This window comes from Mchenga conophoros, linkage group LG11 (genome assembly GCF_057382185.1).
Source record: "Mchenga conophoros isolate Kocher_MC1m ecotype Shallow Benthic linkage group LG11, M_conophoros_male_GT1.1, whole genome shotgun sequence".
NCBI classification, from domain to species: domain Eukaryota; kingdom Metazoa; phylum Chordata; class Actinopteri; order Cichliformes; family Cichlidae; genus Mchenga; species Mchenga conophoros.
Genome location: NC_140536.1, coordinates 32,142,564 through 32,286,742, shown reverse-complemented (window position 1 = coordinate 32,286,742; position 144,179 = coordinate 32,142,564). Strand labels below are relative to the sequence as shown.

The following is a 144,179-nucleotide window of genomic DNA, read 5'->3' as shown; positions in this document are numbered from 1 at the left end:
GACAGAATGAGAGGCAATAAGATTTTCATGGCGAGTCATCGAAATTCGCCATGGCGCCACGGCCTCATAGTATTGTGAAAACTCAAAAGCTCCGCAATTTAACATGGCACAAGGGTGTAGTTGACACTGTCCAAATTTGAAGCTTATACGACCAAATCCCAAGGAGGAGTTCGAAAAAGTTCGAGGCATGGAAATGGCAAAATTAGAGCCAAAATGTCACCTTCTCTTCCAAATGGCGGACTTCCTGTTGGGTTTGCGTCAATGGGCCCACTGACTTTTTTGTTCGTCTTGGCATGATACACATGTGTGCCAAATTTCATACATGTAGCTCAAACGATGTGGTCGTAGGGCTGCATTTAACAAGGCATAGGTGGCGCTCTAGAGCCATTTCCCAGTGCTCATATGTAAAACCATTAAAATACAAAATTATTCACCAGACCTGGCATGTGTGCAAAATTTCATGAGTTTTTGAGCATGTTTAGGCCCTCAAAAAGGCCCTTGTTTGGGGTGAATAATAATAATAATAATAATAATAATAATAATTAAAGCTGCAAGCAGCGTTATGAGGGCCCTCGCACCCCATCGCGTCGAGCCACGCCCAACACCTACAACCAGCACCTCCGATCTGATGTCACATTGATGGAATTCATGCATTTAACCACCAGCTAACATTTCATCTCATTCAATCATCATTATAGTCGTCCCACTAGGTGGCACTCTAACCATTACTGACAAATGGCATAACAAACACTTCCAAGCTCGAGTCTCATCACACCTGAGACGTTTGGGAGAGATTGGACATTGTGTTTTTGAGTGACAGCAGATTACAGCGTTTTGGCGAGTGATTGAAACTCTACGTGCCGCCATAACCACCCCGTTTCCCTGGACGTAAAAAGCTTCGCAATTTAACATCACAAAGGTCTTTAGATTCCACACACTGGAGAATGGTTCGATATGATGAAATCCCTTGGAGGAGTTCGTCAAAGTATGAAGCCTGAAAAGAGGAGAAAATGTCGCCAAAATTGCACATTAATTTTAAAATGGCTGACTTCCTGTTGGATTTGGGATATTGCTCCAAGAGACTTTTTTGTACATCTTGATATCTCCTATAAGCCTACCAGGTTTCAGATTCATACATAAAACACAGAGCTGGGGCTGTGGTTTTGAAATTTTGTAGGGGGCGCTGTGGAGCCATTTTGGGATATTCAATGAAAATGATCACATAACAACAAAGACTTCGTCACATTGGAGGTGTGTGCCAAATTTCAAGCCTCTATAAACTTTCCAAGCCCCTCAAAAGCCACTTCATCTTTCATCGTGAACAGCGTTGCCACCAGGGTGCGCCGTTCAGTTTAAAGTCACAATTTTTGCACTGAAGCATCACGAGGGACTGATGGTGATATTCACCGCTTTTGAGGTGGCCACGATGAACCTGTGAAAATCAGTACAACAAAATTAAAGCCATGACATTTCCTGTTGCCACTAGGTGGCGCTGTCCGTATTTCCGACAATGGGCACATCAATCTGTTCAGGGCGGGTCTGACATCATGCCTGTAAAGTCTGGTACTGATCAGACTGGATTTCATTGAGTTATACTAATTTGTTTCTTCATGGCGTGACATCAAAGTTCGCCATGCCGCTGGGGTCACACCCTTTTGCGAAAACTCACAGTTTTCACAGTAACCCAAGACCAACTCCTTAAGGCTTTCCTGGAGAAATTTGAGGCTGCAGATGTCACCCATCACTATACTGTACCCCAAAGTGTAAAACATGACATTTCCTGTTCCCACTAGGTGGCGCTGTCCTTGATGTCAAATATGGCAGTTGAAATATGTTCAGGGGTGGAGCCTTATCATATGTGTTCACTTTGGTCAAGGTCAGAAAATGTATGACAAAATGAGAGGCAATAAGATTTTCATGGCGAGTCATCGAAATTCGCCATGGCGCCACGGCCTCATAGTATTGTGAAAACTCAAAAGCTCCGCAATTTAACATGGCACAAGGGTGTAATTGACACTGTCCAAATTTGAAGGTTATGAAATGAAACCCCAAGGAGGAGTTCGCAAAAGTTCGAGGCATGGAAATGGCAAAATTAGAGCCAAAATGTCACCTTCTCTTCCAAATGGCGGACTTCCTGTTGGGTTTGCGTCAATGGGCCTGTTCTGCCTTTTATAACTTAAATCGGATATTATAGTTGTAAGCTGCCCTAGAGCTCCCTCTAGTGGCTGCTTTGGGTTCGGTTACTTTGGGAAAGGAAAAAAATGAGAACGTGAAGAAGAAATAAAAGATGGCGGAAAGTGATACCGTAATGTTATCGTTCTAAGCTGATACGGACCTTAAAATGTTGTTGCCTTGGACAAGATATGTCTGTAAGTATGAGTGTCGATAAAATAATTATTCTTTTGTTTTGTGTAAAAATGGTACGATAATTTGTACATTTGAAAGTTTTATCTTGTTAGCTTGCAGTAAGAGGGTAACAAGCTAGTTTACAATGTTAGTTAGCTAATACAGTATTTTGTACTTTCAGTTTTACGATGGTCAAAGAGAAGGCAATGGTCAGAGGCCATTCTTCAATAAATCAGCGCAAAAAGGAAAATAAGTCTGGTTATTGGAGCATCGTTATCTCGCTGTCTAGCTGGTGAAACTAAGAGACTCAGGGCGAGGACAGCATAGTAAAAAGACATTAGCGCAGCGGGCACAACCACGAGGAGCTATTTTCAGCACATCAGTTATGAGTCTACGGTCAGGAAAGCAATATCAACTGGATCTTCCAGAAGAGGAAGAAACACCAGACCAAAGAGAAACAAAACAAGTGCACAACGCAGAGGATATGGAGAACAAGGATAATGCAAGCAACGCAGACACACAGGCGGAGTCTAGACGCTCGCGTACGTCCAAGCGTTCATCCACAAGTTCTGCAGCACTTAAAGCACGAGCAAAAGCAGAGGCTGCACGTGCACAGCTGGCGTATTCAGAAAGAGAAGCAGCTATAATGAAACAAAAAACTGAACTTGAGGCTAATTTACACATTTTGAGCTGTCAAAAGGCTGTTGCAGTTGCAGAAGCAGAGGTTGCAGTTTATGAAGAAGAGGAGGAGGGACTCTCAAAAAGTGAACTGCGCTATCCATTGGTGGGACCACCCGCCAGTCCAAAACAACGCACAGCAGAGTATGTACAAAAACACTCAGATATTTGCCTTGAAGGATTCAAATTAAAAGTAGATCCACTTGCCTGTCACAAAGCTGCACGTGAACAATGCGAAATGGCTATGAATGCAGATATAGACAATGACGGCTCACACAGTGCTCAAAAGGCTAATGTTAAAGTGGAACTCCAAACACAACAGAGAGAGAGACTGGATTCCCCCAAACCTTATCCGTACAACACTCTTCAAACATCAACAGAGACACAGGGTGTCCAGGATATTACAAGGTACCTGACACGGAGGGAAATGTTAAGTACTGGACTTTTGCAGTTTGATGACCACCCAGAAAACTACTGGGCGTGGAAGGCATCATTTCAAAGTGCTATTAAAGACTTGCACGTTACAGCTCAAGAGGAGCTAGATTTAATGGTCAAATGGCTTGGAGTGGAGTCTGGTCACCAGGCCAAAAGAATCCGATCGGTCCATGTCTTTAATCCAGCTGCAGCTCTCAACCTTGTGTGGCAAAGACTCGAGGAATGTTATGGATCTCCAGAAGTGGTAGAAAATGCACTGTTAAAAAAGATTGAACAGTTTCCCAAACTAAACAACAGAGACAACACAAAGTTAAGAGAGCTGGGTGACGTTCTGCAGGAAATAGAATGTGCAAAAGATGGAGGATATCTACCAGGCCTCTCATATTTGGACACAGCTCGCGGAGTCAACCCCATTGTGGAAAAGTTACCATATGGACTGCAGGAAAAATGGATTGCAACAGGAGCAAAGTACAAAGAAGAACATAAAGTTGTTTTCCCCCCTTTCAGTGTCTTTTCAAAGTTTGTAAGACAACAAGCCAAAATAAGAAACGACCCAAGCTTTGTCATCACACCTCCTGCCGACACAAGCTTCAAGAAGGAGAAAAGCTTCAGAGGCAGTAACAGGCAAGTGATTAGTGTACACAAAACGGACATTCCTACAGACACTAGTTCACCTCAAAATAGTTACAGCAAGCCTATAGAAAGCCCTGACAAGGTATGCCCAATACATAAGAAGCCTCACCCTCTTAAAAGGTGCAAGAGTTTTAGAGCAAAGCCCATAGATGAGCGCAAGTCATTTTTAAAAGAGAACAGAATCTGTTTTAAATGCTGTGGCTCTACTCAACATTTAGCAAGGGACTGCAGGGCTCAAATAAAATGCATGGACTGTGGTAGCGACAGGCATTTAGCAGTGCTACATCCAGGTCCACCCCCTGCTCCAGCTGAGAGCTCTGGAGCTGATAAAGATGATGGCGGGGAGACACAGGATAGTGCAAATGCCTCAGTTGTTTCCAAATGCACAGAAGTCTGTGGTGATGAAGATAGCCCACATTCATGCTCAAAAATAAGTCCTGTGTTAGTCTATCCAGAAGGCGAAAAAGAACAGGCTAGAAAGATGTACGCAGTGCTTGATGAACAAAGTAACAAGTCACTAGCTAAGTCGCAGTTTTTTGAGCTCTTTAATATTAAGACACGCTCAGAGACTTACAAGCTCAGAACATGCTCAGGACTGTCAGATAATGTCGGCAGAACAGCAGTAAACTTCATGATTGAGTCAATGGATGGTAAAGTAAAGCTCCCACTCCCAAACCTGATTGAATGTGACATGATTCCAGACGACAGGAGAGAGATTCCCTCTCCACAAGTGGCCATGAAGTTCTCACACTTACAGAAGATAGCTGAAAAAGTACCTCCTGTAGAAGAACAAGTACCTATTCTGTTGCTTTTGGGAAGAGACATTATACAGGTACACAAAGTCAGAGAGAGAATCAATGGGCCACACAATACACCTTATGCACAGCGTTTGGATTTAGGCTGGGTTATAGTTGGAGAAGCCTGCATGGGGAAGACGCATAAGCCCCCTAGTGTGAGTGTTCTCAAAACACATATTCTTCAGAATGGCCGTGCTTCTTACCTCTGCCCATGTCCTAACACGTTTCAAATCAAACACCAGTTAAACACCACACCTAACCCCAAAAAGGACAGGGGAAACACAAACACCAATCAACTGGGAGAAACTGTTTTTGACAGGACAAAAGATGATGACAAACCAGCACTGTCAGTAGAGGACAAAGACTTCATTGACATCATGGAGAAGGAGGTGTATCAAAATGAATGTAACAGCTGGGTGGCGCCTTTGCCATTCCGCTCTCCAAGACCAGAGCTTCCGAGTAACAGAGAGCAAGCATTCAAGCGCCTCCAATCTCTCAGAAAGACACTGGACCGAAACCCTGAAATGAAAAGACAATATATCGAATTCATTCAAAACATGCTGGACAATGACCATGCAGAAGTCGCTCCACCTTTGGACTCAAACAAAGAACACTGGTACTTGCCATCCTTTGGTGTGTACCACCCACAAAAACCTAATCAGCTGAGAGTAGTCTTTGACTCAAGTGCAGAATTTGAAGGACAGTCCCTTAACAAAGTCTTATTAAGTGGACCCGACCTAAATAACACACTGCTGGGTGTCCTTATGCGTTTTAGGAAAGAGCCTGTAGCATTTTCAGCTGATGTGCAACAAATGTTTTATTGTTTTGAAGTGAGAGAGGATCATAGGGATTATCTGAGATTCCTTTGGTATGAAGACAATGATCCCGACCAAGGTATTTGTGACTATAGAATGAGGGTTCATGTTTTTGGGAATAGCCCTTCCCCAGCTGTGGCTATTTATTGTATGAGGCGTGCTGCAGTCGAGGGAGAAGAAGAGCACGGACATGATGCAAAGCAGTTTGTAATGAGACATTTTTACGTTGATGATGGTCTCGCATCCACAGCAACAGTGGAAGAAGCTGTTGAGACACTCACAAGCGCTCAAAAGATGCTGGCACAGTCAAACTTAAGGCTACATAAAATAGCCTCTAATGACCACAAAGTAGTGGAAGCGTTTCCTGCTGCTGAGAGAGCCAAGGATCTAAAAGACTTGGATTTAGAGTTGGACGACATACCCCTGCAAAGGAGCTTGGGGGTACTGTGGAATCTTAAAAAGGACTGTTTTACCTTTCACGTCACCACTGAACAAAAGCCGTTCACCAGGAGAGGTGTCTTGGCCACTGTTAACAGTCTGTATGACCCGCTGGGTTTCGTGTCACCCATCACAATGCAGGGAAAAGCTCTTCTCCGTGAATTGACCTCAGAGCAAAAGAACTGGGACGAATCACTTCCTGCAGAAAGAGAAGATGAATGGAGCAGATGGAGAAGCTCATTGAAGGATCTTGAGCGGCTACAGATACCGAGGTGCTACTTCTCGTTCTCCCAGGCCATTGCTGTGAAAAAAGAACTGTGCATATTTTCAGATGCCTCCACCATGGCCATAGGAGCAGTGGCATATCTGAGAGCTATTGATGGTGAAGGTCAGTGGCACACAGGTTTCATCATGGGCAAGTCCAAAGTAGCCCCAAGACCCGCCCACACTGTTCCTAGATTGGAGTTATGTGCAGCAGTGTTAGCTGTAGAGATGTACGAACTTATTAGAGATGAGATTGACATTGAAGCAGACACTGTCAGATTTTTCACAGACAGTAAAATTGTTCTTGGTTACATACACAACAACACAAAGAGGTTCTACACTTACGTGGCTAACCGAGTGATTAGAATCAGAAAGACTACACATCCAGCACAGTGGTTTTACATAGCCACTAGTGACAATCCAGCAGACACAGCCACTAGACCAATTGCAGCTTCTGCATTGGCTTCTACAAACTGGTTTAGTGGTCCTTCCTTTTTGACACAACACGACATAGAGAAGTCTCACTGTGATAGTTTCACACTGATCGATCCTGACACAGATGCAGAGATCAGACCTGATATAACAAGTTTTGTTACCAAAGCCTCAGTAACACAGCTAGAGCCATGCCGTTTTGAAAGATTCTCTCATTGGATGAGATTGTGTCGCACTATTGCATCACTAAAGCGTGTGGCAGTATCATTCAAGAAAACAAACACAGAAGGTAAAGGCTGGAAGTGTTTCAGTGAAACTAACACCACAGATGAAGTGTCTAAAGCAGCAAAGTTCATCATTCACACAGTACAAAGTGAAATGTTCAAAGAAGAGTACAGATGCATAAAAGAAAATCTGCCACTTCCAAAACAAAGCTGTCTTCAAAGGTTAAATCCAGTTATTGATGAAGATGGGCTCCTCAGACTAGGAGGTCGATTGGCACCTGCTAACCTAACAAAAGATGAGAAACACCCACTCATTATCCCAAATGCTCATCATATAGCCATCCTTCTTATTAGATACTATCATGAGAAGGTAGCGCATCAGGGGCGTCACCTAACAGAAGGAACGCTCAGAGGTGCTGGATTTTGGATTATTGGCAGTAAACGGCTCGTCTCTTCTGTTATTTACAAGTGTGTTCTCTGTCGAAAGCTTCGAGGACGACTTCAGACCCAAAAGATGGCAGATTTACCTGTGGACAGGCTGACACCAACGCCACCGTTCACTAGTGTAGGACTGGATGTCTTTGGACCCTGGACGGTCACCACACGTCGCACCAGAGGAGGGAGTGCAGACAGTAAACGCTGGGCTGTGCTTTTCACCTGCATGTCCACGAGAGCTGTGCACATTGAGCTCATTGAAACAATGTCAACATCCAGCTTCATCAATGCGCTGAGGAGATTTTTCTGCATCCGTGGACCTGCTCAAATACTCAGATCTGATAGAGGTACAAATTTTGTTGGAGCATGCAATGAGTTGCAAATTGATCACAAGGACACAGAACTAAACTCATACCTGCAAGAGAAAGGATGCACATGGCTGTTTAATCCCCCACACTCGTCACACATGGGTGGCTCGTGGGAGAGACTTATTGGAGTAGCAAGGCGCATCCTAGATGGTATTCTGTTGAAAGCCGTACATGTCCAACTAACGCATGAAGTGTTAAGTACATTCATGGCAGAAGTAATGGCAATAATGAATGCAAGACCACTTGTACCAGTCTCAACAGATCCAGACAAACCAAACCTTCTCACTCCAGCAATGCTCCTTACACAAAAGGTCAATGCATTATCTGCACCAACAGGAAGCTTTGGACCGCCAGACCTCTACTCAAAGCAATGGAAGCAAGTACAGTGTTTGGCAGACTCTTTTTGGAAACAGTGGAAAAGTGAATATCTTTCAACACTACAGCAAAGGAGAAAATGGACTGATGATAAAACAAACATAAAAGTTGGTGATGTTGTGTTATTGAAAGATGCTCTCGCACACAGAAATGACTGGTCCATGGGAAAAGTTGTAAGAACATTTGAGAGCAAGGACAATAAGGTTCGAAAAGCAGAAGTAAAGACTGTGAAAGATGGAAATGAAAAAGTGTTTTTGAGACCCATCGCTGATATGGTTTTGCTTTTATCAAGTGATAAATAAGTGTTTGAAATAGCCCTAAACTGTTCAATATGTTTATTAGAAAAGTTTGTTCTAGTGGCACAATTATATTGTACCAGGCGGGGAGTGTTCTGCCTTTTATAACTTAAATCGGATATTATAGTTGTAAGCTGCCCTAGAGCTCCCTCTAGTGGCTGCTTTGGGTTCGGTTACTTTGGGAAAGGAAAAAAATGAGAACGTGAAGAAGAAATAAAAGATGGCGGAAAGTGATACCGTAATGTTATCGTTCTAAGCTGATACGGACCTTAAAATGTTGTTGCCTTGGACAAGATATGTCTGTAAGTATGAGTGTCGATAAAATAATTATTCTTTTGTTTTGTGTAAAAATGGTACGATAATTTGTACATTTGAAAGTTTTATCTTGTTAGCTTGCAGTAAGAGGGTAACAAGCTAGTTTACAATGTTAGTTAGCTAATACAGTATTTTGTACTTTCAGTTTTACGATGGTCAAAGAGAAGGCAATGGTCAGAGGCCATTCTTCAATAAATCAGCGCAAAAAGGAAAATAAGTCTGGTTATTGGAGCATCGTTATCTCGCTGTCTAGCTGGTGAAACTAAGAGACTCAGGGCGAGGACAGCATAGGGCCCATAGACTTTTTTGTTCGTCTTGGCATGATACACATGTGTGCCAAATTTCATACATGTAGCTCAAACGATGTGGTCGTAGGGCTGCATTTAACAAGGCATAGGTGGCGCTGTAGAGCCATTTCCCAGTGCTCATATGTAAAACCATTAAAATACAAAATTTTTCACCAGACCTGGCATGTGTGCAAAATTTCATGAGTTTTTGAGCATGTTTAGGCCCTCAAAAAGGCCCTTGTTTCGCCTGAATAATAATAATAATAATAATTAAAGCTGCAAGCAGCGTTATGAGGGCCCTCGCACCCCCGGCATGTCGAGCCATGCCCAACACCTGAAACCAGCACGTCCGATCTGATGTCACATTGATGGAATTCATGCATTTAACCACCAGCTAACATTTCAACTCATTCATTCATGATTAGTTAGTCGTTCCACTAGGTGGCGCTCTAACCATTATGTACAAATGGCATAACAAACATTTCCGAGCTCGAGTCTCATCACGCCTATGAGCTTTGGGAGAGATTGGACATTGTGTTTTTGAGTGACAGCAGATTAGTGCTTTTTGGCGAGTGATTGAAACTCTACGTGCCGCCATGACCACCCCGTTTCCCTGAACGGAAAAAGCTTCGCAATTTAACATCACAAAGGTCTTTAGATTCTACACACTGAAGAATGCTTCAATATGATGAAATCCCTTGGAGGAGTTCGTCAAAGTATGAAGCCTGAAAAGAGGGGAAAATGTCGCCAAAATTACACATTAATTTTAAAATGGCTGACTTCCTGTTGGATTTGGGATATTGCTCCAAGAGACTTTTTTGTACATCTTGATATTTTCCATAAGCTTACCAGGTTTCAGACTCATAGATGAAACACAGAGCAGGGGCTGTTGTTTTGAAATTTTGTAGGGGGCGCTGTGGAGCAATTTCGCGCTATTCAATGAAAATGATCACATGACAACAAAGCCTTCATCCATTTGGAGGTGTGGGCCAAATTTCAAGCCTCTATAAACTTGCAAGCCCCTCAAAAGCCACTTCATCTTTCATGTTGAACAGCGTTGCCACCAGGGTGCACCGTTCAGTTTAAAGTCACAATTTTTGCACTGAAGCATCACGAGGGACTGATGGTGATATTCACCGCTTTTGAGGTGGCCACGATGAACCTGTGAAAATCAGTACAACAAAATTAAAGCCATGACATTTCCTGTTGCCACTAGGTGGCGCTGTACGTATTCCCGACAATGGGCACATCAATCTGTTCAGGGCGGGTCTGACATCATGCCTGTAAAGTCTGGTACTGAACAGACTGGATTTCATTGAGTTATACTAATTTGTTTCTTCATGGCGTGACATCAAAGTTCGCCATGCTGCTGGGGTCACACCCTTTTGCGAAAAGTCACAGTTTTCACTGTAACCCAAGACCAACTCCTTAAGGCTTTCCTGGAGAAATTTGAGGCTGCAGGTGTCACCCATCACTATACTGTACCCCAAAGTGTAAAACATGACATTTCCTGTTCCCACTAGGTGGCGCTGTCCCTGGTGTCAAATATGGCAGTTGAAATATGTTCAGGGGTGGAGCCTTATCATATGTGTTCACTTTGGTCAAGGTCAGAAAATGTATGACAAAATGAGAGGCAATAAGATTTTCATGGCGAGTCATCGAAATTCGCCATGGCGCCACGGCCTCATAGTATTGTGAAAACTCAAAAGCTCCGCAATTTAACATGGCCCAGGTGTGTAGTTGACACTGACCAAATATGAAGCTTATACAACCAAATCCCAAGGAGGAGTTCGCAAAAGTTCGAGGCATGGAAATGGCAAAATTAGAGCCAAAATGTCACCTTCTCTTCCAAATGGCGGACTTCCTGTTGGGTTTGCATCAATGGGCCCACAGACTTTTTTGTTCGACTCGGCATGATACACATGTGTGCCAAATTTCATACATGTAGCTGAAACGATGTGGTCGTAGGGCTGCATTTAACAAGGCATAGGTGGCGCTGTAGAGCCATTTCCCAGTGCTCATATGTAAAACCATTAAAATACAAAATTTTTCACCAGACCTGGCATGTGTGCAAAATTTCATGAGTTTTTGAGCATGTTTAGGCCCTCAAAAAGGCCCTTGTTTGGGGTGAATAATAATAATAATAATAATAATAATAATAATAATAATAATAATAATAATAATAAGAAACGGAGCAGATACAATAGGGCCTTCGCACTCTCGGTGCTCGGGCCCTAATAATAATAATAATAATAATAAGAAACGGAGCAGATACAATAGGGCCTTCGCACTCTCGGTGCTCGGGCCCTAATAAGAAACGGAGCAGATACAATAGGGCCTTCGCACTCTCGGTGCTCGGGCCCTAATAATTAAAGCTGCAAGCAGCGTTATGAGGGCCCTCGCACCCCCTGCGCGTCGAGCCACGCCCAACACCTACAACCAGCACGTCCGATCGATGTCACATTGATGGAATTCATGCATTTAACCACCAGCTAACATTTCAACTCATTCATTCATGATTAGCTAGTCGTTCCACTAGGTGGCACTCTAACCATTATGTACAAATGGCATAACAAACATTTCCGAACTCGAGTCTCATTATGCCTGCGACCTTTGGGTGAGATTGGACATTGTGTTTTTGAGTAACAGCAGATTACTGCGTTTTGGCGAGTGATTGAGAGTCTACGTGCCGCCATAACCACCCCGTTTCCCTGAACGTAAAAAGCTTCGCAATTTAACAACACAATGGTCTTTGGATTCCACACACTGAAGAATAGTGCAATATGATGAAATCCCTTGGAGGAGTTCGTCAAAGAACGATGCCTGAAAAGAGGGGAAAATGTTGCCAAAATTGCACATTAATTTTAAAATGGCTGACTTCCTGTTGGATTTGGGATATTGCTCCAAGAGACTTTTTTGTACATCTTGATATCTCCTATAAGCTTACCAGGTTTCAGACTCATACATAAAACACAGAGCAGGGGCTGTGATTTTGAAATTTTGTAGGGGGCGCTGTGGAGCCATTTTGGGATATTCAATGAAAATGATCACATAACAACAAAGCCTTAACCACATTGGAGGTGTGCGCCAAATTTCAAGCCTCTATAAACTTTCCAAGCCCCTCAAAAGCCACTTCATCTTTCATGGTGAACTGCGTTGCCACCAGGGTGCGCCGTTCAGTTTAAACTCACAATTTTTGCACTGAAGCATCACAAGGGACTGATGGTGATATTCACCGCTTTTGAGGTGGCCACGATGAACCTGTGAAAATCAGTACAACAAAATTAAAGCCATGACATTTCCTGTTGCCACTAGGTGGCGCTGTCCGTATTCCCGACAATGGGCACATCAATCTGTTCAGGGCGGGTCTGACTTCATGCCTGTAAAGTCTGGTACTGATCAGACTGGATTTCATGGAGTTATACTAATTTGTTTCTTCATGGCGTGACATCAAAGTTCGCCATGCTGCTGGGGTCACACCCTTTTGCGAAAAGTCACAGTTTTCACTGTAACCCAAGACCAACTCCTTAAGGGTTTTCTGGAGAAATTTGAGGCTGCAGATGTCACCCATCACTATACTGTACCCCAAAGTGTAAAACATGACATTTCCTGTTCCCACTAGGTGGCGCTCTCCTTCATGTCAAATATGGCAGTTGAAATATGTTTAGGGGTGGAGCCTTATCATATGTGTTCACTTTGGTCAAGGTCAGAAAATGTATGACAAAATGAGAGGCAATAAGATTTTCATGGCGAGTCATCGAAATTCGCCATGGCGCCACGGCCTCATAGTATTGTGAAAACTCAAAAGCTCCGCAATTTAACATGGCACAAGGGTGTAGTTGACACTGTCCAAATTTGAAGGTTATGAAATGAAACCCCAAGGAGGAGTTCGCAAAAGTTCGAGGCATGGAAATGGCAAAATTAGAGCCAAAATGTCACCTTCTCTTCCAAATGGCGGACTTCCTGTTGGGTTTGCGTCAATGGGCCCACAGACTTTTTTGTTCGTCTTGACATGATACACATGTGTGCCAAATTTCATACATGTAGCTCAAACCATGTGGTCGTAGGGCTGCATTTAACAAGGCATAGGTGGCGCTCTAGAGCCATTTCCCAGTGCTCATATGTAAAACCATTAAAATACAAAATTTTTCACCAGACCTGGCATGTGTGCAAAATTTCATGAGTTTTTGAGCATGTTTAGGCCCTCAAAAAGGCCCTTGTTTGGGGTGAATAATAATAATAATTAAAGCTGCAAGCAGCGTTATGAGGGCCCTCGCACCCCCGGCGCGTCGAGCCACGCCCAACACCTAAAACCAGCACGTCCGATCTGATGTCACATTGATGGAATTCATGCATTTAACCACCAGCTAACATTTCAACTCATTCATTCATGATTAGTAAGTCGTTCCACTAGGTGGCGCTCTAACCATTATGTACAAATGGCATAACAAACACTTCCAAGCTCGAGTCTCATCACACCTGAGACGTTTGGGAGAGATTGGACATTGTGTTTTTGAGTGACAGCAGATTACTGCTTTTTGGCGAGTGATTCAAACTCTAAGTGCCGCCATAACCACCCCGTTTCACTGAACGTAAAAAGCTTCGCAATTTAACATCACAAAGGTCTTTAGATTCCACACACTGGAGGTTGGTTCAATATGATGAAATCCCTTGGAGGAGTTCGTCAAAGAACGGTGCCTGGAAAGAGGGGAAAATGTTGCCAAAATTACACATTAATTTTAAAATGGCTGACTTCCTGTTGGATTTGGGATATTGCACCAAGAGACTTTTTTGTACATCTTGATATCTCCTATAAGCTTACCAGGTTTCAGAATCACACATAGAACACAGAGCAGGGGCTGTGGTTTTGAAATTTTGTAGGGGGCGCTGTGGAGCAATTTCGCGCTATTCAATGAAAATGATCACATGCCCACAAAGCCTTCATCCATTTGGAGGTGTGTGCCAAATTTCAAGCCTCTATAAACTTGCCAAGACCCTCAAAAGCCACTTCATCTTTCATGTTGAACAGCGTTGCCACCAGGGTGCGCCGTTCAGTTTAAAGTCACAATTTTTGCACTGAAGCATCACGAGGGACTGATGGTGATATTCACCGCTTTTGAGGTGGCCAAGATGAACCTGTGAAAATCAGTACAACAAAATTAAAGCCATGACATTTCCTGTTGCCACTAGGTGGCGCTGTCCGTATTTCCGACAATGGGCACATCATCTGTTCAGGGCGGGTCTGACATCATGCCTGTAAAGTCTGGTACTGATCAGACTGGATTTCATTGAGTTATACTAATTTGTTTCTTCATGGCGTGACATCAAAGTTCGCCACGCCGCTGGGGTCACACCCTTTTGCGAAAAGTCACAGTTTTCACTGTAACCCAAGACCAACTCCTTAAGGCTTTCCTGGAGAAATTTGAGGCTGCAGATGTCACCCATCACTATACTGTACCCCAAAGTGTAAAACATGACATTTCCTGTTCCCACTAGGTGGCGCTGTCCTTGATGTCAAATATGGCAGTTGAAATATGTTCAGGGGTGGAGCCTTATCATATGTGTGCTCTTTGGTCCAGATCGGAACATGTATGACAGAATGAGAGGCAATAAGATTTTGATGGCGAGTCATCATAATTCGCCATGGCGCCACGGCCTCATACTATTGTGAAAACTCAAAAGCTCCGCAATTTAACATGGCACAAGGGTGTAGTTGACACTGTCCAAATTTGAAGTTTATAGGACCAAATCCCAAGGAGGAGTTCGTTAAAGTACAAGGCATGGAAACGGTAAAATCAGACCCAAAATGTCACCTTCAATCCAAAATGGCGGACTTCCTGTTGGGTTTAGGACATTGCCATAATAGACTTTTTTGTTCGACTCTGAACGTTATATAGGTGTACCGACTTTCAAACTTGTATGCAATACCCATACCGGGGGCTCGCGTTTTTCATTTTTCTAGGTGGCGCTACTGAGCTAATTTTCCCTGGCCATGTCTGGGAACATTAAAATACGTAAATTTTCACCAGACCTGACGCGTGTGCAAAATTTCATGAGTTTTCGAGCATGTTTAGGCCCTCAAAAGGCCGATTCATTTGCCGGAATAATAATAATAATAATAATAATAATAATTAAAGCTGCAAGCAGCGTTATGAGGGCCCTCGCACCCCCGGCACGTCGAGCCACGCCCAACACCTAAAACCAGCACCTCCGATCTGATGTCACATTGATGGAATTCATGCATTTAACCACCAGCTAACATTTCAACTTATTCATTCATGATTAGTTAGTCGTTCCACTAGGTGGCGCTCTAACCATTATGTACAAATGGCATAACAAACATTTCCGAGCTCGAGTCTCATCACACCTGCGACGTTTGGGAGAGATTGGATATTGTGTTTTTGAGTGACAGCAGATTACTGCTTTTTGGCGAGTGATTCAAACTCTAAGTGCCGCCATAACCACCCCGTTTCCCTGGATGTAAAAACCTTCGCAATTTAACATCACAAAGGTCTTTAGATTCCACACACTGGAGAATGGTTCAATATGATGAAATCCCTTGGAGGAGTTCGTCAAAGTATGAAGCCTGAAAAGAGGAGAAAATGTCGCCAAAATTGCACATTAATTTTAAAATGGCTGACTTCCTGTTGGATTTGGGATATTGCTCCAAGAGACTTTTTTGTACATCTTGATATCTCCTATAAGCTTACCAGGTTTCAGACTCATACATAAAACACAGAGCAGGGGCTGTGATTTTGAAATTTTGTAGGGGGCGCTGTGGAGCCATTTTGGGATATTCAATGAAAATGATCACATAACAACAAAGCCTTAACCACATTGGAGGTGTGCGCCAAATTTCAAGACTTTTTAAACTTTCCAAGCCCCTCAAAAGCCACTTCATCTTTCATGGTGAACAGCGTTGCCACCAGGGTGCTGCGTTCAGTTTAAAGTCACAATTTTTGCACTGAAGCATCACAAGGGACTGATGGTGATATTCACCGCTTTTGAGGTGGCCACGATGAACCTGTGAAAATCAGTACAACAAAATTAAAGCCATGACATTTCCTGTTGCCACTAGGTGGCGCTGTCCGTATTTCCGACAATGGGCACGTCAATCTGTTCAGGGCGGGTCTGACATCATGCCTGTAAAGTCTGGTACTGATCAGACTGGATTTCATTGAGTTATACTAATTTGTTTCTTCATGGCGTGACATCAAAGTTCGCCATGCTGCTGGGGTCACACCCTTTGGCGAAAACTCACAGTTTTCACTGTAACCCAAGACCAACTCCTTAAGGCTTTCCTGGAGAAATTTGAGGCTGCAGATGTCACCCATCACTATACTGTACCCCAAAGTGTAAAACATGACATTTCCTGTTCCCACTAGGTGGCGCTGTCCTTGATGTCAAATATGGCAGTTGAAATATGTTCAGGGGTGGAGCCTTATCATATGTGTGCTGTTTGGTCCAGATCGGAACATGTATGACAGAATGAGAGGCAATAAGATTTTCATGGCGAGTCATCGAAATTCGCCATGGCGCCACAGCCTCATAGTATTGTGAAAACTCAAAAGCTCCGCAATTTAACATGGCACAAGGGTGTAGTTGACACTGTCCAAATTTGAAGGTTATGAAATGAAACCCCAAGGAGGAGTTCGCAAAAGTTCGAGGCATGGAAATGGCAAAATTAGAGCCAAAATGTCACCTTCTCTTCCAAATGGCGGACTTCCTGTTGGGTTTGCGTCAATGGGCCCACAGACTTTTTTGTTCGTCTTGGCATGATACACATGTGTGCCAAATTTCATACATGTAGCTCAAACCATGTGGTCGTAGGGCTGCATTTAACAAGGCATAGGTGGCGCTCTAGAGCCATTTCCCAGTGCTCATATGTAAAACCATTAAAATACAAAATTTTTCACCAAACCTGGCATGTGTGCAAAATTTCATGAGTTTTTGAGCATGTTTAGGCCCTCAAAAAGGCCCTTGTTTGGGGTGAATAATAATAATAATAATAATTAAAGCTGCAAGCAGCGTTATGAGGGCCCTCGCACCCCCGGCGCGTCGAGCCACGCCCAACACCTAAAACCAGCACCTCCGATCTCATGTCACATTGATGGAATTCATGCATTTAACCACCAGCTAACATTTCAACTCATTCATTCATGATTTGTTAGTCGTTCCACTAGGTGGCGCTCTAACCCTTATGCACAAATGGCATAACAAACATTTCCGAGCTCGAGTCTCATCACGCCTATGAGCTTTGGGAGAGATTGGACATTGTGTTTTTGAGTGACAGCAGATTACTGCTTTTTGGCGAGTGATTCAAACTCTAAGTGCCACCATAACCACCCCGTTTCACTGAACGTAAAAAGCTTCGCAATTTAACATCACAAAGGTCTTTAGATTCCACACACTGGAGATTGGTTCAATATGATGAAATCCCTTGGAGGAGTTCGTCAAAGAACGGTGCCTGGAAAGAGGGCAAAATGTTGCCAAAATTGCACATTAATTTTAAAATGGCTGACTTCCTGTTGGATTTGGGATATTGCTCCAAGAGACTTTTTTGTACATCTTGATATTTTCCATAAGCTTACCAGGTTTCAGACTCATAGATGAAACACAGAGCAGGGGCTGTTGTTTTGAAATTTTGTAGGGGGCGCTGTGGAGCAATTTCGCGCTATTCAATGAAAATGATCACATGACAACAAAGCCTACATCCATTTGGAGGTGTGTGCCAAATTTCAAGCCTCTATAAACTTTCCAAGCCCCTCAAAAGCCACTTCATCTTTCATGATGAACCGCGTTGCCACCAGGGTGCGCCGTTCAGTTTAAAGTCACAATTTTTGCACTGAAGCATCACGAGGGACTGATGGTGATATTCACCGCTTTTGAGGTGGCCACGATCAACCTGTGAAAATCAGTACAACAAAGTTAAAGCCATGACATTTCCTGTTCCCACTAGGTGGCGCTGTCCGTATTTCCGACAATGGGCATATCAATCTGTTCAGGGCGGGTCTGACATCATGCCTGTAAAGTCTGGTACTGATCAGACTGGATTTCATTGAGTTATACTAATTTGTTTCTTCATGGCGTGACATCAAAGTTCGCCATGCTGCTGGGGTCACACCCTTTCGTGAAAAGTCACAGTTTTCACTGTAACCCAAGACCAACTCCTTAAGGCTTTCCTGGAGAAATTTGAGGCTGCAGATGTCACCCATCACAATACTGTACCCCAAAGTGTAAAACATGACATTTCCTGTTCCCACTAGGTGGCGCTGTCCCTTACGTCAAATATGGCACTTGAAATATGTTCAGGGGTGGAGCCTTATCATATGTGTTCACTTTGGTCAAGGTCAGAAAATGTATGACAAAATGAGAGGCAATAAGATTTTCATGGCGAGTCATCGAAATTCGCCATGGCGCCACGGCCTCATAGTATTGTGAAAACTCAAAAGCTCCGCAATTTAACATGGCACAAGGGTGTAGTTGACACTGACCAAATATGAAGGTTATGAAATCAAACCCCAAGGAGGAGTTCGCAAAAGTTCGAGGCATGGAAATGGCAAAATTAGAGCCAAAATGTCACCTTCTCTTCCAAATGGCGGACTTCCTGTTGGGTTTGCGTCAATGGGCCCACTGACTTTTTTGTTCGTCTTGGCATGATACACATGTGTGCCAAATTTCATACATGTAGCTCAAACGATGTGGTCGTAGGGCTGCATTTAACAAGGCATAGGTGGCGCTCTAGAGCCATTTCCCAGTGCTCATATGTAAAACCATTAAAATACAAAATTTTTCACCAGACCTGGCATGTGTGCAAAATTTCATGAGTTTTTGAGCATGTTTAGGCCCTCAAAAAGGCCCTTGTTTCGCCTGAATAATAATAATAATAATAATAATAATAATAATAATAAGAAACGGAGCAGATACAATAGGGCCTTCGCACTCTCGGTGCTCGGGCCCTAATAAGAAACGGAGCAGATACAATAGGGCCTTCGCACTCTCAGTGCTCGGGCCCTAATAATAAACGGAGCAATTACAATAGGGCCTTCGCACTGTCAGTGCTCGGGCCCTAATAAGAAACGGAGCAGATACAATAGGGCCTTCGCACAGTCAGTGCTCGGGCCCTAATAATAATAATAATAATTAAAGCTGCAAGCAGCGTTATGAGGGCCCTCGCACCCCATCGCGTCGAGCTACGCCCAACACCTACAACCAGCACGTCCGATCTGATGTCACATTGATGAAATTCATGCATTCAACCACCAGCTAACATTTCATCTCATTCAATCATGATTATAGTCGTCCCACTAGGTGGCGCTCTAACCATTACTGACAAATGGCATAACAAACATTTCCCAGCTCGAGTCTCATCACGCCTGCGACCTTTGGGACATATTGGACATTTTGATTTTGAGTGACAGCAGATTACTGCTTTTTGGCGAGTGACTGAAACTCCACGTGCCGCCATGACCACCCGTTTCCCTGAACGTAAAAACGTTCGCAATTTAACATCACAAAGGTCTTTAGATTCCACACACTGGAGATTGGTTCAATATAATGAAATCCCTTGGAGGAGTTCGTCAAAGAACGGTGCCTGGAAAGGGGGGAAAATGTTGCCAAAATTGCACATTCATTTTAAAATGGCTGACTTCCTGTTGGATTTGGGATATTGCACCAAGAGACTTTTTTGTACATCTTGATATCTCCTATAAGCTTACCAGGTTTCAGAATCATACATAAAACACAGAGCAGGGGCTGATATTTTGAAATATTGTAGGGGGCGCTGTGGAGCCATTTCGCGCTATTCAATGAAAATGATCACATAACAAGAAAGTCTTCATCACATTGGAGGTGTGTGCCAAATTTCAAGCCTCTATAAACTTTCCAAGCCCCTCAAAAGCCACTTCATCTTTCATGGTGGACCGCGTTGCCACCAGGGTGCGCCGTTCAGTTTAAAGTCACAATTTTTGCACTGAAGCATCATGAGGGACTGATGGTGATATTCTCCGCTTTTGAGGTGGCCACGATGAACCTGTGAAAATCAGTACAACAAAATTAAAGCCATGACATTTCCTGTTGCCACTAGGTGGCGCTGTCCGTATTCCCGACAATGGGCACATCAATCTGTTCAGGGCGGGTCTGACATCATGCCTGTAAAGTCTGGTACTGATCAGACTGGATTTCATTGAGTTATACTAATTTGTTTCTTCATGGCGTGACATCAAAGTTCGCCATGCTGCTGGGGTCACACCCTTTTGCGAAAAGTCACAGTTTTCACTGTAACCCAAGACCAACTCCTTAAGGCTTTCCTGGAGAAATTTGAGGCTGCAGATGTCACCCATCACAATACTGTACCCCAAAGTGTAAAACATGACATTTCCTGTTCCCACTAGGTGGCGCTGTCCCTGATGTAAAATATGGCAGTTGAAATATGTTCAGGGATGGAGCCTTATCATATGTGTTCACTTTGGTCAAGGTCAGAAAATCTATGACAGAATGAGAGGCAATAAGATTTTCATGGCGAGTCATCGAAATTCGCCATGGCGCCACGGCCTCATGGTATTGTGAAAACTCAAAAGCTCCGCAATTTAACATGGCATAAGGGTGTAGTTGGCACTGACCAAATATGAAGGTTATGAAATCAAACCCCAAGGAGGAGTTCGTCAAAGTTCGAGGCATGGAAATGGTAAAATCAGAGCCAAAATGTCACCTTCAATCCAAAATGGCGGACTTCCTGTTGGGTTTAGGACATTGCCATAATAGACTTTTTTGTTCGACTCTGAACATTATATAGGTGTACCGACTTTCAAACATGTAGGTCATACCCATACCGGGGGCTCGCGTTTTTCATTTTTCTAGGTGGCGCTACTGAGCTAATTTTCCCTGGCCATGTCTGAGAACATTAAAATACGTAAATTTTCACCAGACCTGACGCGTGTGCAAAATTTCATGAGTTTTCGAGCATGTTTAGGCCCTCAAACAGCCAATTCATTTGCCGAAATAATAATAATAATAATAATAATAATAATAATAATAATAAACAGAGCAATTACAATAGGGCCTTCGCACTGTCAGTGCTCGGGCCCTAATAATAATAATAAACAGAGCAATTACAATAGGGCCTTCGCACTGTCAGTGCTCGGGCCCTAATAATAATAATAATAATAATAATAATAATAAGAAACGGAGCAGATACAATAGGGCCTTCGCACTCTCGGTGCTCGGGCCCTAATAATAATAATAATAATAATAATAATTAAAGCTGCAAGCAGCGTTATGAGGGCCCTCGCACCCCCGGCGCGTCGAGCCACGCCCAACACCTAAAACCAGCACGTCCGATCTGATGTCACATTGATGGAATTCATGCATTTAACCACCAGCTAACATTTCAACTCATTCATTCATGATTAGTTAGTCGTTCCACTAGGTGGCGCTCTAACCATTATGCACAAATGGCATAACAAACATTTCCGAGCTCGAGTCTCATCACACCTGAGACGTTTGGGAGAGATTGGACATTGTGTTTTTGAGTGACAGCAGATTACTGCTTTTTGGCGAGTGATTCAAACTCTAAGTGCCGCCATAACCACCCCGTTTCCCTAGACGTAAAAAGCTTCGCAATTTAACATCACAAAGGTCTTTAGATTCCACACACTGGAGATTGGTTCAATATGATGAAATCCCTTGGAGGAGTTCGTCAAAGAACGGTGCCTGGAAAGAGGGGAAAATGTTGCCAAAATTGCACATTAATTTTAAAATGGCTGACTTCCTGTTGGATTTGGGATATTGCTCCAAGAGACTTTTTTGTACATCTTGATATCTCCTATAAGCTTACCAGGTTTCAGAATCATACATAAAACACAGAGCAGGGGCTGTGGTTTTGAAATATTGTAGGGGGCGCTGTGGAGCCATTTCGCGCTATTCAATGAAAATGATCACATAACAACAAAGCCTTCATCACATTGGAGGTGTGTGCCAAATTTCAAGCCTCTATAAACTTTCCAAGCCCCTCAAAAGCCACTTCATCTTTCATGGTGGACCGCGTTGCCACCAGGGTGCGCCGTTCAGTTTAAAGTCACAATTTTTGCACTGAAGCATCATGAGGGACTGATGGTGATATTCTCCGCTTTTGAGGTGGCCACGATGAACCTGTGAAAATCAGTACAACAAAATTAAAGCCATGACATTTCCTGTTGCCACTAGGTGGCGCTGTCCGTATTCCCGACAATGGGCACATCAATCTGTTCAGGGCGGGTCTGACATCATGCCTGTAAAGTCTGGTACTGATCAGACTGGATTTCATTGAGTTATACTAATTTGTTTCTTCATGGCGTGACATCAAAGTTCGCCATGCCGCTGGTGTCACACCCTTTTGCGAAAAGTCACAGTTTTCACTGTAACCCAAGACCAACTCCTTAAGGCTTTCCTGGAGAAATTTGAGGCTGCAGATGTCACCCATCACAATACTGTACCCCAAAGTGTAAAACATGACATTTCCTGTTCCCACTAGGTGGCGCTGTCCCTGATGTAAAATATGGCAGTTGAAATATGTTCAGGGGTGGAGCCTTATCATATGTGTTCACTTTGGTCAAGGTCAGAAAATCTATGACAGAATGAGAGGCAATAAGATTTTCATGGCGAGTCATCGAAATTCGCCATGGCGCCACGGCCTCATGGTATTGTGAAAACTCAAAAGCTCCGCAATTTAACATGGCATAAGGGTGTAGTTGACACTGTCCAAATATGAAGTTTATAGGACCAAATCCCAAGGAGGAGTTCGTTAAAGTTCGAGGCATGGAAACGGTAAAATCAGAGCCAAAATGTCACCTTCAATCCAAAATGGCGGACTTCCTGTTGGGTTTAGGACATTGCCATAATAGACTTTTTTGTTCGACTCTGAACGTTATATAGGTGTACCGACTTTCAAACTTGTAGGCAATACCCATACCGGGGGCTCGCGTTTTTCATTTTTCTAGGTGGCGCTACTGAGCTAATTTTCCCTGGCCATGTCTGAGAACATTAAAATACGTAAATTTTCACCAGACCTGACGCGTGTGCAAAGTTTCATGAGTTTTCGAGCATGTTTAGGCCCTCAAACGGCCAATTCATTTGCCGGAATAATAATAATAATAATAATAATAATAATAATAATAATAATTAAAGCTGCAAGCAGCGTTATGAGGGCCCTCGCACCCCCGGCGCGTCGAGCCACGCCCAACACCTAAAACCAGCACGTCCGATGTGATGTCACATTGATGGAATTCATGCATTTAACCACCAGCTAACATTTCAACTCATTCATTCATGATTAGTTAGTCATTCCACTAGGTGGCGCTCTAACCCTTATGCACAAATGGCATAACAAACATTTCCGAGCTCGAGTCTCATCACGCATATGAGCTTTGGGAGAGATTGGACATTGTGTTTTTGAGTGACAGCAGATTAGTGCTTTTTGGCGAGTGACTGAAACTCTACGTGCCGCCATGACCACCCCGTTTCCCTGAACGTAAAAAGCTTCGCAATTTAACATCACAAAGGTCTTTAGATTCCACACACAGGAGATCGCATCAATCTGATGAAATCCCTTGGAGGAGTTCGTCAAAGAACGGTGCCTGGAAAGAGGGGAAAATGTTGCCAAAATTACACATTAATTTTAAAATGGCTGACTTCCTGTTGGATTTGGGATATTGCTCCAAGAGACTTTTTTGTACATCTTGATATCTCCTATAAGCTTACCAGGTTTCAGACTCATACATAAAACACAGAGCTGGGGCTGTGGTTTTGAAATTTCGTAGGGGGCGCTGTGGAGCCATTTCGCGCTAGTCAATGAAAATGATCACATGACAACAAAGCCTTCATCCATTTGGAGGGGTGTGCTAAATTTAAAGCCTCTATATACTTTCCAAGCCCCTCAAAAGCCACTTCATCTTTCATGGTGGACCACGTTGCCACCAGGGTGCGCCGTTCAGTTTAAAGTCACAATTTTTGCACTGAAACATCACGAGGGACTGATGTTGATATTCACCGCTTTTGAGGTGGCCACGATGAACCTGTGAAAATCAGTACAACAAAGTGTAAGACATGACATTTCCTGTTCCCACTAGGTGGCGCTCTTCATATTCCTGACAATGGGCACATCAATCTGTTCAGGGCGGGTCTGACATCACGCCTGTAAAGTCTGGTACTGATCAGACTGGATTTCATTGAGTTATACTAATTTGTTTCTTCATGGCGAGACATCAAAGTTCGCCATGCTGCTGGGGTCACACCCTTTCGCGAAAACTCACAGTTTTCACTGTACCCCAAGACCAACTCCTTAAGGCTTTCCTGGAGAAATATGAGGCTGCAGATGTCACCCATCACAATACTGTACCCCAAAGTGTAAAACATGACATTTCCTGTTCCCACTAGGTGGCGCTGGCCCTTATGTCAAATATGGCACTTGAAATATGTTCAGGGGTGGAGCCTTATCATATGTGTGCTCTTTGGTCAAGGTCAGAAAATGTATGACAAAATGAGAGGCAATAAGATTTTCTTGGCGAGTCATCGAAATTCGCCATGGCGCCACGGCCTCATGGTATTGTGAAAACTCAAAAGCTCCGCAATTTAACATGGCACAAGGGTGTAGTTGACACTGTCCAAATTTGAAGTTTATAGGACCAAATCCCAAGGAGGAGTTCGTTAAAGTTCGAGGCATGGAAATGGCAAAATTAGAGCCAAAATGTCACCTTCTCTTCCAAATGGCGGACTTCCTGTTGGGTTTGCGTCAATGGGCCCACAGACTTTTTTGTTCGTCTTGGCATGATACACATGTGTGCCAAATTTCATACATGTAGCTGAAACGATGTGGTCGTAGGGCTGCATTTAACAAGGCATAGGTGGCGCTGTAGAGCCATTTCCCAGTGCTCATATGTAAAACCATTAAAATACAAAATTTTTCACCAGACCTGGCATGTGTGCAAAATTTCATGAGTTTTTGAGCATGTTTAGGCCCTCAAAAAGGCCCTTGTTTGGGGTGAATAATAATAATAATAATAATAATAATAATAATAATAATAATTAAAGCTGCAAGCAGCGTTATGAGGGCCCTCGCACCCCCGGCACGTCGAGCCACTGCCAACACCTCAAACCGGCACGTCCGATGTGATGTCACATTGATGGATTTCATGCTTTTAATCACCAGCTAACATTTCATCTTATTCAACCAGGATTATAGTCATGCCACTAGGTGGCGCTCTAACCATTATTGACAAATAGCATAACAAACATTTCCAAGCTCGAGTCTCATCACACCTGCGACCTTTGGGAGAGATTGGACATTGTGTTTTTTAGTGACAGCAGATTACTGCTTTTTGCGAGTGATTGAAACTCTACGTGCCGCCATGACCACCCCGTTTCCCTGAACGGAAAAAGCTTCGCAATTTAACATCACAAAGGTCTTTAGATTCTACACACTGAAGAATGCTTCAATATGATGAAATCCCTTGGAGGAGTTCGTCAAAGTATGAAGCCTGAAAAGAGGGGAAAATGTCATCAAAATTACACATTAATTTTAAAATGGCTGACTTCCTGTTGGATTTGGGATATTGCTCCAAGAGACTTTTTTGTACATCTTGATATCTTACACAAGCTTACCAAGTGTCAGACTCATAGATGAAACACAGAGCAGGGGCTGATGTTTTGAAATATTGTAGGGGGCGCTGTGGAGCCATTTTGCGCTATTCAAGGAAAATGGTTACATAACAACAATGCTTTCATCCATTTGGAGGTGTGTGCCAAATTTCAAGCCTCTATAAACTTTCCAAGCCCCTCAAAAGCCACTTCATCTTTCATGATGAACTGCGTTGCCACCAGGGTGCGCCGTTCAGTTTAAAGTCACAATTTTTGCACTGAAGCATCACGAGGGACTGATGGTGATATTCACCGCTTTTGAGGTGGCCACGATGAACCTGTGAAAATCAGTACAACAAAATTAAAGCCATGACATTTCCTGTTGCCACTAGGTGGCGCTGTACGTATTCCTGACAATGGGCACATCAATCTGGTCAGGGCGGGTCTGACATCATCCCTGTAAAGTCTGGTACTGATCAGACTGGATTTCATTGAGTTATACTAATTTCTTTCTTCATGGCGTGACATCAAAGTTCGCCATGCTGCTGGGGTCACACCCTTTCGCGAAAACTCACAGTTTTCACTGTAACCCAAGACCAACTCCTTAAGGCTTTCCTGGAGAAATTTGAGGCTGCAGATGTCACCCATCACAATACTGTACCCCAAAGTGTGAAACATGACATTTCCTGTTCCCACTAGGTGGCGCTGTCCCTGGTGTCAAATATGGCAGTTGAAATATGTTCAGGGGTGGAGCCTTATCATATGTGTTCACTTTGGTCAAGGTCAGAAAATGTATGACAAAATGAGAGGCAATAAGATTTTCATGGCGAGTCATCGAAATTCGCCATGGCGCCACGGCCTCACCTTATTGTGAAAACTCAAAAGCTCCGCAATTTAACATGGCACAAGGGTGTAGTTGACACTGACCAAATATGAAGGTTATGAAATCAAACCCCAAGGAGGAGTTCGCAAAAGTTCGAGGCATGGAAATGGCAAAATTAGAGCCAAAATGTCACCTTCTCTTCCAAATGGCGGACTTCCTGTTGGGTTTGCGTCAATGGGCCCACAGACTTTTTTGTTCGTCTTGGCATGATACACATGTGTGCCAAATTTCATACATGTAGCTCAAACGATGTGGTCGTAGGGCTGCATTTAACAAGGCATAGGTGGCGCTCTAGAGCCATTTCCCAGTGCTCATATGTAAAACCATTAAAATACAAAATTTTTCACCAGACCTGGCATGTGTGCAAAATTTCATGAGTTTTTGAGCATGTTTAGGCCCTCAAAAAGGCCCTTGTTTCGCCTGAATAATAATAATAATAATAATTAAAGCTGCAAGCAGCGTTATGAGGGCCCTCGCACACCCGGCGTGTCGAGCCATGCCCAACACCTGAAACCAGCACGTCCGATCTGATGTCACATTGATGGAATTCATGCATTTAACCACCAGTTAACATTTCATTTGCTTCAACCATGAGTATAGTCGTCCCACTAGGTGGCGCTCTAACCATTATGTACAAATGGCATAACAAACATTTCCGAGCTCGAGTCTCATCACGCCTATGAGCTTTGGGAGAGATTGGACATTGTGTTTTTGAGTGACAGCAGATTACTGCTTTTTGGCGAGTGATTCAAACTCTAAGTGCCACCATAACCACCCCGTTTCACTGAACGTAAAAAGCTTCGCAATTTAACATCACAAAGGTCTTTAGATTCCACACACTGGAGATTGGTTCAATATGATGAAATCCCTTGGAGGAGTTCGTCAAAGAACGGTGCCTGGAAAGAGGGGAAAATGTTGCCAAAATTACACATTCATTTTAAAATGGCTGACTTCCTGTTGGATTTGGGATATTGCACCAAGAGACTTTTTTGTACATCTTGATATCTCCTATAAGCTTACCAGGTTTCAGAATCATACATAGAACACAGAGCAGGGGCTGTGGTTTTGAAATTTTGTAGGGGGCGCTGTGGAGCAATTTCGCGTTGTTTAATGAAAATGATCACATGCCAACAAAGCCTTCATCCATTTGGAGGTGTGTGCCAAATTTCAAGCCTCTATAAACTTGCCAAGACCCTCAAAAGCCACTTCATCTTTCATGGTGAACAGCGTTGCCACCAGGGTGCGCCGTTCAGTTTAAAGTCACAATTTTTGCACTGAAGCATCACGAGGGACTGATGGTGATATTCACCACTTTTGAGGTGGCCAAGATGAACCTGTGAAAATCAGTACAACAAAATTAAAGCCATGACATTTCCTGTTGCCACTAGGTGGCGCTGTCCGTATTTCCGACAATGGGCACATCAATCTGTTCAGGGCGGGTCTGACATCATGCCTGTAAAGTCTGGTACTGATCAGACTGGATTTCATTGAGTTATACTAATTTGTTTCTTCATGGCGTGACATCAAAGTTCGCCATGCTGCTGGGGTCACACCCTTTCGCGAAAACTCACAGTTTTCACTGTAACCCAAGACCAACTCCTTAAGGCTTTCCTGGAGAAATTTGAGGCTGCAGATGTCACCCATCACTATACTGTACCCCAAAGTGTAAAACATGACATTTCCTGTTCCCACTAGGTGGCGCTGTCCTTGATGTCAAATATGGCAGTTGAAATATGTTCAGGGGTGGAGCCTTATCATATGTGTGCTCTTTGGTCCAGATCGGAACATGTATGACAGAATGAGAGGCAATAATATTTTCATGGCGAGTCATCAAAATTCGCCATGGCGCCACGGCCTCATACTATTGTGAAAACTCAAAAGCTCCGCAATTTAACATGGCACAAGGGTGTAGTTGACACTGTCCAAATTTGAAGCTTATAGGACCAAATCCCAAGGAGGAGTTCGTTAAAGTTCGAGGCATGGAAATGGCAAAATTAGAGCCAAAATGTCACCTTCTCTTCCAAATGGCGGACTTCCTGTTGGGTTTAGGACATTGCCATAATAGACTTTTTTGTTCGACTCTGAACGTTATATAGGTCTACCGACTTTCAAACATGTAGGTCATACCCATACTGGGGGCTCGCGTTTTTCATTTTTCTAGGTGGCGCTACTGAGCTAATTTTCCCTGGCCATGTCTGAGAACATTAAAATACGTAAATTTTCACCAGACCTGACGCGTGTGCAAAATTTCATGAGTTTTCGAGCATGTTTAGGCCCTCAAACGGCCAATTCATTTGCCGGAATAATAATAATAATAATTAAAGCTGCAAGCAGCGTTATGAGGGCCCTCGCACCCCATCGCGTCGAGCCACGCCCAACACCTACAACCAGCACCTCCGATCTGCTGTCACATTGATGGAATTCATGCATTTAACCACCAGCTAACATTTCATCTCATTCAATCATCATTATAGTCCTCCCACTAGGTGGCGCTCTAACCATTACTGACAAATGGCATAACAAACACTTCCAAGCTCGAGTCTCATCACACCTGAGACGTTTGGGAGAGATTGGACATTGTGTTTTTGAGTGACAGCAGATTACTGCTTTTTGGCGAGTGATTCAAACTCTAAGTGCCGCCATAACCACCCCGTTTCCCTGGACGTAAAAAGCTTCGCAATTTAACATCACAAAGGTCTTTAGATTCCACACACTGGAGAATGGTTCAATATGATGAAATCCCTTGGAGGAGTTCGTCAAAGTATGAAGCCTGAAAAGAGGAGAAAATGTCGCCAAAATTGCACATTAATTTTAAAATGGCTGACTTCCTGTTGGATTTGGGATATTGCTCCAAGAGACTTTTTTGTACATCTTGATATCTCCTATAAGCCTACCAGGTTTCAGATTCATACATAAAACACAGAGCTGGGGCTGTGGTTTTGAAATTTTGTAGGGGGCGCTGTGGAGCCATTTTGGGATATTCAATGAAAATGATCACATAACAACAAAGCCTTCGTCACATTGGAGGTGTGTGCCAAATTTCAAGCCTCTATAAACTTGCCAAGACCCTCAAAAGCCACTTCATCTTTCATCGTGAACAGCGTTGCCACCAGGGTGCGCCGTTCAGTTTAAAGTCACAATTTTTGCACTGAAGCATCACGAGGGACTGATGGTGATATTCACCGCTTTTGAGGTGGCCAGGATGAACCTGTGAAAATCAGTACAACAAAATTAAAGCCATGACATTTCCTGTTGCCACTAGGTGGCGCTGTCCGTATTTCCGACAATGGGCACGTCAATCTGTTCAGGGCGGGTCTGACATCATGCCTGTAAAGTCTGGTACTGATCAGACTGGATTTCATTGAGTTATACTAATTTGTTTCTTCATGGCGTGACATCAAAGTTCGCCATGCTGCTGGGGTCACACCCTTTCGCGAAAACTCACAGTTTTCACTGTAACCCAAGACCAACTCCTTAAGGCTTTCCTGGAGAAATTTGAGGCTGCAGATGTCACCCATTACTATACTGTACCCCAAAGTGTAAAACATGACATTTCCTGTTCCCACTAGGTGGCGCTGTCCTTGAGGTCAAATATGGCAGTTGAAATATGTTCAGGGGTGGAGCCTTATCATATGTGTTCACTTTGGTCAAGGTCAGAAAATGTATGACAAAATGAGAGGCAATAAGATTTTGATGGCGAGTCATCGAAATTCGCCATGGCGCCACGGCCTCATAGTATTGTGAAAACTCAAAAGCTCCGCAATTTAACATGGCACAAGGGTGTAGTTGACACTGTCCAAATTTGAAGGTTAAGAAATGAAACCCCAAGGAGGAGTTCGCAAAAGTTCGAGGCATGGAAATGGCAAATTTAGAGCCAAAATGTCACCTTCTCTTCCAAATGGCGGACTTCCTGTTGGGTTTGCGTCAATGGGCCCACAGACTTTTTTGTTCGTCTTGGAATGATACACATGTGTGCCAAATTTCATACATGTAGCTCAAACCATGTGGTCGTAGGGCTGCATTTAACAAGGCATAGGTGGCGCTCTAGAGCCATTTCCCAGTGCTCATAAGTAAAACCATTAAAATACAAAATTTTTCACCAGACCTGGCATGTGTGCAAAATTTCATGAGTTTTTGAGCATGTTTAGGCCCTCAAAAAGGCCCTTGTTTCGCCTGAATAATAATAATAATAATAATAATAATAATAATAATAAGAAACGGAGCAGATACAATAGGGCCTTCGCACTCTCGGTGCTCGGGCCCTAATTAAAGCTGCAAGCAGCGTTATGAGGGCCCTCGCACCCCCGGCACGTCGAGCCACTGCCAACACCTCAAACCGGCACGTCCGATGTGATGTCACATTGATGGATTTCATGCTTTTAATCACCAGCTAACATTTCATCTTATTCAACCAGGATTATAGTCATGCCACTAGGTGGCGCTCTAACCATTATTGACAAATAGCATAACAAACATTTCCAAGCTCGAGTCTCATCACACCTGCGACCTTTGGGAGAGATTGGACATTGTGTTTTTTAGTGACAGCAGATTACTGCTTTTTGCGAGTGATTGAAACTCTACGTGCCGCCATGACCACCCCGTTTCCCTGAACGGAAAAAGCTTCGCAATTTAACATCACAAAGGTCTTTAGATTCTACACACTGAAGAATGCTTCAATATGATGAAATCCCTTGGAGGAGTTCGTCAAAGTATGAGGCCTGAAAAGGGGGGAAAATGTCATCAAAATTACACATTAATTTTAAAATGGCTGACTTCCTGTTGGATTTGGGATATTGCTCCAAGAGACTTTTTTGTACATCTTGATATCTTACACAAGCTTACCAAGTGTCAGACTCATAGATGAAACACAGAGCAGGGGCTGATGTTTTGAAATATTGTAGGGGGCGCTGTGGAGCCATTTCGCGCTATTCAATGAAAATGATCACATGCCAACAAAGCGTTCATCCATTTGGAGGTGTGTGCCAAATTTCAAGCCTCTATAAACTTTCCAAGCCCCTCAAAAGCCACTTCATCTTTCATGGTGAACCGCGTTACCACCAGGGTGCGCCGTTCAGTTTAAAGTCACAATTTTTGCACTGAAGCATCACGAGGGACTGATGTTGATATTCACCGCTTTTGAGGTGGCCACGATGAACCTGTGAAAATCAGTACAACAAAATTAAAGCCATGACATTTCCTGTTGCCACTAGGTGGCGCTGTCCGTATTTCCGACAATGGGCACATCAATCTGTTCAGGGCGGGTGTGACATCATGCCTGTAAAGTCTGGTACTGATCAGACTGGATTTCATTGAGTTATACTAATTTGTTTCTTCATGGCGTGACATCAAAGTTCGCCATGCTGCTGGGGTCACACCCTTTCGTGAAAAGTCACAGTTTTCACTGTAACCCAAGACCAACTCCTTAAGGCTTTCCTGGAGAAATTTGAGGCTGCAGATGTCACCCATCACAATACTGTACCCCAAAGTGTAAAACATGACATTTCCTGTTCCCACTAGGTGGCGCTGTACCTGGTGTCAAATATGGCAGTTGAAATATGTTCAGGGGTGGAGCCTTATCATATGTGTTCACTTTGGTCAAGGTCAGAAAATGTATGACAAAATGAGAGGCAATAAGATTTTCATGGCGAGTCATCGAAATTCGCCATGGCGCCACGGCCTCATAGTATTGTGAAAACTCAAAAGCTCCGCAATTTAACATGGCACAAGGGTGTAGTTGACACTGACCAAATATGAAGGTTATGAAATCAAACCCCAAGGAGGAGTTCGCAAAAGTTCGAGGCATGGAAATGGCAAAATTAGAGCCAAAATGTCACCTTCTCTTCCAAATGGCGGACTTCCTGTTGGGTTTGCGTCAATGGGCCCACAGACTTTTTTGTTCGTCTTGGCATGATACATATGTGTGCCAAATTTCATACATGTAGCTCAAACGATGTGGTCGTAGGGCTGCATTTAACAAGGCATAGGTGGCGCTCTAGAGCCATTTCCCAGTGCTCATATGTAAAACCATTAAAATACAAAATTTTTCACCAGACCTGGCATGTGTGCAAAATTTCATGAGTTTTTGAGCATGTTTAGGCCCTCAAAAAGGCCCTTGTTTCGCCTGAATAATAATAATAATAATAATAATTAAAGCTGCAAGCAGCGTTATGAGGGCCCTCGCACCCCCGGCACGTCGAGCCACTGCCAACACCTCAAACCGGCACGTCCGATGTGATGTCACATTGATGGATTTCATGCTTTTAATCACCAGCTAACATTTCATCTTATTCAACCAGGATTATAGTCATGCCACTAGGTGGCGCTCTAACCATTATTGACAAATAGCATAACAAACATTTCCAAGCTCGAGTCTCATCACACCTGCGACCTTTGGGAGAGATTGGACATTGTGTTTTTTAGTGACAGCAGATTACTGCTTTTTGCGAGTGATTGAAACTCTACGTGCCGCCATGACCACCCCGTTTCCCTGAACGGAAAAAGCTTCGCAATTTAACATCACAAAGGTCTTTAGATTCTACACACTGAAGAATGCTTCAATATGATGAAATCCCTTGGAGGAGTTCGTCAAAGTATGAGGCCTGAAAAGGGGGGAAAATGTCATCAAAATTACACATTAATTTTAAAATGGCTGACTTCCTGTTGGATTTGGGATATTGCTCCAAGAGACTTTTTTGTACATCTTGATATCTTACACAAGCTTACCAAGTGTCAGACTCATAGATGAAACACAGAGCAGGGGCTGATGTTTTGAAATATTGTAGGGGGCGCTGTGGAGCCATTTCGCGCTATTCAATGAAAATGATCACATGCCAACAAAGCGTTCATCCATTTGGGGGTGTGTGCCAAATTTCAAGCCTCTATAAACTTTCCAAGCCCCTCAAAAGCCACTTCATCTTTCATGGTGAACCGCGTTACCACCAGGGTGCGCCGTTCAGTTTAAAGTCACAATTTTTGCACTGAAGCATCACGAGGGACTGATGTTGATATTCACCGCTTTTGAGGTGGCCACGATGAACCTGTGAAAATCAGTACAACAAAATTAAAGCCATGACATTTCCTGTTGCCACTAGGTGGCGCTGTCCGTATTTCCGACAATGGGCACATCAATCTGTTCAGGGCGGGTCTGACATCATGCCTGTAAAGTCTGGTACTGATCAGACTGGATTTCATTGAGTTATACTAATTTGTTTCTTCATGGCGTGACATCAAAGTTCGCCATGCTGCTGGGGTCACACCCTTTCGTGAAAAGTCACAGTTTTCACTGTAACCCAAGACCAACTCCTTAAGGCTTTCCTGGAGAAATTTGAGGCTGCAGATGTCACCCATCACAATACTTTACCCCAAAGTGTAAAACATGACATTTCCTGTTCCCACTAGGTGGCGCTGTACCTGGTGTCAAATATGGCAGTTGAAATATGTTCAGGGCTGGAGCCTTATCATATGTGTTCACTTTGGTCAAGGTCAGAAAATGTATGACAAAATGAGAGGCAATAAGATTTTCATGGCGAGTCATCGAAATTCGCCATGGCGCCACGGCCTCATAGTATTGTGAAAACTCAAAAGCTCCGCAATTTAACATGGCACAAGGGTGTAGTTGACACTGACCAAATATGAAGGTTATGAAATCAAACCCCAAGGAGGAGTTCGCAAAAGTTCGAGGCATGGAAATGGCAAAATTAGAGCCAAAATGTCACCTTCTCTTCCAAATGGCGGACTTCCTGTTGGGTTTGCGTCAATGGGCCCACAGACTTTTTTGTTCGACTTGGCATGATACATATGTGTGCCAAATTTCATACATGTAGCTCAAACGATGTGGTCGTAGGGCTGCATTTAACAAGGCATAGGTGGCGCTGTAGAGCCATTTCCCAGTGCTCATATGTAAAACCATTAAAATACAAAATTTTTCACCAGACCTGGCATGTGTGCAAAATTTCATGAGTTTTTGAGCATGTTTAGGCCCTCAAAAAGGCCCTTGTTTCGCCTGAATAATAATAATAATAATAATAATTAAAGCTGCAAGCAGCGTTATGAGGGCCCTCGCACCCCCGGCACGTCGAGCCACTGCCAACACCTCAAACCGGCACGTCCGATGTGATGTCACATTGATGGATTTCATGCTTTTAATCACCAGCTAACATTTCATCTTATTCAACCAGGATTATACTCATGCCACTAGGTGGCGCTCTAACCATTATTGACAAATAGCATAACAAACATTTCCAAGCTCGAGTCTCATCACACCTGCGACCTTTGGGAGAGATTGGATATTGTGTTTTTGAGTGACAGCAGATTACTGCTTTTTGGCGAGTGATTGAAACTCTACGTGCCGCCATGACCACCCCGTTTCCCTGGACGTAAAAAGCTTCGCAATTTAACATCACAAAGGTCTTTAGATTCCACACACTGGAGAATGGTTCAATATGATGAAATCCCTTGGAGGAGTTCGTCAAAGTATGAAGCCTGAAAAGAGGGGAAAATGTCGCCAAAATTGCACATTAATTTTAAAATGGCTGACTTCCTGTTAGATTTTGGATATTGCTCCAAGAGACTTTTTTGTACATCTTGATATCTCCTATAAGCTTACCAGGTTTCAGACTCATACATAAAACACAGAGCTGGGGCTGTGGTTTTGAAATTTCGTAGGGGGCGCTGTGGAGCCATTTCGCGCTATTCAATGAAAATGATCACATAACAACAAAGCCTTCATCCATTTGGAGATGTGTGCCAAATTTCAAGCCTCTATAAACTTGCCAAGACCCTCAAAAGCCACTTCATCTTTCATGTTGAACAGCGTTGCCACCAGGGTGCGCCGTTCAGTTTAAAGTCACAATTTTTGCACTGAAGCATCACGAGGGACTGATGGTGATATTCACCGCTTTTGAGGTGGCCACGATCAACCTGTGAAAATCAGTACAACAAAATTAAAGCCATGACATTTCCTGTTGCCACTAGGTGGCGCTGTCCGTATTTCCGACAATGGGCACATCAATCTGTTCAGGGCGGGTCTGACATCATGCCTGTAAAGTCTGGTACTGATCAGACTGGATTTCATTGAGTTATACTAATTTCTTTCTTCATGGCGTGACATCAAAGTTCGCCATGCTGCTGGGGTCACACCCTTTCGCGAAAACTCACAGTTTTCACTGTAACCCAAGACCAACTCCTTAAGGCTTTCCTGGAGAAATTTGAGGCTGCAGATGTCACCCATCACTATACTGTACCCCAAAGTGTAAAACATGACATTTCCTTTTCCCACTAGGTGGCGCTGTCCTTGATGTCAAATATGGCAGTTGAAATATGTTCAGGGGTGGAGCCTTATCATATGTGTTCACTTTGGTCAAGGTCAGAAAATGTATGACAAAATGAGAGGCAATAAGATTTTCATGGCGAGTCATCGAAATTCGCCGTGGCGCCACGGCCTCATAGTATTGTGAAAACTCAAAAGCTCCGCAATTTAACATGGCATAAGGGTGTAGTTGGCACTGACCAAATATGAAGGTTATGAAATCAAACCCCAAGGAGGAGTTCGTTAAAGTTCGAGGCATGGAAATGGTAAAATCAGAGCCAAAATGTCACCTTCAATCCAAAATGGCGGACTTCCTGTTGGGTTTAGGACATTGCCATAATAGACTTTTTTGTTCGACTCTGAACGTTATATAGGTGTACCGACTTTCAAACATGTAGGTCATACCCATACCGGGGGCTCGCGTTTTTCATTTTTCTAGGTGGCGCTACTGAGCTAATTTTCCCAGGCCATGTCTGAGAACATTAAAATACGTAAATTTTCACCAGACCTGACGCGTGTGCAAAATTTCATGAGTTTTCGAGCATGTTTAGGCCCTCAAACGGCCAATTCATTTGCCGGAATAATAATAATAATAATAATAATAATAATAATAATAATTAAAGCTGCAAGCAGCGTTATGAGGGCCCTCGCACCCCCAGCACGTCGAGCCACGCCCAACACCTAAAACCAGCACGTCCGATCTGATGTCACATTGATGGAATTCATGCATTTAACCACCAGCTAACATTTCATCTCATTGAAACATGATTATAGTCGTCCCACTAGGTGGCGCTCTAACCATTATGTACAAATGGCATAACAAACATTTCCGAGCTCGAGTCTCATCACACCTGCGACCTTTGGGAGAGATTGAACATTTTGATTTTGAGTGACAGCAGATTACTGCTTTTTGGCGAGTGATTGAAACTCCACGTGCCGCCATGACCACCCCATTTCCCTGAATGTAAAAAGCTTCGCAATTTAACATCACAAAGGTCTTTAGATTCCACACACAGGAGATTGCATCAATCTGATGAAATCCCTTGGAGGAGTACGTCAAAGAACGGTGCCTGAAAAGAGGGGAAAATGTTGCCAAAATTGCACATTAATTTTAAAATGGCTGACTTCCTGTTGGATTTGGGATATTGCTCCAAGAGACTTTTTTGTACATCTTGATATCTCCTATAAGCCTACAAGGTTTCAAATTCATACATAAAACACAGAGCTGGGGCTGTGGTTTTGAAATTTTGTAGGGGGCGCTGTGGAGCCAATTTGGGATATTCAATGAAAATGATCACATGACAACAAAGCCTTCGTCACATTGGAGGTGTGTGCCAAATTTCAAGCCTCTATAAACTTGCCAAGACCCTCAAAAGCCACTTCATCTTTCATGGTGAACAGCGTTGCCACCAGGGTGCGCCGTTCAGTTTAAAGTCACATTTTTTGCACTGAAGCATCACGAGGGACTGATGGTGGTATTCACCGCTTTTGAGGTGGCCACGATGAACCTGTGAAAATCAGTACAACAAAATTAAAGCCATGACATTTCCTGTTGCCACTAGGTGGCGCTGTGCGTATTCCCGACAATGGGCACGTCAATCTGTTCAGGGCGGGTCTGACATCATGCCTGTAAAGTCTGGTACTGATCAGACTGGATTTCATTGAGTTATACTAATTTGTTTCTTCATGGCGTGACATCAAAGTTCGCCATGCCGCTGGGGTCACACCCTTTCGCGAAAAGTCACAGTTTTCACTGTAACCCAAGACCAACTCCTTAAGGCTTTTCTGGAGAAATTTGAGGCTGCAGATGTCACCCATCACTATACTGTACCCCAAAGTGTAAAACATGACATTTCCTGTTCCCACTAGGTGGCGCTGTCCTTGATGTCAAATATGGCAGTTGAAATATGTTCAGGGGTGGAGCCTTATCATATGTGTTCACTTTGGTCAAGGTCAGAAAATGTATGACAAAATGAGAGGCAATAAGATTTTCATGGCGAGTCATCGAAATTCGCCATGGCGCCACGGCCTCATAGTATTGTGAAAACTCAAAAGCTCCGCAATTTAACATGGCACAAGGGTGTAGTTGGCACTGACCAAAGATGAAGGTTATGAAATCAAACCCCAAGGAGGAGTTCGCAAAAGTTCGAGGCATGGAAATGGCAAAATCAGAGCCAAAATGTCACCTTCAATCCAAAATGGCGGACTTCCTGTTGGGTTTAGGACATTGCCATAATAGACTTTTTTGTTCGACTCTGAACATTTTATAGGTGTACCGACTTTCAAACATGTAGGTCATACCCATACCGGGGGCTCGCGTTTTTCATTTTTCTGGGTGGCGCTACTGAGCTAATTTTCCCTGGCCATGTCTGAGAACATTAAAATACGTAAATTTTCACCAGACCTGACGCGTGTGCCAAATTTCATGAGTTTTCGAGCATGTTTAGGCCCTCAAAAGGCCGATTCATTTGCCGGAATAATAATAATAATAATAATAATAATAATAATTAAAGCTGCAAGCAGCGTTATGAGGGCCCTCGCACCCCCGGCACGTCGAGCCACTGCCAACACCTCAAACCGGCACGTCCGATGTGATGTCACATTGATGGATTTCATGCTTTTAATCACCAGCTAACATTTCATCTTATTCAACCAGGATTATAGTCATGCCACTAGGTGGCGCTCTAACCATTATTGACAAATAGCATAACAAACATTTCCAAGCTCGAGTCTCATCACACCTGCGACCTTTGGGAGAGATTGGACATTGTGTTTTTTAGTGACAGCAGATTACTGCTTTTTGCGAGTGATTGAAACTCTACGTGCCGCCATGACCACCCCGTTTCCCTGAACGGAAAAAGCTTCGCAATTTAACATCACAAAGGTCTTTAGATTCTACACACTGAAGAATGCTTCAATATGATGAAATCCCTTGGAGGAGTTCGTCAAAGTATGAGGCCTGAAAAGGGGGGAAAATGTCATCAAAATTACACATTAATTTTAAAATGGCTGACTTCCTGTTGGATTTGGGATATTGCTCCAAGAGACTTTTTTGTACATCTTGATATCTTACACAAGCTTACCAAGTGTCAGACTCATAGATGAAACACAGAGCAGGGGCTGATGTTTTGAAATTTTGTAGGGGGCGCTGTGGAGCCATTTTGCGCTATTCAAGGAAAATGGTTACATAACAACAATGCCTTCATCCATTTGGAGGTGTGTGCCAAATTTAAAGCCTCTATAAACTTTCCAAGCCCCTCAAAAGCCACTTCATCTTTCATGATGAACCGCGTTGCCACCAGGGTGCGCCGTTCAGTTTAAAGTCACAATTTTTGCACTGAAGCATCACGAGGGACTGATGGTGATATTCACCGCTTTTGAGGTGGCCACGATCAACCTGTGAAAATCAGTACAACAAAGTTAAAGCCATGACATTTCCTGTTGCCACTAGGTGGCGCTGTCCGTATTTCCGACAATGGGCACATCAATCTGTTCAGGGCGGGTGTGACATCATGCCTGTAAAGTCTGGTACTGATCAGACTGGATTTCATTGAGTTATACTAATTTGTTTCTTCATGGCGTGACATCAAAGTTCGCCATGCTGCTGGGGTCACACCCTTTCGCGAAAACTCACAGTTTTCACTGTAACCCAAGACCAACTCCTTAAGGCTGTCCTGGAGTAATCTGCTGATTACTGCTTTTTGGCGAGTGATTGAAACTCCACGTGCCGCCATGACAACCCCGTTTCCCTGAACGTAAAAAGCTTCGCAATTTAACATCACAACGGTCTTTAGATTCCACACACTGGAGATTGGTTCAATATGATGAAATCCCTTGGAGGAGTTCGTCAAAGAACGATGCCTGAAAAGAGGGGAAAATGTTGCCAAAATTGCACATTAATTTTAAAATGGCTGACTTCCTGTTATATTTGGGATATTGCTCCAAGAGACTTTTTTGTACATCTTGATATCTCCTATAAGCTTACCAGGTTTCAGACTCATACATAAAACACAGAGCTGGGGCTGTGGTTTTGAAATTTTGTAGGGGGCGCTGTGGAGCCATTTTGGGATATTCAATGAAAATGATCACATAACAACAAAGCCTTAACCACATTGGAGGTGTGGGCCAAATTTCAAGACTTTTTAAACTTTCCAAGCCCCTCAAAAACCACTTCATTTTTCATGGTGAACAGCGTTGCCACCAGGGTGCACCGTTCAGTATAAAGTCACAATTTTCACACTGCAGCATCATGAAGGACTGACGGTGATATTCACCGCTTTTGAGGTATCCACAATGAACCTGTGAAAATCAGTACAACAAAGTGTAAGACATGACATTTCCTGTTCCCACTAGGTGGCGCTCTTCATATTCCTGACAATGGGCACATCAATTTGTTCAGGGCGGGTCTGATATCATGCATGTAAAGTCTGGTACTAATCAGACTGGATTTCATGGAGTTATACTAATTTGTTTCTTCATGGCGAGATATCAAAGTTCGCCATGCTGCTGAGGTCACACCCTTTCGTGAAAAGTCACAGTTTTCACTGTACCCCAAGACCAACTCCTTACGCCTTTCCTGGAGAAATTTGAGGCTGCAGATGTCACCCATCACAATACTGTACCCCAAAGTGTAAAACATGACATTTCCTGTTCCCACTAGGTGGCGCTGTCGCTGACGTCAAATATGGCAGTTGAAATATGTTCAGGGCTGGAGCCTTATCATATGTGTGCTCTTTGGTCCAGATCGGACAATGTATGACAGAATGAGAGGCAATAAGATTTAAATGGCGAGTCATCGAAATTCGCCGTGGCGCCACGGCCTCATGGTATTGTGAAAACTCAAAAGCTCCGCAATTTAACATGGCACAAGGGTGTAGTTGGCACTGACCAAATATGAAGCTTATACGACCAATTTCCAAGGAGGAGTTCGTTAAAGTTCGAGGCATGGAAACGACAAAATTAGAGCCAAAATGTCACCTTCACTTCTAAATTGCGGACTTCCTGTTGGGTTTGCATCAATGGGCCCACTGACTTTTTTGTTCGGCTCGTCATGATACACATGTGTGCCAAATTTCATACATGTAGCTCAAACTATGTGGTCGTAGGGCTGCATTTAACAAGGCATAGGTGGCGCTCTAGAGCCATTTCCCAGTGCTCATATGTAAAACCATTAAAATACAAAATTTTTCACCAGACCTGGCATGTGTGCAAAATTTCATGAGTTTTTGAGCATGTTTAGGCCCTCAAAAAGGCCCTTGTTTGGGGTGAATAATAATAATAATAATAATAATAATAATAATAATAATAATAATAATAATAATAATAAGAAACGGAGCAGATACAATAGGGCCTTCGCACTCTCAGTGCTCGGGCCCTAATAATAATAATAATAAACAGAGCAATTACAATAGGGCCTTCGCACTGTCAGTGCTCGGGCCCTAATAATAATAAACAGAGCAATTACAATAGGGCCTTCGCACAGTCAGTGCTCGGGCCCTAATAATAATAATAATAATAATAATAAGAAACGGAGCAGATACAATAGGGCCTTCGCACTCTCGGTGCTCGGGCCCTAATAATAATAAGAAACGGAGCAGATACAATAGGGCCTTCGCACTCTCGGTGCTCGGGCCCTAATAATAAGAAACGGAGCAGATACAATAGGGCCTTCGCACTCTCAGTGCTCGGGCCCTAATAAGAAACGGAGCAGATACAATAGGGCCTTCGCACTCTCAGTGCTCGGGCCCTAATAATAATAATAATAATAAGAAACGGAGCAGATACAATAGGGCCTTCGCACTCTCAGTGCTCGGGCCCTAATAAGAAACGGAGCAGATACAATAGGGCCTTCGCACTCTCGGTGCTCGGGCCCTAAATATGTAACAATGTGAAACTTAAACTAGCCTAGATAAAGACTGCTTAAAGCAGTGGTTCCCAAACTTTTTTTGCTGGGCCCCCCTTTGTTTTACAAGAAAAATATTTAGTTTGTGAACTAAAAATCAAGAATGTGGGATACTGTTTGTCCGTGATCTGGAGAGCCCAGCGCTGCTCCCGACAAAGGGAAAACCAATTAAGCAGGGGAGACCTACCTCGGCACTTGTGCAGGTGAAACCAAAGGGAAGATATGCTTCACCGTATTTTCTAGTCTTTGGCTTAGAATGAAGTTGGTTTGGAAACATATACAGAGATGCTTCATCTCCTGCTTTGCGTTTGTGTGGGCGCCCTGTGCTAGCAGTGTCCAAGCATTGTTTTGTTTTTTTTCCCCCTTTTCATGAATGCAGATCCCAGCCCAGAACTGCAGTCAAATTAGGCCATCACGCCTAAATGTGACTCACGCCAAAATGTGACTCATTTAAACTAACATAATCATCCTGCTTTTCCAGGTTTCTGTAAACAAGGTTTGCTGGGTTGAGCAGCAGAGTTGAGTATGTGAGTGGCACCAATTAAAAACTTTGGTTGATTGATGACTGAAGGCTAAAGAAACAAGACAAACTTCATATATTTTTACATTTATTCATTTAACAATGAGCCCTTCAGTAGAACTGGAATAACAATACACAGCCACGATCAAAGCAATAACAAAGAGAGTGTACAAGGTTAAAAACCTACTTAACATGTTGGTGTCTTTTAAATTGGTGTCTGTGAACTACTGAATTTGCTATGTTTTCTCTTCAAGCAATGAAACCATTAAACAACTCTGGAAGGATGGTTTGCTTTATTCTTTCGCTTTTAGTCTAGGTTTCTAATTCCAAAAAAGTTCAGGCAGCTTGGGTGTGTGTTTGTTGCAACTATGTAAATAACTTTTCCTGAGAATGTAAATTATATGAAAAAACTGTTCTGTCCCATCCTGGCTACCTGCGCCTCATTTTATTCCACAGCAGTGATCCCGAGCAGCAGCCCAAAACATGCTTTGTGTTTTAAGGATGTACTGATCTGCACCTTGTTTTGTTGCTGCAAAGTAAAGTAAAATTAGCTTCACTGCATTTCCACAATATTAACAGTTAAAACATTTGCTATGTAGCAGTGGTCCTCGGGTTTCAGCCAAGAGTATGTCCTGTAGTATTCCCCAGAATCAACGCAAGACAATTTTTATGTATTGACGAGCTATTTGACTACAGCTTATTGTTAAAAATAAAATTATTTTTAAATTGATTTTAAAATCTATCAACAGAGATTAGGGCACAGACTACAAAAGAATAATTACCCACATAGCAGACAGGTCTGGGCTGGATCTGGTGTCAAGCCGGCACCGCTGGCTGACTTCTGGCATGGTAAATGGTATGTCATCCATATATGGGCCAGGCCTGGCGTAGATGACACTGTTTAACAGTGATTAACAGACTCACTTTCAGGTGACTCTGTAATTTGGCACTATACATATAAACCTGATAAGGGGTCCTCTCATGGACAGTGTGCAATGACACACAAATAATGACATTTCACCATAACCCTTAATGGCGAAAGGCAGTTTGGAAATTTAAATGAGATTACAATTGTTGTACATTACTCTAAAATCAGTGCTATGTACGTGACTTTACGATCACAACCTGATTTGAAACAGGATCTAACATAAACATTCTCCCCCTGGAAATAGCTCTTAGATATTAAGAGAATATGTCACATGAGATCACAGGATGGCAAAAAATGTACGTTAAAATGAGCTCATTTGGGCTCTTTTCATTGGAACACTAAAGTACCACAACAAAGAATAAGTGCACCTATATCTCTGACACTCTTAAAACCTTTCATTGTAAAACACTTGTGAATGCACACACGGACAGAAAAAAGATAATGAGAGAGAGCTGTTGTATAACTTTCATCATCATAATGCACTTTTTCTAACACACAGTTTCTGACAAAAAACCCAGCACCAAAACAAAAAAATCAAAACACCAAATGTAAGCCACAGAATATACTGCTGAATAAGACGAAAGTTAAAAAGCTTTAATTCCAAGTCATGCAAGGTAGTTGGCAAATGTCTGTAGCGTGACTTTGCTGTGACCTGTCAATATTTGGGATGTTTATAGTTATTAGAAAATGCTTTTTTAACCTTCTAGGACCTGATGTCCACGTATGCCGACGTCACATTTTGTGTTGTTTAGACCACAATACTAAATTTTATTCTATAAGGGCCTGATATCCACTTATGAGGACATTATACTGCCACCTGGTGATGGCAGAAGAGTATTTCTCATTACACGTTAGATTCAAGATGGCCAACAACACACCCAGAAGTTCAGATGGCAACTCCTGAGCCACACTTCAACCAGGTAAAAAAATCCAATCACATTTCTTGGCTGATTCTTGTTCAGATATGTACAAAAGTGTTTAATGTGTGTTATGGAAGTCAAATTTTACAAACGTTACTAAAGTTGCTAAACATGTGGTACGCGTATGTGGACAGAGGGACTTAGTCTTGTTAGCTTTGTTGTGTGGACAGAGGGAGTTATGTTGCTAACAACATGTGATAATGAAATTGTATTTTTGGTTGATTTAGGTAGAAAACAACAGGTTACTACAGTTCAAGCAGATATAGCATGCTTTATAAATAAAATCTCCATAGTTTTTTTTCCCAGAGTGTTATTCTCTCACAAGAGCAATGGAGTTACTGTGGTGGACAACTTGTTAGACATTGACGATCCTGTGGGGGATGCTGAATATCAACCCCCACGACAGGGGCTAAGCAGCAGTGAGGAGGACAGAAGTGGGTGTGAAGACCCCATTCCACGGCCCACTCAGCTTATCAGGGGACGTAAACATCTCTGTGATGAATATGAAGGATATCGTTCAGATTGTGACATTGGCAGATCACGCACTCCCAGATGTCACTCTTGGAAGAAGAGACAACACCAGGACCAAGCCATCAAGAGCAGTCTAAGAAAGGGCGTGGGATGCGATGGAAAGCTTCTCCGCTAACACCAAATCAAGACCACTTTGAGTAAGAAACTGTGCAGGACAGAGAGGGCTGGACCCCACTGGACTACATAGAGCAGTATATTGATAAAGCTCTGACAAAAATGATTCCAGATTGTTCTAATGCTACGTCACTGGCTAGAAGTGGGAATCCACTCAACACATCAACTGATGAAATTGATCATTTTTTTCGGTGCCTGTATTTTGATGTCTTGCGTACCATATCCTACAATCAGGATGGACTGGTCCAAATCCTTGAGATTCCTTGCCATCACTGAAAACTCTTGACAGATTCTTCAGACTGAGGCAATCGCTCAAAGTGCTCTCCCAGAGGACCTGAGAGAGTGTAATAAATTCTGGAAGGTGAGGCCTTTTCTGAAACGCATTCTGAAAGGCTTCAAATCTCAGGCTCGCCCAGAATGCGTTTCAGTTGATGAGCAGATGATTCCTTTGACAGGGGCTTGTCCATGTCAACAATATCTGTCAATGAAGCCAAACTCAGTGGGCATAAAAAACTGTGTTTACGCAACAGCAGATGGTATTGTGCTGGACTTTAACATTTATCAAGGGGCAGCTGCACCCCTTGAGCAGGTTAAAGAACCAGGGGATCTGTTTTTGGGAGGCTTGATCATAGATTGTCTGTCTCAAATACTGCATCCTAATACAAATGTTTACTGTGATCGGTTCTTTATGTCCACCCAAGGTGTGGAACACATGATGAAGAAGCAGATTCTAAAGTTATGAAGAATCAGGTCGCTGCAGCAGTACAGAAGTGACCAACTGACAAAACAATGAAAAAGAAACGAAGCTGGACCTCAGCACAAGTTACCACTGCGGATGGAAAGATTTGCATGGTTAAGTGGTATGATGTCTACTGTTCATGCTGGAGAGCCAGACGACACCTGCTGGAGATGGGTCAAACAACTAAAACAATATGTGACAATCTGACGACCAAGTATTATCCCTGAATACAACTCCAAGATGGGTGGAGTTGACCTTGTTGATAGAATGATGAGTTACTATCGCATGTGTGTCCATACAAAGAAATGGACACACATGCGAATGCTAATGCACTTTATGGATCTGCCTTTAGCCAACAGCTGGCTACTGTACCGCAAAGACCTTACTGTATGTGGCACACCAAAGAAGAACAGCATGGAGTTCCTTGAATTTCGCATGGAAGTGGCCATGACTTTCTTGGCTGAGCATGCCAATGACAGCTTTGACTTTTCAGTGCAGGAAGAAGACCCAGATGTGTAAGTCCAAGGGAAAAGCATCCAGTGAAGGCAGTGCCCCATGTCTCATTCCGCAGGAGGGCTAATGCACATCTGTCAGGGGCGCCGAAAGTGAAGAATGCAGCGTGTTGCAGAGCAAAAGACCGCTCAGGGAAAACTCAAGAGAAGTGTGTTACATGCAAGGTGTTCCTCTGCTTACAGGCAGATCACAACTGTTACACAGCCTTTCACACATAGGTGTTCCCATATTTTGTTTTGTTTTTTGTTTGTTGGGTTGTTTTTTTTTAGCCATCAGAATTGTTGTCTGAAGGCCAAGAAAGATGCCCAACGGATTTACTTTACCAGGTGGATCATCACGGCCTTGCCATATTAGTCCATTTGATCGAACTTTGTTATTATTTATTTTATTTTATTTTAGTTATTACAGACGGGACAGGCATGACTGGGGTATAGGAAAAGGAGAAAGAAAGAAAGAGAGAGAGGGGACGAAAAACAGAGGGGAAGAGGGACAGTGAGAGAGGGCACTTAAAAAAATCACCTGGCTCACCTGTTGAGAGGAAAAAAGAGAAAACAAGCAAAAAAAGAGAGCAACACAATACAGAGCATCACTGCAATAACCTAAATAAATTTAAGTAACAGTAAATACTAAATATTGTATGTATTTATGCAGCACGCAAAACTGACAGTGCACAATGTGCTTTGATGTAGCAGCCAAGAAAGGTGTAGTTTGTGTCTGTGAGCACCTATGTGTACACCTGTGCGCATACCTGTGTGAACGGGCGTGCCTGTATTCAAAAGGTTTCTCCATGTAACATTCTGCTGGTGTGGGGAGCCAAAGCCCCATCCCCCAGGGCATAAAGCAGGAATGGAGGAGATCCAGGCCACCAGAGTGCGGGAGCCCAAGGAGGACCAACGGAGGGGCAACCGTGCCACCCTCCTGGAAAGAACTGAGGAGAGCTGTTGTGGCCATTTTTGTTGAATGTTCATAAAATGCAATTTGTATTCATTTTTGTTTTTTCTTTAAAGGTGTAAGAATATACTGACCTGGTTTTGTTATTTAAATTTGTAATTAATTTTATTGGAGAAGCTTTTGCAAAGTGATTGGTTTATTAGCTTATGGACCCTCCCATTAATCAAGAGATTAAGAGCACCCTGGATGGGTGTGGTAAAGAGGTTTTTCGTTTTTTGTTTGCCAAATGTCAGATGGGAAGATGGGAGGGTTAGAAAATGATTTTTTGACCACTTTTGAAGTTGTTAAAGCAAATTAAATTAACTTTCGTTTAATTTTAAGTTTTAAGAAGTTATTTGGTTGATTTTTGTTTATAATTTTGCACGAAATAAACCACATATGATTTTTAAACAATGGAGTCAGAAGTGCGTTCTAAAACAAACCTCCCGTTGCCACCCACGGCCTTTTCTTGGACTTTTTTGGTGTTTGGAAAGTAAAAGGCCGCGACAAGAGCCTCAGACGTGGTGTCACCCAGCAGCCACAGTACGGAAGACACAGGGGCTCCAGTGACGCGCCCACAGGCTCTGCTCGCAGCCAGCCTTGCCAGAGTGGACCAAGCCTCAGGCCCAGAGGTCTGAGGGCCCGACTGAACCACGGCCACCTGGCCCCGCCTCTCATGACTGTGTGAAGGCAGGCAGGAAAGGTGGACCCAAGAGCAGGACTCATGGAGGCACAGGTGTACTCTAAGTCTAATTTCATACTGCAGGTCTTAATGCTCATTTGCGATTTTCTGATCAAATCAGATTTTTCTTGTCTGGTTGTTCACACTAAAAATAAAATGTGACAGCAAACGCGCTCTAGTGTGAACAGTTCACGGCCCTCAAAGCGGCCCGCATGCGCAAAAGAAGACGTCACACACAACGCGCTCTGTTTAGACCCAGACGAAACAGTATTGTTTGACTGATGTCCCTTAATATAAAGACTTGTTTCGGACTTTACGTTTCCCAATTTTGCTTTAAGTTAAAGTTATTTTTTTATTTACATATGGCCTAATAATTATCCTTATTGCTGTTTTAGAGACAGAAAGTTGCAGATTTCTGTCAGAATCTGCAGATTATACAGTACAAATAAAATGTTCACGTTTCTCTAACGTTGTCTTCCCAACAGTTTAACTACATCTACACTGGATGGCCAGGAGGCGTTCACAGACCATGACAGAACTAGAAACAGAGAGAAAATGGGAACCAAAACCTAGCGACTAGAAATCTTAGAATAGAATACACAACAAGAATAAACAAAAACAAAAGATAATATTAAATAACACAAAACACTGAGTCAACAGACTCAGGACCATGACACCGCCAAGAAGCCATCGGGAGTGAGCGGGTACCCAGACCTGAACACCGAGAACCACCAACGCACCGACACTTGAGGGTATCAGCCACCAGCAGGGAGTGTGCTGCCCACCCATTCCTGGGAGGGCCTGAGTAAACATGTTCCCACGGGGGGAAAAAAGTTTGAAGTAGCAGTTTTGGAGTGAAATGTTTTGTTTTCCATGTGATGTTCAGAAATCTTTTACTTTTTTTACTTTGTTACAGACATACGTGTTCCTGTAACTGTTAGAAGCACTTCAAATGAGCCATATTGTTCAAAGGGGCCCAATTGTTGTTTCTCATTTTGTTTTTGTACTTAGGAAAAATGCTAACACCAAATAAAGTTTTGCACATCATTACTCAATTGTGACTTTTTAGTGTTCTATCGAAATTTAAAACGAATATCCTCATGGGGATATCATTTTTCTTGGGAACTACATCAGGTAAAATGATACTTCTTTGTTTTGACACTCATCGGGTCCCAAATAACAAAGAGAAATTAAAAATGCATGCCATGAAGGACTTCGGATCTTAGAAAATTAAACAACAAAGAACAATGTTTACATTGCTCTATGCTCCATATTAATCTATTCCCCTGATTCTTGTCTTTTCATCCACTTCTTCAAGGCTCCTTCGTAAAGATGGTTCCATCAGATTTTTTTCTCCAGTTTAGATGAAAAACAGCAGTCGTGTTATTAGTCTTTAGCTTCTGGCTCATCTATTAAAAAACCCCACTCATATTTACATTTACTATAGCAAAGCCATGAAGGTCATCATGCAATGGATGATATACTAATAATGAACTGCTCTTCATTAACAAAGATCGGAAGATCTGTTTGACTTACTTGCTCCAGGATGTCTGCTTGCACTGAAGGATTACTTAGATCCAGCATTGAGTCCTGTGGGCTGATCCTCAGTTTAATGAAACTCAGCTTGTTCCCTAATATAAACACATGTAAACAGAGTTAGTCTGGATCCTTCATTTTATACATTTCTGTCATGGAGAAAGACAGATATTTTTTTTTCTATTTGAAATATAAATGTTATATAAATTTTCTAGTAAAGAGTTTTACTCACTGCAATCACAGACGAAAGGATGTGTTTCTGTGCATGCCCTGTCTCCCCATTTACCAGAGTTCACCTTCAACATAGCAACACAGGTTTGAGTGCCATCAGTCCAGACAGGCTCGTCTGGGTTCCAGTATCTAAATGAGGAGTCAGTCTGGTCTGACCACTCCCAGGGGTCTCTGAAGAGGCCAACATACACTTCACTGCCATTGGCTACTTGCTGGACTATCTGGTACTCAGCATCATTCCTTAGACTGGTCAGGTCTGTGTAGTGTGCTCTGCAGAAATCACGGGCAGCAGTCCAAACCATGCGTCGTGTGTTAAGGATGTACCGATCTGCACCTTGTTGTCTCGCTGCAAAGTAAAGTAAAATTAGCTTCATTGACTTTTGATTTCCACAAAACAGTTAAAACATTTGCTATGTAGCAATGGTCCTCGGGTTTCAGCCAAGAGAGTGTGCAGTGTGTCCTGTAGTATTCCCGAGAATCAAAGCAAGACAGTTTTTATGTACTGACAAGGTACTGAACTACAGCTTATATTGATAAAAATAATTATTTTTAGATTAAATTTTAAGCCTATCTACAGGGAGCTGACTAAAAAGGATAATTAAGCTTTGACAATAAAAAAAAAGTTGTCTGGAGGTTTCTTCTTGTTTAAAGGGAGTTTTTCCTTCCAACTTTTGCCAAATGCTTTCGCATAGTGGTTCATCTGTATGTTGGTCTTTTCTCTGTGTTATTGTTGGGTCATACAATATGAATGTCTTAAGTTGACTGTAGGTGTTATGTAGTGCTATATAGGCCAAGCAAAGTTTATTTTTAGATAAGATAACTCTTTATAGTCGTCGCACAATCATACATATTATAATAGTACAATGAAACTGAAAAATGGGAAATTGGATAAAGTGCTTTAAAAACAGTAAGTGCTCACCTAAATGCTTAATATTAGGACAGGAAAAAAATATGAAAATTAAATCAAATAAAACACAAAAATAAAAAAATAAATAATAATATAATTATTATTATTATTATTATTATTATTATTATTATTATTATTATTATTATTATTATTATTATTAATAACATATCTGATATATATATATATATATATATATATATATATATATATATATATATATATATATATATATATCTGATATATATATATATCTGATATATCCAGCACTACTCGCTGGAGAGCTTTGCAGTTGTAGGCGGTGCTGTTGCCATACCAGGTGGTGATGCATCCAGTGAGGATGCTCTCAATGGCACAGTGATAGAAGGTCCTGAGGATGCGGGGGCTCATGCCGAATCTTTTCAGTCTCCTGAGAAAGAAGAGGCGCTGCTGCGCCTTCTTCACTGTTTTGTTTGTGTGTACTGACCACGTAAGATCCTCAGCCAGATGTACACCAAGGAACCGGAAGCTGCTCACTCTCTCCACAGCAGCGCCGTTGATGGTGAGATGGTTGTCTTGACACCAGTGGGTCAGGGCGCTGACCTCCTCCCTGTAAGCCGTCTCATCACCGTTGGTGATAAGACCCACCACTGTAGTGTCGTCCGCAAACTTCACAATGATGTTGGAGCTGTTAGTGGCTGTGCAGTCGTAGGTGTAGAGTGAGTACAGGAGAGGGCTCAGTACACACCCCTGTGGAGCACCAGTGTTCAGTGTGATGGGGGATGAGGTGATGCTGCCCAGTCTGACCACCTGGCGTCTGTCAGACAGGAAGCTAAGGATCCAGCTGCAGAGGGAGCTGCTCAGTCCTAGATCCTGCAGTTTCCTGTCCAGCTTCGAGGGAACGATGGTATTGAATGCTGAGCTGTAATCTACAAACAGCATCCTCACATACGTGTCTCTCTTCTCCAGGTGTGACAGGGCAGTGTGTAGTACGTCCTGAGATTTGATTTTCACCCAGGTGTCATCCACGTACCTGAACCAATGACTTGGCTGTGTTCCAAGGTAGGATAGCAAAGCCCTCTTTTCCACTTCTTCCATGTACAAATTGGCCACGATGGGTGAAACTGGGGAGCACATGGCACACCCATGTTTCTGCCTGTAGAACTGACCCTTGTATGTGAAGTAGGTGGAATGAAGACACAGTTCCAAAAGCAAACACACTTGGTCGATGCTAAGAGTGGTCCTGTTGCTGAGGTTGGGGTCATCCTGTAATATCTTACGAACTACCTCCAACGCTTCCATGACTGGGATGCAAGTGAAGAGAGATCTAACATCGTACGAGATCATAGTTTCATCTGCCTCCATAATGACATCTCTCACCTTCTCAACAAAATCCAACGTGTTCTGGATGTGGTGTTCAGAGCTGCCCACCAGCAGGTTGAGGATTGAAGCCAGAAACTTTGAGATGTTATAGGTGACAGAGTTGATCATGCAGACAATCGGTCTTAAAGGTGCACCCTGTTTATGTATCTTCGGTAAACTATACAGACTTGGTGTAGACTCCCCGGGTACAGCCTGTGGTATGAGGTCCGGTCAATAGCCTTGTCTTGTTCTAACTGCTTCAGACAGTCTATCACCCTCTTCCTGTAACCACTTCCTGGATTTTGTTTCAGGGGCTCAAAGTATTTTGGTCACTGTGCAGTGACAAAAATTTCTCATGATAGTCTTTCTGGTTTAGCAATAATGTGCACCTACCCTTATCTGCCGGAAGGATAATAATGTTGTTGTCATTACTAAGTGATGTGAGAAGGGTTTTTCACACTGAAAACGGTATGTCCAGATGAACAGAATCAACTTTTGGAGATCAGATTACAGACATTTTCCAACAACCTTGTGTGGTTTGGAATGTTTGCCTCTAGCCAGGGTCTCAAACTTAAATGAGCTGTGGGCCACTGCTGGCACTGGCATCTCATTGGAGGGCCACTTTAGTGGTCAAGTAGTACAAAACAAGCAAACAAGAAAGCACCTGCAAATATTTCCAAAAATGTAGTGTTTTCTTTGTTTGTTTTTAAATTTCAAATATTGTATAACAAGACAAAACTCCAAACTGTATTTTTCTCACTCTTAACTAACTGAAGCCTTTCGTTGAACTACCAAATAAACAAACTGGTCCTCTCTCTCTGGCCAGACACATGGCAGCACTTCTGCAATAATTATGTTCGTACGTAACAAAATAAAAATGCAGGCATAAGTGTATAAATTAGTTTTTGAGGGCCACTGAAAATTGTTTTCTTTACAAATAACTCTCTCACTGAAATAAGACAGCCAATCCCTCAACATGTTTGCACTCTGTGCTCACAGTGCTCACAGTGGCTTCATATTAAATCATTTTTTGGTTTTTTAGAGAACTTATTTTAACATTGCACTCAACAACAAACAAATCTTCCGTAACAAAAAAAGTCACCTCATGGGCCAAATTGCATTATATTTCTTCACGTCAATACACAGGCCACAAGTAGGGGTGACGTGGATCACAAGTGGCTCCCGGGCCGCGGAGTCCCTGGAGACTTACTCAGGGGTATATTGTGTGGCTTGCATCTGGCATTTTCTTATCTTGTTTTACTTTATAAAAAGTCATATTGTGGAATGAGGATTGAGGAAAATATAAAATATATATCACAATAATAGTCTGATTATGACTGGAGAAGTGTAGTCGGATGGTATCAAAGAGAGGGAAGGTAGTCAGAACTGAGGGGATTGAACTACCAGAAGGCAACATTGCAGACATAGAGGACAGTTACAAGTACCTGGGGATCCCGCAGGCAAATGGGAACCATGAAGAGGCCGCTAGAAAGGCTGCAACCACCAAGTACCTGCAGAGGGTCAGGCAAGTCCTGAGGAGTCAGTTGAATGGAAAGAACAAGATCCGGGCCATCAACACGTACGCCCTGCCCGTGATCAGGTACCCTGCTGGGGTAATAGGCTGGCCAAAGGAGGAGATAGAAGCCACTGACATAAAGACAAGAAAGCTCCTTACCATGCATGGAGGGTTTCACCCCAAGTCCAGCACCCTGAGGCTGTACGCTAAGCGGAAGGAAGGGGGCCGGGGACTGGTGAGTGTCAGCACCATGGTCCAGGATGAGACAAGGAACATCCAAGAATACATTGGGAAGATGGCCCCAACTGACCGAGTGCTCAGTGAATACCTCAGGCAGCAGAAACCCAAGAAAGAGGAGGGAGACGAGGAACCATCATGGAAGGACAGGCCCCTGCACGGTATGTACCACCGGAAGATAGAGGAGGTGGCTGATATCCAGAAATCCTACCAGTGGCTGGACAAAGCTGGACTGAAAGACAGCACAGAGGCACTAATCATGGCAGCACAAGAACAAGCTCTGAGTACAAGATCCATAGAGGCTGGGGTCTATCACACCAGGCAAGACCCCAGGTGCAGGCTGTGTAAAGATGCCCCAGAGACAATCCAGCACATAACAGCAGGGTGCAAGATGCTAGCAGGCAAGGCATACATGGAACGCCATAACCAAGTGGCCGGCATAGTGTACAGGAACATCTGTGCCGAGTATAACCTGGAAGTCCCGAGGTCAAAATGGGAGATGCCCCCAAGGGTGGTGGAGAATGACCGAGCTAAGATCCTGTGGGACTTCCAGATACAGACGGACAAAATGGTGGTGGCTAACCAACCGGACATAGTGGTGGTAGACAAACAGAAGAAGACGGCCGTAGTGATCGATGTAGCGGTTCCGAATGACAGCAATATCAGGAAGAAGGAACACGAGAAGCTGGAGAAATACCAAGGGCTCAGACAAGAGCTCGAGAGGATGTGGAGGGTGAAGGTAAGGGTGGTCCCCGTGGTAATCGGAGCACTAGGTGCGGTGACTCCCAAGCTAGGCGAGTGGCTCCAGCAGATCCCGGGAATAACATCGGAGATCTCTGTCCAGAAGAGCGCAGTCCTGGGAACAGCTAAATGGTAAATGGCCTGTATTTATATAGCGCTTTACTAGTCCCTAAGGACCCCAAAGCGCTTTACATATCCAGTCATCCACCCATTCACGCACACATTCACACACTGGTGATGGCAAGCTACATTGTAGCCACAGCCACCCTGGGGCGCACTGACAGAGGCGAGGCTGCCGGACACTGGCGCCACCGGGCCCTCTGACCACCACCAGTAGGCAACGGGTGAGGTGTCTTGCCCAAGGACACAACGACCGAGACTGTCCAAGCCGGGGCTCGAACCGGCAACCTTCCGATTACAAGGCGAACTCCCAACTCTTGAGCCACGATCGCTAAGATACTGCGCAGGACCCTCAAGCTCCCAGGCCTCTGGTAGAGGACCCGAGCTTGAAGGATAAACCGCCCGCAGGGGCGTGCTGGGTGTTTATATATATATATATATATATATATATAGAGAGAGAGAGAGAGAGAGAGAGAGAGAGATTAGTGCTGTGAATAGATTTAAAAAAAATTAACCTATTCCTCTCACAGTTTTCTGTAATTAATCGCAATTACTTGATCCATAGCCTGGTTGCACTTACATTTTTTCAACTTTATATTTAAGCATGTAACTGTCACGGCGTGGGTCATATAGGGCGGATTGGACAGATTCAACACAGACACCGTATGAACGTGACAAGAATTTATTACAGCAAGTGGCAAAATGTGAATACACAGTGGAGTTTAGTGGCTATATACAGGTGGGGTGCAGTAGTGGCTAAGTGAAAACTGTGGTTATGTTAACTACGCACGAACACTACACGAGTACACTTGGGCTGGGGAAATATATACGAAGGTTAAGGCTGATACACACACACTGTGTCTATACTATGTTCACATTGCTCTATGCTACTCTGTTAAAGTACATTTATCATCCATATTAACTTGTTCCGCTGATTCTTTTCTCTTCAGCCACTTCTTCAAGGCTCCTTGGTAAAAACTCTTCCATCAGATTGTTTTCTCCACTTTAGATGGAAACCAGCAGTCTTGTTATAACTCCGTAGCTTCTGGCTCATCTATTAGACAGAAAATACCCATGTTTCCATTTACCATTGCAAAACCATGAAGGTCCTAATGTGATTAAATACTTATTTCATGTCACAATCTAAATTAACATATCTATATATATAATATACTCAAATTTAACTGCTCATCATTAACAAAGATCTGCATCACTTACTTGCTCCAGGATGTCTGCTTGCACCGAAGGATTACTTAGATCCAGCATTGAGTCCTGTGGGCTGATCCTCAGTTTAATGAAACTCAGCTTGTTCCCTAATATAAACACATGTAAACAGAGTTAGTCTGGATCCTTCATTTTACACATTTCTGTCATGGAGAAAGACAGATATTTTTTTTTCTATTTGAAATATAAATGTTATATAAATTTTCTAGTAAAGAGTTTTACTCACTGCAATCACAGACGAAAGGATGTGTTTCTGTGCATGCCCTGTCTCCCCATTTACCAGAGTTCACCTTCAACATAGCAACACAGGTTTGAGTGCCATCAGTCCAGACAGGCTCGTCTGGGTTCCAGTATCTAAATGAGGAGTCAGTCTGGTCTGACCACTCCCAGGGGTCTCTGAAGAGGCCAACATACACTTCACTGCCATTGGCTACTTGCTGGACTATCTGGTACTCAGCATCATTCCTTAGACTGGTCAGGTCTGTGTAGTGTGCTCTGCAGAAATCACGGGCAGCAGTCCAAACCATGCGTCGTGTGTTAAGGATGTACCGATCTGCACCTTGTTGTCTCGCTGCAAAGTAAAATAAAATTAGCTTCATTGACTTTTGATTTCCACAAAACAGTTAAAACATTTGCTATGTAGCAATGGTCCTCGGGTTTCAGCCAAGAGAGTGTGCAGTGTGTCCTGTAGTATTCCCGAGAATCAAAGCAAGACAGTTTTTATGTACTGACAAGGTACTGAACTACAGCTTATATTGATAAAAATAATTATTTTTAGATTAAATTTTAAGCCTATCTACAGGGAGCTGACTAAAAAGGATAATTAAGCTTTGACAATAAAAAAAAAGTTGTCTGGAGGTTTCTTCTTGTTTAAAGGGAGTTTTTCCTTCCAACTTTTGCCAAATGCTTTTCGCATAGTGGTTCATCTGTATGTTGGTCTTTTCTCTGTGTTATTGTTGGGTCATACAATATGAATGTCTTAAGTTGACTGTAGGTGTTATGTAGTGCTATATAGGCCAAGCAAAGTTTATTTTTAGATAAGATAACTCTTTATAGTCGTCGCACAATCATACATATTATAATAGTACAATGAAACTGAAAAATGGGAAATTGGATAAAGTGCTTTAAAAACAGTAAGTGCTCACCTAAATGCTTAATATTAGGACAGGAAAAAAATATGAAAATTAAATCAAATAAAACACAAAAATAAAGAAATAAATAATAATATAATTAATATTATTATTATTATTATTATTATTAACATATCTGATATATATATATATATATATATATATATATATATATATATATATATATATATATATATATATATATATATATATATATATATATATATATTATGTTGTTCGAACGTGAAAAGTATATTGTACAAACATGAAAAGTATCTTGTTAGAACATTAAACTTTTCACGTTATAATGTGATATACTTCAATTTCCTTTTGCCTGGGTGGCAGCTCTACGCTTCCGTACCATCCAGAGTGTTTCTTCATCAAGACGCTTAATTTAAAGCCCATTTGTGCTTTGTAAAATCTACATGTATAAACTATGTATACATAAACCAAAGTTAAAGCCTTTTAAGAGTGGCTTTAAAGAAAACAGTTCTCAGTTCACCATTTTCCATCATAGACAGATTCTAACAGGTAACTGCGAATCACTTTTGTGATGCCCTGCCCTTTTTTTATGCCTTTACCATTAACTTAAAATAAAGAATTATGTCAAATCATTTGGTCCAAATGTTCCTGTTTCTCATCAAATTTTAATGACTGAAAACTATCATTATTGACGAATGATGGTCTCCAAGGTCAGATTCATGATCAAATTGTTCTGATCACTGATCAATGGTCACGAGCATTACTCGAATACATGTTTTACGAATGAGACTTAGGCCCCCTCCTCAGTTAAGTGATTAAAGAAGTCGCTTGGATGAGTGATGAAATGTTTCACCCACCCTAAAAACTACACCCAGATGAATAGAATCAACTTTCTGAATGAATGAACCACGAAACACATGCATACATCCAGTGTGTCTAATGAGTGTTTATAGGTTTGTATCATACCAGTATGAACAAGAATGACTCACCATCAAAGCAAACTGAATACCGTTGGTATTCACAGGAAACCATATTCAGCTTCCCGTCTTTGAAAAATGGGCAGTTGTAATTTACATTTATTGAACTCCACAACAAATAATTTCTTTCTCCCTCTTTGTAGAAATCATCATCTGCCAGAGACCAGTACCACCTGGGAGTCGTGCCCTTTAAAAGGCCAATCCATACAGCATCATCATATTTATCTCCGACAGCTTCAAGGACAATTTTCATCTCTCTCATGTCATTAATAGTGGCCAGGTCGAAACATTGCTCCCTGCAGATGCTCTGTGCTTCAGACCAGGTCTTTGGTGTTTGAAAGAAGGCAAACTGGGGCTGGAGGCCATGTGAAAATTGAAAAGACAAGCCTGTGGAATAAAAATCACCCACAAATTAAATACTTGATGGGGCATTGTAAGAGCCACTGCTTTCTGTAAGATATCTTAGAGAATCACAAATAATGATATGTCCACATTTTATTATTTACTTGTAATTAAAAATGTTCACTATAAGATTTGTCAACATTTTAGCATCACTTGTACGAGTCATTAAAGAAACTGCTGGACATTATGAACAATGCTGGGCATCCTCTGCACACGGCCATTAACAACCAGAAGAGTCTGTTCAGTGACAGGTTGCTTCTCCCCAAGACAAGAACTAACAGACTTAAAAACTCCTTTGTCCCACACGCCATCAGACTGTTTAACTCCTCTCTGGAGGGGAGAGGGAGGGGAAACAGGAGGACAAAGGAGGGGGGAACAACTAAGCTGTAGTGCCTCTTCACCTCACTGTACAATACCTTGTGCAATACTTTTTGTAAATAGTCAACAGTGCAATAGAGTCAATACTTGAAATGTGCAATTCACTTGTATTTTTATTTTTTATTCCTATTATTCCTATTTATTCTATTTATCCCCTTTGTATATTTTATTTATATTTGTCTCTGTATTTATATATGTGTGTGTGTGTGTGTGTGTGTGTGTGTGTGTGTGTGTGTGTGTGTGTGTGTGTATATATATATATATATATATATATATATATATATATAACAATTCTGTAACTGTAACTTCGGTCGTTGCTGTGCTTTTTTTTGGAAGTTGAATTTCCCAGAGGAACCCACCCGAGGGATTAATAAAGTTCTATCTTATCTTATCTTATCTTATCTTATCAAAATGAAATCTAGGACAAAAATCATGTCTATATATTTTTGCAGAACAATTACACAGCAGGGCTGCTTGACAAACAATTTAATGTCATTGAAACAATTATTAGAAATTTAACAAAAAAAACCCCAGCTGAAATATAATTAATTAATTACAAAACAAAATATAAGGTTCAAAGTAGTATTTTAAACATAGAACAAAAGGACAAAATAGGACAATTATGAGCTTTGAAAGTGCTTGACAATCACATTCCTGGGCAAGATGAATTACTGTTTCCATTATGTTAGTAATTAAAATATATATTGAAAAACAATTTCTCAATTAGAGAATGTGATTATAGATATCTTTCTATTATTTTAAAGATTAAAATGTGCATGTCCAGGTATGTCCAGCTGAAGAGTGAAAAAAGATAAACATTTTGACAGTTAGCAACACTGACCTGACAGGAGCAGAATTAGATGCATGATCTTTGCCAGAGCTGTTATTCTGTGGAAAATATTGGAGAGCTGGAGAGCCCTCAGTGTCTATCCAGGCTGGATCTGCCAGAGCAAAATCACTTATGCTCTTTTTCTAAGTTTTTAAACAATGAACTGCGATTCCCATACGTGGTCATGCAAATGTTTCCCACTCAGAATGCAAAACAGCACTGTTTACTGGAGTTAGTCATGGCATTATAAGGAAAAACACTTTACAGTAAATCTGTTCTAAAACGATCGTGTTGTAATCCTTTATCTTGTATAATTATATTTCCAAACATTAAATTAAATTATTTCTTATTTGTAGAGTTCCATCATTTTCTGCTGCCAGGGTGGAGTCTTTGTCATGGATGGAAATTCTGTGCAAATTACTTTCTAGAAATGTACTGAAGTAAAATATATCAGGTTAAGGGTTTGTTGATCATGTGTTTATTTTATTGTTTTCTCAGTTAAAAATGTAATGAATACGATTGTATACACCAGAAAGATCTTAATTCTGTAAATAATTTAAATTTCTCTGTAGGAAATTGTGATTCGCACATGGTAACCATTAAAAACAAAAAAATACTATCAACTGTTTGGCTTTTTAAATTGAATTCAAAATGATCATTTTTAAAATTAAATGATTGGAAGGCTTCTCCTCATTTGTTTGTTTTTACAGACAGCGGTGCCACCTCCTGCTGGCACCATGAAGAAAAATGCAGGATAGAAGAACTTCAAAGTGCAGAACCCCAACTTGAACTGAAACTGTTTACAGCCGAGTGTGAAGCGGTGAGACTGAGAATCAACACCTCCAAGTCTGAGGCCATGGTCCTCAGTGGGCAATGGGTGCAGTACCTACTCCAGGTCAGAGACTAGTTGCTGCCCCAAGTAGAGGAGTTTAAGTATCTTGGGGTCTTCTTCACAAGTGAGGGGAGCGGGAGGTCGACAGACAGATTTGTGCTGTGGCTGCAGTGAAGCGCTGTACCAGTGAAAAGACAGCTGAGCGTAGTGACGCTCTTGCTTTACTGATCGATCTACGTCTCTACCCTCACCCTATGGGCATGAGTTCAGGGTAGTGACCAAAAAAACCAGATCATGAATACAAGAGATAGAAACAAGCTTTCTCCAAAGGGGGGCTGGCCTCTCCCAGACATAGGGCGAGGATTGTGGAGTTGTACTCCTCCACATCGAAAGGAGCCAGTTGAGGAGGTTTGGGCATCTGATAAGGATGCCTCCTCGGGACCTCCTGGGTGAAGCGCTCCGGAGATGTTCCAGTGGGAGGAGGCACCGGGCAGACCCAGGACGTGCTAGAGAGATTATATCTCTCGGCTGGCCTGAGAACACCTTGGTGTTCCCCCAGACAAACTAGAGGAGGTGGATGGGCTTCTGACCCAGCCCAGGATGAGAGGAAGAAATGGATGGCTGGATGGAAGGAGCTTAGTCAATTCATTCAGCTTTTACATTCAGTTTTTGGTTGAGTGGTAATACTGATTTTGTAAAATGGTTTCAAAAACAATTTAAAATGCAGTCTCTGAAATAAAATAGTTTCTCACAAAAAACAAAACAATACAAACAAATAGAAACCAAATACAAGCCACATTATATCCTGGACCCCAGATTCTTAAACATTTTTTTAAAAGTAACACAATAGTTACTTTTCCTAGTAATTAGTTAATTTTAAAATATTGTAACTCAGTTATTAACTCAGTTACTTTTTTTGAACAAGTAACCAGTAACTATAACTACTGTAAGTAACTTGCCCAATACTGGTCCCCACACTAAAAACAACCTTCATTGTTCCTCCATGCTCTCTTCTCCCTTCTCGTTATCTTCTCCATCCTTCTCACTGCTGCTGTCTGCCTCTCCCAGAACCTGCAGCAGTTCGTGGTTGTTACAAATATATTATCAGCGGCCGAGTGGGCGGTTCTTCTTCAGTTTTGTCTTATGTCAAACTCACTCTTTCCAAGACCATTCACACACAATGATAATGCAGGTGAGGTGAACCTGCCAGCTTGTGATTGGGAGAGCATGTCTCCATCCATGTTTGTATATGCTGCTGGTCTCTAAGGTTCAGGACAATGCTGTTGTCTGGTCACCTGCTGTTGACTCTTGATGTTGATGTCCTTGCTCTGGAACTGTATTTTGCCTTCAGGGAGAGCTTAGTTGTCCTTGAAGATTGTTTGTGAGGAGGTGAAGCTGTAAAACGTTTAGCCAAAAACTTGGCCTGATTGTAGTTTTAATTATGTTGGTGATGGTGCTCTATACTTTTTTATATCATTTTTATTTTTGTTAATCCATATGTAGTGTATGTGTGTCTGCATTGTTTCACTCCCTGTTTTTAATAGTGATGTGGGCAAACCACAGCCTGCAGCTCCGACTGGAGGTCCCTCGTCCTGTCCTCAATCCCTCTGAATTTCGGATTAGGACAGTCTCTCTTCCAGTGTCCCTTTTCTGTTGGAAAAGTTACACTTCGCTCTGGCGCTGTTGTTCTTATGGTGGTGGTTTCGGTCATCGGGGAGGGCGGGACTTCAGATCGGAGTGGCTTTCATCACTGCCTGCAGAATGACGTAAGAACACGGTGGTGAAATAGGCTAGCATGTATGTGTGGTGGAGCTGTGTGCTTAGCAGCGCCTGTTTCCACTTCAGCTCCTCTTTCTCCTGAAAAAGACATCTCATCAAAAGCTACCTTTTTCTCCCATCTCTCTGATTCCTCTCTTTTTGCCATCTCACAACATAGTTCATGCTTTCTATCCCACATTTCTTTACCATACAATCAAAAATCCAAAACATTTTTTTTCCTTTTTGCCTGTCTCGTTCAGCACTGTAGCAATCAGAATTATTATCTGAAGGCCAATAAAAATGCCCAACGGATTTATTATTAAGTGATCATTATTGGTCCACTTGATTGAGCTTTATTAGTATTTATTTGTTTTATTTATTTATTTTTTTAACCTTTAAGTTATTACAAACAGAACAGACATGACTGGGGGATAGGAAAGGGAAAGAGACAGAGGAGAGACATAGACATGACAACACTGTTAGGATGCCTGGGTCGTTGACCCAGGGTTTTTGAGTGTATGATATTATTTATATTTTCTAGTTTTTGGGTTTCTTTGAGTTCTGTCTCATGGGTTATGTCTCTGTCTTCTTTAGTTGCTCTGTCTCCCCTATCACCTGCATCCCCTTGTCTAGTTCGCGTCTATGTGTATCCTTAGTTCCTATATCCCCGTGTCCACTCAGTGTTTGTGTCTGCCCTGGTCCCACGTCTCTGTTCCCTCTGTAGTGCCTACATGTGAGGCTGTGTCTTTGTTCAGTCTGTGTTATGTGTTTCCTGTTTTACTTTGAAGGTCTCTGTCTTTTCTCAGTGTGTTCAGTTTATGCTTCTTTGGTCTCATCAGTTTTGATTTGTCCCAGCTGTGTTTCCCTCCTGTTACTCATTCCCTGATTGCTCCCTCTGTGTATTTAAGCCCTGTGTTTCTCTGTGTCCGTGTCGCAATCTACCGTTTATTTTGCTGTGTGTTTTGCCTGTCCACCGGTGTAAGTTTATTTTGAGTTTTTCTAGTTATGTCATGTTGCGTTCAGCATTAAAGCCTTTTTGAGTTCACGTCTGTCTCCGGAGTCTGCACCTTGGGTCCTATTCCTGACTGCACACAGCCTCACCTAACAGAAGATCGCGACCAGAACATGGACCCTGCAGACTCTTCAGCTTTTGGATTCGATGCTGAGATGGAGCGGATGATTAGGTTCCTTGACCGCATTGCTCAGGCCAATGATTTGAGGACCATGGCAGTTGGGCTAAGTGCTGTGGATGCCATCATTCGGAGCAACCCTCGGCTTACTCAGTTTTCTATGGACACTGTGCTGGGCAGCTCCATAGCTGCCTGGAGGGAGCAAGTCAGGGCTGGCGAGCTTGCTCTCTCTACCTTCACTTCCACTTCTTCACCGCCGCCCCAGGACAACACACACTCACCACCTGCCTCGTCTCTACCTCAGACTGCCTCTCCTTCCTCACACCAGCCAGGACCTTGTTCGCCTGCCCATTCGCCTGCCTTTTTCCTGGCGGCCATGTGGTCGGATGAGGAGGAGGTCTCCGTATCTCCGCCAGTTTCAGTTCCCTCATCTAGAAGGAAGCGACGCCATCGTCACTCCTCTCCTCTGTCATCCGTCCAGCAATCTGCCTCCGCTGGAGGGTCCGAGGGACTGCTTCAGCCGTCTGTTCCCGCTGGAGGGTCCGAGGGGCCCGTTCAGCCTCCTGTCTCCGCTGGAGGGTCCGAGGGGCCCGTTCAGCCTCCTGTCTCCGCTGGAGGGTCCGAGGGGCCCGTTCGGCCTCCTGTCTCCGCTGGAGGCTCCGAGGGGCCCGTTCGGCCACCTGTCTCCGCTGGAGGGCCCGAGGAGCCCGTTCGGCCACCTGTCTCCGCTGGAGGGCCCGAGGAGCCCGTTCGGCCACCTGTCTCCGCTGGAGGGCCCGAGGAGCCCGTTCGGCCACCTGTCTCCGCTGGAGGGCCCGAGGAGCCCGTTCGGCCACCTGTCTCCGCTGGAGGGCCCGAGGAGCCCGTTCGGCCACCTGTCTCGTCAGCTGGAGGGCCCGAGGAGCCCGTTCGGCCACCTGTCTCGTCAGCTGGAGGGCCCGAGGAGCCCGTTCGGCCTTCTGCCTCGTCAGCTGGAGGGCCCGAGGAGCCCGTTCGGCCTTCTGCCACGTCAGCTGGAGGGCCCGAGGAGCCCGTTCGGCCTTCTGCCACGTCAGCTGGAGGGCCCGAGGAGCCCGTTCGGCCTTCTGCCACGTCAGCTGGAGGGCCCGAGGAGCCCGTTCGGCCTTCTGCCACGTCAGCTGGAGGGCCCGAGGAGCCTGTTCAGCCCTCTGCCTCTGCTACGCCTGGTCCAGCTTCTGCCTCTGCTCCGCCTGGTCCGGCCTTTGCTGCTCCGCCTGGTCCGGCCTTTGCTGCTCCGCCTGGTCCGGCCTCTGCAGCTCTGCCTGGTCCAGCCTCCGAGTGTTCAGCTTCGTCTGCTCCAGAGGTCTCCATGCTGTCCGGCCTGCTCGTCCTGTCCGGCCTGCTCGTCCTGTCCGGCCTGCTCGTCCTGCACGTCCTGTCCGGCCTGCACATCCTGCACGTCCTCTCCGGCCGATGACTGGACATCATTGCTGTCATGGACGGCCCCCTGAACTACATCGCCGTCGGTGCCTCCCGCCCGGCCGGCCTCCTGATCTGCTCGGTCGCCGTCGGTGCCTCCCGCCCGGCCGGCCTCCTGATCTGCTCGGTCGCCGTCGGTGCCTCCCGCCCGGCCGGCCTCCTGATCTGCTCGGTCGCCGTCGGTGCCTCCCGCCCGGCCGGCCTCCTGATCTGCTCGGTCGCCGTCGGTGCCTCCCGCCCGGCCGGCCTCCTGATCTGCTCGGTCGCCGTCGGTGCCTCCCGCCCGGCCGGCCTCCTGATCTGCTCGGTCGCCACCGGTGCCTCCCGCCCGGCCGGCCTCCTGATCTGCTCCGTCGCCACCGGTGCCTCCCGCCTGGCCGGCCTCCTGAACTGTTTTCTGGGCTCTTGGGCCGTCAGCCTCCGGGCCGCCCCCCTGAACTGCCCGGGTTTGGACTATTGTGCTGTCAGCCTCCGGGCCGGCCCCCTGAACTTTTTGTGAACTGTTTTTCCTGGCTGCCTGCGCCTGTCATGAGCCTGTTTTTTGTTCTGTTGCTTTCCGGGCTCCAGTGTTTGCACTTTTTTTTGTTTCTGGCTCAATGTGTTTCATTTGTTTCGAGCCCTCCATCCTGTTTCCCCCGCCGCCCACCCTGGTTGGGTTGTTTTTGGTTTTTTTGATTTTGAGGTTTTGGTTTGGGCTGTCTGGAAGCCAGCCCTTAAGGGGGGGGGGGGGTACTGTTAGGATGCCTGGGTCGTTGACCCAGGGTTTTTGAGTGTATGATATTATTTATATTTTCTAGTTTTTGGGTTTCTTTGAGTTCTGTCTCATGGGTTATGTCTCTGTCTTCTTTAGTTGCTCTGTCTCCCCTATCACCTGCATCCCCTTGTCTAGTTCGCGTCTATGTGTATCCTTAGTTCCTATATCCCCGTGTCCACTCAGTGTTTGTGTCTGCCCTGGTCCCACGTCTCTGTTCCCTCTGTAGTGCCTACATGTGAGGCTGTGTCTTTGTTCAGTCTGTGTTATGTGTTTCCTGTTTTACTTTGAAGGTCTCTGTCTTTTCTCAGTGTGTTCAGTTTATGCTTCTTTGGTCTCATCAGTTTTGATTTGTCCCAGCTGTGTTTCCCTCCTGTTACTCATTCCCTGATTGCTCCCTCTGTGTATTTAAGCCCTGTGTTTCTCTGTGTCCGTGTCGCAATCTACCGTTTATTTTGCTGTGTGTTTTGCCTGTCCACCGGTGTAAGTTTATTTTGAGTTTTTCTAGTTATGTCATGTTGCGTTCAGCATTAAAGCCTTTTTGAGTTCACGTCTGTCTCCGGAGTCTGCACCTTGGGTCCTATTCCTGACTGCACACAGCCTCACCTAACAAACACAAGCTTGACAATTACAACATGGAACACCGGGATAGACTAATGCACAGGCAGAACTGAAAGTAAAACATTGAGGACAAGACAGAGTACACAGAGGATAAGAAAACACTTATAAATCAGGAGTTATAGATAAAAACTGAAATGAAACTCAACTAAATTCTAACTAATAATAACAACACAAGAACTAAACATATTTCCAATGTACAGTCATTTTCATGATATCTTTAACTGAGAAAACAGTAAAATGAACAAATGAACAATAAACCCGTAACCTGATACGTTTTGCTTGAATACACTTCTGGGAAGTAATTTGCACAGAATTTCCATCCATGACAATGACTTCACCCTGGCATCAGAAAGTGATGGAAATCTACAAATAAGAAAATATTTTGCTCTTTAATGTTTGGAAATATAAATGCAAAGCTAAAGAATTCCAACGTGCTCATTTTAGAACAAAATTACTAGTGTTTTTCCTTTTAATGTTATGACTGACCTAACACTATAACAAACAAAGCTTAGTGCTGTTTTGAAAGGAGAACTTATTTGAAAAAAGGTTTTTAAGTAATATTGGTAATATTACTTAAGTAATATTAAGTAATATTGTGGTAATTTTGTGCTGTCTAACTAAAATAAAAGAGGTTTGAACTGAATTGAATGATAAAGTCTTCAACATTATTTACTTTAGCTTTAGATGTCAATCATACAGTTTCACACATTTAGTGTATATAGGCTAAAGCAGCTGTCTCCAACCCCCAGGCTACGGACTGGTACCGGTCCGTGAGTCGTTTAGCACCGGGCCACGAGAGTTGAGGCTCAGGTGTGAAATTTATGGTTTTCAGGGTTTTTATCGTTAACTCGGTTTCCCTGGGTCTCCCTGGATCCCTCGGTTTGGTGTTTGAGTTTTTGTTGTAGTCTCACAATTCTGTCTTTTGGAGTTATATAAGAATAAATATTTAAGTTATGCGCTATTTAGTCTCATGTTTGGTTTTCCTAATACCTGAATTTTGTTATCTCTACTTTTAGTTCTTAGTTCCTTGTTGAGTTAGTCAGTTCCCTTTCATGCAGTCTTTGTCTTGTGTCTGTGTGTCCTCCCTATAGCGTCCAATGTTTTTCATCAGTCTTGTCTCTATCTGTGTTTTTCTGTCTACCTGTGTCCAGTCTCCTGTTTACCTGTGTCTTAGTGTTTACTCTCTGTTTCTGTTATTTCCTGTTTTCAAGTTATCACCTTATTTTTCTGTCTCTGTTGTTGTCTCATCTATTTCGTTATTTCCATTTCTTTCCCCATGTCTGTCAGGTTTCTCTGTGCCCAATGCTTGAAGTGTTTAGTGATTCTTTTCTCCTCAGTCCCCTCACTATGTTTATTTCCTCCCCTGCATCACATTTGTATGTCTGCAGTCTGGGTCTTTCTGTTTCTTGTCTTGCTTTGATAATCTCTTGTACTTTGTGTATTGTGTTCAGTTTTGTTTCTCCTGTTGTTAGTTTGGTTTAGCTCACCTGTTATAACCTGATATGTTCCATCTCCCTTTGTCTGTATTTAAGACCTCTGTCTCCTCCTGTCACTTGTTGAGTTCAAACCTGCGTCTGAATTCTGCATTTTGTGTCTATAACTCTGCCTGCCACACAACAACACATGACACTCCTAGAAACTTGTGCCTATAGCAACATTGTGGTGGACCAATTTTCGGCGCAGCGTGTTTTGGGGTTTAAAAGCAACAGAGACCCGGTGTTTAGAAAAAATGCGTCTCAGCTGTTCCGATACTCCTGACACATACGGGATCACTACAGGTTTTCGCTTAGGCAGCGGTTGTCCTTCTCTCCTGGATCGGCTGGAGCTTTCTTTTGGTGCCTTCCCACCTTTGACAAAAGTCCAGCTGGGACAACTACATTTACTCAGGACCTTCTTGATGTGATGTTGTTCTGCTTCCCTGGCCGCTGTGTCTGTGGGGATGGTGTTTGATCTGTGTTGTAGCATCCTGATGACAACCAGTTTATGCTCCAGTGGATGATGAGTGTCAAACCTTAAATACTGATCCGTATGTGTAGATTTATGGTACACATCAGCTTTTAGATGTCCCCCATTACTGGTGGAAATCTCACAGTCTAAGAAGGCTAACCTGCCACTTTTCATATCCTCCCTGGTGAATTTGATGTGTCGGTCCACCGAGTTAATGTGATCCGTGACATGTAGTACGTCCTGAGATTTGATTTTCACCCAGGTGTCATCCACGTACCTGAACCAATGACTTGGCTGTGTTCCAAGGTAGGATAGCAAAGCCCTCTTTTCCACTTCTTCCATGTACAAATTGGCCACGATGGGTGAAACTGGGGAGCACATGGCACACCCATGTTTCTGCCTGTAGAACTGACCCTTGTATGTGAAGTAGGTGGAATGAAGACACAGTTCCAAAAGCAAACACACTTGGTCGATGCTAAGAGTGGTCCTGTTGCTGAGGTTGGGGTCATCCTGTAATATCTTACGAACTACCTCCAACGCTTCCATGACTGGGATGCAAGTGAAGAGAGATCTAACATCGTACGAGATCATAGTTTCATCTGCCTCCATAATGACATCTCTCACCTTCTCAACAAAATCCAACGTGTTCTGGATGTGGTGTTCAGAGCTGCCCACCAGCAGGTTGAGGATTGAAGCCAGAAACTTTGAGATGTTATAGGTGACAGAGTTGATCATGCAGACAATCGGTCTTAAAGGTGCACCCTGTTTATGTATCTTCGGTAAACTATACAGACTTGGTGTAGACTCCCCGGGTACAGCCTGTGGTATGAGGTCCGGTCAATAGCCTTGTCTTGTTCTAACTGCTTCAGACAGTCTATCACCCTCTTCCTGTAACCACTTCCTGGATTTTGTTTCAGGGGCTCAAAGTATTTTGGTCACTGTGCAGTGACAAAAATTTCTCATGATAGTCTTTCTGGTTTAGCAATAATGTGCACCTACCCTTATCTGCCGGAAGGATAATAATGTTGTTGTCATTACTAAGTGATGTGAGAAGGGTTTTTCACACTGAAAACGGTATGTCCAGATGAACAGAATCAACTTTTGGAGATCAGATTACAGACATTTTCCAACAACCTTGTGTGGTTTGGAATGTTTGCCTCTAGCCAGGGTCTCAAACTTAAATGAGCTGTGGGCCACTGCTGGCACTGGCATCTCATTGGAGGGCCACTTTAGTGGTCAAGTAGTACAAAACAAGCAAACAAGAAAGCACCTGCAAATATTTCCAAAAATGTAGTGTTTTCTTTGTTTGTTTTTAAATTTCAAATATTGTATAACAAGACAAAACTCCAAACTGTATTTTTCTCACTCTTAACTAACTGAAGCCTTTCGTTGAACTACCAAATAAACAAACTGGTCCTCTCTCTCTGGCCAGACACATGGCAGCACTTCTGCAATAATTATGTTCGTACGTAACAAAATAAAAATGCAGGCATAAGTGTATAAATTAGTTTTTGAGGGCCACTGAAAATTGTTTTCTTTACAAATAACTCTCTCACTGAAATAAGACAGCCAATCCCTCAACATGTTTGCACTCTGTGCTCACAGTGCTCACAGTGGCTTCATATTAAATCATTTTTTGGTTTTTTAGAGAACTTATTTTAACATTGCACTCAACAACAAACAAATCTTCCGTAACAAAAAAAGTCACCTCATGGGCCAAATTGCATTATATTTCTTCACGTCAATACACAGGCCACAAGTAGGGGTGACGTGGATCACAAGTGGCTCCCGGGCCGCGGAGTCCCTGGAGACTTACTCAGGGGTATATTGTGTGGCTTGCATCTGGCATTTTCTTATCTTGTTTTACTTTATAAAAAGTCATATTGTGGAATGAGGATTGAGGAAAATATAAAATATATATCACAATAATAGTCTGATTATGACTGGAGAAGTGTAGTCGGATGGTATCAAAGAGAGGGAAGGTAGTCAGAACTGAGGGGATTGAACTACCAGAAGGCAACATTGCAGACATAGAGGACAGTTACAAGTACCTGGGGATCCCGCAGGCAAATGGGAACCATGAAGAGGCCGCTAGAAAGGCTGCAACCACCAAGTACCTGCAGAGGGTCAGGCAAGTCCTGAGGAGTCAGTTGAATGGAAAGAACAAGATCCGGGCCATCAACACGTACGCCCTGCCCGTGATCAGGTACCCTGCTGGGGTAATAGGCTGGCCAAAGGAGGAGATAGAAGCCACTGACATAAAGACAAGAAAGCTCCTTACCATGCATGGAGGGTTTCACCCCAAGTCCAGCACCCTGAGGCTGTACGCTAAGCGGAAGGAAGGGGGCCGGGGACTGGTGAGTGTCAGCACCATGGTCCAGGATGAGACAAGGAACATCCAAGAATACATTGGGAAGATGGCCCCAACTGACCGAGTGCTCAGTGAATACCTCAGGCAGCAGAAACCCAAGAAAGAGGAGGGAGACGAGGAACCATCATGGAAGGACAGGCCCCTGCACGGTATGTACCACCGGAAGATAGAGGAGGTGGCTGATATCCAGAAATCCTACCAGTGGCTGGACAAAGCTGGACTGAAAGACAGCACAGAGGCACTAATCATGGCAGCACAAGAACAAGCTCTGAGTACAAGATCCATAGAGGCTGGGGTCTATCACACCAGGCAAGACCCCAGGTGCAGGCTGTGTAAAGATGCCCCAGAGACAATCCAGCACATAACAGCAGGGTGCAAGATGCTAGCAGGCAAGGCATACATGGAACGCCATAACCAAGTGGCCGGCATAGTGTACAGGAACATCTGTGCCGAGTATAACCTGGAAGTCCCGAGGTCAAAATGGGAGATGCCCCCAAGGGTGGTGGAGAATGACCGAGCTAAGATCCTGTGGGACTTCCAGATACAGACGGACAAAATGGTGGTGGCTAACCAACCGGACATAGTGGTGGTAGACAAACAGAAGAAGACGGCCGTAGTGATCGATGTAGCGGTTCCGAATGACAGCAATATCAGGAAGAAGGAACACGAGAAGCTGGAGAAATACCAAGGGCTCAGACAAGAGCTCGAGAGGATGTGGAGGGTGAAGGTAAGGGTGGTCCCCGTGGTAATCGGAGCACTAGGTGCGGTGACTCCCAAGCTAGGCGAGTGGCTCCAGCAGATCCCGGGAATAACATCGGAGATCTCTGTCCAGAAGAGCGCAGTCCTGGGAACAGCTAAATGGTAAATGGCCTGTATTTATATAGCGCTTTACTAGTCCCTAAGGACCCCAAAGCGCTTTACATATCCAGTCATCCACCCATTCACGCACACATTCACACACTGGTGATGGCAAGCTACATTGTAGCCACAGCCACCCTGGGGCGCACTGACAGAGGCGAGGCTGCCGGACACTGGCGCCACCGGGCCCTCTGACCACCACCAGTAGGCAACGGGTGAGGTGTCTTGCCCAAGGACACAACGACCGAGACTGTCCAAGCCGGGGCTCGAACCGGCAACCTTCCGATTACAAGGCGAACTCCCAACTCTTGAGCCACGATCGCTAAGATACTGCGCAGGACCCTCAAGCTCCCAGGCCTCTGGTAGAGGACCCGAGCTTGAAGGATAAACCGCCCGCAGGGGCGTGCTGGGTGTTTATATATATATATAGAGAGAGAGAGATTAGTGATGTGAATAGATTTTAAAAAAATTAACCTATTCATCTCACAGTTTTCTGTAATTAATCGCAATTACTTGATCCATAGCCTGGTTGCACTTACATTTTTTCAACTTTATATTTAAGCATGTAACTGTCACGGCGTGGGTCATATAGGGCGGATTGGACAGATTCAACACAGACACCGTATGAACGTGACAAGAATTTATTACAGCAAGTGGCAAAATGTGAATACACAGTGGAGTTTAGTGGCTATATACAGGTGGGGTGCAGTAGTGGCTAAGTGAAAACTGTGGTTATGTTAACTACGCACGAACACTACACGAGTACACTTGGGCTGGGGAAATATATACGAAGGTTAAGGCTGATACACACACACTGTGTCTATACTATGTTCACATTGCTCTATGCTACTCTGTTAAAGTACATTTATCATCCATATTAACTTGTTCCGCTGATTCTTTTCTCTTCAGCCACTTCTTCAAGGCTCCTTGGTAAAAACTCTTCCATCAGATTGTTTTCTCCACTTTAGATGGAAACCAGCAGTCTTGTTATAACTCCGTAGCTTCTGGCTCATCTATTAGACAGAAAATACCCATGTTTCCATTTACCATTGCAAAACCATGAAGGTCCTAATGTGATTAAATACTTATTTCATGTCACAATCTAAATTAACATATATATATATAATATACTCAAATTTAACTGCTCATCATTAACAAAGATCTGCATCACTTACTTGCTCCAGGATGTCTGCTTGCACTGAAGGATTACTTAGATCCAGCATTGAGTCCTGTGGGCTGATCCTCAGTTTAATGAAACTCAGTTTTTTGACTACTATAAACAGATGTGAACAGAGTTAGTCTGAATCGTATTTGCAACACTCTCCTTCATTTTACACATTTCTGTCACTGAGAAAAATGAAGATAACAATAGTTTTTGCTATTTGAAAAAAAAAAGTAAAACTAAATGTGTTAGTAAAGAGTTTTACTCACTGCAGTTACAAACGAATGGATGTGTTTCTGTGCATGCCCTGTCTCCCCATTTACCAGAGTTTACCTTCAACATAGCAACACAGGTTTGAGTGCTATCAGTCCAGACAAGCATGTCTGGGTTCCAGTATCTAAATGAGGAGTCAGTCTGGTCTGACCACTCCCAGGGGTCTCTGAAAAGGCCAACATACACTTCACTGCCATTGGCTACTTGCTGGACTATCTGGTACTCAGCATCATTCCTTAGACTGGTCAGGTCTGTGTAGTGTGCTCTGCAGAAATCCCGAGCAGCAGTCCAAACCATGCGTTGTGTGTTAAGGATGTACTGATCTGCACCTTGTTTTGTTGCTGCAAAGTAAAGTAAAATTAGCTTCACTGAATTTTCATTTCCACAAAATTTACAGTTTTTTAAATATTGTCAGACATAAACCGGTCCGTGGTGCAAAAAAGGTTGAGGACTGCTGCTGTAGTATTCCTGAGAATCCAAGTAAGACATTTTTTATGTATTGGCAAACTACTGATCTGCATCTTTTATTCTCAAAATAAAGAGACAATTTTAAAAAATTTCAGAGAGATTACAGTACAAAACAAAGAAGGATAATCAAGATTTGAGAATTTTAGTAGCATTACATTTACTAAAAGACTAATTTGTTTGACATGAGCTTGATACAGTCACTGTAAACACCACTTTACATTTTATTATTAAACATTGACTTTTGTCTTATTTCCTTTCTTTCACCTTCATGTGGTTGCAGTAGAGGGCGGCTCCTCCATGAACCTGGTTCTGCTGGAGGTTTCCTCTTGTTTAAAGAGAGTTTTTCCTTCAATTCATCATAAAGTTCTTGCTTACAGGGCATCATCTGTTTGTTAGGTTTTCTCTGTAGATTAGTAGGATCTTTACCATACAATATAAAGCACCTCAAGATGACTGTTGGTGTGATCTGGTGCTGAATGAAATTGAATTCAATTCATTTAAACTGAATTGTTAGAAGAGTGGTGAACAGTTCAAAGTTGACTATGTTCGAGTCCGAAATGTTACAGTGTCTATTTGATAGACACTGTAACATTGTGTTAACAAGCAGTTAATTAAAAGTAGTCTAACATAAATGTAAATGCTGTAATTTGATTATTTTAATAAACCATGTAACTTGGATCGATTCTAGAACATAAATGACTGGTATCGAAGGAATCGATATTTTAGGATCGATCCGCACATCACTAATGAACAGAATAAACTTTCTGAATGAATGCCTCACGACATAACACATCCAATTTGTCTAATGAGTATTAGTATGCTTGTGTCATACACAGTGTTGGGGAGTAACGGAATACATGTACCGCCGTTACGTATTTAGAATACAAAATATGAGTAACTGTATTCCGTTACAGTTACCGTTTAAAAAGGTGGTATTCAGAATACAGTTACTTTGTTGAAATAAATGGATTACACTGCGGTACTTTCCTGTTTCATTTTGTCGCGGGTCAGGACTGTTTGGGTTTTGTTTGACAGCTACGTTCTTTCGTTCCAGGTTGCAGCGTTACGGTTGCCATGGTTACAGGGCGACGCTCTCTCTCTCTCTGCGACTGTTTGTTTCCTGGGTGAGAGAGCGCCTTTTCGTTGTTGTGCTAAGCTAACAGGCAGAATGCTACAAGCATAGCTCTAAAGAATGTAGCATCATGGGCAGTGTAGTCCGTGTTGCAGGGAGAATGCACTGCCATACACGTTATGTGTCTGTGAGCGCGAGGAGGGAGAAAAAGGCGAGTGGAAAGGTACGAGTTGCCGTCGAGGAAAAACGGGAGCTGGAAGCATGTAAATATAATAATAACCACTGCAGCCAAGAAGAGTGCCTGACGAGCCCAGTTGTAAGTAAGCTATTAAGACTCGACTGTACACCGTGTTCGTGTTTTCCTCCGAAAACAATAAGTTCCGTTGGAGCAGTCTTTCAACGCCTCTCTCTGTCTCTCGCAAGAAAAACTGACCCACACAACAAAGTAAAGCTATTTTTCGGCTATGAGCCGACAGGGACCCCGCCGTATTAGTCAGAGGTCCCTTTACTACAGTTCGGAGTCGCGGACCTTCAGTAATAGTAATAAATCACACAGCAATAGTACATTCACGTTGTTGTAAAAAGCACGATAATATATTAAGTAATCCAAAGTATTCAGAATACGTTACTCTCATTGAGTAACGTAACGGAATAAGTTACAGAATACATTTTGGGGCATGTATTCTGTATTCTGTAACGGAATACATTTTAAAAGTAACCTTCCCAACACTGGTCATACAGTATGTAAAAGAAAGACTCACCATCAAAGCAAACCGAATATTTATTGGTCTCACAGGAATACATATTCAGTTTCCCGTTGCTGAAAACTGCACAGTTGTCATCAGTTATTGAGCGCCACAACAAATAACTTCTTTCTCCCTCTTTGTAGAAATCATCATCTGCCAGAGACCAGCGCCACCTGCGTGTCTTGCCTTTTGAAAGGCCAATCCACACAGCATCATCATATTTATCTTTGACAACTTCAAGGAGAGTTTCCATCTCTCTCATGTCATGAGTGGTGGCCAGGTCAAAACATTGCTCCCTGCAGATGTTCTGGGCTTCAGACCAGGTCTTTGGTGTTTGAAAGAAGACAAACTGTGGCTGGAGACCATGTGAAAATTGAAAAGACAAACCTGTGGAATAAATATAATCCACAAATTAAATAGTCAATCGCCATTGTAAGATCTGCAATCTGTAAGTAAGTCTTTGATAACCAAAAAATGATGTGTTAATATTTTACTTAAAATTTAATTAAAAGTGTTCACTGTTAGATTTGTTGAAATTTTAGCAGCATATGTACCAGTCAAAAAGAAATCTAGGACAAAAATAAAGTGAGTTCATTTGTATAAAACAGTTTAGCACAGCAGGGTTGCCTAACAAACAATTTAAGGTCATTGAAACAACTATTACGAATAAGAAAAAACAGCTGAAATATAAATAATTAATTTGCAAAACGAAGTACAAGGTTCAAAATAATATTTTAAAAATATACAAACAAAGGGACAAAATAGGACAACTTATGAGCTTTAAAGCTCAGGCTTTTTTAGATAGGGCGACCAAACATCTTTTTTTTTTTTGCACTTGTTGAGTTATAAAAGCCTATATTATTTCACCATTCATTAACCACACAGAGAAAGCATCATTTAAATATAAACCCTAAACCCTAACCTTTAGGCTTTCTTTAAGCAAACAGTATTATTAAAGTTTTATTTATTTATTTATTATTTTGTTTTTGTCTTTTAAAATGCACAGGTATGCCCAGCTAAAGAGTAAAAAAGGATCACTGTTTTGACAGTTAGCAACACTGACCTGACAGGAGCAGAATTAGATGCATGATCCTTGCCGTACTTGTCAATTTGTGGCAAATATGGGAGAGCTGGAGAGCCCTCAGTGTCTGTCTAGGATGGATGTGCCAGAGTGATATCACTTGCTCCTTTCTACTTTTTTTAAAATATGAACTGTGATTCCCATATGCCGGTCATGCAAATGCTTCCCACTCAGAATGCAAAACAGCATTAGTCCGTGTTTACTGGAGTTAGTCACAGCATTATAAGGAAAACACTTTATAGTAATTCTTTTTTAAAATGATCACGTTGTAATCCTTTACCCTTGTAATTATATTTCCAAACATTACAGACAAAATTATTTCATATTTGCAGAGTTCCATCATTTTCTGCTGCCAAGGTGCCTCCCACAGCTCCTGAGTGCTGAGTCCCGACTGCTGAGCTGTACTCTGCAGTACAGTCACATGTTAGCAGGGTGAACAGCAGTGGACCAAGCACACAGCCCTGCCACGATCCTGTACTCACTCTGAGGACTTTGGAGGTGGTATTTCCTATGAAGAAAGACCTGGGGTCTGTCAGTTAGGAAGTCAAAGATCCAATTGCAGAGAGTGGTGTTTATTCCTAGTAGGTCCAACTTCTTCACCAGCTTCTGGGGAATGACTGTGTTGAATGCTGAGCTGAAGTCAATAAACCGCATTCTGACATAAGTGTCCTTTTTGTCGAGATGGGAGAGAGAAAGGTGAAGAGCAGACAAGATGGCATCATTTGTGGAGCAGTTTGAGCAGTAAGCAAACTGTAACGGGTCCAGATTCTGTGGAAGCTGAGTTATTATGTGCCTCAACACCAGCCTCTCAAAGCACTTTGTGATGATGGGCGTAAGTGCCACCAGCCAGTAGTCATTGAGGCAGGACACAGTGGACTTTGGCACAGGGATGATTTTTGTGGGTTTGAGACATGCAGGTACCACAGCTGAGCTAAGTGGTGTATTTAAGATGTCCGAGAAGATGCCTGTGAGCTGGTCAGCACACTCCCGAAGCACCTGGCCAGATATGTTGTCAGGTCCTGCAGCCCTTCATGGGTTTGCTCTGCGAATTGTTATCCTAACATCTGCTGTGGACAGGCAGAGTACTTGGTCTGTGGGGGAGGGGGGCATTTTCTTGCTGGCTCTCTGCCTCAAAATGTGCAAATAAGTCCTTTAGTTTGTCAGGCAGGGAGGGATCACTGCTGCATGCCAGAGGTGTTGTATTGTAGCCTGTGATTGTTTGCCCTGCCACATGCACCATCTGTCCTTTGAACTTGTGAAGTGTGTATTGATCTTTTCTGCATACTCCCACTTTGCCTCTAATGGCCTGTGACAGGTCTGCTCTGGCTGTAGTGTAAGCTTCTCTATTGTTGGAATTAAATTCAGAGTCTGTGATTTTCATAGGGTTGCGTAGCTTTGCAGAGAACCAGGGTTTATGGTTTGCATAGGTGATGATGGTCTTGGAGACAGTGACATCCTCAATTCTTTTTCTGATGTAGTTGGTCACTAAGGTTGTGTACTGTAGCAGCTTCTCTAACATATCCCAGTCTGTGCATTCAAAGCAATCTTGCAGAAACGGTGTGGTCCCCTCTGGTCATGTTCTCACCTCTCTGAAAGTTGGTCTGATCTTTTTAGATCAAGATTAGTTGTGATGTTGCCAGAGATGGGTAATCCGATTACTTTTTTCAAGTAACGAGTAAAGTAAGGGATTACTATTGCAAAAACGGTAATTAGATTACCTTTACTTTCCCGTAGGAACGCTGCGTTACTGCGTTACTAAAACCGTGATTTTTTTTTGCGAGAATGTCTAATGACAGTGACGTAAACAAGTGCGACGTTCGTGACAACAGCTGTGTGCAGATCAACAATGGATAATATATCGAGTACGGGAGAGAGTATGAGCGTGCAGCGTTTAAAGCGTGGAAGTACTGACCTTACTTTGAGTTTGATTCCATAAAAAGTGACAAAAACATTAGCGTCCGTTGTGCGTGGGAAGAAAACTTCTTTTTACAGCGAAAAAACCCCCTAAACTTCCGAGCAAGCACCGAGTGTGCTACGACATAATGGGAAATTCACAGAGAAACTCGCGGATTCTTCCACTGACCGCTGCGGCACACCTTCACCAGGGTAAACCTCCGCCTACCGCACTCCTGCTTTACAGGTGAAAATAGAGCAACAGGACCGCTAGTCTTTGACTTTATTTATTTTCTACTGTGTTTTACTTGCATCTATTTGAAAGAGTGAGTGTAAACACACACACAAAAAATTATTTTATGTGCTGGAATGTGCAGAAAATAAGTTTAAATATTAAACAAATTTCTTCCAGTCAGAGAATGCATGATGCATAAAGTTAAAAGATTAAAACTAATAAAACAAGTTTTAAAAAGGGACTTTTCCATTTGATTACATTTTGTATGATGGATTATGTAGAAAAAGTAGAATTGGGCTGAAAGACCTATCACTTTATCACCTATTCAGGTTGATAAAGCCTTCTCCGTCATCGGCTGAGTGCTCAGGTGAGTTCACTCAGCCATTTATGGACCTTATTTCGCGGGCACTGCCTGAACAGACTGACTGCACTGTGCAGCCCCAGCCGCTGCATTCTGAGCCGGCTGTTTGCCCTGCGCAGCTACAGTTAGCCTCATCTAAGCCAGAGGTCATCACATCGGCTGGACCTGCTTTGCCTCTGCTAGTTGTCTCCACACTTGCTCAACAGCTCACAGCTGCCACGCTACCACCTTCTCCACAATCACCATCGTCTGTGGCAGGTACGCCGCCCTCAGCTCTACCATCTGCACTACCTTTTACATCACCAGCAGGCCCAACCACTGTCCTACCCGAGCCAGAGGTCCCTGTACCATTTGGACTCACTCTACCCATGCCAGACGTCAGCATGCCTGGGGGACCCGCTCAGTCCGCACCAAGGGTCTGTGAGCCGCCCGGACCTGCCACACCTGCCCTTGAGGTCGTCGCGCCACCTTGTCCTGCTTTGTCTGACCTTGCACGCCGGCTGTCTGCCAAGCTTCCTGTGAGTTTTCTGGCACGTCCGTGTCCAGCACATCTAGTATGGCCTGCACGTCCATGTCCAGCACGTCCCAGATCGCCTGCTGTGCTGTGTCGCCATCCACTTAAGCTATTTTGTCGCCACCGCCGGGTCGGCCACCAGAACCATTTCCCTGCCGACGCCGGACCCGTGGCAGGCCGCCCAAACTGTTTCTTTGCCTCTGCTTTACCCGAGGTTGGTCAGCTGAGTGGTCCTGCCTTTGTCACCGCCCACCAAGTTGGCCTCCAGAACTGTTTTGCTGTTGCTGTTTGAATTGCGGTCAGGCCGCGTTTTGTGTTGGACTGTGGCCCTTTTTGATTTCCTGGGGGTTTTGGGACATAAAATGCAGAACTCAGAAGCAGGTTTGAACGCAAAGCAACTTTATTACAGAACTTTGCAAGAATCCACAGAACCTAAACTAACCAGGCGCTTGAGCAAATTAACAAAGACATGCAAAACAGACAGAGCACAAACATAGTGTTACGGTACTGGGTCTGCAACCCAGTATTTATGTTTCAGATCTTGATTTCATATACTTTGGCTATTGTTATTTCTGGTTTTGGCTATCTTTCCTTTGTGCTTAGTGATTTTAGTTTTTCCTTCCTTTGTATTTTTCTTAGTCTTCCCCTGTCTCGGTTCCTAAGTCAGTCATGTCTTTATGTCTCAGTGTCAGGTCCGCGTCTTTGTTAATGTCTCTGGTTTTCTGTTTTACTTTGATTGTCTCATGTCCTGTGTTGAGCGTTTTCAGTTTGGCTTCCCCTTTGGCTTGTTATGTCTGATTAGTTGCAGCTGTGTGTCCACCTGTTCCCCATCCTTTTGTCATCCTGCCTGTGTATTTAAGTCCTCCATCTCCCCGTTTCTTGTCACAAACAAAACAAAACATAAGGAGCCCAAGAACCGAGATACCGGAATAACTCAAAACAAATCCCACTGGGTCAACCATGAGTCCACTAAGCAAAAAGTTCAGGAAGCCAACCCGGAGGCTGACAGCACAAAAGTCAAACACAAGGTACTCAGGGGGCCGGCCGCATGAAAGGCAGCGGCAGCGACGTGGGAACAGTTCAGGGGGCCGACCGCGCAGACGGCAATGGTGGCAATGGGGAAACAGTTCAGGGGGCCGACCGTGCGGACGGCAACGGTGGCAACGCAGACGAGACACATCAGGAGGCCGGCCACGCGGAAGGCAGTGGCGGCAATAAAGCAGGTCTGGAGGCCGGCCGCGAAGCCAGCGGCGGCAACGACCTCGGTCTCGGGGCCGCCCTCAACGGCGAAGACGTCCAACCAAAGGCCTGTAAAGTGGCCGGCAAAGGCGAGGTATTTCAGGCCAAGCTGGGTCGGACAGCGGTGAAGTGGCAGTCACTGGCGAGGCTGACGAAGACACAGAAGCTGGACCAGGCGAGGCAGAAGCTGAAGCGGAGGTTGGACCAGGCGTGGATGAAGCTGCTGCTGCTGCAGGCGGCGTGGATGAAGCTGCTGCTGCAGGTGGTGGTGTGGAGGTCGCAGGTGGTGGAGTGTAGGTTGCAGGTGGTGGAGCCGGTGGTGGCTGAACGGTCTCGCCAGAACCGTCAGCAGACATGAGGACGTGCTGGCTGGGTCCTCCCGGATCCCCAGCTGATGAGGCAAGAGACTGGACGGGCTCCTCGGGCCCTCCAGCTGACGAGGCAGGAGGCTGGACGGGCTCCTCGGCCCCTCCAGCGGAGACAGGAGGCTGGACGGGCTCCTCAGGCATTCCAGCGGATACAGGAGGCTGAAGCGGCCCCTCGGACCCTCCAGCGGAGATGAGGATGTGCTGGTCGGGCTCTCCAGAAACCCCAGCGGATGAGGCAGGTGGCGGGGTGGGAGCCGCGGAGGGCTGGATGGACTCATCCGAGCTTCCAGCAGGAGCTGATGTAGAGCCAGAGGGTATAGGGACCCCTGGCTGAATGTGTAGATGACCAGGTGAGTGAGTGTGTAGAGTACCAGCTGACTAGGGGACTAAATCGCTACAGGTGACACCGGGAGCTGAGCTACAGGGGACACTGGGAGCTGAGCTACTGGATGTTGTACTGAAGTATGAACTGGTGGGAGAGCTGATGCCTGAGCTGCAGTTTGTAGTGGCAGTTGTGGTGAAGGTGGAGTTGATGATTGAGTGAATGAGCAGCTAAACGGGCCTCTGGCTGGGCAGCTAAAAGGGGTGCAGCTAAGGGCTGAGTGGGTGATTGAAAAAGAGCCGGAGTGGCTGGCTGCAACAACGTTTGTGGTGAAGTTGCAACTTGTGGTTGAGTTAATGATTTCTCAGCCTCGACAATATTGTCACTACATGTCTTAGAATGAGCCGAGGCCACTGCGATACAGCAGCGGCGAAGCCGGCTCGGTCCCGAACTTGTATTGCCTCCCGGGCTCGATGCAAACTGAGGTGCTGGAGGACTGGAAATCACGAACACACATCAAGTTGAAGATACGACGCGACAGGGAACAGAGGAAAACACAGGGCTTACACAGGGGAGTAATCAGGGAATGGAAAATAGGAGGGAGACACAACGGGGAGGGTTTGGGCTAACGAGACATGGGGAGCAAAGTTAGACACACTGACATGAGGCACAACATTTCACAATAAAACAAGAAACAGGCATAGACCAGGCACTAAACTGAACCTATACTAAACAAGAGACACGACCTAAGACCAATTTTATTGTTTATTTTATTTTAACCTGCTAAATATGGGACAGACTTGACTGGGGAAAAGAAAGGGGAGAAAGAAAGAGGGAAAGAAAAACAGCGGGGAAGAGGAATGGTGATAAAGGGCAAAAAACCAAAAACCAACAAAATAAGCAGACAGAGAATACATATATCGGTCACCTGGATCACCTGTTGAGAAAGAAAAAAGAGAAAACAAGCAGAAAAAAAGAGCAAATTTAATAAACAACATCATTACGATGATCTATGGGAATATAACAGTAAATATTAAACATTATTGTGCAGCACGTAAGATCGACAGCGCACAGTGTGCTTTGAGGTAGAAGCCAAAAAGGGTGTAGTTTGTGTGTGTGAGCACCCGTGTGTACACCTGTGAGCATGAACGCGCTTGTATTTAAAAGGTTCCTTCATGTAATGATCTGCTAGAGGATGTGGGGAGCCACAGCCCCGTCCTCCAGGGCTTGAAGCAGGTATGGAGGAGATCAAGACTCCAGACATCCAGAGGCCCTCAGCACACAAGAGACCAAGGAAGACCAACAGAGGGGCAGCTGCGCCACTATTCCAGAAAGAGCTGAGGAGAGCCCCAGATGAGGGGTCACTCAGCAGCCGCGGAGCAGAAGCCAGGGGGAGTTGCAGTGACGTGCCCGTGCCCGGCCCCACAGAGCCTGGGACAGCTCACAGAGAAAACTGCACCCACCCTGTCATCCACTCATCTTCCAGACTACACAAGACAATAGACGCCCAGGCTGAGATCTTCCTCCACCTCTCCTATATCTCTCCCTTCTGCAGAGTGAGTTCCTGAAGAGAGGAGACCTCTTGCAAGATGTAACAGCCTCCCCCACCAGTTGAAGAGCCCCCCAGATGGCTCGATGCACTGGCGGTACCCTGTGCCAGGGCTGGGCCCCCATACACCCACCCGCCTGCAACCCCAGCGACACAACAACCAGGACCCAAGCCCCCAAGGCCCAGCCAAGGCTCCAGCCCAGAGAAGGAGCCCTCCAAGGAAGATGCTCCTGGGGAATCCCCCGACGCCCCAAGCCTGTCCCTACCCCTACACCAATCACAACAGCGAAGGTGGGACCAAACTATGACCCCCCCCCCTCCTCCACTAGGTGATGGAGCTGATCAAAGGAGCCCAGAGCAATTGATCTGATGTGGTGGCAGAGGCTGTATCAAGACTAATGTAATCTAATAGATAATTTCTATATTGGTTAGAATTAAGATTATTTTTATTTTTCCAGTTCATGAGGACTGTTTTCTTGGCTATGCATAGGGCAGTGAAAATCATATGGGCTATATTCTTTTCTGTAGTGACATTATCTAAGCTGCCCAACAAACACACTAAGGGGGAAGTTGGAATGTTAAATTTCAGACACTTTGATAAGTCTTCACATATCTCGCGCCAAAACTTCTGAACTGGTGGACAGAACCAAAGAGCGTGGATATAATTGTCCGGTGTACTGGTTTGGCAGTGTGAGCAGTTGTTGGTAGACGTAAAGCCCATCTTGAACATCCAATGACAGGTATAGTGCACTCTATGTAGTATTTTGTATTGAATTAATTGAAGACTGGGATTTCTAATTAGATGAAAGGTTTTTAAGCAAATCTGAGACCAGAAGTTTTGGTCTAAGTTAACTGATAAGTCCGCTTCCCATTTTGCAATAGGAAGTGATATTGATTCATCTGTTTTAGAAAGCATTCTGTATATTTTGGAAAGTAATTTTGGGGTTTTAAGAGTAAGAAATTGTACCACACTTGGTGGTGTTTGTAGTTCAACTTGACCCGGTTTAAATTTCTTTTTTTTACTATGGATTTAATTTGTCGATATTCTAAAAATCTTTTCTTGTTGATCCCATATTGTGTAACTAGTCTGTCAAATGAAATAAATTCTGTTCCTTCTAATATATGTTCTAAATATTTGATTCCTTTACCACTCCAACCTGGAAACTTTATCATATTATTGTTTTGTAATATGTCAGGGTTGTTCCAGATAGGTGTACGTTTGCATGGGATTAATGAAGACGCCGTCAATTTTAGAAACTCCCACCATGCTGTCAGAGAAGAGCAGCATGGTGGGACGTTTTTGAAGCATTCATATCGTTGGATGTTTGAGCTGATAAATGGTAGGTCTGAAATCTATAGATTATTGCAAAGTGCTTGTTCTACATCTAGCCAAGGTTCATCTAAGAGGGTATGTTTTAGCCATCCTGAGATAAACTGAAGCCTGTTGGCTAAGAAGTAGTGCTGAAAGTTAGGTAGTTCTAATCCTCCTTTATCCTTGGTCTTTTGTAGTGTTTTTAAGCTTATACGTGGGGGTTTATTTTTCCAAAGGAATTTGGACATACATGAATCTAGAGATCTGAACCAATCTTGTGGCGGTTTAGTTGGGATCATTGAGAATAAATAATTTATTTTTGGTAAGACCATCATTTTTATAGCGGCAACCCTTCCCATGAGTGATATGGGTAGACATTTCCATGTAGCCAGATCACCTTCTACTTTCTTTAAAAGTGGGATATGGTTTAATTTAGTTAGATCTGCAAGCTTGGTAGAAACATTAATACCTAAATATTTTATATTTCCCGATTGCAGTTGTGTAGAAGAATTATGGAAGGAGCCATTAATCAGGAGGACTGTAGGTTTTGACCAGTTAATTGAGTAATCTGATATTCTTGCAAAAGAGTTTATCAATTCAATCACCCCAGAGATATTGGTTTGTGAGTTTTGGAGAAAAAGTAACACATCATCCGCATAAAGGCTGATTTTATGTTCCACGTTCTTGCATTTTATGCCCTTAATTACTTAATTCTGTCTAATTGCTGCTGCTAGTGGTTCAATAAAAATTACAAACAGTGAAGGGGAGAGTGGGCATCCCTGCCTGGTGCCCCTCAAGAGACAGAAGCTGGAGGATGTTTGGTCATATGGTTTGACACAAGCTGTTGGGGAATTGTATAATATTTTTACCCAGTTAATGAAAGAGGATCCAAAACCAAATTTGTGTAAAGTTGCAAATAGAAATTTCCAGTTAACTCTGTCAAATGCTTTTTCTGCATCTAAAGAAAATATTGGAGTTTCAAGGTTTTTACTGTATGAGTAGTCTATCAAATTAAGTAATCTACATGTATTTGTTGATGAGTGCCTACCTTTTATGAAACCAGTTTGGTCAGGATGAATTAAGAGGGGGGTTATTTTCTCTAGTCTCTTTGAGAGAGCTTTGCAGATTATTTTAAGTTTCTACATTTATAAGGTCTACATTTATGGAGGTCCACAGGGTCTTATGGAACCCTGTGGACCTCCATAATTAACCTTAGTGTAAAGAGTACTCTTCATTTACATGAACTCATTTGAGTCTATTAGATTGATATTATTCAAACTCCAGTAGTGCTGTACCTATAATACCTACAGCAAGCTCTAATCACTGTAACAAAATGTTATTTTCAGTAGTATTGACCAGTACCTGCACTAACAGGACAAGAACAGTGATTAGTCCTCTGTCAGAGGCCATAAGAAGATCATTTATAACCTTCACTAAAGCTGTATTTGTGATGTGATTAACTCTGAAGCCCGACTGAAATCATTCCTCTACAGAGGACCCACCTAAGACAGCTTTGTCAAGTGATGGCTTTGTAAATAACGGTGTAAATACTGCAAGCTTGAAGGCCTGTGGTACCTATCATTCAGCAAACATAGGGTGATCATATTTTACTCACTGCCATGCCATCATCACACAGATCCAACCATTCATACCTGCTGTTAAGACGTAAGAAGCTGTTGCAGTATTCACCAAAAAAATAGGTGTCACTACTAAGACAATATAGAAGAATAGAATAGAATAGAATAGAATTCATCTTTATTGTCACTGCACACGCCATATGTACAAGGCAATGAAATGCATGTCATACTCGCTGATATGAACAAGAAGAAGTCACAACTGGAAGCTTTTTTTTTTTGCATCCTTTCTTTCCACAACAGTTGCAACATCTCACTCTGTGTGTCTGTATGTCCCTGAGTTTCAGTGATGGAGGTATAAACAGGCATGATCTGACACAAGTTAAAAAAAAATCAAGAGGTGCATGACTGGGCAACACACAATAAAAACTGTGTCGCACAACACAGGATGTTATGTGATACGTGAGACACCCATGACACAAGCCACGTGGCGAGCATAAAAACAGCCTTAGGTGGAACTCGACTGAAAAATTGTTGAGCCGAGTCGTACTGCCTTGAATTGCAACGAGTTAATCCAAGCAAGTGCTAGATGTTGTTTTCTCAAAAACAAATTTAAAAACTTTCCAATGCAAAACAGTCATAAATGCACACGTAAGGACAGAAAAAAGATACACAAATATATATTCATATATATATGTATATGTATATATATATATATATATATATATATTTATATTCGTATATATATATATTCGTATATATATATTCGTGTGTATATATATATATATATATATATATATATATATATATATGTGTGTGTGTAGAGAGAGAGAGAGAGAGAGAGAGACGGTGTATAACTTTTCATTATCATAGTGTACTTTTTCTTACACATAGTTTCGTTGGCAAATGTCTGTAATCTGGCTTTGCTGTTACGCGCCAAAATATTCTAATCTGTAAAACTGTGTCTATTCTATGTTCACATTGCTCTGTGCTAGTCTGTTAAAGTACATTTATCATCCATATTAATCACTTCCCCTGATTTTTCTCTCGTCAGCCACTTCTTCAAGGCTCCTTGGTAAAAACTCTTCCATCAGATTGTTTTCTCCACGTTAGATGAAAAACAGCAGTCGTGTTATAACTCCTTAGCTTCTGGTTCATCTATTAAACAGAGAATATTCATGTTTCCATTTACTATAGCAAAACCATGAAGGTCCTAATGCGATGAAGTAGTTATTTCATGTCGCAATCTAAATAAACATATATATGATATACTCAAATTTAACTGCTCATCATTAACAAAGATCTGCATCACTTACTTGCTCCAGGATGTCTGCTTGCACCGAAGGATTACTTAGATCCAGCATTGAGTCCTGTGGGCTGATCCTCAGTTTAATGAAACTCAGTTTTTTGACTACTATAAACAGATGTGAACAGAGTTAGTCTGGATCCTTCATTTTATACATTTCTGTCATGGAGAAAGACATAGATATTTTTTTTTCTATTTGAAATATAAATGTTTTATAAATTTTCTAGTAAAGAGTTTTACTCACTGCAATCACAGACGAAAGGATGTGTTTCTGTACATGCCCTGTCTCCCCATTTACCAGAGTTTACCTTCAACATAGCAACACAGGTTTGAGTGCTATCAGTCCGGACAAGCATGTCTGGGTTCCAGTATCTAAATGAGGAGTCAGTCTGGTCTGACCACTCCCAGGGGTCTCTGAAAAGGCCAACATACACTTCACTGCCATTGGCTACTTGCTGGAGTATCTGGTACTCAGCATCATTCCTTAGACTGGTCAGGTCTGTGTAGTGTGCTCTGCAGAAATCCCGAGCAGCAGTCCAAACCATGTGTTGTGTGTTAAGGATGTATTGATCTGCACCTTGTTTTGTTGCTGCAAAGTAAAGTAAAATTAGCTTCACTGAATTTTCATTTCCACAAAATTTACAGTTTTTTAAATATTGTCAGACATAAACCGGTCCGTGGTGCAAAAAAGGTTGAGGACTGCTGCTGTAGTATTCGTGAGAATCCAAGTAAGACATTTTTTATGTATTGGCAAACTACTGATCTGCATCTTTTATTCTCAAAATAAAGAGACAATTTTAAAAAATTTCAGAGAGATTACAGTATTGATCTGCACCTTGTTTTGTTGCTGCAAAGTAAAATAAAATGAGCTTCACTGACTTTTCATTTCCACAAAATTCACAGTTAAAACATTTACTATGTAGCAATGGTCCTCAGGTTTCAGCCAAGAGAGTGTGCAGTGTGTTCTGTAGTATTCCAGAGAATCAAAGCAAGACAGTTTTTATGTACTGACAAACTACTGATCAAAATAAAGAGACAGGTTTTTTTTTAATTTAACTTTAAACCTATTTACAAATATTACAGTACTAATCAAAGAAGGATAAATAAGATTTGAAAATAAAAAAGTGCCATTACATTTAGTGAAAACCAGTTTGAGTGTTTGGCACGAGCTTGATGCAATCACTGTATACACCACTTTTCATTTAATTATTACTTATTATTAAACACTAACTCTTTTCCACAGCCTGTCTTTTGTCTTGTCTTGTCTCCTTCCTCCCTCTGAAAATTTACCTATTTGATGGATTTCCATTAAATATCAGAGACACATTCTAACAGGTAACCATGAATTTGCCAGGATTTGCTGGGTTGCAGGCAAGGGAAGGACACAAATGCAGGACTCATATATGAGGCTCAACTGAAACAGTCGCTTTATTTCTGATACTCAGCGACCAGGAAACACTAGGCAACACTAAGACTCTAGAAGAGCGCACACACAGTCAGGTAAACAACAACGATGTGACAAGGAAAAGGGAAAACTGAGGACTTAAATACACACACGCACACACACACACACACACACACACACACACACACGATAACAAGAGGACAAAGAGACAGAGGAAGCAAAACAGAACATAATGCACACATGATGAGAGTATGGCAAAAACAACTATTTAAAATGACTCACCATCAAAGCAAACTGAATATTTTTGGTTGGTACAGGAATACATATTCAGTTTCCCGTTGCTGAAAACTGCACAGTTGTCATCAGTTATTGAGCGCCACAACAAATAACTTCTTTCTCCCTCTTTGTAGAAATCATCATCTGCCAGAGACCAGTGCCACCTGCGTGTCTTGCCTTTTGAAAGGCCAATCCACACAGCATCATCATATTTATCTTTGACAGCTTCAAGTACAATTTCCATCTCTCTCATGTCATTAATGGTGGCCAGGTCGAAACATTGCTCCCTACAGATGCTCTGGGCTTCAGACCAGGTCTTTGGTGTTTGAAAGAAGACAAACTGGGGCTGGAGGCCATGTGAAAATTGAAAAGACAGGCCTGTGGAACAGAAATATATGAAATACTTAATGACAAGCCATTATAAAACCCACTACTGTCAGTAGTCAGATCTTTAAAAATCACACACAAAAACTGATATTTCAAAACTTTACTTAGAATGTAATTAAAGATGTTTACTGTAAAATTTGTCAACATTTCAGCAACATGTGTACCACTGAAAATTAAGTCTAGAACAAAAATAAAGTGGGTTTATGAACACTGCAGATCTGCTTAACAAACACTTTAAGGTAGAAGATTCAAACAATATGTTAAACCTAAAAACAATAGAAAAACCATGAGCTCAATTATCAGAATTTGTCAGATAGTCGCAATATATTTACATCATTAGATATTATGTTATTATCCAGGTAATATCAATTGTGGCAGTTGGCTCTTTCCAGCAGTGCCTTGTGTTAAAGGGGACAATTTAAAGTAATGCACACTATGTTTTCCACAAGTGTAGGAAAAACATATTACAATTGTCCTAACTATTTTTAATTTCATCTAAATCCATATTAAACCTAAATAAATGGTGTGCTTCTTTTTTTTCACAGCAGTGGAATGGGAGTGAATAGGGGAACTACTGACTGAAAGACCCTGTAGGAGCATTCCCCCCAAAGAGTTTTGGGTGAGCTCATTGTGAAACCTAGCCCCACCCTATCATGTGATTTCCTGAGGTCAGATGGCCTAGGGCAGGGGTCGGCAACCTGCGGCTCCGGAGCCGCATGCGGCTCTTTTTACTTATACTGCAGCTCCAGGTGGTTTGGGAAAATAAATTAGAAGTATTTAGCTGAAGTGTATTTTATTTGTGTTTAGTTCTTTTATTTTTAACTTGTAGTTCTAAATTGGAAGATTATTGTGATATTGAAATACAAAAATAAAATTATATTTTATTATTTTTCATTGCACAGAATAAGCGTCACACTCGCGGAAGCCGATGTACCCGCCGAAATGCCGTGCATTTATCGAGACTTTCAACCCCAGGTAGGCCAATTAGGGATTTTCGGATCCACATTATGTCAGCAGCTATTCTCCTCCGTGAACTATGTTAAAAACAAACACCGCTCACGCCTCACAGATGCAGTGGCGGGTCTAGAAAATTTTTGTTGGGGGGCCAGGTAGGGGCACAGATTTGGAGAAGGGTGGCAGATGTAATTGGCAGATAATGTTAAAAAGAAAAAAATTCTACCAACTGTTAACCATAATTCAATAATCCTATAAACCTAATAACCGAAAACGCTTTTAACTCTTATTAGAATGAGGTTTTAACCACTACGGTGCAAAGTATTTAGATACTGTGTTGATAAAGTACAAGAGATACAATCAGTGCTTGTCAATGTTTATTCAGCATTCGAGGACATCAATATTTGCATAGTATTTTTACTGACATATAGTGCACATATGTTTTGGGCAAAAACATTTTTGAATATTAAAATACGAACATTTTTAACATACAATTGGCAAATTAGCCAATGCCAATGCAAAACTTTATCTGCCTGTTAAAAAAGAAGATAATCTTCTTACAAACCGTTTTTTAATTTTGAAACAGGAAAAAAGTCATTTGAATGAAACCTGAAAGCAAGTAAATACTTTCTATGCTGCGTTATGATAAACTTTGGTAATATTGATGTATAAAGAACAACACTGGCTGATGATGAAATACAGTCAGCTGGCATGGTGACACTGCCAGTACTAACCTGCAGGGCTGGACTGGGACAAAAAATTGGGCATTTTGACTACAGACCAGCCCACCAGGTATTAAAGCCATAAAGCCTTTGAATGAAAACAAACGCTGTTGTGACAGTGATGTACACTGTCTTTTTGGTATATGTATGATTTCTATTCATTTTACGTCAGATAAAAACTTTGTTCGCAAGATTCAGAAAGTTATTTAATAAAAGCTAAATATTTTAAATGAGAATAAGAAAGAAAGGTATTTCCTTGTGCCCCCCTTTCCCTGTTAATGCCCTACCTGCCCCCCTGGCAAAACTTTGTTACCAGCTGTCAGCTACTTAGAAAAGGATCCTGGTGTTATTTGTCTCTCAGAAACAGTTGATAACTTCCCTTCAATTCATTCATGTCACCTAAAAGGTAAACCTGTTTCTCCATCACCTGTTCAGCTCTGATGATCCAGTAAGGACATCTCCTGGTTTCATCTGCATGTTTCCCTCTCACAACATATCCAAACCGATATCATGACCAGCAGCTTTTACGGCTGTGGCTCCAGCAAACATCAGCTGATACTAGAAATTAATATTAAATAAATTCTAACAACAGCTGATCAAGCTTAAACGTGCTGCTGTTGTTTAGCGCGACATCCGCTGATAAACAAACAAGAGAGAAAAGCCGATCAGCTGATCATTGATCAGTTTCATGATTGAAGTAGCAACAGGAGAGGAAGGGGGGAGAAGAAGAGAGATGATAGCAGGTTCATTCTATCATTCTGTCTGTATCTTCTACAAATCATACGAATACTGATGGAACCAAATGCCCGTCAAAGTCACAGATCAGCCAAAAGTCTGTAAAGAGGGTCCAGAGGAAGACCAGCAGGCTGAATTAATTATATTTAATTATATTTATTAAATATTAAATTATATTTTTGCCAAAATTGTATTTTTATTTTTCTTGATGCCCAGGTTTTTTTAGCTTTCACAGGGCAAGATTTTCACAGAGGTTAATGTCAGATGTTGTGATTTCCAGAGTCAGTTTGGTATATTATAAAATTTGTAATAGTTTTCTTTTTAAAGTGCTTTAATATAATAGACTATTGAGACCCACAAGTTGAAGACTGAATTTCCAAAAAAGTTTTCATTTTAATGTTCTACAATCAATTTAAGGCATTTTTAAAGGCCAAACTTAATTGAGTATCTCACTTTTACAGTTACGTTGTAGGTTTACAGTACTGTTCACAGTGTGTCACAGTTTTACAGTATTTAATGAAAATACTGTACTGTAAATGAATATACAACAAAAGCACTTTAAGCAAGACTACAATCTAAGTACCATAAACAATAACAGTAGAAATACCACAAAGGATGTTACAGTAATACTGTAAATGGATAATACAGAAAAAGTGCGGCGCAAGACATTCCAGTAAAAATTAAGTGAATGAGATCACAGTAGAACTACTGTAAAAGGAACTACAGTAATGCTGTAAATGGAAAAACAGTGAAGATACTGTAAAGGAAAGTAAAACAATACTGTAAATAAAATATACAGTAAGATTACTGAAATTTGTATTTACATTACGTTACTGGCACTACGTTACAAGTAGCTCCTGTCAGTTTCACAGCAACCTCTTCACAGTGTAACCACTGCTGCTACCATGATATTTCTTGGATATTAACAGGTTATTACGTGGTACGTTTGTTTGTACGGTCTTGTTTCTGCCGTGTTACCCTACTATTACCACTTCATTACTGAGCTTTAATAGAAAATGCTAAAAAAAAAAGCAAAAAAAAAGCTACTTTTACTGAAATGCACTATACACTAAGCTAAAGATGTTTGAAAGGTTGACAAAACTTTTAACATTATTTTACAACACTAACCTGACAGCAGCAGAAGATGCATGATCCCCGCCATAGTTGCTATTCTTCTGACAAAGTTCTGCTGAAGGTTCCTGTTATATGTATATATATGTTTCCACCAGATACTACATTCTTTGTGCTGGTTTGCATTTCTGATCCTGATCATGTAAATGTTTCTCATCTAGAATGCAAAACAACCCTGTTCTTTGGTTAATTTAATGTCAAGGTAATTACAGCATTATACAGGGTGGAGACTTTGTTACTGATGGCAATGCTCCTAGTTCACCAAGAATATATTTTTCTTTCTCTCATTGGAGGATTTTATTTAAATACCATACATTACTATACTAATACTGTATTACATGCTAACATGCTAATTCATTAAACTTTTTAATTTTCAGTACATAACTAGGATTCCCAGATGGTGTTAATGCAGCAGGACTTATAGTACATAGGTTCATACTACAAAATCAGAATAAGGATAATTTATTCTTCCCTAAGGAAATTATGTGGTTATAGTTGCTTCAAGACAATAGAAATAGTAACAGACTGAGTTTAATTAAATAATACAACATAATACAAAGTTTACAAAATATAAGAAATTGCTCTAATATATATAAACAACTCAATTATAAAGTATAATTGAATATTACAGAGATATATATGGTGCATTTTACTCTAAACTGTAAAATATGAAACTTTGTTATTTGCACTGTAGAGCATGTGCAGAAGGGTCTAACTATTGCACTGTGTACATTAGATGGAGGAGTTGCCATAGTTGCCATTCTCCTGAAAAGTATTCTGCTGAGGTTTCTGTCATTTTCTCTGCACTAGATACTATATTAGTTACGCGCTTTTGCTTTCCAGATCCTGATCATGTAAATGTTACTCATACAGAATGTAAAACAACCTTGTTTTCTTTGTTTATGTCAAGGTAATTGCAGTGTCCCCATCAGTGACAAAGGGCGGAGCTTTTGTCACTGATGCTACCAGTTCACAAAAAATTATCGTTTAGCATTCATCTAATTTCCTTCCCTCACTGGAGAATTTTATGAAGACTATATACTACTATATTAAATGATAATACTAATAACATACTATGTGGAAATATGTTAATTTAGTAAATAATTTTACATTGTCAGTACAAAAGTATGATTCCTAGATGGTGTTTGTCTGGCAGAATGGCATACTATAAAACCAGGTACACACTTAATTTCTGGATGCATAATGACATCAATTAATAACTTTAGTCATTTGAAAAGTGTCAGCATTTGCAGACCGCAGATAACTTGAAGCAGAAAGAGGACCCAAATGCAAAGGACGCAGGAGGGCAGGAACTAGTTAACATAAGCAAGCAGTTTATTAAGGCTGATACAAACTAACCAACTCAAATTAGTAATACAGCCAAAATAACTTTATTTACAGTGCAATTTGAAGCCAAAGCAGACAAAATATAGGCTATAATATAGGCTTCAGTTTGTCAACTTAACGAACGGAGATATTGTGTGAATATATTGTAGTAGTCCAGTCTAGATTTAATAAATTGAACTAGTTTTTCATCATCACCATGAGACAGCATCCTTCTCAAGCTGGTACTTCTCAAGCTTCTCGTGGTCCTTCTTCCTATCACTCGGTATAGCCACTTCTATCACTATCGCCGTCTTCCTCTGCTTCTCCACCACTACTATGTCTGGTAGCCATTACCAGTCTGTATCTGGAAGTCCTAGGTCTAAAACAACAAGCAAAGAGATGAGTCCACTGCCAGAGGCCATAATTAATCTATTATTATAATAAGCCATTATTTGTGACCTACACTAAAGAATTTTCTGTACTGTGATTAGTGTGGTGGTAAAGTGTCAAAGGGTTGAAGAAGTTTGTTGAGAGGCAAAAACAGGATCCTGGTGTTACCCTCATAAAAACCGAAAATACCTGAGTAAAAGTTTTGTTTGGCCTAATTGATGGGATCTTTATACTGTAGAACATGACATTTATAGATTTCTGCATTTATATTTACGCTCTAGTTGCCAAGCTTTTGCCCTCAATGCTGGGAGATCAGAGGTACACCATGGAGCAGAACGAGCGAAGGAAACAGTGGGTTTATACAGGAGCCAGAGAATCTAGGAAATAGAGTAGACAATTATTATAATATAATACTAAATCATCAGGAGGAGAATAGAAGTCTGGAATCTGACTATTATCCAATCTGATAGTGAGAATGCCCATATCAATGTTTTTGATGTTGCGGAACAAGATGAGATGGGTTGGCTTGGTTGAAGAGCAGCAGAGAGTGAGGTTAAATGAAAGGAGGAATGAGAGAGTTTTGGTTCTCCTTGTTGTTGCGGAACTGTTACGTTCATTGAGGAATGGGACCGTGGCGAAGTAGGTGCTGGCCAATGCTGCCCTGCTGGCCCACCCATTTCCGTCAGCGGAGTACGCATTGACCACTGACGCGTGTTCAATGACGATGTTGGGTTCATGTCTGGTGGTGAATAAAGTCGGAGAAAAAAGCTAGAGCTCCTGTGTCGTCTGTACCTTCACCCCACACGCTTAAGATTACACCTACAATTGAGTGTTATTAATAATAACACTTCCAGATCCCACTCGTCACTGACTATTTTGCCTTGGGTCCTTTTCAAAGAAATCTTTCCGCTATGAGGGGAAAACCTCCGCTCAGAGCAGCTGCACACCCAGGGGACCTGGGCACTTAGGCCAAAAAGCTTGTTCTCTTAGTGATGCTGGCTTCTTTTCAGTCTTTAGCCTGTTGTGATCACACTATGCAGATTATGACTGTTTAATTATTTACAAATGTACTAAAAAAAGATTTATCACTTTATTTATTTCAGACAGAATTAGTCCATACCATTAAAAACGAACTATTTGTAAATCAAATAATTCAAAGCCAGAAAAGGCCTGAGATATTTATTTTATGTATAATGAATACAAAATAGCAAATTAAACAATTATAATCAAATTAGCATAAATAATTAAAATAGTAAAAAAAAAAAAAGGAAAGGAAAAGAGAAAGAAATCTTCAAATATTAAACTATTTTCTTTTTAAGTGAGATATGGGGTGATGCCCTACCCAACAATTTCAGCTCTTCAACAAGAAGGAATTAGTACTGTGACAGATTTACCTAATGTGTTTTGAAAATGATCTCTCAAGGATCATTACTTTTCTAATGGCTCTCGCTTGCTCTCCTTTTCATATCTCATTAATTCAAATCTTTCAGGAACTAAAGACATTTGTTTCTTTAGCCAAATCCAAATCAGTGTCATGTCTCTGCTCAGGACATAATTTTCAAGGATATATTAAGGACATTTTTTGCAAAATGTGACCAGTGCGACTTTTCCCCCTTTTAACTTTTCTTTTCAATAACATTAAACATAGTAACAATGAAACAATATGTAACAATGTGAAACTTAAACTAGCCTAGATAAAGACTGCTTAAAGCAGTGGTTCCCAAACTTTTTTTGCTGGGCCCCCCTTTGTTTTACAAGAAAAATATTTAGTTTGTGAACTAAAAATCAAGAATGTGGGATACTGTTTGTCCGTGATTTGGAGAGCCCAGCGCTGCTCCCGACAAAGGGAAAACCAATTAAGCAGGGGAGACCTACCTCGGCACTTGTGCAGGTGAAACCAAAGGGAAGATATGCTTCACCGTATTTTCTAGTCTTTGGCTTAGAATGAAGTTGGTTTGGAAACATATACAGAGATGCTTCATCTCCTGCTTTGCGTTTGTGTGGGCGCCCTGTGCTAGCAGTGTCCAAGCATTGTTTTGTTTTTTTCCCCCTTTTCATGCCCCCCACACACACACACACACACACTTTGGGAAGGTCTGTTTTAAAGCAACTCTTATGATATGCAAGTCTTATGTTAAACTCTTGATAACTCGTGACACCAGTTCTATTTTAAAAACAGCCATTTATATATACAGCATGGCTTTGACTAAGGGGTAGACATCAGAAAACAAAAATATTTTATTTGTATTTATCTAGTCAGATACACAGATACAATTCACCTTTCATCAAGTTTTACTTATTGTTTTTTATTTTTACATCCCTTCACTGTAATATCCAGTCGACCGGCCAGGCATATTACAACAAATTTGAAACAAGAAATGCAAGTGTGTGACTCAACTCTGGCAAATCAACTAAAAAGTGAATTCTACTGGTGACATTGAAGTTTAACTGTCATCTGCCTATATATAATGAAGCTTATGTGCCAATAAGAAAGATCGGTATACACTCATCTGTGTAGAATTCGAGAATTCCTTGAAATTGTTAGTCTGCTTGCCTATCGATCCTGCTTCTTGCACTTGCACTTCAATTAGCTAATTTTAGTTTTTTTATTTATATTGCACAAAAACAAGAGTTCAATGGGGAAGTGCAAACTGCATTTATGACAGAAAGAGCTGCGTTGTGCTGCTAACACAATTTCAGTTCTTTGCATCACCTGCTCCATTATCCAAGAACCCAGAGTGACATTGAAGCTGAATGAATGCAGATCCCAGCCCAGAACTGCAGTCAAATTAGGCCATCATTTGTGAGCTGCAGTGAAGCCAGCTGCCACTGGACTTCATTAGGTAACAAGCGGCTGAGCAGTCAGGCTGCAGCCCTGTTTCTACCTGTTTTTTTGTAATATTATTTATATTTTTATATAGCACCAAATCACAACAACAGCTGTCTCAAAGTGCTTTATATGGTAAGGTAAAGACCCTTAATGTACAATAATACAACCCTGTTAATGTTTATAAAGTGGAGATAACTTTGAAAACTCTTTGAGCTGGTTTTCATTTTTGCTTTGTGCTTTGTCTTACTTCCTACATACAATATGTGTGTGTATATATATATAAAAAAACCAAAAACACCCAGCACGCCCCTGCGGGCGGTTTATCCTTCAAGCTCGGGTCCTCTACCAGAGGCCTGGGAGCTTGAGGGTCCTGCGCAGTATCTTAGCTGTTCCCAGGACTGCGCTCTTCTGGACGGAGATCTCCGATGTTATTCCCGGGATCTGCTGGAGCCACTCGCCTAGCTTGGGAGTCACCGCACCTAGTGCTCTGATTACCACGGGGACCACCGTTACCTTCACCCTCCACATCCTCTCGAGCTCTTCTCTGAGCCCTTGGTATTTCTCCAGCTTCTCGTGTTCCTTCTTCCTGATATTGCTGTCATTCGGAACCGCTACATCGATCACTACGGCCGTCTTCTTCTGTTTGTCTACCACCACTATGTCCGGTTGGTTAGCCACCACCATTTTGTCCGTCTGTATCTGGAAGTCCCACAGGATCTTAGCTCGGTCATTCTCCACCACCCTTGGGGGCATCTCCCATTTTGACCTCGGGACTTCCAGGTTATACTCGGCACAGATGTTCCTGTACACTATGCCGGCCACTTGGTTATGGCGTTCCATGTATGCCTTGCCTGCTAGCATCTTGCACCCTGCTGTTATGTGCTGGATTGTCTCTGGGGCATCTTTACACAGCCTGCACCTGGGGTCTTGCCTGGTGTGATAGACCCCAGCCTCTATGGATCTTGTACTCAGAGCTTGTTCTTGTGCTGCCATGATTAGTGCCTCTGTGCTGTCTTTCAGTCCAGCTTTGTCCAGCCACTGGTAGGATTTCTGGATATCAGCCACCTCCTCTATCTGCCGGTGGTACATACCGTGCAGGGCCCTGTCCTTCCATGATGGTTCCTCGTCTACCTCCTCTTTCTTGGGTTTCTGCTGCCTGAGGTATTCACTGAGCACTCGGTCAGTTGGGGCCATCTTCCCAATGTAAATGCCCTCAAATAAAAGCCAACAGTCTGCAGTTAAAGCACATCTTGTTCGTTTCATTTGGAATCCATTGTGGTGGTGTATGGAGCCAGAAATGTTAGAATTGTGTCGATGTCCCAATATTTATGATATGGGGTGATGCCCTACCCAACAATTTCAGCTCTTCAACAAGAAGGAATTAGTACTGTGACAGATTTACCTAATGTGTTTTGAAAATGATCTCTCAAGGATCATTACTTTTCTAATGGCTCTCGCTTGCTCTCCTTTTCATATCTCATTAATTCAAATCTTTCAGGAACTAAAGACATTTGTTTCTTTAGCCAAATCCAAATCAGTGTCATGTCTCTGCTCAGGACATAATTTTCAAGGATATATTAAGGACATTTTTTGCAAAATGTGACCAGTGCGACTTTTCCCCCTTTTAACTTTTCTTTTCAATAACATTAAACATAGTAACAATGAAACAATATGTAACAATGTGAAACTTAAACTAGCCTAGATAAAGACTGCTTAAAGCAGTGGTTCCCAAACTTTTTTTGCTGGCCCCCCCTTTGTTTTACAAGAAAAATATTTAGTTTGTGAACTAAAAATCAAGAATGTGGGATACTGTTTGTCCGTGATTTGGAGAGCCCAGCGCTGCTCCCGACAAAGGGAAAACCAATTAAGCAGGGGAGACCTACCTCGGCACTTGTGCAGGTGAAACCAAAGGGAAGATATGCTTCACCGTATTTTCTAGTCTTTGGCTTAGAATGAAGTTGGTTTGGAAACATATACAGAGATGCTTCATCTCCTGCTTTGCGTTTGTGTGGGCGCCCTGTGCTAGCAGTGTCCAAGCATTGTTTTGTTTTTTTTCCCCCTTTTCATGCCCCCCCCCCCACACACACACACACACACTTTGGGAAGGTCTGTTTTAAAGCAACTCTTATGATATGCAAGTCTTATGTTAAACTCTTGATAACTCGTGACACCAGTTCTATTTTAAAAACAGCCATTTATATATACAGCATGGCTTTGACTAAGGGGTAGACATCAGAAAACAAAAATATTTTATTTGTATTTATCTAGTCAGATACACAGATACAATTCACCTTTCATCAAGTTTTACTTATTGTTTTTTATTTTTACATCCCTTCACTGTAATATCCAGTCGACCGGCCAGGCATATTACAACAAATTTGAAACAAAAAATGCAAGTGTGTGACTCAACTCTGGCAAATCAACTAAAAAGTGAATTCTACTGGTGACATTGAAGTTTAACTGTCATCTGCCTATATATAATGAAGCTTATGTGCCAATAAGAAAGATCGGTATACACTCATCTGTGTAGAATTCGAGAATTCCTTGAAATTGTTAGTCTGCTTGCCTATCGATCCTGCTTCTTGCACTTGCACTTCAATTAGCTAATTTTAGTTTTTTTATTTATATTGCACAAAAACAAGAGTTCAATGGGGAAGTGCAAACTGCATTTATGACAGAAAGAGCTGCGTTGTGCTGCTAACACAATTTCAGTTCTTTGCATCACCTGCTCCATTATCCAAGAACCCAGAGTGACATTGAAGCTGAATGAATGCAGATCCCAGCCCAGAACTGCAGTCAAATTAGGCCATCATTTGTGAGCTGCAGTGAAGCCAGCTGCCACTGGACTTCATTAGGTAACAAGCGGCTGAGCAGTCAGGCTGCAGCCCTGTTTCTACCTGTTTTTTTGTAATATTATTTATATTTTTATATAGCACCAAATCACAACAACAGCTGTCTCAAAGTGCTTTATATGGTAAGGTAAAGACCCTTAATGTACAATAATACAACCCTGTTAATGTTTATAAAGTGGAGATAACTTTGAAAACTCTTTGAGCTGGTTTTCATTTTTGCTTTGTGCTTTGTCTTACTTCCTACATACAATATGTGTGTGTGTATATATATATAAAAAAACCAAAAACACCCAGCACGCCCCTGCGGGCGGTTTATCCTTCAAGCTCGGGTCCTCTACCAGAGGCCTGGGAGCTTGAGGGTCCTGCGCAGTATCTTAGCTGTTCCCAGGACTGCGCTCTTCTGGACGGAGATCTCCGATGTTATTCCCGGGATCTGCTGGAGCCACTCGCCTAGCTTGGGAGTCACCGCACCTAGTGCTCTGATTACCACGGGGACCACCATTACCTTCACCCTCCACATCCTCTCGAGCTCTTCTCTGAGCCCTTGGTATTTCTCCAGCTTCTTGTGTTCCTTCTTCCTGATATTGCTGTCATTCGGAACCGCTACATCGATCACTACGGCCGTCTTCTTCTGTTTGTCTACCACCACTATGTCCGGTTGGTTAGCCACCACCATTTTGTCCGTCTGTATCTGGAAGTCCCACAGGATCTTAGCTCGGTCATTCTCCACCACCCTTGGGGGCATCTCCCATTTTGACCTCGGGACTTCCAGGTTATACTCGGCACAGATGTTCCTGTACACTATGCCGGCCACTTGGTTATGGCGTTCCATGTATGCCTTGCCTGCTAGCATCTTGCACCCTGCTGTTATGTGCTGGATTGTCTCTGGGGCATCTTTACACAGCCTGCACCTGGGGTCTTGCCTGGTGTGATAGACCCCAGCCTCTATGGATCTTGTACTCAGAGCTTGTTCTTGTGCTGCCATGATTAGTGCCTCTGTGCTGTCTTTCAGTCCAGCTTTGTCCAGCCACTGGTAGGATTTCTGGATATCAGCCACCTCCTCTATCTGCCGGTGGTACATACCGTGCAGGGCCCTGTCCTTCCATGATGGTTCCTCGTCTACCTCCTCTTTCTTGGGTTTCTGCTGCCTGAGGTATTCACTGAGCACTCGGTCAGTTGGGGCCATCTTCCCAATGTAAATGCCCTCAAATAAAAGCCAACAGTCTGCAGTTAAAGCACATCTTGTTCGTTTCATTTGGAATCCATTGTGGTGGTGTATGGAGCCAGAAATGTTAGAATTGTGTCGATGTCCCAATATTTATGATATGGGGTGATGCCCTACCCAACAATTTCAGCTCTTCAACAAGAAGGAATTAGTACTGTGACAGATTTACCTAATGTGTTTTGAAAATGATCTCTCAAGGATCATTACTTTTCTAATGGCTCTCGCTTGCTCTCCTTTTCATATCTCATTAATTCAAATCTTTCAGGAACTAAAGACATTTGTTTCTTTAGCCAAATCCAAATCAGTGTCATGTCTCTGCTCAGGACATAATTTTCAAGGATATATTAAGGACATTTTTTGCAAAATGTGACCAGTGCGACTTTTCCCCCTTTTAACTTTTCTTTTCAATAACATTAAACATAGTAACAATGAAACAATATGTAACAATGTGAAACTTAAACTAGCCTAGATAAAGACTGCTTAAAGCAGTGGTTCCCAAACTTTTTTTGCTGGGCCCCCCTTTGTTTTACAAGAAAAATATTTAGTTTGTGAACTAAAAATCAAGAATGTGGGATACTGTTTGTCCGTGATTTGGAGAGCCCAGCGCTGCTCCCGACAAAGGGAAAACCAATTAAGCAGGGGAGACCTACCTCGGCACTTGTGCAGGTGAAACCAAAGGGAAGATATGCTTCACCGTATTTTCTAGTCTTTGGCTTAGAATGAAGTTGGTTTGGAAACATATACAGAGATGCTTCATCTCCTGCTTTGCGTTTGTGTGGGCGCCCTGTGCTAGCAGTGTCCAAGCATTGTTTTGTTTTTTTTCCCCCTTTTCATGCCCCCCCCCCCCCCCCCCACACACACACACACACTCACTTTGGGAAGGTCTGTTTTAAAGCAACTCTTATGATATGCAAGTCTTATGTTAAACTCTTGATAACTCGTGACACCAGTTCTATTTTAAAAACAGCCATTTATATATACAGCATGGCTTTGACTAAGGGGTAGACATCAGAAAACAAAAATATTTTATTTGTATTTATCTAGTCAGATACACAGATACAATTCACCTTTCATCAAGTTTTACTTATTGTTTTTTATTTTTACATCCCTTCACTGTAATATCCAGTCGACCGGCCAGGCATATTACAACAAATTTGAAACAAAAAATGCAAGTGTGTGACTCAACTCTGGCAAATCAACTAAAAAGTGAATTCTACTGGTGACATTGAAGTTTAACTGTCATCTGCCTATATATAATGAAGCTTATGTGCCAATAAGAAAGATCGGTATACACTCATCTGTGTAGAATTCGAGAATTCCTTGAAATTGTTAGTCTGCTTGCCTATCGATCCTGCTTCTTGCACTTGCACTTCAATTAGCTAATTTTAGTTTTTTTATTTATATTGCACAAAAACAAGAGTTCAATGGGGAAGTGCAAACTGCATTTATGACAGAAAGAGCTGCGTTGTGCTGCTAACACAATTTCAGTTCTTTGCATCACCTGCTCCATTATCCAAGAACCCAGAGTGACATTGAAGCTGAATGAATGCAGATCCCAGCCCAGAACTGCAGTCAAATTAGGCCATCACGCCTAAATGTGACTCACGCCAAAATGTGACTCATTTAAACTAACATAATCATCCTGCTTTTCCAGGTTTCTGTAAACAAGGTTTGCTGGGTTGAGCAGCAGAGTTGAGTATGTGAGTGGCACCAATTAAAAACTTTGGTTGATTGATGACTGAAGGCTAAAGAAACAAGACAAACTTCATATATTTTTACATTTATTCATTTAACAATCAGCCCTTCAGTAGAACTGGAATAACAATACACAGCCACGATCAAAGCAATAACAAAGAGAGTGTACAAGGTTAAAAACCTACTTAACATGTTGGTGTCTTTTAAATTGGTGTCTGTGAACTACCGAATTTGCTATGTTTTCTCTTCAAGCAATGAAACCATTAAACAACTCTGGAAGGATGGTTTGCTTTATTCTTTCGCTTTTAGTCTAGGTTTCTAATTCCAAAAAAGTTCAGGCAGCTTGGGTGTGTGTTTGTTGCAACTATGTAAATAACTTTTCCTGAGAATGTAAATTATATGAAAAAATTGTTCTGTCCCATCCTGGCTACCTGCGCCTCATTTTATTCCACAGCAGTGATCCCGAGCAGCAGCCCAAAACATGCTTTGTGTTTTAAGGATGTACTGATCTGCACCTTGTTTTGTTGCTGCAAAGTAAAGTAAAATTAGCTTCACTGCATTTCCACAATATTAACAGTTAAAACATTTGCTATGTAGCAGTGGTCCTCGGGTTTCAGCCAAGAGTATGTCCTGTAGTATTCCCCAGAATCAACGCAAGACAATTTTTATGTATTGACGAGCTATTTGACTACAGCTTATTGTTAAAAATAAAATTATTTTTAAATTGATTTTAAAATCTATCAACAGAGATTAGGGCACAGACTACAAAAGAATAATTACCCACATAGCAGACAGGTCTGGGCTGGATCTGGTGTCAAGCCGGCACCGCTGGCTGACTTCTGGCATGGTAAATGGTATGTCATCCATATATGGGCCAGGCCTGGCGTAGATGACACTGTTTAACAGTGATTAACAGACTCACTTTCAGGTGACTCTGTAATTTGGCACTATACATATAAACCTGATAAGGGGTCCTCTCATGGACAGTGTGCAATGACACACAAATAATGACATTTCACCATAACCCTTAATGGCGAAAGGCAGTTTGGAAATTTAAATGAGATTACAATTGTTGTACATTACTCTAAAATCAGTGCTATGTACGTGACTTTACGATCACAACCTGATTTGAAACAGGATCTAACATAAACATTCTCCCCCTGGAAATAGCTCTTAGATATTAAGAGAATATGTCACATGAGATCACAGGATGGCAAAAAATGTACGTTAAAATGAGCTCATTTGGGCTCTTTTCATTGGAACACTAAAGTACCACAACAAAGAATAAGTGCACCTATATCTCTGACACTCTTAAAACCTTTCATTGTAAAACACTTGTGAATGCACACACGGACAGAAAAAAGATAATGAGAGAGAGCTGTTGTATAACTTTCATCATCATAATGCACTTTTTCTAACACACAGTTTCTGACAAAAAACCCAGCACCAAAACAAAAAAATCAAAACACCAAATGTAAGCCACAGAATATACTGCTGAATAAGACGAAAGTTAAAAAGCTTTAATTCCAAGTCATGAAAGGTAGTTGGCAAATGTCTGTAGCGTGACTTTGCTGTGACCTGTCAATATTTGGGATGTTTATAGTTATTAGAAAATGCTTTTTTAACCTTCTAGGACCTGATGTCCACGTATGCCGACGTCACATTTTGTGTTGTTTAGACCACAATACTAAATTTTATTCTATAAGGGCCTGATATCCACTTATGAGGACATTATACTGCCACCTGGTGATGGCAGAAGAGTATTTCTCATTACACGTTAGATTCAAGATGGCCAACAACACACCCAGAAGTTCAGATGGCAACTCCTGAGCCACACTTCAACCAGGTAAAAAAATCCAATCACATTTCTTGGCTGATTCTTGTTCAGATATGTACAAAAGTGTTTAATGTGTGTTATGGAAGTCAAATTTTACAAACGTTACTAAAGTTGCTAAACATGTGGTACACGTATGTGGACAGAGGGACTTAGTCTTGTTAGCTTTGTTGTGTGGACAGAGGGAGTTATGTTGCTAACAACATGTGATAATGAAATTGTATTTTTGGTTGATTTAGGTAGAAAACAACAGGTTACTACAGTTCAAGCAGATATAGCATGCTTTATAAATAAAATCTCCATAGTTTTTTTTCCCAGAGTGTTATTCTCTCACAAGAGCAATGGAGTTACTGTGGTGGACAACTTGTTAGACATTGACGATCCCGTGGGGGATGCTGAATATCAACCCCCACGACAGGGGCTAAGCAGCAGTGAGGAGGACAGAAGTGGGTGTGAAGACCCCATTCCACGGCCCACTCAGCTTATCAGGGGACGTAAACATCTCTGTGATGAATATGAAGGATATCGTTCAGATTGTGACATTGGCAGATCACGCACTCCCAGATGTCACTCTTGGAAGAAGAGACAACACCAGGACCAAGCCATCAAGAGCAGTCTAAGAAAGGGCGTGGGATGCGATGGAAAGCTTCTCCGCTAACACCAAATCAAGACCACTTTGAGCAAGAAACTGTGCAGGACAGAGAGGGCTGGACCCCACTGGACTACATAGAGCAGTATATTGATAAAGCTCTGACAAAAATGATTCCAGATTGTTCTAATGCTACGTCACTGGCTAGAAGTGGGAATCCACTCAACACATCAACTGATGAAATTGATCATTTTTTTCGGTGCCTGTATTTTGATGTCTTGCGTACCATATCCTACAATCAGGATGGACTGGTCCAAATCCTTGAGATTCCTTGCCATCACTGAAAACTCTTGACAGATTCTTCAGACTGAGGCAATCGCTCAAAGTGCTCATTGACAATGTTCCAGAGGACCTGAGAGAGTGTAATAAATTCTGGAAGGTGAGGCCTTTTCTGAAACGCATTCTGAAAGGCTTCAAATCTCAGGCTCGCCCAGAATGCGTTTCAGTTGATGAGCAGATGATTCCTTTGACAGGGGCTTGTCCATATCAATATCTGTCAATGAAGCCAAACTCAGTGGGCATAAAAAACTGTGTTTACGCAACAGCAGATGGTATTGTGCTGGACTTTAACATTTATCAAGGGGCAGCTGCACCCCTTGAGCAGGTTAAAGAACCAGGGGATCTGTTTTTGGGAGGCTTGATCATAGATTGTCTGTCTCAAATACTGCATCCTAATACAAATGTTTACTGTGATCGGTTCTTTATGTCCACCCAAGGTGTGGAACACATGATGAAGAAGCAGATTCTAAAGTTATGAAGAATCAGGTCGCTGCAGCAGTACAGAAGTGACCAACTGACAAAACAATGAAAAAGAAACGAAGCTGGACCTCAGCACAAGTTACCACTGCGGATGGAAAGATTTGCATGGTTAAGTGGTATGATGTCTACTGTTCATGCTGGAGAGCCAGACGACACCTGCTGGAGATGGGTCAAACAACTAAAACAATATGTGACAATCTGACGACCAAGTATTATCCCTGAATACAACTCCAAGATGGGTGGAGTTGACCTTGTTGATAGAATGATGAGTTACTATCGCATGTGTGTCCATACAAAGAAATGGACACACATGCGAATGCTAATGCACTTTATGGATCTGCCTTTAGCCAACAGCTGGCTACTGTACCGCAAAGACCTTACTGTATGTGGCACACCAAAGAAGAACAGCATGGAGTTCCTTGAATTTCGCATGGAAGTGGCCATGACTTTCTTGGCTGAGCATGCCAATGACAGCTTTGACTTTTCAGTGCAGGAAGAAGACCCAGATGTGTAAGTCCAAGGGAAAAGCATCCAGTGAAGGCAGTGCCCCATGTCTCATTCCGCAGGAGGGCTAATGCACATCTGTCAGGGGCGCCGAAAGTGAAGAATGCAGTGTGTTGCAGAGCAAAAGACCGCTCAGGGAAAACTCAAGAGAAGTGTGTTACATGCAAAGTGTTCCTCTGCTTACAGGCAGATCACAACTGTTACACAGCCTTTCACACATAGGTGTTCCCATATTTTGTTTTGTTTTTTGTTTGTTGGGTTGTTTTTTTTAGCCATCAGAATTGTTGTCTGAAGGCCAAGAAAGATGCCCAACGGATTTACTTTACCAGGTGGATCATCACGGCCTTGCCATATTAGTCCATTTGATCGAACTTTGTTATTATTTATTTTATTTTATTTTAGTTATTACAGACGGGACAGGCATGACTGGGGTATAGGAAAAGGAGAGAGAGGGGAAGAAAAACAGAGGGGAAGAGGGACAGTGAGAGAGGGCACTTAAAAAAATCACCTGGCTCACCTGTTGAGAGGAAAAAAAGAGAAAACAAGCAAAAAAAGAGAGCAACACAATACAGAGCATCACTGCAATAACCTAAATAAATTTAAGTAACAGTAAATACTAAATATTGTATGTATTTATGCAGCACGCAAAACTGACAGTGCACAATGTGCTTTGATGTAGCAGCCAAGAAAGGTGTAGTTTGTGTCTGTGAGCACCTATGTGTACACCTGTGCGCATACCTGTGTGAACGGGCGTGCCTGTATTCAAAAGGTTTCTCCATGTAACATTCTGCTGGTGTGGGGAGCCAAAGCCCCATCCCCCAGGGCATAAAGCAGGAATGGAGGAGATCCAGGCCACCAGAGTGCGGGAGCCCAAGGAGGACCAACGGAGGGGCAACCGTGCCACCCTCCTGGAAAGAACTGAGGAGAGCTGTTGTGGCCATTTTTGTTGAATGTTCATAAAATGCAATTTGTATTCATTTTTGTTTTTTCTTTAAAGGTGTAAGAATATACTGACCTGGTTTTGTTATTTAAATTTGTAATTAATTTTATTGGAGAAGCTTTTGCAAAGTGATTGGTTTATTAGCTTATGGACCCTCCCATTAATCAAGAGATTAAGAGCACCCTGGATGGGTGTGGTAAAGAGGTTTTTCGTTTTTTGTTTGCCAAATGTCAGATGGGAAGATGGGAGGGTTAGAAAATGATTTTTTGACCACTTTTGAAGTTGTTAAAGCAAATTAAATTAACTTTCGTTTAATTTTAAGTTTTAAGAAGTTATTTGGTTGATTTTTGTTTATAATTTTGCACGAAATAAACCACATATGATTTTTAAACAATGGAGTCAGAAGTGCGTTCTAAAACAAACCTCCTGTTGCCACCCACGGCCTTTTCTTGGACTTTTTTGGTGTTTGGAAAGTAAAAGGCCGCGACAAGAGCCTCAGACGTGGTGTCACCCAGCAGCCACAGTACGGAAGACACAGGGGCTCCAGTGACGCGCCCACAGGCTCTGCTCGCAGCCAGCCTTGCCAGAGTGGACCAAGCCTCAGGCCCAGAGGTCTGAGGGCCCGACTGAACCACGGCCACCTGGCCCCGCCTCTCATGACTGTGTGAAGGCAGGCAGGAAAGGTGGACCCAAGAGCAGGACTCATGGAGGCACAGGTGTACTCTAAGTCTAATTTCATACTGCAGGTCTTAATGCTCATTTGCGATTTTCTGATCAAATCAGATTTTTCTTGTCTGGTTGTTCACACTAAAAATAAAATGTGATAGCAAACGCGCTCTAGTGTGAACAGTTCACGGCCCTCAAAGCGGCCCGCATGCGCAAAAGAAGACGTCACACACAACGCGCTCTGTTTAGACCCAGACGAAACAGTATTGTTTGACTGATGTCCCTTAATATAAAGACTTGTTTCGGACTTTACGTTTCCCAATTTTGCTTTAAGTTAAAGTTATTTTTTTATTTACATATGGCCTAATAATTATCCTTATTGCTGTTTTAGAGACAGAAAGTTGCAGATTTCTGTCAGAATCTGCAGATTATACAGTACAAATAAAATGTTCACGTTTCTCTAACGTTGTCTTCCCAACAGTTTAACTACATCTACACTGGATGGCCAGGAGGCGTTCACAGACCATGACAGAACTAGAAACAGAGAGAAAATGGGAACCAAAACCTAGCGACTAGAAATCTTAGAATAGAATACACAACAAGAATAAACAAAAACAAAAGATAATATTAAATAACACAAAACACTGAGTCAACAGACTCAGGACCATGACACCGCCAAGAAGCCATCGGGAGTGAGCGGGTACCCAGACCTGAACACCGAGAACCACCAACGCACCGACACTTGAGGGTATCAGCCACCAGCAGGGAGTGTGCTGCCCACCCATTCCTGGGAGGGCCTGAGTAAACATGTTCCCACGGGGGGAAAAAAGTTTGAAGTAGCAGTTTTGGAGGGAAATGTTTTGTTTTCCATGTGATGTTCAGAAATCTTTTACTTTTTTTACTTTGTTACAGACATACGTGTTCCTGTAACTGTTAGAAGCACTTCAAATGAGCCATATTGTTCAAAGGGGCCCAATTGTTGTTTCTCATTTTGTTTTTGTACTTAGGAAAAATGCTAACACCAAATAAAGTTTTGCACATCATTACTCAATTGTGACTTTTTAGTGTTCTATCGAAATTTAAAACGAATGTCCTCATGGGGATATCATTTTTCTTGGGAACTACATCAGGTAAAATGATACTTCTTTGTTTTTACATTCATCGGGTCCCAAATAACAAAGAGAAATTAAAAATGCATGCCATGAAGGACTTCGGATCTTAGAAAATTAAACAACAAAGAACAATGTTCACATTGCTCTATGCTCCATATTAATCTATTCCCCTGATTCTTGTCTTTTCATCCACTTCTTCAAGGCTCCTTCGTAAAGATGGTTCCATCAGATTTTTTTCTCCAGTTTAGATGAAAAACAGCAGTCATGTTATTAGTCTTTAGCTTCTGGCTCATCTGGAAGTTGGAGAGGAACAATATGAGGGAGGTCTGGAATGGTGTGAAAACCATCACAGGCCACAACACCAAGAAAAGCACAGTGGGGGGGACTGTGGAGAAGGCAAACGAACTCAACAACTTCTTCAACAGGTTTGACCAGCCCACAACCCCCCCACCCTCACCTTCACTACAGAGTCCAATCCCCACTCTCCTACCTCCCTCGCTTCCCCCCCTTCCTGACCAACCCGTTCTCACTCCCAACGCGTAAAATAATGACGATTTGTCACGTCCCTTAACTTCTCATGCTGACGCCTAAGGTACCCTTCCACGTTTTTATGTGACGCTGTGGGTTGTCAATTCATTCCAATATGAACCCGCTCGCGGCGATCAGAGACGCTTCGAGCAGAGGCTCCAGCCATCCATTTACTCCAATAATAACCCCATCACGGCGAAACATGACGCCGAGAAGCACAATCTAACTGGAGAACCGGGGACCCTCTCCGCGAACGGGTTTTTCTCCCTAATTTAATGCTTTCTTTTAATGACATCGTTAACATTTCTCAACAAAAACACGAAAGTATCACTGATAATTCAACAATAAAATCGCTTCATGTTGTGGCCATCACACAGTGTTTTCCAAACTGATTCACGATCTGAAAGTGCGCAGATTTAACGTACATAATCCTTTGTTAGGTTTATTATTTTCATTTCACACGTAAAACACATTTATAGATTCATTCACCACTCCTGCTAGTTTTGGATGCGCTCGGCTCCAACCAATCAGACCAATTTACGCAGACGCACTAATCCCGTAACTGCACACTACCCATAATCCTCAACCGCCGTCGCTATGGAAATGAAGATAACAACAGCTTGGTGCTACCCGTTATTCCTTTATTTACTCTAAAATAATAACCAGCGATAATACGAAATTAAACTGGCCCAGTGTTTAATTATGTAATTAAAAAATGCAAATTGTAGTATTTTATTTTTTACAAATTGCAATATTTATCTACAGCGCGCCTTTAGCGACACGTCAACAGATCTTAAGCAAGGCGATTGGATGGTTTTTACTGCAATGCATCTTGGGAGTCGTAGTAAATGTATCTTTCAACTCACGGTCCTGCAGCGAAGTTTTCGACTGGACACGAGGCAGATCCTAGCTAAGTAAGTTGTGATAAACTGTGGGTAATTTGCATGTTCACTGAAATATTAATTTCAGTGATATTAAACTGATATTAAACTTGAAATGTTTTCACAGAGCAGTCTGTGTACCAAGAGAACTACTTCTGCAAAAGTTTATTTAAATTTTTTTGTGATGTATTCTCATGTGTAAGACACTTGCTTGGCCACCCAGCTAATGTTAGTACTGCTCTATTTTAGCAATGTATCTTTTCTGTAATCAATTCAGGGTTTTTTTTAACCCTATTCACGTAATTAACTCAATATTAATGACTTTAATCTCGTAATTGATTTTTTTTTCTAAATATGGTGTAATACTGCCTCGTAATATAAGTTATTTCTTTGGTCATAAATTATTTTTGTAATCGTTTCACCAAAACAGACCTGAAATAATCCCTACATGTTCCATTTTCATTTGCAGAAATGACAAAGCCAAAAACCAAACCATGCCCTTCCTGTCAGGCCCCAAACACCTGCAACAGGAAGACATGCAGTGGATGCCTGGGCAGCCTGAACCTAAAGGAGGGATTGAAAAAAAAACAAGAACAGTTTAAAAACAGTAACTGGGCTGCCTCTGTTAAAAAAAACAGAAATGCGAGCAGGGTGGTTAATTCAGCCCAGTTGTCAGTAAGTTTAAAAGTTCTGATCTAATAAGTGGTTGGTCTGGTAGACAATTCTTTATTAATCACAGTTGTCAATGTTTTCTTGTATATCATGAAGTAAGAAACTAACAAGACATGTATATACACATAAAATATTAATTTATAAAAGAGCATAAATAAAAAAGTTATTCACATCAGAATAACATCATCACACTAAAGACATCCAACTAGAAAAAACTTGTTAAAAACTATTTTTATTTAAGCTACTTCTGATTTTTAATTTAATCGGCTATTAACTGAGAGACAAAACATTTCAAGATGGATTTTATCATACATTTACAGGTTTGGTCACCATAAATACTTTTTAACTATCGACAACAATAAAACAACAAAGATGTGAAACTTAAAGGTTTGTTATACATCAATTTGCTTACATGAAAGACTGGCTGCATGTTTTTCTTTGTTGTTCTTGCAGGTTTCAAAGCTACATGCCCTGGGCTACCAACCAATTCTGTTTCTTGGACAGTTTGACCGTAAGGGCCGTATAGTAGGGGACGTGATCACTCAGATCGAACCAGCGGAAGGTGCTGCACGTGACATCCTCATGAAGATGAGGAAGCTTTATGAACACCTTCTGAGAAGTAAGATATGCTTTGTCCATTATCTGTAACCAGGTGTCCTTATCAGGTAGCCTATCCTAGCTGTCTTTGGGTGATACTCATGGTACACCCTAGATAAGAAGGCAGATCATCACGGGGTACATAGAGACAAACAAGATGGTGAGGATGAGGATAGTTAACAGTCACCAGCTATTCTGTTCTACTCTACTCTATTCTGTTCTATTCTATTATTCAGCCAAGGTTCAGACCAGTAACCTTCTTGCTGTGAGGTGACAGCTGCCCTACATGTCCTGTTGCTAACATGAAAATAGTGTTATATCTGCCTTATTACCTCCCCATGTGTCGGTCACATCACCAAAGCTAGCCATACTGAACCTCTGGTGTTACCCACCTGAACAATTTTGTATGTGTGTGTGTATAGTATGGTCTTTCACACTCATGTATATACAAATGTAATTTTAAAAATCTTCACGAAAACCAGACCTGATAATTCTCTTCGAGACTTTCTAGTATAACAAATGTTATATAATGTTACCAATATGAACACCAAGATTCTTAAATAACTTATATACTTCTTAAGAGGTTACCTGATTACCTCCCTGAGGTAGTTAGCATCACCATTGTACAAAACTCCTAAGTCACAGTACTAGCTTGAAGTGTCAAATGTTATTCACTACAAAGTCAGGAAAGTAGTGTCATCAGAGGAAAAAGTCATTATCTATCTGGATTTATAGTCACACTCATTAATTTTTTAATGTACAATGTAGAAAAGCACTACAGATGTCACACTACCCTAGAGGGCACTTGTACTGAATTATTTGGGTCAGTGAGTGTGCGAGATGACTTATTTGATGCCAATATTTACCAGTTGTATCTTTAGTAAAAACTTAACTGAAAACATGCAAATCACTACTTATTATGTGTTTATGTGTACTGTACATTTTTTCAACCCATTTTAATGAATGTTTAATATTTAAAATTTTTCAGAATTACAAGCTTCACCTCCTGCTAAAAGTTCTACACCAGCAGCTGGACCATCCTCTGCTGACAGTGTCGATGCTGGACCAGTCCCAGACCCAGAGGCTCTAAACGAGGAATTTATTCTTCATTTAGAGCCTGTACCAACATCTTCCCTCTGTCAGCCTCCTGCATCCTCCTCTTCATCTCTGCTTCCTCCTGCATCCTCCTCTCCATCTCTGCTTCCTCCTGCATCCTCCTCTCCATCTCTGCTTCCTCCTGCATCCTCCTCTCCATCTCTGCTTCCTCCTGCATCCTCCTCTCCATCTCTGCTTCCTCCTGCATCCTCCTCTCCATCTCTGCTTCCTCCTGCATCCTCCTCTTCATCTCTGCTTTCTCCTGCATCCTCCTCTCCATCTCTGCTTCATCCTGCATCCTCCTCTCCATCTCTGCTTCCTCCTGCATCCTCCTCTTCATCTCTGCTTTCTCCTGCATCCTCCTCTCCATCTCCACATCCTGCATCTCCCTCAATTTCTACGGTGTACACCTCGGATGTCCCAAACAAAAAAAGGACAAGGAAAGGTTAGACGTAATGGTATTGTAAATGTACGAAACACATGACATGTTCGTTAAGTTTGTTAAGATTTCTTTTTCTTAATTTTTGCATTTTTTCCAGTTTTACAGAACTCATGTAAATATTTCATTTGTTATTTTTCAGAATGCCGAAAACACCGTACACAGAAGATTTTCAAATATGAAGAGATAGTAGACAGGAGAGTTGTAAATGTAAGTAATTTAGCCTGCTGTTGTGCAGATTTGTTTGCGTCTTTGGACTTCCCGGATTTGAACTGTGCCTGACTGAATATCCATAAGCTTTTGTATTTGATGAATCTACACTAATTCAGCCACTGAGTCAGGATTTCACTCCAAATTGGACATTAAATAAGAACAGACCACCTGATACGACCTGTTCATGCTGCCTTCCTGATGTTTACGTTCTTTAAAGTCCTCCTGACATCATGCTCAGAAGGAGTGATTGATGTGGAGGTGCTCCTTCCCATTCAGTAACATCTGCTTCAGTTAGTTTTGCTTGTGAGCCACAATGTAAGCAGTGTTGCTTTGCTGACATGCACTCAATGCTGGCAGTACAAGCATTGTAGTGGTTCTTATGTTTTTGTAAACTAATTGTATAATATATTGAGCCATTCAATAGTACACAAATGTTTATAAGCTCCTTTTTGTATGCAACTTGCATGTCTTTCTTAATTAATTGTTTGTTTATATCATGTTTTTCAGGAAAAAGAAGAAGTTAAAGTCAAGTGGAAGCCTTGCTCAACATGGTATGTAGTAACAACTTTGTTGGACGGGAACAGACATTCATATTGTTGATAAATAGTTATCAACTCAATTTGAATTCATGTATTTGGACTAAAGTAAATTGGGAGCTTTTAGCTATCGAGCTCCTCTTCTGTGAGGAGCTTGATAGCTGTCCACCTCCAAAGTCCATTATGAGTTTTGGAGGTGGACATGGTCAACACTTTTAAGAGTAGGCATAAGACTTTACTTCTTTATAGAGCTTATAGTTAGGGCTGGTTCAGCTCAGCCCTTAGTTATGCTGTAATAGGACCAGACTGCTGGGGGTTAGTGTCCCCCCCCTCTCTCTCTGTCTCTTTCAGGGTTATGCAGGCTCAGTATTGGTTGAAGATGCAGTCACGTCTCCTTTTACTGAAAACTCTCCCCCTCTCCCTCACCACCATCTGTAAACATACATGTCTCAGTAATGCAGTTCATGCATGTTACTAACTAAACTTCTTCCCTGGAGTTTCTGTGCTCTCTCATCCAGCAGGTTCCGATGGATCGTGGCTGCTGCTGTGGTCCTGCTTGACATCTACTACATATATTATTACTCTCTGACTTGATTTGATTAATTTATATTACAATGAAGGTGTATAAAGCATGACATGAATATAGAAGATATTTCATCCTAAAAAATTGTCATATGTCACAACCTAAATTGTCCTATTTTGTGTGTGGTTGTCGTTGTTGTTTGTTATGTTTTTCTCCTGACAGTGGCAAAGTGTGGGATGACACATGGGAACCTGCGCAGTTTTACACACAGTAAACCAGGCACCACAGGTCGCAGAGATCGCACAGTTCACAGCTTGTAGTTCAGCATAAAAGTTCAAAATAAAATATTTACTATACATTTCAACCAGTGTCAGTCTCTGTTTCACTCTCTAATTGTGGCTTAAGTACCTAACATATTCATGAATCTGATCGATCAATAATATCTTCCCTGCACTCGACATCTCATAGTTTTACATATCAGCCAACATTATTGTCTACATCCTCATAAATATAGAAGTGACTTGCTTATTATAACATATTACAAGGTAAAGTAATACTGCACTGCACGTATAGTAAGTAACACTTACTGTGTATGGGAGCCTAAAGCAAAGTTAACTGCACCAGTACCAGCTTCAGAACATATTGTATATTATATGTTTCTACCTTTTTGTAATATGTCATGTTTAGATGCAGTGACAATTGCACATTTGGAGTTGTGGTCATATGTGGTCTTTATATACAGGGTATTAAAAAAAATTGACATTTTTTGCTATTTTTCTTGTTTGTTTGCACAATATTATTGTGTACATATTACATATGTAACATCATTGTTAATATTATTATTAGATATCAAAGATACAATTTGATTGAGGGTTTTCCTGTCATAATTTCAATAAAAATGCAATTACACACGTAAACAATAGGATCAACATAAACTTTTAAAAAGTCTGTTGATCAAATGCTGATTTTCAAAACATTCTAGAGGAAAACAGAGATAAAATAATCTGAACAGTAACAGTGATCGTGGATGATGATGGAGGCTTCAATGGATTATTCTGTTTCAATCAATAGGTTTGTATCTATGACAATAATTTGATAAGTTTAACAGGTTGGTTTAGGCCTGGCAATACAGCAAATATTCACAAACTTTTGTTTTTGAAGAATGTTTATCTTTTTTGAAGCTATCTGGCAAAATGAGACAACCCTTTTAACCTAATCTTTATGTCTTTTTTGTGGCTATGATACTGGATTTTGGTTTGATGCATATGCAGGTTACAGCTGGGGAATGGCAGTATGTTGTGGATTGATTTGGCATGTTCAACCACTGTTACACCAAACTCTCTCACTTATAACATGATAAAGGCCTCTTACTCAGTGTCATGGATTTTCTATACTTTTGGGGACACAGGGCCAAAGTCTGAGGCAATAAGTCAGATCAAAGAAGGCAATGATTCTAAAATGGGAGTTTACTTATGTCATTATATATATCCAGGAATATGTGCCAGAGGATAGTTGTCATGAAATCAATATTAAATCAAAGTATTCCTTAATTACCACAGCTGACACGAGTTCTCCATAGCTGCCTGCTGTCTCAGGATCTGTCTCCAAAAAGGACCAGGGAGCGCTAACATGTTATGTTCTAAACTGATGAAGAAAATGCACATTAAACATAGTATAAACTTACTGAGTGAAGTAATGTCAAGAGGATTCCTTTAGCTCCTATTGGGTTGGTTCCTTGATCAATGCAATACAGAATCATTAATCTGGTTTTATGTAATGTCCTCAAAACATGTCAAAATGAGGCTCACTAGTCTGTGTGGCCTCCACATGCCTGTATGACCTCCCTACAACACCTGGGCATGCTCCTGATGAAGTGGCAGATGCTCTCCTGATGGATCTCCTCCCAGACTCCAGGACTAAAGCATCTGCCCACTCCTGGACATTTTGTGGTGCAGTTGGTGGATGGAGCGAGACATAATGTCCCAGATGTCCTCAATTGGATTCAGTTCTGGGGAATGGGCGGGCCAGTCCACAGCATCAATGCCTTCGTCTTGCAGGAACTGCTGACACACTCCAGCCACATGAGGTCTAGGATTGTCTTGCATTAGGAGGAACCCGGGGCCAACCGCACCAGCATATGGTCTCACAAGGGGTCTGAGGATCTCATCTCAGTACCTAATGGCAGTCAGGCTACCTCTGCCGAACACATGGAGGGCTGTGCAGCTCCCCAAAGAAATGCCACCCCACACCAAAACTGACCCACTGCCAAACTCATGCTGGAGGATGTTGCAGGAAGCAGAAGGTTCTCCACGGCGTCTCCAGACTGTCACAAGTGCTCAGTGTGAACCTGCTTTCATCTGTGAGGAGCACAGGGCGCCAGTGGCAAAGTTGCCAATCTTTGTGTTGTCTGGCAAATGCCAAACATACGGCACTGTGTTGGGCTGTAAGCACAACCCCACCTGTGGACGTCGGGCCCTCATACCACCCTCATGGAGTCCATTTCTGACCGTTTGAGCAGACGTGCACATTTGTGGCCTGCTGGAGGTCATTTTGCACAGCTCTGGCCTTTCTTTCCTACCCCACAGTACCTTCCCTTACCATTTGTTTCCTACTCTTTTACTTCTTCTTTGATGACTGTTGTCTTTCTAGATAAGCAATTTCATTTGCTCTGGGGCGAGTCAATGGCTCGGGTGCATTCTGGGACTGTCAGTTCACCAGTGTGCTGGCATGCTTCTTAACAAACACACCACTACAGCAAACATCTCAGTTGTACTTGTTGATTTCTTCGACAAAACACTGAACAAAAAATTTACTTGTGAGTGTGCTGCCTGGTGCTTTTAAATTTTGTGATTATTTGAGCAGCCCAGAAAGCATCCCATAAATTAAATTATGTTATCGTATCTGAACATGTACACTAGTCATTAAATTAGATGGGAAATAATGATTCAGGGTAAACAACTGCACCAAGGAAATTCCATTTTTCTTCTCAAAATGTAAAATGTCTGTTGAAAAATCACATTGAACAGAGATGTGATTAACTTTTTATTTTACCAAACATAACATCAATGATGACACAATCAGTCTTCATCAGAAGTGCTCAAATCACTCTCAGTGGCATCGTCTGGAATGTCCTCCTCCTCCTCCGAGTCCATTTCCAGGAGTGGTTGGTGGCTGAGGATTCTCTTGTACACGTCCTTTACTTTGAGCATTTCAGCTTTCAGTTCACTTTGTTTTTTTAAAACCAGGCTACAGAGTCCCTTCTGTGCATCCTCCGACATGCCAACAAAGGAGGCTGTAAAAAGAACAAAACAAATAAATATGAGAAAAGTAAAAAAAACAAACAACAAAAAAACATCACCTCATAAACACAAGGAATTAGGATGCTGTAATTAAACATTTTTTTTAAAAGGGAGAAGGCAGTGTTAGCTAGCAATCTAGATATAGGTAAAAGATCCAGTAAGACTTTAGCATCTGCTCTTATTTTCAATCGATTCATCAAAAAAATTAATAAATAAATAAAGTGCTTACAGTCTGAGGAGATTGTCCCCAACACCACAGAACGCATTCGCAACACTGTCCAGTGATGCCGCATCTCCCTGCAAAGGATCATCTCCTCCTCTCTCAGGCGCCTCACAGCCATCACCTTCTCAAAGACCTTTCTCTTTGTCCGGAGGTCAGCAGCAGCTACAGTTTAACAACATCAGATGGGAAAACATAGCAGCATATTATGATTCAAGAACAAAACATTCAACTACTGCTCAGATACTGGGAGCTTGTTTAAAAAGGATATTTATAAATCAAGAGCTTACGTTCACTTGTGCTCTGCCAGGGCCAAATATCGGTCTGCATGAGGGCATCACTGGATACGATTTGCTTTGTTGGTTCAGCGAGCTTGTTGTAGTCGTCAACAGCAGCCGCCAAGCGTTTCTTCTCAACTAAGATGACCTTGCGAATTCTGTGTCGCCTCTTGTTGCTATCTGTAAATAATCATAAAAAATTCACACCTTCACATAATGTATATAGTTTCATTTTAATCTACACTCATCAATTTGTTTGCTAGAACAAATCACATCCAGCTTAAACAAACCTGGATCTGATTTGATTCTGTTTACAAAGTAGCTGTACAAACTGAGCATCAAACGGTCCGTTTCAAAGAAACTGGGACGTACCATTTTGTCTGTAAAGACTTTGTGTTCGCACTCTGATGATGACGACAAGCTCCTCTATTCGTGCCTGCAACGCTCCAAGGCTGCCATCAGTTTGATCACTTTCTAAGTGAGAGGAATATTAATCAGAATACAGGATGAGTAACAGTCACCAAACTACAGTGGACTCTGTAATCACTGACTTGATGACATTCATTATAAGACATCTGGAGCCTTCATGTGCTGCTATCTCATGATAATCATGAGATAACAAGTATGTTGGTGTTCAGGTTTATAAAACCAACTAGTACGACATCATTTCAACCCAGGTTCTATCCAATTTGATGAAACGCAACAACTCTGCCATAAATTTGCTTTTACAAGGCTTATTTTTCATTGTTTGTTGACACTGTCAGAAAGATCTTAACTCTAAGTTCTTTAATGAGGCCATGGTGGGTCCTATTGTTATACATGAGTGCATTATATTGAGACTCACCTTCAGCCCATTTCTGCACATCGGCCACCCATTGCTGCAGTGTGTCGTCATCCACACCCAGCTCATTTCTGGTCGCATTCAGGCTCTCCACTTGTTCTCTAAGGATCCTTATGATCTAAGAATGCATTCATAAATGTCATTCATATTGACATTAAAAGAGTACTGGTGTTTTCCCCCCATTACCACACACATTAAAATGGGTGTTGAAAAAATGACCTTTAGATATCGCTGGCTCAAAGTGCGGCCCAGTTGTTCCACTTTCCTTTTGTTCCACCCCAAAGCCAGGAGGGTCAGCATGTTTGTTCGCCCTGCATTTCAGTTAGTATACAAATTAGAATTAATGAGCAGGAGACTGAGTGGAATCTCAGACACGGACACATACCTGCTTTAGACATGTACTTCGTTGTGATGGCCGCCCTAGACAGGAAACTGTTTACTTGTTCCACCTCTTCTCCAACTGTTGAACCGGCCCCATCCTGAAACGCACCTCCCCATTTGATCTATAGAAAGGAGGTCACAATACATGACTGCTGAATTCATTCAACCTTATAACAAAATGTCTCAAACTAATCCAAAACTACAAGCTGCAGTATACCTCGCATTTCCAAGTGTGAGCCTTTGCATGCATGACGGAGAGAAAAGGACGCATTGACAAGAGGTTCCTCAGCTCAGGGCACTGCTGAGCCACCTTGGTTAAATAGGGGAAATATTTACAGGCCACATCGGAGCAAAGGAACGTAATATGTCCTGGGACGCTAGCTGCCAACTTCCTCTGGAGAAAAAGGGGGTAAGCAAAGATCTCCCCTCGAAACATGTTCAATGCAGCTAAGAGGACTCCGTGGCGACAACCAGCTATTTCCATGCCCTCTTCATCCAACTTCCCAGTGGACTTTTTGGACGACTCCTTTGCTGCAGTCCAAGATGAAGATCCGCACAACCCTTTCCCCGGGACCTATACACTCAAAGATTTTAACATAAAAGACATGACATGATTAAGCCCTATCAGGGACAAACTTTTTAAAACAAATGCATAACAATTAGCTGAATTAGCCTCGAGTCACACAAGACCTCATATCTCCCCAGGACAGCACTGATAACACAAAATAAAAATCATGTTGTTTTTTTTAAATACACATGGTGACAAAATTAAGTACACATTAAGATAAAGTAAAGTAAATAGTATTACGACAACACCAAGAGAAAAATAAAAAAATATCGACCCATCCATATATGTCCACACACACACGTATTTGTATATGGTTACGGCATTAACGTCATTTTAACAAGATTAACGCTAACAGCACTAATATATATATATGTGTATCTTACATGATTTGTGTGTCTCTGGATGTATTTCACAAACTCAGCAACTTCCTCATCTTTTTCAATGAAGACACCTTCAAAGTTCCCCTGCTCTGAAGTGCTGAACGAACACAGTGACAGTTGTTTGAAAAGAAACATTAAAATACATTTTTCTACAAATCCATATTTGACTTATGTACACAATGCATAACGTACCTTGCATTAGACTGAAAGCGATAAAGCTTGCGGTTTCCATCAACTGAGACGGCAAGCATGTCTGGAGTGCAGGCAGGGCAGCTAAAGCATGGCTCCTTGCACATCCTGTCCACCTCAAACTTTACAGCACTCCATTCCAAGAAACTTTTACTGAAGGCATCAGCTGATATTCGACCATTCTTTTACATAGAGGACATACAACAGAATATTCAAGGACAGTCATCATAAACATTGATTTGCACAATTTCCTTAAACTTAGCAAATTTAGAAACTCACCCTTCCGAAATGGGCTGTTCGTTCATCCAGCATTTTGACAAATGCCTTAAGTGACATCCCTGGTGCAGCCTTCTTAATGTCATAGAAAGACTGAAAGGCATCCATTGAAAACAGGGTGCAGAAATTTAAGGTGCCAGGCCAATATCCACTACCCAGGATGTCCTTAACTGAGGGGGACCACATTAGGCCACAGCTGGTGCAGCTCACCACTGGCAGTGCAAGGTTATAACGGCCTTTAGAAAGGATAAGGATGAATTCAGTCATGGCTCAAAGCATTCATATTTTTCATGTTGTTTTCAAATCGGTCTGGTAAATCCAAATGACCTTTGACAGGTGCCCACATATACTGCGGGCCGAGGGTAATTAAAACCAAGATAGCAATGCACAATTTGCAATAAAACCTCCAAACACATCTATTGTGTATGTAGTGTGTGACAAAAGGGCAACTTACCATTTATGGTTACAAAAGCCACAATTGCGCCGGGTGAAACCTCAACGTTACCTGCTGGGCAGTCACACACATGGTCTGGCCTTTGCACAGGCAACAGCCGAACTAACATTAAAACACACAATATATATAAAAAGAATTAGAAATTAACTGATACACAATAAATATACAATAACAGCACCCACTCATACTCATACATAGCAAGAAATGCATAAGACTTAAAAACTGTACCTATTGGCTTGTGAAACTCTGATGAAGGCTGCAAAAACCCTCCTGTTACTGCCTCTCTGTTGTGCAGGACAAAGCATGTGTGAACTGCAATATCACAGTCAGCACAAAGGAATGGAAGAGGCAGGCAGTCCAGACACCTCACAACTACTTGTTTGCCACACTGACACACACGGTGTGACTGTGGATCCAGAGTAGCTAACATATTGTCTATAAGACAAGGCCTGGCCTCTTTCCACTTTTGCGAGGACACCATATTTCTGATCGCCCAGTGAGTAGCAGCTGACTCAGACGACGTCTCACAAGTCATGGCTGTGTCCTCTTCTCCATCCTCCAACAACTGAAGGAGCTCCTGACGAAGCACCTCAGTTCCATACACTAACAGAAAAAAAATAAAGAAAGGAAGAAACTCTTCCACAAAGTGAAAAACACTCTAGGCAGTATGTTTCTTAGGACTCCACAAAAGCCCTGCATAACTCAACTATAACAACAAATATAAAAGTAAACAGAAATCACAACATATACAAGAAGGTAAAGTACCTTTTGTTTGGTTGACACTGGCAACATAACTAGGTTCTTCACGTGGACATTGATGCTGCTCTCTGGACACTTGGGGGGGGGGGGGGGGGGGATGAAGAATATTTACTTACTGAAATTCTTTGGTGAAAACAAGTTGTGAGATAAAATCAATGGTTGCGTGAACACTGACCACGTGGCATGCAACTAGTACTTCGACTGGTTGATGGTCTTTGAGGAATAAAATCTCCCTGTCTGTCACGTTTTTTCCAGCGCACTGGTCTTGGCTGAGGTTCACTCTGTGCATCATTCTACGCAATTAACAAGGAAAAAAGGGAACACCTAAAATACAGTCTATGATTAAAGCAAAGATGATCAAACATCTTAAGTTAACCAACTTAATTTGACATAAACTTATACACATATATAAAAATTTATTTAAAAAAAATTTCAAATAATATAACGTTTACTCCGTACAAAATATTAGACAAGCGTGTTCCCTCTTTAACAACTGTTTCCACTAAATATGTTACCTGCATATCTTGAAGGAGTTCGTCAGCAGCCTGAAGCTCTTCCTCCAGCTCGGGATCCTCTGAATCACTCATTTTCAAGCTAAAGAGGAAAGAGATTTTTGCAGAACTCAGTGACATAAACACATAACTAACGCAATTCAAATGATTTTCAGTCTTGGCGCTCCAGTTAACGTTAGCAATTAACGTTAGCATCATCAGTTTGTAAAGAGCTAGCAGAACTCTTAGCACAAAAACTGCTTTACGCACCATGTGAGGGTATTTTGCAGCACACAAGTCCTTTAACGTTTGTAATAGATTTAATCCATCATCGTTGGATTAAATGGCTAATGCTGCAGTAGCCACGTGTAGTCGTTACCTAGCAAGCATGCTGACGGTAGCTGTAGCCATTTTTAAATACATTACACCGTTTCCGAGATCAGTCACCTCTGTTTGTTTGAAGCTTTTATGAAAAAACAAACTTTGAAACACACATCAAGGTATTACTTTAAATATATGTATTTTTTACATACCTGCATTTAGAATCAATCAGTTCCGCCTCATTTTCTTATTCTTATAAATGGGTCTCTCCGTTCTCCCATCAGCCTTTGCTTACACAGGTTGCGTCTGATTGGCTGGAGCCGAGCGCATCCAAAACTAACAGGAGTGGTGAATGAATCTATAAATGTGTTTTACGTGTGAAATGAAAATAATAAACCTAACAAAGGATTATGTACGTTAAATCTGCGCACTTTCAGATCGTGAATCAGTTTGGAAAACACTGTGTGATGGCCACAACATGAAGCGATTTTATTGTTGAATTATCAGTGATACTTTCACGTGTTTTTGTTGAGAAATGTTAACGATGTCATTAAAAGAAAACATTAAATTAGGGAGAAAAACCCGTTCGCGGAGAGGGTCCCCGGTTCTCCAGTTAGATTGTGCTTCACGTCATGTTTCGCTGTGATGGGGTTATTATTGGAGTAAATGGATGGCTGGAGCCTCTGCTCGAAGCGTCTCTGATCGCCGAGAGCAGGTTCATATTGGAATGAATTGACAACCCACAGCGTCGCATAAAAACGTGGAAGGGTACCTTAGGCGTCAGCATGAGAAGTTAAGGGACGTGACCAATCGTCATTATTTTACGTGTCGGGAGTGAGAACGGGTTGTCCTGACACCATGACACCCCCCTCCTCCAATCCCTCTCTCAGCAGCAAGACATCTCCCCCCCTCCCCTCTTCCCAAACATCTCCCAGTGTCACAGTGGATCAGGTCAGGAGACAACTGAGGAAGCTTCGCCCCAGAAAGGCAGCAGGCCCAGACAAGGTGTGTCCTAGGATGCTAAAGGCGTGTGCTGCTGAACTTGGGGAGCCGCTACAACGAGTCTTCAACCTCAGTCTGCGACTGGGGAGAGTGCCCGCCCTATGGAAGACATCCTGCATCGTCCCGGTCCCCAAAAAGAACCGGCCCAATGAGCTGAATGACTTCCGACCGGTGGCACTGACGTCACATCTTATGAAGACTCTAGAGCGGCTCTTCCTCAGCCTCCTCCGACCACAGGTACAACATGCCCAGGACCCACTACAGTTTGCATACAAGGCGGGTGTCGGAGTGGAGGATGCCATCCTGTACCTCCTACACAGAGCCCACTCACACCTGGATGGGGGAAAAGGCACGGTCAGGATCCTGTTTCTTGACTTTTCCAGTGCCTTTAATACCATCCGGCCCTGTATGCTTCAAGAAAAACTGAACAGGATGGAGGTGGACCCCTGCCTGGTGGCTTGGATCTCCGACTACCTCACCGACAGACCACAGTACGTCAGGCTGAAGGACATCACGTCTGACACAGTGGTCAGCAGCACAGGAGCACCACAGGGAACTGTGCTGTCCCCTCTTCTCTTCACCCTGTACACCTCTGACTTCTGCTACAACTCTGAATTATGCCACATTCAGAAGTTTGCAGACGACACAGCCATCATGGGGTGTATCTGGGATGATCAGGAAGAGGAGTACAGAAGTCTGGTGAGGAACTTTGTCGCATGGAGTCACACAAACCACCTGCAACTCAACACCTCAAAGACTAAGGAACTGGTTGTGGACTTCGGGAGGTCTAGAGCAGGTCCACTGCCGGTTCAGATAGAGGGGGAGGAGGTGGAGGTGGTCAACAAGTACAAGTACCTCGGGCTGTGGGTGGACAATAAACTGGACTGGTCATGCAACACAGAGTACCTGTATAAAAAAGCCCAAAGCCGACTGTACTTCCTCAGGAGGCTGAGGTCTTTTAACATCTGCAGGAAGCTCCTGAGGATGTTTTACCAGTCGGTGGTTGCTGGAGTACTTTTCTATGCTGTGGTGTGCTGGGGGAGCAGCACAGCAAAGAAGGACTCATCCAGGCTGGAGAAACTGATCAGGAGGGCTAGCTCTGTGGTCGGCATGAAGCTGGACACTCTGGTGACAGTGGCAGAGAAAAGGACATTAAAGAAACTGATGGACATTATGGACAATGCCAGGCATCCTCTGCACACGGCCATTAACAACCAGAAGAGTCTGTTCAGTGACAGGTTGCTTCTCCCAAAGACAAGAACTAACAGACTTAAAAACTCCTTTGTCCCACACGCCATCAGACTGTTTAACTCCTCTCTGGAGGGGAGAGGGAGGGGAAACAGGAGGACAAAGGAGGGAACAACTAAGCTGTAGTGCCTCTTCACCTCACTGTGCAATACCTTTTGTGCAATACTTTTGTAAATAGTCAACGGTGCAATAGACTCAATACTTGAAATGTGCAATTCACTTGTATTTTTATTTTTATTCCTATTTATTCTATTTATCCCCTTCGTATATTTTATTTATATTGTCTCTGTATTTATATATATGTGTGTGTGTATAACTCTGTAACTTCTGTCGGTGCTGTGCTTTTTTGGAAATCGAATTTCCCAGAGGAACCCACCCGAGGGATTAATAAAGTTCTATCTTATCTTATCTTATCTTATCTTATCTTATCTTATCTTATCTTATCTTATCTATTAAAAAACCCCACTCATATTTACATTTACTATAGCAAAGCCATGAAGGTCATCATGCAATGTATGATATACTAATAATGAACTGCTCTTCATTAACAAAGCTCGGAAGATCTGTTTGACTTACTTGCTCCAGGATGTCTGCTTGCACTGAAGGATTACTTAGATCCAGCATTGAGTCCTGTGGGCTGATCCTCAGTTTAATGAAACTCAGCTTGTTCCCTAATATAAACACATGTAAACAGAGTTAGTCTGGATCCTTCATTTTACACATTTCTGTCATGGAGAAAGACAGATATTTTTTTTTCTATTTGAAATATAAATGTTATATAAATTTTCTAGTAAAGAGTTTTACTCACTGCAATCACAGACGAAAGGATGTGTTTCTGTGCATGCCCTGTCTCCCCATTTACCAGAGTTCACCTTCAACATAGCAACACAGGTTTGAGTGCCATCAGTCCAGACAGGCTCATCTGGGTTCCAGTATCTAAATGAGGAGTCAGTCTGGTCTGACCACTCCCAGGGGTCTCTGAAGAGGCCAACATACACTTCACTGCCATTGGCTACTTGCTGGACTATCTGGTACTCAGCATCATTCCTTAGACTGGTCAGGTCTGTGTAGTGTGCTCTGCAGAAATCACGGGCAGCAGTCCAAACCATGCGTCGTGTGTTAAGGATGTACCGATCTGCACCTTGTTGTCTCGCTGCAAGGTAAAGTAAAATTAGCTTCATTGAGTTTTGATTTCCACAAAACAGTTAAAACATTTGCTATGTAGCAATGGTCCTCGGGTTTCAGCCAAGAGAGTGTGCAGTGTGTCCTGTAGTATTCCCGAGAATCAAAGCAAGACAGTTTTTATGTACTGGCAAGGTACTGAACTACAGCTTATATTGATAAAAATAATTATTTTTAGATTAAATTTTAAGCCTATCTACAGGGAGCTGACTAAAAAGGATAATTAAGCTTTGACAATAAAAAAAAAGTTGTCTGGAGGTTTCTTCTTGTTTAAAGGGAGTTTTTCCTTCCAACTTTTGCCAAATGCTTTCGCATAGTGGTTCATCTGTATGTTGGTCTTTTCTCTGTGTTATTGTTGGGTCATACAATATGAATGTCTTAAGTTGACTGTAGGTGTTATGTAGTGCTATATAGGCCAAGCAAAGTTTATTTTTAGATAAGATAACTCTTTATAGTCGTCGCACAATCATACATATTATAATAGTACAATGAAACTGAAAAATGGGAAATTGGATAAAGTGCTTTAAAAACAGTAAGTGCTGACCTAAATGCTTAATATTAGGACAGGAAAAAAATATGAAAATTAAATCAAATAAAACACAAAAATAAAAAAATAAATAATAATATAATTAATATTATATATATATATATATATATATATATATATATATATATATATATATATATATATATATATATATATATATATATCTCAGAGTGCGAGAGGAACTGACCTGAAAAATAGGATCATGGCCAAGCTTGAAACCTGGATCCCCTGTAGGCGGTTACCAAGATTACGTGAAGTACCCTCAGAAGGTCTGCTAGATGATGTTAATGCAGCACTACGGACAATACCTACAACCACGATTACCGACACTAACAAGCTGATCTACAATACGGCAGCAGTGATCAGTGAGATGCTTGGCTACAAGTTGAACAGCGACAGGGGGCAGTACCCTCCATGGAGAAGGAGGCTAGAGGGCAAGATCAAAGTAGCACGGAGGGAGGTTAGCCAACTAACGGAGTTGCAGCAAGGTGCGACAAATAAGGTGCCTAAGAAATACAGCAAGCTGTCCATACCTGAGGCCTTGGAAACTGCCAAGCAAAGACTCACAGCCTTGGCCAGCCGCTTGAGGAGGTACACCAGAGAGATAGAAGGCAGGAGAATAAACCAGCTGTTCTCCACAGAACCAGCAAAGGTTGTTAGAAGATTTTCTACATTATACATTATAACCAAATCTCTATAATACAATATAATCAAGTAGGCCTTATATTCTTTTTTTTTTTTTTTTTTTTTTTTTTTTTTTTTAAATGACATCAGAAACAGCAGTATGCGACATTACGTGATGGCAGAGCTTCAGTTCATCCTTTGTCATTTTTTTTTTTTTTTAATAAATAGGACAGGGGGAATGAATGAGAGAAAGAGGGGGAGAGAAAGAAAGAAAACCAAAGGGGAGAAGAGACGGTGAGAAGGGGGGGGAAGAGAGAGAAAAAAAAAAAAAAAGAACTCCTGGGATGACCTGTATGGAGAAAAAAAACAAACAAACAAAAAAAAAACAAACAGAGGAGACAGCAAACAACAAAGAGCAACATAATAATAGAGAAAACAAAGCACCATCACAATAAACTAGCTAGTCATAGATATCAATATTTACTAAATAATAAACGATATTGTGCAGCACGCAAGATAGACAGCGCACAGTGTGCTTTGAGGTAGCAGCCAAGAAAGCTTTAGTCCGCGTCTGTGAATACCCATGTGTGCATACCTGTTTGGATCAGCATGCTTGCATTCCAAAGGTTTCTCCATGTAATGATCTGCTAGGGAGTGTGGGGGGGCCACAGCCCCGTCCTCCAGGGTGTGAAGCGGGTATGGAGGAGATCAAAACTCCAGACATCCAGAGGCCCCCAGAACACAAGAGACCATGGAAGACCAACAGAGGGGCAGCCGCGCCACTGTTCCAGTAAGAGCTGAGGAGAGTCCCAGATGAGGGCTCGCCCAGCAGCCGCGGAGCAGAAGTCAGGGGGAGTTGCAGTGACGCGCCCGTGAGCTCCGCCGGCCCCCAGCTGTGCCTGAGTGACCGAGCCCCAGGCCGAGAGGCCGGGGGCACCCCACCTCCAAAGGGGCCCGAGCGAGCCCCAGGCCCCAGGCCCCGACAAGCGGCCGCCAAGGAGTGAGCCGGTGTGTACCCGGACGCCCACCCCCAGACACAAAGAACCACCAACACACCGACACCTGAGGGAGTCCGCCACCGGCAGGGGAAGTGGTGGTGGGTGGAGATAGGCCTCCAAACCTTGGAGGGCCTGAGGTGTCCCCAGAGAGGTGGCGTCTGATACCCAACCTGACATATAGACACAGACATACAGGCACACACAGACACAAACATCCATTCCCACCCTCATGCTCTCATATGCACTCACTCCACACTCAACCAACGTGGAGACAGACATAAAGAGACGCTGTACACACAATCACACTCCCCAAGCGTACTCTACAAACCGGGTCTAGGTACCCTTGCCCCTGGAGGGGGGAATTGCACCCAGACCCAGGTGGTGTTACCCTTTTCCCTGCGGTGGGGAGAGGCAGACCACCCCGACTCCGCAGCAGCAGGGAGGCCCCACACCCCAGACCGCAGTCGGACGGCCAACTCCTCCTACTAGCCCTCCCGCTCCAGCAGGCCGCAGAGAATGGGGGTGGGAGAAGACTCCAAACCTCCCTCCACCCGCTCATTGTAGTGTTGATGCATATGTGTTCTAAGGTGCAATTAAAACCCAGGAGGGCATGGAGCTACCTGCCAAGGAGCAGCAGGTAAGCGCATAGTCCCTCCTGCTAGCCCTCAATGACTAAGTGTATTTAAAATTGAGAGGTGGGCAACGACGTCAGGGGTGAGGTATACACCCTGATGGTAATTTGGATTCCGTGCTTGTGCCCACCCCCAAGATCCTATATGTATGTGTAATGAGAGTGTGAATAATGTGAATGTCTAAGTTGTGGGATAAAATTGAGGCAGAGGCAGCCAGAAGGGGACGGGGGGGGGGGGGGGGGGGGGTAGCCTCCTCTGCACCCTGGTGACATACCCCCACTCCAAGGCCCTGCATGTGTGGGTGGTTGTGGAGGAGCGGGAAGAGGGAGGCAGCTGGAGATGGGGAGGGAAGGAAGGGAGGGGCAGGTAACCCCTCCCTGGGGCCAGCTCCCCCGCTGACCCCAGTAGGCACTCCCACCCTCCGCGACCCGCCAGGGAAGGGGGGCCCAGGCCCATCAGACCGGAGCCCAGTGCAGTAGCGCCCTCCGGCTCCACAGAGCCCTGGACAGTCCACCCAACCCCACCACAGAGAAAACTGCACCCACCCCACCATCCAAACATCTTCCAGACTACATAAGACGGTAAACGCCCAGGCTGAGATCTTCCTCCACCTCTCCTGTATCTCCCCCTCCTGCAGAGAGTTCCTGAGGAGAAGAAAGCTCCTGCAAGATGTGACCATCCCCCCCACCAGTTGAAGAGCCCCCCAGGCGGCTCGACGCACCGGCGGCACCCTGCTCCAGGGCCGGGCCCCCATGCACCCACCCGCCCACAACCCCGGCAACACACCAACCAGGACCCAAGCCCCCGAGGCCCGGCCCGGGCCCCAGCCCAGAGACGGAGCGCCCCCAGAACCTCACGCCCATCCCGGACCCACCCAGGGGCAGCCAGGTTGCCAGGTCAGTAACCCACGTCCGTCAGCACAGACCCTCCCCTAGCCCCGCTGCACGCAGCCGCGAGGAAACAGTCACCTGAGAGCCAACAGAGCCCCCAACCGGACGTGACCGCTACCCCGGGTTGAGCCCCCCAAGGAAGATGCCTCCGGGGAACCCCCCGACGCCCTAAGCCTGTCCCTACCCCCTCACCAATCACAACAGTGAAGGCGGGACCAAACTATGACCCCCCACCCCCACTAGGTGATGGAGCTGATAAAAGGGGCCCAGAGCAATTGATCTAATGTGGTGGCAGAGGCTGTGTCAAGACTAATGTAATCTAATAGATAATTTCTATATTGGTTAGAATTAAGATTATTTTTATTTTTCCAGTTCATGAGGACTGTTTTCTTGGCTATGCATAGGGCAGTGAAGATCATATGGGCTATATTCTTTTCTGAAGTGACATTATCTAAGCTGCCCAGTAGACACACTAAGGGGGAAGTTGGAATGTTACATTTCAGACACTTTGATAAGTCTTCACATATCTCGCGCCAAAACTTTTGCACTGGTGGACAGAACCAAAGAGCGTGGATGTAATTGTCTGGTGTATTGCCTTGACAGTGTGAGCAGTTGTTGGAAGATGTAAAGCCCATCTTGAACATCCGATGACCTGTATAGTGCACTCTATGAAGTATTTTGTATTGTATTAATTGCAGACTGGGATTTTTAATTAATTTAAAAGTTTTTAAGCAAATCTGAGACCAGAAGTTTTGGTCTAGGTTGACTGATAAATCTGCTTCCCACTTTGCAGTAGGAAGGGATATTGATTCATCTAATTTAGAAAGTGTTCTGTATATTTTAGATAATAATTTGGGGGATTTAAGAGTAAGAAAATGTGCCGCACTTAGTGGTGTTTGTAATTCAACTTGACTGAGGTTAAATTTCTTTTTTACTATGGATTTAATTTGTTGATATTCTAAAAACCTTGTCTTGTTGATCCCATATTGTTCAACTAGTCTGTCAAATGGAATAAATTCTGTTCCCTCTAATATATGTTCTAAGTATTTAATTCCTTTACAACTCCATTCTGGGAAATTAATCATATTATTGTTTTGTAATATGTCAGGGTTATTCCAGATAGGTGTACGTTTGCATGGGATTAATGAAGACTCCGTTATTTTTAGAAACTCCCACCATGCTGTTAGAGAAAAGCTGATGTTGATACTTTTAAAGCATTCATGTCTTTTGATGTTTGAGCTAATAAATGGTAGGTCTGAAATCTCTAGATCCTTGCATAGTGCCTGTTCAACATCTAGCCAGGGCTCAACTAAGAAGGTATGTTTTAACCATTCTGAGATGAACTGAAGCCTGTTGGCTAAGAAGTATTGGTGAAAATTAGGCAGATCTAATCCTCCTCTATCCCTGGTTCTTTGTAGCGGTTTTAAGCTAATACGCGGGGGTTTATCTTTCCAAAGGAATTTGGAAATATATGAATCCAGAGATCTGAACCAATCTTGTGATGGTTTGTTAGGGATCATCAAAAATAAGTAATTTATTTTTGGCAAGATCATCATTTTTATAGTGGCGACCCTTCCCATGAGTGATATGGGTAAAGATTTCCATCTAGTCAGATCGCCTTCTACTTTCTTTAGAAGTGGGATGTGGTTTAGTTTAGTTAAGTCTGAAAGCTTAGGAGAGACATTAATACCTAAATATTTAATATTTCCGGATTGCAGTGGGGCAGAGGAAGAACTATGGAAGGAGCAGTTAATGGGGAGAACTGTAGATTTTGGCCAGTTAATTGAATAATCTGAAACTCTTGAAAACCAGTTTATTAAAGTAATTACCTCAGAGAGGTTGGTTTGTGTGTTTTGCAGAAAAAGCAACACATCATCCGCATAGAGACTGATTTTATGTTCTATGTTCTTACATTTTATGCCCTTAATTGTTGTAGCCTGTCTAAATGCTGCTGCTAGAGGTTCGATAAAAATTGCAAAAAGTGAAGGGGAGAGTGGGCATCCCTGTCTGGTGCCCCTCAGGAGACAGAAGCTGGAGGATGTCTGGTCATTTGTTCTGATACGAGCCGTTGGGAAATTGTATAATATTCTTATCCAGTTTATGAAAGAGTTTCCAAAACCAAATTTGTGTAAAGTTGCGAATAAAAATTTCCAATTAACTCTGTCAAATGCTTTTTCTGCATCTAGAGATAATATTATGGTTTCGATGTTTTTATCGTATGAGTAGTCTATTAAATTAAGTAATCTACGAGTGTTTGTTGAGGAGTGCCGACCTTTTATGAAACCAGTTTGGTCAGGATGAATTAAGAGGGGGGTCATTTTCTCTAATCTCTTTGAGAGAGCTTTGCAGATTATTTTAAGGTCTACATTTAAAAGAGAAATTGGACGATAGCTTGAGGGAAATAAAGGGTCTTTGCCTGGTTTTAGCAGGAGACTAATGTTGGCAGAGTTCATATTTGGTGGTAGTCTGCCCTTTTCCTCGATTTCCTGCAACATGCTGTGGAATACTGGTGCCAAAATTGTCCAGAATTCTTTGTAGAATTCTGCAGGGAAGCCGTCTGGACCTGGAGCCTTATTATTGGGCATACTTATCAGGGCTTCCTGGAGTTCACTTGGCGTCAGTGGCGAATCCAGTTCCATTGCTTGACTGTCTAGTAATTTTGGAAGAGTTACGTTGTCAAGAAACAGATCAATTTCATTTTTAGATGGGTTTATTTGTGGTGAGTATAAAGTTTCATAGAAATCCCTAAAAATGTTGTTTATTCTTCCAGGATCATATATTGTGTTCCCCGATAAATCTTTAGCAGCACATATAGTTATTTTTTCTTTATTTATTTTTAGCTGGTTAGCTAGAAATCGACCTGATTTGTTACTGTGTTCAAAATTCTGCAAGCGAAGTCTTTGTATAAGGAATTGTGTTTTTTTATTAATAGTTTCATTTAATTCTAGTTTTGTTTTGTTTTGCCTGGTAGCGATACCTATACAACACCATAGATGAAAAAGAATGTTATGTCTGTTCTCACATGCCTTCAACTTCAGTCTACCCCACCATATATGGTCGCATAATGGACAGTCACTGGCAAAGTGAATGTGCAGCAAGTTTTGCCAGCATTGGAAGACAACACTTTGCAATCGGCATGAAAGCTTCACTCCCAGGTGCAAAAGGCCTGAAGAAGGATGGAACCTGTGACGACAAATTCTGGGTAGATATGACAGTAAAAAACAGAAATGCTTCTGTCCCTTTCCCTGTTTTTATGACCCATATAGAGAAGTGGCATCCTCTGTGCTTCTACCAAGCGCCAGGGCAAGGACGCCACCCCCTGGGCCATACCAGCAACTGCAACGCAACCTATGGAGGAGTAGGGTATGGGACAGTCAACCTAAATCAACAGGTAAATGGCACCTATTGGGTACAAGGTATGGCATGGCTGTGCGGACAGCGTGCATACTTTATGTTGCCACCCAACTGGTCAGGATGTTGTGCACCTATCTTCATTTCAGATCACACTTTTAAGATAACAGTGCACAACAAGACCAGAGTTAGGCGTGATGTAGAAATCAAGCCTCATGATTCAATCCTTGGAACAGACGTGCCAGAGAACTTCAAACTCTGGAACACCGGCGAGAAGGTAATCCACGCTCTGTTTCCTTGGACAGGAGTAGGAAAGCACGCACTACGAATAGAGACTTTAGACTATCGCTTTGGACTGTTTTTGAATGCTTCCACCCGCATTGACAAATCACAGAATGAAGAAATTGATGCAATCCGCATCACTGTCATGCAACACCGAGTAGCTTTGGACATTGTTCTTGCAGAGAAAGGAGGTCTCTGCATACTGTTTAACAAGACATGTTGTACTTACATACCTGACAACATACACTCATTAAACATGACAAATGCTTTGAATGTTCTGAAACAACTAAGAGACGCTCAGCAACAGGACCAATGAGCAAGGCTGGTGGGACTGGTTGCTGAGCGGCTCCTGGAAATCTTTGCTGATTAAAGGCCTGTTGGTCCTATGTACTATGATGTTTCTATTTTGCATTTTTGCTGCTTGCATTATCCCTTGTCTGAGACGCATGGTGATGAGTATGTTTAATCGTACTTTAGGAAATTTTGTCTTGATCCAGAGAGATATGGAGGATCCCTTTCGCCAGTATGATATGCTAAATAGGGAAGACAGAGTAGAGAATGTCTATGATAGTCTTAACAGAGCTGATGTTTAGATACTTCACTGAATGACATGCAAGTTGAAAATGTGATTTAACAAGTGACTATGCATTGATATAAACATGTGAAATATATTAACAACAGGAGGGAAATGTTAGAAGATTTTCTACATTATACATTATAACCAAATCTCTATAATACAATATAATCAAGTAGGCCTTATATTCTAACCAAGTGAGCCTTATATTCTAACCAAGTATGCCTTATATTTTGTGTGTTCATATATTTTCACATAACCAAGCCTATTGTTGAAGAATTACCTAACCAAGTCTATTGTTAAAGGAAAACTGATGCATTCCTTACCTAAGTGTCTGAGATGTTTGACAGCATGATATAATGATGCATTCTTTCCTATAGTGTCTGTGATGTCAGATAAAGCATGATATACTTCTGTATTTTTATCCCAGTGTGTGAAAGATCAGATAAGTTGATTTAATGTTTAACCTCTTCCCTGACTGTTAAAAAGAGGAAGTACTATGTAACCCATTTTTGCCTTATAAATAAAGCAAGCGAGCCTGTGCTCGGTGTGTGTGTCTTCTCAGAGGCATTCACCCGTGCGCACGTTTTCTAATTACACTCTGAGTCGGTCTGCAGTTGTCTCATTTCTCTTACTTGTGTTTTGAACAAATGTCTACCCCTGACAAAGGTGTACTCTCAGTGGCAAGGGAAGAGAACAGCACCACCAAGGCTGGAGACGGAGCAATACTGGAAGAGCATATGGGAGAAGGATGCAACCCATAACGGCAATGCTCAGTGGCTAGAGGATCTGAGGGCAGACCACAGCGACCTCCCTGAACAGGGTCCAGTAACCATCACAGTGGCAGATATCCAAGAAAGGGTCTCCAGTATGAAGAGTTGGACAGCACCAGGGCCCGACATGGTTCACGCCTACTGGCTGAAGAAGCTGACTGCACTCCACGAGCGTCTGGCAGCACAAATGAACCAGCTGCTAGTTAACGAGAGACACCCGGAATGGCTAACCGAAGGTCGGACGGTCCTGATCCCCAAGGACCCCAAGAAGGGACCGGTCCCCTCCAACTACCGACCAATAACCTGCCTCAGTACTACATGGAAGCTCCTGTCAGGCATCATATCGGCTAAGATGAACAGGCACATGGGTCAATACATGAGCGGGACACAGAAAGGAATTGGCAAGAATACCAGAGGCGCAAAACACCAGCTACTGGTAGACAGAACAATCAGCCGAGACTGCAAGACCAGACTGACCAACCTGTGCACTGCCTGGATTGATTACAATATGGCCTATGACTCAATGCCCCACAGCTGGATACTGGAATGCCTAGAATTGTACAAGATCAATGGGACCCTAAGAGCCTTCATCAGGAACTCAATGGGGATGTGGCGTACAACACTAGAGGCCAACTCCAAGCCCATAGCACAAGTCACCATCAAGTGCGGGATCTACCAAGGAGATGCTCTGTCCCCACTGCTGTTCTGCATAGGCCTGAACCCCCTCAGTGAGATCATTAACAAGACTGGCTACGGATACCGACTACGGAACGGAGCAGTTGTCAGCCACCTCCTGTACATGGATGACATCAAGCTGTATGCCAAGAGTGAACGAGACATCGATTCACTGATCCACACTACCAGGCTATACAGCAATGACATTGGAATGTCGTTCGGACTGGAGAAGTGTAGTCGGATGGTATCAAAGAGAGGGAAGGTAGTCAGAACTGAGGGGATTGAACTACCAGAAGGCAACATTGCAGACATAGAGGACAGTTACAAGTACCTGGGGATCCCGCAAGCAAATGGGAACCATGAAGAGGCCGCTAGAAAGGCTGCAACCACCAAGTACCTGCAGAGGGTCAGGCAAGTCCTGAGGAGTCAGTTGAATGGAAAGAACAAGATCCGGGCCATCAACACGTACGCCCTGCCCGTGATCAGGTACCCTGCTGGGGTAATAGGCTGGCCAAAGGAGGAGATAGAAGCCACTGACATAAAGACAAGAAAGCTCCTTACCATGCATGGAGGGTTTCACCCCAAGTCCAGCACCCTGAGGCTGTACGCTAAGCGGAAGGAAGGGGGCCGGGGACTGGTGAGTGTCAGCACCACGGTCCAGGATGAGACAAGGAACATCCAAGAATACATTAGGAAGATGGCCCCAACTGACCGAGTGCTCAGTGAATACCTCAGGCAGCAGAAACCCAAGAAAGAGGAGGGAGACGAGGAACCATCATGGAAGGACAGGCCCCTGCACGGTATGTACCACCGGCAGATAGAGGAGGTGGCTGATATCCAGAAATCCTACCAGTGGCTGGACAAAGCTGGACTGAAAGACAGCACAGAGGCACTAATCATGGCAGCACAAGAACAAGCTCTGAGTACAAGATCCATAGAGGCTGGGGTCTATCACACCAGGCAAGACCCCAGGTGCAGGCTGTGTAAAGATGCCCCAGAGACAATCCAGCACATAACAGCAGGGTGCAAGATGCTAGCAGGCAAGGCATACATGGAACGCCATAACCAAGTGGCCGGCATAGTGTACAGGAACATCTGTGCCGAGTATAACCTGGAAGTCCCGAGGTCAAAATGGGAGATGCCCCCAAGGGTGGTGGAGAATGACCGAGCTAAGATCCTGTGGGACTTCCAGATACAGACGGACAAAATGGTGGTGGCTAACCAACCGGACATAGTGGTGGTAGACAAACAGAAGAAGACGGCCGTAGTGATCGATGTAGCGGTTCCGAATGACAGCAATATCAGGAAGAAGGAACACGAGAAGCTGGAGAAATACCAAGGGCTCAGACAAGAGCTCGAGAGGATGTGGAGGGTGAAGGTAAGGGTGGTCCCCGTGGTAATCGGAGCACTAGGTGCGGTGACTCCCAAGCTAGGCGAGTGGCTCCAGCAGATCCCGGGAATAACATCGGAGATCTCTGTCCAGAAGAGCGCAGTCCTGGGAACAGCTAAATGGTAAATGGCCTGTATTTATATAGCGCTTTACTAGTCCCTAAGGACCCCAAAGCGCTTTACATATCCAGTCATCCACCCATTCACGCACACATTCACACACTGGTGATGGCAAGCTACATTGTAGCCACAGCCACCCTGGGGCGCACTGACAGAGGCGAGGCTGCCGGACACTGGCGCCACCGGGCCCTCTGACCACCACCAGTAGGCAACGGGTGAGGTGTCTTGCCCAAGGACACAACGACCGAGACTGTCCAAGCCGGGGCTCGAACCGGCAACCTTCCGATTACAAGGCAAACTCCCAACTCTTGAGCCACGATCGCTAAGATACTGCGCAGGACCCTCAAGCTCCCAGGCCTCTGGTAGAGGACCCGAGCTTGAAGGATAAACCGCCCGCAGGGGCGTGCTGGGTGTTTTTATCTATCTATCTATCTATATATATATATATATATATATATATATATATATATATATATATATATAGAGAGAGAGAGAGAGAGAGAGAGAGAGAGAGAGAGAGAGAGAGAGAGAGATTAGTGCTGTGAATAGATTTTAAAAAAATTAACCTATTCCTCTCACAGTTTTCTGTAATTAATCGCAATTACTTGATCCATAGCCTGGTTGCACTTACATTTTTTCAACTTTATATTTAAGCATGTAACTGTCACGGCGTGGGTCATATAGGGCGGATTGGACAGATTCAACACAGACACCGTATGAACGTGACAAGAATTTATTACAGCAAGTGGCAAAATGTGAATACACAGTGGAGTTTAGTGGCTATATACAGGTGGGGTGCAGTAGTGGCTAAGTGAAAACTGTGGTTATGTTAACTACGCACGAACACTACACGAGTACACTTGGGCTGGGGAAATATATACGAAGGTTAAGGCTGATACACACACACTGTGTCTATACTATGTTCACATTGCTCTATGCTACTCTGTTAAAGTACATTTATCATCCATATTAACTTGTTCCGCTGATTCTTTTCTCTTCAGCCACTTCTTCAAGGCTCCTTGGTAAAAACTCTTCCATCAGATTGTTTTCTCCACTTTAGATGGAAACCAGCAGTCTTGTTATAACTCCGTAGCTTCTGGCTCATCTATTAGACAGAAAATACCCATGTTTCCATTTACCATTGCAAAACCATGAAGGTCCTAATGTGATTAAATACTTATTTCATGTCACAATCTAAATTAACATATATATATATATAATATACTCAAATTTAACTGCTCATCATTAACAAAGATCTGCATCACTTACTTGCTCCAGGATGTCTGCTTGCACCGAAGGATTACTTAGATCCAGCATTGAGTCCTGTGGGCTGATCCTCAGTTTAATGAAACTCAGTTTTTTGACTACTATAAACAGATGTGAACAGAGTTAGTCTGAATCGTATTTGCAACACTCTCCTTCATTTTACACATTTCTGTCACTGAGAAAAATGAAGATAACAATAGTTTTTGCTATTTGAAAAAAAAAAGTAAAACTAAATGTGTTAGTAAAGAGTTTTACTCACTGCAGTTACAAACGAATGGATGTGTTTCTGTGCATGCCCTGTCTCCCCATTTACCAGAGTTTACCTTCAACATAGCAACACAGGTTTGAGTGCTATCAGTCCGGACAAGCATGTCTGGGTTCCAGTATCTAAATGAGGAGTCAGTCTGGTCTGACCACTCCCAGGGGTCTCTGAAAAGGCCAACATACACTTCACTGCCATTGGCTACTTGCTGGACTATCTGGTACTCAGCATCATTCCTTAGACTGGTCAGGTCTGTGTAGTGTGCTTTGCAGAAATCCCGAGCAGCAGTCCAAACCATGCGTTGTGTGTTAAGGATGTATTGATCTGCACCTTGTTTTGTTGCTGCAAAGTAAAGTAAAATTAGCTTCACTGAATTTTCATTTCCACAAAATTTACAGTTTTTTAAATATTGTCAGACATAAACCGGTCCGTGGTGCAAAAAAGGTTGAGGACTGCTGCTGTAGTATTCCTGAGAATCCAAGTAAGACATTTTTTATGTATTGGCAAACTACTGATCTGCATCTTTTATTCTCAAAATAAAGAGACAATTTTAAAAAATTTCAGAGAGATTACAGTACAAAACAAAGAAGGATAATCAAGATTTGAGAATTTTAGTAGCATTACATTTACTAAAAGACTAATTTGTTTGACATGAGCTTGATACAGTCACTGTAAACACCACTTTACATTTTATTATTAAACATTGACTTTTGTCTTATTTCCTTTCTTTCACCTTCATGTGGTTGCAGTAGAGGGCGGCTCCTCCATGAACCTGGTTCTGCTGGAGGTTTCCTCTTGTTTAAAGAGAGTTTTTCCTTCAATTCATCATAAAGTTCTTGCTTACAGGGCATCATCTGTTTGTTAGGTTTTCTCTGTAGATTAGTAGGATCTTTACCATACAATATAAAGCACCTCAAGATGACTGTTGGTGTGATCTGGTGCTGAATGAAATTGAATTCAATTCATTTAAACTGAATTGTTAGAAGAGTGGTGAACAGTTCAAAGTTGACTATGTTCGAGTCCGAAATGTTACAGTGTCTATTTGATAGACACTGTAACATTGTGTTAACAAGCAGTTAATTAAAAGTAGTCTAACATAAATGTAAATGCTGTAATTTGATTATTTTAATAAACCATGTAACTTGGATCGATTCTAGAACATAAATGACTGGTATCGAAGGAATCGATATTTTAGGATCGATCCGCACATCACTAATGAACAGAATAAACTTTCTGAATGAATGCCTCACGACATAACACATCCAATTTGTCTAATGAGTATTAGTATGCTTGTGTCATACACAGTGTTGGGGAGTAACGGAATACATGTACCGCCGTTACGTATTTAGAATACAAAATATGAGTAACTGTATTCCGTTACAGTTACCGTTTAAAAAGGTGGTATTCAGAATACAGTTACTTTGTTGAAATAAATGGATTACACTGCGGTACTTTCCTGTTTCATTTTGTCGCGGGTCAGGACTGTTTGGGTTTTGTTTGACAGCTACGTTCTTTCGTTCCAGGCGGCAGCGTTACGGTTGCCATGGTTACAGGGCGACGCTCTGGTCGTGTCCAAATTCATGGGCTGCATTCTCCTGAGGACCCGGCCTTCGCGGTCTACGTGGGCCGGGTCCTCAGAAGATCGGGTAGGCCGGAAGTAAACGGCCGTGAAATTGGACGGTCTAGCCTTCTGATTAGCGTCACCGCTGTCTCGGTGGAGTTTAATAAACTCAGCCGTCTGCTCCTTGCTGTCTAAAATATAACAGGACACTGGAGTAAACTCTCGGCCATCTCACACTTCTGTTTAATCAGTTTTCTGTTTGACGTTTAGTCAGCTGTGTAAAAACCAAGGAGGAACCCACCCGGGGGATTAATAAAGTTTTATTTTATCTAATCTAATAACTTTAATCTCAGCCAAACCGATTTACTCACGAACAAACAAAACACTGAAAAAAGCCCAACAATAACATTTTTAGGTTGTCTAAGTGACTTATATATTACGTTTGTCACGGCCGGGCGGGTTACACACAGTAATTCGGCGTGCCCGTGTGGCGTGCTGGCTAGACCCAAGCGCGGCGAAGGCTAGCGGTGGGTTTGGAGCAGGCACGCAGTTATTCTAGTAACGATCAGTGCACGAAGCGTGGCTTTGGAACGGTCGTTACCGACAGAGAGCGAGCGGAGCCGGGAAGAGAAAAAGGATTGAAGGGATAATCACTCACGGTTGCTGAATCAGGCGGAGACTGACGTCGGCAGAGTTTCGGAGCTCCTGACACGAAGAGAATGATGTCTGAGCGGCGAACAGGTGGGTGGCGTCTCTCTTTTAACCCCGGCCCCGTGATCAGCTGATCACAGCTGATCACCGGCTGACAACGTTTAACCCGAGCAGTGAAAGTCCGCGGTGATCTGAAAATGATGTGCCGGGAGTTGTGCCATTCTCGGCCGCATCAGTAACCCTCGAGCTCCCGGCTAGCTATCGAGCTGGTGGGTAGCAGACGTCTCCGAAAACGTCGAAGCACTTTAGCAAAGATGCGATATCTTGATAAACCGAGCAGATATTTGATGTTTACACAGCTACTTTCTCGCCTGAAAATATGTTAAAAGTTTATTTCGTGACCCAGAAAGATTAATAAGAGTAATTTTTAAAACTTAGTAGCGGCCGCTATTAGCCGGAAACTGGAGCTTGGCTGGGCCGCGCTATGAATTCTGGGATATGGTGGGCCACGAAGGACACACCCGACCCATCCTTCAAATTCGGAAAAAGGAGCACGCATTTGTCGGCTGCATTCGGAGGGGTCTACGAATTTGGACAGCCTTCGGCGCGTCACTGTGACGTAATCGGTCTACAAATGCGGCCTCAGGAGAATGCAGCCCATGAATTTGGACACGACATCTCTCTCTCTCTGCGACTGTTTGTTTCCTGGGTGAGAGAGCGCCTTTTCGTTGTTGTGCTAAGCTAACAGGCAGAATGCTACAAGCATAGCTCTAAAGAATGTAGCATCATGGGCAGTATAGTCCGTGTTGCAGGAAGAATGCACTGCCATACACGTTATGTGTCTGTGAGCGCGAGGAGGGAGAAAAAGGCGAGTGGAAAGGTACGAGTTGCCGTCGAGGAAAAACGGGAGCTGGAAGCATGTAAATATAATAATAACCACTGCAGCCAAGAAGAGTGCCTGACGAGCCCAGTTGTAAGTAAGCTATTAAGACTCGACTGTACACCGTGTTCGTGTTTTCCTCCGAAAACAATAAGTTCCGTTGGAGCAGTCTTTCAACGCCTCTCTCTGTCTCTCGCAAGAAAAATTGACCCACACAACAAAGTAAAGCTATTTTTCGGCTATGAGCCGACAGGGACCCCGCCGTATTAGTCAGAGGTCCCTTTACTACAGTTCGGAGTCGCGGACCTTCAGTAATAGTAATAAATCACACAGCAATAGTACATTCACGTTGTTGTAAAAAGCACGATAATATATTAAGTAATCCAAAGTATTCAGAATACGTTACTCTCATTGAGTAACGTAACGGAATAAGTTACAGAATACATTTTGGGGCATGTATTCTGTATTCTGTAACGGAATACATTTTAAAAGTAACCTTCCCAACACTGGTCATACAGTATGTAAAAGAAGGTGTAGCCCAGATGAAAAATATCATACTTATTCTCTTTATATTAACTGTCCACATCAACAAGCGTCGTATTTCCTATGACCATTGAATGCACCTCTCAGTTCACCCCACGTGAGGGCACCTAGCTCAGCAACCAATCAGAGCCTACCCAGGCCGCATTGACCCTGTCAGCCAGGAAGTGAGGTGGAGGTGCATGGTGTCCCGGGTTTTTCTTATCTCAGCAAGAGGAGTGGAGGCATCTGCTACTCAAACCGAGAAATCCACGGACAAAAGAGAGGAAAACTCAGGATTGAGAGGAAGGAAAGCCAGCCTACTTACCTGCTGGAAGTCCGGAGTCGAGTGGCTGGATGAAGGAGAGAGGCAACGTCGGCTAACCACTCACCTTTCATCCGGAGAGCTGCTGCAATTCCAACGCCAGTGTGTGTTGGGCTTTTGTGAAACAGAGCAACGGTCAGGTTTTTTGGAGAGGACGGAAAAGTCCAAGGACCAGGACGATATTCTGGTTGTGATAGATGGCGAGCCAACCACTTTGAGGACGATCTACCCCAAAGAAGATACACACCACACACTCATACATTCCAGTTACATTCACAAGGACCTTTGAAGTTGGCTATCGCCAGCTTAACTCTAAATTCTTAAAGGGCCCCAACGAGTACTTTTATTTTGTTGAGTGTGCACACTATTTATTTATTTTTATACTTTATCTGTACAAATTGGACAAATACCTGTTATACTTTGTAACAATACAAGAGTGGCTACTCAAAAGTTAACATTGTGTCCAGGTCATTATTGCTGCTCAATACTTTGGCTCCATACGAACTTGGTGTCTTCTGATTCTGGCCAGGGTCTTATTACGAGCCCAAGTAATTATTGCGCTGTAATTCACCTTTATACCTTAAAGTTGGTTACAAAAGACTCACCATCAAAGCAAACCGAATATTTATTGGTCTCACAGGAATACATATTCAGTTTCCCGTTGCTGAAAACTGCACAGTTGTCATCAGTTATTGAGCGCCACAACAAATAACTTCTTTCTCCCTCTTTGTAGAAATCATCATCTGCCAGAGACCAGCGCCACCTGCGTGTCTTGCCTTTTGAAAGGCCAATCCACACAGCATCATCATATTTATCTTTGACAACTTCAAGGAGAGTTTCCATCTCTCTCATGTCATGAGTGGTGGCCAGGTCAAAACATTGCTCCCTGCAGATGTTCTGGGCTTCAGACCAGGTCTTTGGTGTTTGAAAGAAGACAAACTGTGGCTGGAGACCATGTGAAAATTGAAAAGACAAGCCTGTGGAATAAATATAATCCACAAATTAAATAGTCAATCGCCATTGTAAGATCTGCAATCTGTAAGTAAGTCTTTGATAACCAAAAAATGATGTGTTAATATTTTACTTAAAATTTAATTAAAAGTGTTCACTGTTAGATTTGTTGAAATTTTAGCAGCATATGTACCAGTCAAAAAGAAATCTAGGACAAAAATAAAGTGAGTTCATTTGTATAAAACAATTTAGCACAGCAGGGTTGCCTAACAAACAATTTAAGGTCATTGAAACAACTATTACGAATAAGAAAAAACAGCTGAAATATAAATAATTAATTTGCAAAACGAAGTACAAGGTTCAAAATAATATTTTAAAAATATACAAACAAAGGGACAAAATAGGACAACTTATGAGCTTTAAAGCTCAGGCTTTTTTAGATAGGGCGACCAAACATCTTTTTTTTTTTTTGCACTTGTTGAGTTATAAAAGCCTATATTATTTCACCATTCATTAACCACACAGAGAAAGCATCATTTAAATATAAACCCTAAACCCTAACCTTTAGGCTTTCTTTAAGCAAACAGTATTATTAAAGTTTTATTTATTTATTTATTATTTTGTTTTTGTCTTTTAAAATGCACAGGTATGCCCAGCTAAAGAGTAAAAAAGGATCACTGTTTTGACAGTTAGCA

General features: G+C 42.6%; 6 protein-coding genes across 8 annotated transcripts in view; 1 reads left to right on the top strand and 5 right to left on the bottom strand.

The window, feature by feature from the left end:
• Positions 1-55,786: 55,786 nt before the first annotated feature.
• On the bottom strand, positions 55,787-59,354 carry LOC146564626 (L-selectin-like). Its single transcript, XM_085290398.1, has 3 exons — positions 59,279-59,354; positions 57,670-58,044; positions 55,787-56,139 (listed from the first exon to the last, which is right to left on the bottom strand). Exons 1-3 carry the CDS (start codon positions 59,301-59,303, stop codon positions 55,787-55,789), a joined length of 753 nt encoding a protein of 250 aa, XP_085146524.1. The 5' UTR covers positions 59,304-59,354.
• Positions 59,355-61,088: 1,734 nt separating this feature from the next.
• On the bottom strand, positions 61,089-78,838 carry LOC146564625 (macrophage mannose receptor 1-like). Its single transcript, XM_085290219.1, has 6 exons — positions 78,677-78,838; positions 74,711-75,050; positions 72,406-72,750; positions 72,150-72,247; positions 63,268-63,417; positions 61,089-61,169 (listed from the first exon to the last, which is right to left on the bottom strand). The coding sequence occupies exons 1-6, from the start codon at positions 78,836-78,838 to the stop codon at positions 61,089-61,091; spliced, it is 1,176 nt and encodes a 391-aa protein (XP_085146345.1).
• LOC146564623 (uncharacterized) lies at positions 74,205-114,842 on the top strand. 2 transcript variants are annotated; one of them, XM_085290396.1, is made up of 4 exons: positions 74,205-74,265; positions 110,135-110,925; positions 111,376-111,541; positions 112,508-113,064. In XM_085290396.1, the coding sequence occupies exons 2-4, from the start codon at positions 110,722-110,724 to the stop codon at positions 113,062-113,064; spliced, it is 927 nt and encodes a 308-aa protein (XP_085146522.1). In that variant the 5' UTR covers positions 74,205-74,265; positions 110,135-110,721. The 2 variants fall into 2 exon arrangements, with proteins under 2 accessions (XP_085146522.1, XP_085146523.1); XM_085290397.1 differs by lacking the exons at positions 74,205-74,265; positions 110,135-110,925 and adding exons at positions 113,196-113,263; positions 113,774-114,842 and having other exon boundaries at positions 111,204-111,541; positions 112,508-113,059.
• On the bottom strand, positions 86,686-92,098 carry LOC146564624 (macrophage mannose receptor 1-like). The gene is made up of 3 exons (XM_085290395.1): positions 92,057-92,098; positions 88,137-88,508; positions 86,686-87,038 (listed from the first exon to the last, which is right to left on the bottom strand). Exons 1-3 carry the CDS (start codon positions 92,088-92,090, stop codon positions 86,686-86,688), a joined length of 759 nt encoding a protein of 252 aa, XP_085146521.1. The 5' UTR covers positions 92,091-92,098.
• Positions 114,843-117,354: 2,512 nt separating the features above from the next.
• Positions 117,355-120,977, bottom strand: LOC146564622 (uncharacterized). Of its 2 annotated transcripts, XM_085292534.1 has the most exons (11): positions 120,761-120,977; positions 120,485-120,663; positions 120,296-120,389; positions 119,562-119,918; positions 119,349-119,466; positions 119,183-119,274; positions 118,967-119,081; positions 118,495-118,596; positions 118,135-118,302; positions 117,854-118,009; positions 117,355-117,617 (listed from the first exon to the last, which is right to left on the bottom strand). In XM_085292534.1, the coding sequence occupies exons 1-11, from the start codon at positions 120,941-120,943 to the stop codon at positions 117,403-117,405; spliced, it is 1,779 nt and encodes a 592-aa protein (XP_085148660.1). In that variant the 5' UTR covers positions 120,944-120,977; the 3' UTR covers positions 117,355-117,402. The 2 variants fall into 2 exon arrangements, with proteins under 2 accessions (XP_085148660.1, XP_085148661.1); XM_085292535.1 differs by lacking the exon at positions 118,495-118,596.
• A 16,869-nt stretch (positions 120,978-137,846) lies between these two features.
• The window catches only part of LOC146564621 (lymphocyte antigen 75-like), a 7,014-nt gene continuing 681 nt past the window's right edge, over positions 137,847-144,179 (bottom strand). The window contains exons 2-5 of the mRNA XM_085290218.1: positions 143,139-143,510; positions 138,595-138,939; positions 138,339-138,436; positions 137,847-138,174 (exon numbers count right to left, since the gene is read on the bottom strand). Coding sequence (XP_085146344.1) covers positions 138,079-138,174; positions 138,339-138,436; positions 138,595-138,939; positions 143,139-143,510 — 911 coding nt within the window. The 3' untranslated portion in view covers positions 137,847-138,078. The remainder of the gene's footprint in view (positions 138,175-138,338; positions 138,437-138,594; positions 138,940-143,138; positions 143,511-144,179) is intronic.

Excerpts from the sequence above, each read along its gene's own strand:
- LOC146564626 (XM_085290398.1), bottom strand. The coding sequence starts at position 59,303 with ATGCATCTAATTCTGCTCCTGTCAG. Across the intron at positions 58,045-59,278 it reads TCTAATTCTGCTCCTGTCAG|GCTTGTCTTTTCAATTTTCA; the intron begins GTCAGTGTTGCT and ends TTTATTCCACAG. Across the intron at positions 56,140-57,669 it reads GTATTCAGTTTGCTTTGATG|CGAGACAACAAGGTGCAGAT; the intron begins GTGAGTCATTCT and ends TTTACTTTGCAG.
- LOC146564625 (XM_085290219.1), bottom strand. The coding sequence starts at position 78,838 with ATGGACGTGCAGGCCATACTAGATGTGCTGGACACGGACGTGCCAGAA. Across the intron at positions 72,751-74,710 it reads ATATTCGGTTTGCTTTGATG|CAACAAAACAAGGTGCAGAT; the intron begins GTGAGTCTTTCT and ends TTTACTTTGCAG. Across the intron at positions 61,170-63,267 it reads AGGTAGAGACGAGGCAGGTG|GTTCTGGGAGAGGCAGACAG; the intron begins GTGAGTGTGTGT and ends GAACTGCTGCAG.
- LOC146564623 (XM_085290396.1), top strand. The coding sequence starts at position 110,722 with ATGACAAAGCCAAAAACCAAACCATGCCCTTCCTGTCAGGCCCCAAAC. Across the intron at positions 110,926-111,375 it reads TTAATTCAGCCCAGTTGTCA|GTTTCAAAGCTACATGCCCT; the intron begins GTAAGTTTAAAA and ends TTGTTCTTGCAG. Across the intron at positions 111,542-112,507 it reads TTATGAACACCTTCTGAGAA|AATTACAAGCTTCACCTCCT; the intron begins GTAAGATATGCT and ends AAAATTTTTCAG.
- LOC146564624 (XM_085290395.1), bottom strand. The coding sequence starts at position 92,090 with ATGGCGGGGATCATGCATCTTCTGCTGCTGTCAG. Across the intron at positions 88,509-92,056 it reads GCATCTTCTGCTGCTGTCAG|GCCTGTCTTTTCAATTTTCA; the intron begins GTTAGTGTTGTA and ends TCTGTTCCACAG. Across the intron at positions 87,039-88,136 it reads ATATTCAGTTTGCTTTGATG|CAACAAAACAAGGTGCAGAT; the intron begins GTGAGTCATTTT and ends TTTACTTTGCAG.
- LOC146564622 (XM_085292534.1), bottom strand. The coding sequence starts at position 120,943 with ATGTGGTCCCCCTCAGTTAAGGACATCCTGGGTAGTGGATATTGGCCT. Across the intron at positions 120,390-120,484 it reads CGCTTTCAGTCTAATGCAAG|CACTTCAGAGCAGGGGAACT; the intron begins GTACGTTATGCA and ends GTGTTCGTTCAG. Across the intron at positions 118,010-118,134 it reads CTGGCAGAGCACAAGTGAAC|CTGCTGCTGACCTCCGGACA; the intron begins GTAAGCTCTTGA and ends GTTAAACTGTAG.